This window comes from Moschus berezovskii, chromosome 19 (assembly GCF_049115385.1).
Source record: "Moschus berezovskii isolate FMDL1 chromosome 19, NW_MosBer_1.0, whole genome shotgun sequence".
NCBI lineage: Eukaryota > Metazoa > Chordata > Mammalia > Artiodactyla > Moschidae > Moschus > Moschus berezovskii.
This window is the reverse complement of record NC_142478.1, coordinates 73,635,514-73,778,766: the sequence shown is the minus strand read 5'-3', so window position 1 is coordinate 73,778,766 and position 143,253 is coordinate 73,635,514. Positions and strand designations below refer to the sequence as shown.

At 48.1% G+C, this 143,253-nt stretch overlaps 2 protein-coding genes across 5 annotated transcripts; one reads left to right on the top strand and one right to left on the bottom strand.

Moving 5' to 3' along the window:
- Positions 1-51,058: 51,058 nt before the first annotated feature.
- On the top strand, positions 51,059-77,179 carry LOC129542371 (solute carrier family 5 member 4). Of its 3 annotated transcripts, none has more exons than XM_055404672.2 (15): positions 51,059-51,193; positions 51,914-51,985; positions 52,906-53,010; positions 55,137-55,196; positions 56,890-56,994; positions 59,285-59,390; positions 60,563-60,643; positions 63,822-64,042; positions 67,453-67,588; positions 69,650-69,757; positions 71,721-71,871; positions 74,142-74,310; positions 75,926-76,141; positions 76,510-76,612; positions 76,965-77,179. In XM_055404672.2, the coding sequence occupies exons 1-15, from the start codon at positions 51,059-51,061 to the stop codon at positions 77,177-77,179; spliced, it is 1,983 nt and encodes a 660-aa protein (XP_055260647.2). The 3 variants fall into 3 exon arrangements, with proteins under 3 accessions (XP_055260647.2, XP_088683999.1, XP_088683998.1); XM_088827873.1 differs by having other exon boundaries at positions 51,116-51,193; positions 76,510-76,600; XM_088827872.1 differs by lacking the exons at positions 51,059-51,193; positions 51,914-51,985; positions 52,906-53,010 and adding an exon at positions 54,520-54,564.
- Positions 77,180-85,042: 7,863 nt separating this feature from the next.
- SLC5A1 (solute carrier family 5 member 1) lies at positions 85,043-134,786 on the bottom strand. Of its 2 annotated transcripts, XM_055405246.2 has the most exons (15): positions 134,478-134,786; positions 130,402-130,473; positions 113,312-113,416; positions 112,397-112,456; positions 110,640-110,744; positions 101,125-101,230; positions 100,011-100,091; positions 98,593-98,813; positions 98,240-98,375; positions 96,646-96,753; positions 94,132-94,282; positions 91,224-91,392; positions 89,959-90,174; positions 88,129-88,234; positions 85,043-85,697 (listed from the first exon to the last, which is right to left on the bottom strand). In XM_055405246.2, exons 1-15 carry the CDS (start codon positions 134,610-134,612, stop codon positions 85,474-85,476), a joined length of 1,995 nt encoding a protein of 664 aa, XP_055261221.1. In that variant the 5' UTR covers positions 134,613-134,786; the 3' UTR covers positions 85,043-85,473. The 2 variants fall into 2 exon arrangements, with proteins under 2 accessions (XP_055261221.1, XP_055261223.1); XM_055405248.2 differs by lacking the exons at positions 130,402-130,473; positions 134,478-134,786 and adding an exon at positions 124,167-124,365.
- Between the last annotated feature and the right edge of the window lie 8,467 nt (positions 134,787-143,253).

Below are 143,253 nucleotides of genomic sequence, written 5' to 3'. Positions count from 1 at the left end.
GACCTGCTCCCTGTGTAGGAGAGAGGGCAGAGGGCTTGGGGGCCTCCCAGGTCTGAGATAAGCTGACAGATCCCCCACCTCAGACCCTGAGATAGAGGACAAACAGGCCCTGTGTCCCCCGTGATGGGGAGACAGACTGTCTGTTTCCTTTGAGACCCACTCCTGGGAATGGGCTGCTGGAGGACAGAGCAGAAAGGTGGAGCCTCCATGCCTGGGCAGACCCCCAGATGACCTGGACCCAGGGTGGGGCAGCAGCAGAAGGTCCAGCAGAGCCTGAGCAGGAAGCCCCTGTGCTGCCCCACCTCCCCCAGTGAGACAGGAACCTGGTCTCGTTCCCGTAGGCCTGGAGCTCTGGGGAAGCCTGAGAGGCGGTCACAGGAAAGGCAGGAGCAGCAGCCTGGGCCTCAGCTCAGCCCAGGGACAGCCAAGGAGCTGAAGGGTCCTGAATCAGACACAGCTGGACGCTGTCTCTCTGGTTCTGACTTGACTGTCATAGACTGTCTGCCAGGACCTGCCTCTGGCGTTCAGGTCCTTCTGCTCAATTTCAGATATTCATATAAAATGTGGTTGCCAAAAGCAAAGCCTTGGGGAGGGGGCAGAATGAAGAAGAACTGAAAGGATTTCCCACACTAATTTCCTGGTGTGGGGCTCAGACGCCAGTTTTAAATCAAACAGACCACAGAGTGTCTGCTTTGGCAGAGATGCTTCAGCCCCGGGGGGCCCGTGTCTGGAGGAGAGCAGGTTTCTGTCGCACTTCCCCCCTGGCCTGGAGCACTGTGCCATTATTGCTACTGCTGTCATAACTTGCACAGTAATAAGTCGCCTCGTCCTCAGCCTGGAGCGAACTGATGGTCAGGGTCGCTGTGTTGCCAGACTTGGAGCCGGAGAATCGGTCGGGGACCCCCGAGGGTCGACTGTTAGTACCATAGATGACGGTTCGGAGGCCCGATCCTGGGAGCTGTTGGTACCAGCCAACACTATAACCACCGATGTTGCTGCTGCTTCCAGAGCAGGTGATGGAGATCCTCTGGCCCGGGGACCCGGACACGGAGGACGGCTGAGTCAGCACAGCCTGGGCCCAGGATCCTGGAAGGGGGAGAGACAGAGATGGTGACTCGGGGGTCCAGACACGAGAGCGGGGAGCAGGGCCCGTGAGTCTTCCCAGGGCCCTTCCCCTGTCCCCCCCATCCAGTCACCTGTGCAGAGAGCGACCAGGGTGAGGAGCAGAGGGGACCAGGCCATGGTGGACACGGTGAGGGCGTCCTGCCGTCTGCGGCCCCACAGCTGAGCAGAGCGTCCCCACAGGGCTCCTTCCCTCTTCATGCCCTGTGAGGGGGCGGGGCCTTTCATGCAAAAGACCCCCACCCCCACCCCCACAATGCTCTGATCACCTCTGGGTCAGCTTCCTGTGCTGAAGGAGGCCAGTGTGTGATCAGGGGCGGGGTTGTGTGGGGCTTGGGGGTGGGAGGTCACAGCTGGGAACCCTGAGCAAAAGGCTCCAGGAAGTACCAGGGGACTCAACTCAGCTCTCATAGTTGCAGACCCACAAGAAAGGCCTTGGAACGCCCCCTGGTGTCCTGGCCCAAACACACATTCTGTGACCTAGTGATCAGAGCTCTTAGAGTCAACTCTCCCAAAACTGGCTTTGAAGTGACACGGTTCAGGTGCCTGGCTGGCCAGGAACAAGGTAGTTCACCCTGTAGGGCATGTGCGTGTTACACTGTGGGTGTGTGACTTTGAGATTTTAAATGAACCAAAATGTGTCCAAGGATTCGTGAAAATCTAATGTCGTCACTTTAAATAGGTGCCTAAATATACCCGAAGGAAATCTTGTTGAGTCGCTGAGCTGTGTTCGACCCTGCTTCTGTTTTAAGTTTGCGTTGCCGCGGTACTGTTTTTCAAACATCATTTTCTTTGTAGGTTCTGTTCGTTAAATACGACAATTTTAACTTAATCACATGAGAGGTATCTTATGAATTTTATTATGAAGTAAAAGAACGTTTTTACAAAGATATTGGCATTCTTAATTGTACTGGCCTCTGAGCAAGGCAGGGCCAGAACCAGTCTTTCTAATACTTATGAGTCTCCCCTGAGGGGTTTTCATGTCTTAGCAGGATGTTCTATCTGAAAACAGGGCAGGCTGAGTTATCACAGCCATGGGTCGGTCTCAGATCTGAGATGAGGGAGAGGACACAACAAGGCAGGTCATTGTTCTCAGGAAACTCAGACGTGACCAGGGGAGCAAACCTGACTTAGATGTGGTCTGGACAGAGCAGTAGTGATGGCCCCGGGGGGAGAACCCCAGGACAGCATCTGCTTTCCCAGCCGAGGGTCCCCGCAGCTTCTCTGCTCACTGCGCATAAAATCAGTCCCACAGCAGCTGAGTACAGACACTCCTCAGCCAGGACTCACTTCCCTCATCTCAGGACCAGGGCCCTCTCCCCACCTATTCCTCACTGGATGGGCACAGAGAGCAGAGCGTGAGCATTCGGGGGATAAGTCAGCTGCTCGAGGGGCTCATGGACCCCCTGGGAAACAAGGGGGACTGGAGAGGAGCAGGGGGATAACGAACTCGGGTCACACACAGACCCAGAGGCTTCTCGGGAAGGAAGGGGCTAGAGAGGTTCAAGGAGGGGCCGAGGAAGCGAGTGTCCAGTTCAGGAAGATCTGGAAACACGTCCCTGACCTCCTGACAACAGGAGCTTGGCCGTGACCGTGCAGGTCAACAGTGCAGGCCTGTAGAGGGAGGCTCGTGACTGGGGGAAAGTCATGAATGAGGGGAGCGGGAGCGGAGGCTCTGAGCAGAGAGGAGCAGGAGCAGGAGCAGGCCGCGGGGAGCGGGAGAGCAGGCTCTGAGCAGAGGCCCCCAGGCAGCGCCAGGGTCCCAGCTCCCATCCCCCAGCCACCCTCGGGAACGGCCCCCGAGCGCCCCCTGGTGTCCAGGCCCAGACCCGCATCCTGTGACCTGGTGACCAGCGCCCTCAGGGAAGCCCCTGACCAGCTCGGGGCTCAGTCTTCCTGCCTTCAGGCTGGGTGTCCGTTCTGTGTCCCCTGTGACCTCAGGGCCATCTGTGGGCTCTGCTCAGACCCTCAGGGTCAGTCCTACACGGCACCCTCGCAGCTCAGGGGTCAGGACTGAGGGGACGTCGGGGACACATATTCCTTTAAACCAGAGTCAGGTCAGGCCAGTGATGACCCCGTGGGTGCAGCCTCCTGACTGTGCAGGATGCGGCTGCTTTCTCCTTCACTAGAAACGAAGCCGTGCCTTACACACGCACACAAGCGCACACGGATTACTTCAAAGTCCTTTCCCAGTGGATAATAAGCATTTTGGTTTTATACTCCGAGATCCCACTCTGCTAGTTCCTGGTCTCCTCTTTCCTACCTGAGTGAAATAAAACATTTGCCACGTGTTCACTCCCTACTGGCTTGGGAATCAGAAGCCACCTTTCTAAGCGAGGCTAACTCTGCTCCCAGCTCCCAGGACACAGAAGAGAAGGTGACTGTGGTGGCACCACCTGTGCCCAGGTGCCCGGATCACGATCACCCCCGTCCTCCTCCTCGCTCATCCGAGGATAGGAGCCCCCAGTCGTCAAGGAACCTGAGTGACCGCGTCTGGAGCCAAGGACCGATCGCGGATCCTGAGGGCTGGGGACCAGCAGGCATCAGGTTTGGGGTCTCGGCTGGGACCTGTTGGTTCCCGGACACGTCACACCGCCAGCTCTGCAGCTCTTCCCAGGACCTGAGGACCTGAGCTCTGAACTGGACAGTGGGCCCGGCTGAGACAGCGCGGACTGTGCTCAGGGGAGGGGGCTGCGGCGTGGACACTGGGCAGCACGGCGACCCTGGTGTGGTGTCGGGAGCCAGCATCCTTCCTTCTGACACCTACGGGCTCGCCCCGTCCCCTCCGCTGACACCCCTCCACCTCTCGAGGGAAACAAGTGTAAGGACGCGACGCTATACACGGTGAAGGGCTGCACTCCCTGGCTACTCGGTGTTTCCTGACATTTCTACTCCGTGTTCCCTGGGGGAGCATTTTTCACTCTTGCTCAAATTTCCTTTTATCTTTCTTGCTGAATGTCTATTGTTATCATACAAATGCGGTCAAATTGTATGTTTTTTTAATTACTGGGACCAGAGTAACACACAGTTTGAACTACTTTCAAATTCATATAATTTTAAAGTCATATACTATTTTTAATAATTGTGGATTTGAACATTTTCATATTCATTCTCATTAATTTTCAGCATAATCTCATATTCATGACTCATTGGAAAACACCTTTTGCTAGGAAAGATTGAAGGCAGGAGGAGGAGGTGTTGACAGAGGATGAGATGGTTGGGTGGCATCACGGATCCAATGGACTTGAACTTGGGCAAACTCCAGGATGGTGAGGGGCAGGGAAGCCTGGTGGGCTGCAGTCCATGGGGTCAGACGCGACTCAGCGACTGAGAAACCAGTTGCTTTACAATGTTGTGCTATATTGATGACGCTATCTTAGCGACTTCCAGTGTTTTGAACTGCAGATGAGGAGCGACTAGTCTGCATGCCTTTAATTTCTCTTGCTTGTCATTTTCAGCGCACAGATTCTGATCTTCCTCAGATTTGTCTTCAAGTGTTTACCTTGTTCGTTTCATACTTGTTAGTGGTTTTATTTTCAGAAACTGGAGATTCATTACTGAACTACAAAATACAATGCATTTCTGCATGTTGACTTTTATATCACAAAATCCCAGCGGAAACACTCACAGAAGCCTCTCTTATGGAGCCCTTGACCCTGAGCTGGGCCTGGCCTGAAACCACCTCTTCTGGGCTCAGCCAGTGTCTCCATCGAAAAGGTTTTATCTCTGAACAAGCAGTGTTTCCCCAAGAAAACCTGCATTGGATAAGAGTATCTTAGCAATCTAAAAGCTGAGTTGAAGCAAAAGATACAATATTATCAAATCTGCTGGTTTGAGGAAAATCAGTTGCTTGTCTACCCTCTGACAATTGGAAGTCACCCCCTGAACGAGACTTCATCGAGCCACGAGCAGGAGTGAGTGGAGGAGGGTAATGTCTCACTTCCTCACTGGTCTGGAGCGCCGTGTAAACGTTAGTGTCGCCACGCCACACAGCACAGTAATAGTCGGCCTCGTCCTCGGGCTGCAGCCCAGAGATGAGCAGGAGCCCTGCGTTGGTCGAGGCATCTTTGGATCCAGAGAAGCGGCTGGGGACTCCAGAACCTTGGTTCTTATGGGAGTCTGACTTGACCCTCAGGAGGTACCATGGAGGGCTTCCTGGCTTCTGCTGGTACCAGCATATAGCATAGGCACCACCACTGTAGCCGCCGCTCAGGGTGCAGGAGAGTCTGGCTGAGGCCCCTGGGGATGCAGAGAGGGAGGCTGGCTGAGTCAACGCAGGCTGCGAGAGGGAGCCTGCAGACACAGACACGGGGAGACGGGGCAGGAGCTGCAGGAAAGGCTCCCAGAGTCTGAGCCCCAGGGGCTGGTGCAGGCTGGGGACTGAGCCCTGGTGCCGGAGCTCAGCTCACAGCCCAGACTCGGGGTGGAGGGGAGGTCCCTCTTGGGAGGCCCTGGAGGAAGCACCTGCTGTGACTACACAGGTCCCTGCTCAGGGGTCTCTGCAGCCAGAAAGGACACACGGCTGAGTCCCCCCAGGAGCTCAGGCCCCGCCCCGCAGCCCAGCTCCTGGAGTGAGTGATGCTTGCTCAGCAATTGTGAAGGGACCCCAGGGCGGACCCACAGTGCCCTCTGCCAGTAACGTGTGGGAAAATGTTGCAGAAAAGGAGATAAAATAGGTACAACACTGGCTCTAGTAGAGAAAAAGTTTAAAAACATTAAAATACTTAGAAAAACAGAAAATTTTATCATGGAATTGCTACACAAAAAGACAATGTATCCTTATATACTGGAAATATGTAACAGTTCAACTCCATTCAGTTCAGTCACTCAGTCATGTCCAACTCTGCGACCCCGTGGACCACCAAAGCCAGGCCGCCCTGTCCATCAACAACTCCCGGAGTTTACCAAACTCATGTCCATCGAGTCGGTGATGCCATCAAACCACCTCATCCTCTGTCGTCCCCTTCTCTTCCTGCCCTCAATCTTTCCCAGCATTAGGGTCTTTTCAAATGAGTCAACTCATCGCATGAGGTGGCCAAAGTATTGGAGTTTCAGCTTCAGCATCAATCCTTCCAATGAACACCCAGGACTGATCTCCTTTAGGGTGGACTGGTTGGACCTCCTTACAGTCCAAGGGACTCTCAAGAGTCTTCTCCAACACCACAGTTCAAAAACATCAATTCTTCTGCGCTCAGCTTTTTTATACTCTCTCACATCCATTCATGACCACTGGAAAAACCATAGCCTCAACTAGATGGACCTTTGTTGGCAAAATAATGTCTCTGCTTTTTAATATGCTATCTAGGTTGGTCGTAACTTTCCTTCCAAGGAGTATGCATTTTTTCATTTCATGGCTGCAGTCACCATCTGCAGTGATTTTGGAGCCCCCAGAAATAAAGTCTGCCACTGTTTCCCCGTCTGTTTGCCATGAAGTGATGGGACCGGATGCCATGATCTTTGTTTTCTGAATGTTGAGCTTCAAGCCAACCTTTTCCCTTTCCTCTTTCACTTTCATCAAGAGGCTCTTTAATTCCTCTTCGCTTTCTGCCATAGGGGTGGTGTCATCTGCATATCTGAGGTTATTGATATTTCTCCTGACAATCTTGATTCCGGCTTGTGCTTCATCCTGCCCGGCGTTCCTCATGATGTACTCTGCATATAAGTAAATAAACGAGGTGACAGTTTACAGCCTTGACGCACTCCTTTTCCTATTTGGAACCAGTCTTCTGTTCCATGTACAGTCCTGACTTTTGCTTTCTGACCTGCATACAGGTTTCTCAAGAGGCAGGTCAGGTGGTGTGGTATTCCCATCTCTTTCAGAATTTTCCACAGTTTATTGTGATCCACACAGTCAAAAGCTTTGACACAGTCAATGAAGCAGAAATAGATGTTTTTCTGGAACTCTCTTGCTTTTTCCATGATCCAGCGGATGTTGGAAATTTGTTCTCTGGTTCGTCCGCCTTTTCTAAAACCAGCTTGAACATCTGGAATTTCATGGTTCACGTATTGCTGAAGCCTGGCTTGGAGAATTTTGAGCATGACATTACTAGCGTGTGAGATGAGTGCAATTGTGCGGTAGTTTGAGCATTCTTTGGCATTGCCTTTCTTTGGGATTGGAATGAAGACTGATCTTTTCCAGTCCTGTGGCCACTGCTGAGTTTTCCAAATTTGCTGGCATGTTGAGTGCAGCACTTTCACAGCATCATCTTTCAGGATTTGAAATAGCTCAACTGGAATTCCATCACCTCTACTAGCTTTGTTCGCAGTGATGCTTCCTAAGGCCCACTCGACTTCACATTCCAGGATGTCTGGCTCTAGGTCAGTGATCACACCATCGTGATTATCTGGGTCATGAAGATCTTTTACGTACAGTTCTTCCATGTATTCTTGTCTGCTGCTGCTGCTGCTGATAAGTCGCTTCAGTCACCACCTCTTCTTAATATCTTCTGCTTCTGTTAGGTCCATACCACTTCTTTCCTTTATAGAGACCATCTTTCCTTGAAATGATCCCCTTCTAATTTTCTTGAAGAGCAGCTGGAGCTCCCTGCCACCCGAGACAGCTCATGAGCAATGACGACCCCATGCAGTCATAAACAGAGAAAAAAGTTCTAAGAAGGAACAGGAAAGCAGGGACCGTTACTGTCAACTGCAAACTGGCACTTGTCAGGAGCATTTGCTAACAGCTGACCAAGAACAAGGTAAGAGAAACCCAAATAAGACGGTAGGTATTGCGAGGGGACTTCAGAGGGCAGACACACTGAAATCATAATCACAGGAAACTAGTCGATCTGATCACATGGACCACAGCCGAATGTGGTCCACTGGAGAAGGGAATGGCAAACCACTTCAGTATACTTGCCTTGAGAACCCCATGAACAGTATCAAAGGGCAAAATGATAGGATACTGAAGGAGGAATTCCCCAGGTCGGTAGGTGCCCAGTATGCTACTGGAGATCAGTGGAGAACTAACTATAGAAGGAATAAAGGGATGGACCAAAAGCAAAACCAATACCCAGTTGTGGATGTGACCGGTGATAGAGGCAAGGTCCGGTGCTGTAAAGAGCAATATTGCATAGGAACCTGGAATGTTAGGTCCATGAATCAAGGCAAATTGGAAGTGGTCAAACAGGAGATGGCAAGAGTGAACGTCGACATTCTAGGAATCAGTGAACTAAAATGGACTGGAATGGGTGAATTTAACTCAGATGACCATTATATCTACTACTGTGGGCAGGAATCCCTTAGAAGAAATGGAGTAGCCATCATGGTCAACAAAAGAGTCCGAAATGCAGTACTTGGATGCAATCTTAAAGATGACAGAATGATTTCTGTTCATTTCCAAGGCAAACCATTCAACATTACAGTAATCCAGGCCTATGCCCCAACCGGTAACGCTGAAGAAGTCGAAGTTGAACGGTTCAATGAAGACCTACAAGACCTTTTAGAACTAACACCCAAAAAAGATGTCCTTTTCATTATAGGGGACTGGAATGCAAAAGTAGGAAGTCAAGAAACACCTGGACTAACAGGCAGATTTGGCCTTGGAGCACGGCATGAAGCAGGGCAAAGGCTAATAGAGTTTTGTCAAGAGAACGCACTGGTCATAGCAAACACCTTCTTCCAACAACACAAGAGAAGACTCTACACATGGACATCACCAGATGGTCAACACCGAAATCAGATTGATTATATTCTTTGCAGCCAAAGATGGAGAAGCTGTATACAGTTAGCAAAAACAAGACCAGGAGCTGACTGTGGCTCAGATCATGAACTCCTTATTGCCAAATTCAGACTGAAATTGAAGAAAGTAGGGAAAACCACTAAACCATTCAGATATGACCTAAATCAAATCCCTTATGATTATACAGTGGATGTGAGAAATAGATTTAAGGGTCTAGATCTGATAGATAGAGTGCCTGATGAACTCTGGACGGAGGTTCGTGACATTGTACAGGAGACGGGGACCAAGACCATCCCCATGGAAAAGAAATGCAAAAAAGCAAAATGGCTGTCTGAGGAGGCCTTACAAATAGCTGTGAAAAGAAGAGAAGCGAAAAGCAAAGGAGAAAAGGAAAGATATAAGCATCTGAATGCAGAGTTCCAAAGAATAGCAAGGAGAGATAAGAAAGCCTTCCTCAGTGATCAATGCAAAGAAATAGAGGAAAACAACAGAATAGGAAAAACAAGAGATCTCTTCAAGAAAATTAGAGATTCCAAGGGAACATTTCATGCAAAGATGGGCTCGATAAAGGACAGAAATGGTATGGACCTAACAGAAGCAGAAGCTATTAAGAAGAGGTGGCAAGAATACACAGAAGAACTGTACAAAAAAGATCTTCACGACCAAGAGAGTCACGATAACGTGATCACTGACCTAGAGCCAGACATCTTGGAATGTGAAGTCAAGTGGGCCTTAGAAAGCATCACTAGGAACAAAGCTAGTGGAGGTGATGGAATTCCAGTTGAGCTATTTCAAATCTTGAAAGATGATGCTGTGAAAGTGCTGCACTCAACATGCCAGCAAATTTGGAAAACTCAGCAGTGGCCACAGGACTGGAAAAGGTCAGTCTTCATTCCAATCCCAAAGAAAGGGAATGCCAAAGAATGCTCAAACTACCGCACAATTGCACTCATCTCACACACTAGTAAAGTCATGCTCAAAATTTTCCAAGCCAGGCTTCAGCAATATGTGAACCGTGAACTCCCAGATGTTCAAGCAGGTTTTAGAAAAGGCAGAGGAACCAGAGATCAAATTGCCAACATCCGCTGGATCATGGAGAAAGCGAGAGAGTTCCAGAAAACCATCTATTTCTGCTTCACTGACTATGCCAAAGCCTTTGACTGTGTGGATCACAATAAACTGTGGAAAATTCTGAAAGAGATGGGAATACCACACCACCTGACCTGCCTCTTGAGAAACCTGTATGCAGGTCAGGAAGCAACAGTCAGAACTGTACATGGAACAACAGACTGGTTCCAAATAGGAAATGGAGTACGTCAAGGCTGTTTCTTGTCACCCTGCTTATTTAACTTATATGCAGAGTACATCATGAGGAACGCTGGGCTGGAAGAAGCACAAGCTGGAATCAAGATTGCCGGGAGAAATATCAATAACCTCAGATATGCAGATGACACCACCCTTATGGCAGAAAGTGAAGAGGAACTCAAAAACCTCTTGATGAAAGTGAAAGAGGAGAGTGAAAAGGTTGGCTTGAAGCTCAACATTCAGAAAACGAAGATCATGGCATCTGGTCCCATCACTTCATGGGAAGTAGATGGAAAAACAGTGGAGACAGTGTCAGACTTTTTTTGGGGGGCTCCAAAATCACTGCGGATGCTGACTGCAGCCAGGAAATTAAAAGACGCTTACTCCTTGGAAGGAAAGTTACGACCAACCTAGATAGCATATTAAAAAGCAGAGACATTACTTTGCCAACAAAGGTCCGTCTAGTCAAGGCTATGGTTTTTCCCGTGGTCATGTATGGATGTGAGAGTTGGACTATGAAGAAGGCTGATCGCCGAAGAATCGATGCTTTTGAACTGTGGTGTTGGAGAAGACTCTTGAGAGTCCCTTGGACTGTAAGGAGATCCAACCAGTCCATTCTAAAGGAGATCAGTCCTGGGTGTTCATTGGAAGGACTGATGCTGAAGCTGAAACTGCAATACTTTGGCCACCTCATGCGACGAGTTGATTCACTGGAAAAGACTCTGATGCTGGGAAAGGTTGGGGGCGGGAGGAGAAGGGGACGACAGAGAATGAGATGGCTGGATGGCATCACCGACTCTGTGGACATGAGTTTGAGTGTACTCCGGGAGTTGGTGATGGACAGGGAGGCCTGGCGTGCTGTGATTCATGGGGTCGCGGAGAGTCGGACACGACTGAGCGACTGAACTGAACTGAACTGAACTGACCAACAACAACCGGAGCACTCGGAGGCTGCCTGAGTGACTGCACCTGCTGACCTTCGACCCCGCATGAAAGGAGCTCAGGGAAACCAGTGGAGCAGGTCTATAGGGAGTTAGATAGTTTCAGGAACTGATTTCATGATCCCAGTGCTGGCATCTCTTCAAATCTAGAAAACCACTGAATTCATTCATGGGGACATCAGCTCCTTGTGACTAGCAGAAAGCCTCTTGTAAAGGAAGCGCCTGATTGCCCTAAACTCCCCCCCACCCCTTCTCCAAACTGTTATATATTGGCTGCTTTGACAGGGGATGGTTCAGCCCCAGGAGGCTCCTGACTGGGGGAGAAGAGGTTTCTGTCTCACTTCCCCCCGGGCCTGGAGCACTGTGCCATTCTTGCTACCGCTGTCATAACTTCCACAGTAATAATCCGCCTCGTCCTCAGCCCGGAGCGAACTGATGGTCAGGGTGCCTGTGTTGCCGGACGTGGAGCCGGAGAATCGGTCGGGGACCCCCGAGGCTCTCGTATCATCAGCATAGATCAGGAGTCTGGGGGCCTTTCCTGGGAGCTGTTGGTACCAGTTCACACCATAACCCCCGATGTTGCTGCTGCTTCCAGAGCAGGTGATGGAGACACTCTGGCCCGGGGACCCGGACACGGAGGGCGGCTGAGTCAGCACAGCCTGGGCCCAGGATCCTGGAAGGGGGAGAGACAGAGATGGTGACTCGGGGGTCCAGACCCGAGAGCGGGGAGCAGGGCCCGTGAGTCTTCCCAGGGCGCATTCCCTGTCCCCCCATCCAGTCACCTGTGCAGAGAGCGACCAGGGTGAGGAGCAGAGGGGACCAGGCCATGGTGGACACGGTGAGGGCGTCCTGCCGTCTGCGGCCCCACAGCTGAGCAGAGCGTCCCCACAGCGCTCCTTTCCTCTTCATGCCCTGAGAGGGGGCGGGGCCTTCCATGCAAACGATCCTGGGCATCACTCTGACCCCTCCCTGGGCCCTGGGCCAGGTCATCATGCCTGAGGGCAGCCAGAGGGTTGTCAGGGGCGGGGTCTGTGGGGCCCAGGAGTGGGAGGTCACAGCTGGGAGCCCTGAGCAGAGGCCACCAGGCCTTGTCAGGGAGCTCTGTCGGGGGACCTAGCTCTGCCTCCCACCACCCATCCTCAGGAATGGCCCCCGAGCACCCCCCGCCCCTTGTCCAGCCCAGACACACTTTCTGTGACCTGGAGACCAGAGCCCCAGGCCAGGTGCCCCTTCTGCGTCCCCCGTGAGCTCAGGGCCATTATGGGCTCCCCTCCAATCCTCAGGGTGAGTCTGTCCATGGCTTCCCTGACTGCTCAGGGGTCAGGACCGAGGGGTATCTGAGATACAAATTCCTCCCAGATCAGGATCAGTTCAGGGCAGTGCCGGCCCCGGAGTAGGAAGGTGGGTCTCCTGTGCAGGACAGCAGGGTCCCTCCTCTGTGGGTCTTCTCCCTGGTGGGCAGAGCCCTCCTTTCTCTGTGTGTCCCCTCTGCCCTGAGGAAGAGGGGGTGCTTCTCTGAGGAGGGGGTGAAGGTGTGGAGAAGGCCTGAGGGGGGACTCTGCATTCCTCAATGCCTGGATCTTTACTGTGTGTGTGAACTAAAGAGCCTCTTGATGAAAGTGAAAGAGGAGAGTGAAAAAGTTGAATTCAAACCCACCATTGAGAAAACTAAGATCATGGCATCTGGTCCCCTAACTTCTTGGCAAATAGATGGGGAAACAGTGGAAATTGACAGATTTACTTTTGGGGGCTCCAAAATCACTGCAGATGGTGACTGCAGCCATGAAGTTAAAAGACGCTTGCTCCTCGGAAGAAAAGCTATGACCAACCTAGACAGCATATTGAAAAGCAGACACATGACTTGGCCAACAAAGTTCTGTCTAGTCAAAGCTATGGTTTTTCAAGTAGTCATGGAAATGTTGAGAGTTGGACTATAAGATAGCTGAGTGCCGAAGAAATGATGCTTTTGAACTGTGGTGTTGGAGACTTTTGAGAGTCCCTTGGACTGCAAAGAGATCCCACCAGTCCATCCTAAAGGAGATCAATCCTGGGTGTTCATTTGAAGGACTGATGTTGAAGCTGAAGCTCCAATACTTTGGCCACCTGATGCGAAGAACTGACTCATTTGAAAAGACCCTGATGCTGGGAAAGACCGAAGGCAGGAGGAGAAGGGGACAACAGGGAATGGCATCACTGATTCAACGGACATGAGTTTGAGTGAACTCCATGAGTCGGTGATGGACAGGGAGCACTGGCGTGCTGCAGTCCATGGGGTCACACAGAGGCGGACATGACTGAGCGACTGAACTGAGCAGAACTTACTGTGTGTGAGCTTTCCCACACACTGGACCCCATGCCCGTGTCCTGTCTTATGAAGGGGCCCCTCTTGGGCGTCTCTCCTGCAGGCACAGGGCACAGGCTGCAGGGAGCAGGCCTGGTGATGCTCCTGGCAGTTTCTATTGAGACTCTGATGGGCTGTGAGCACCGTGTATCCCTAGCTCTTAGGACCAACCATCCCAAAGAGCAGGTTACAGAAGGTAGAGTTCAAAGTGATTGGTTTGAAAAGAACGGTTGACTATAGTTTGCCCTGCACTGGTAAGGTATTACATTCTGGGTGTGTGAGATTTTAAATGAACCAAAATGTGGTAATGGATTAATGAAAATCTACAGTCATTCCTTAAAATCTGTGCATGAGTTAAACTGATGGAAAAATCTATGTTCTCTTTTAATTAAGGGTACAGTTTCAGAAAACTAATTATTATTGTCAACTATTTTTTTAATTAAAAAGTTCTCTTTTAATGACTTCATAGGTATCCTAGGAAATTTTAAATATTCTCCAGTAAAAATATTTTTACAAGATATTTGCATCCTTAACTTTTTTGGGCTTTGAGTAGGGCAGGGCGAGAACCAGCTCTTTCTGCCACATTTTGCATCTCCACCGGGGAGCGTTCATCTCTGAGCAGCTTGTGAAAACAGGGCAGGCTGAGTTAGGGGAGCCACAGGTCAGCCTCAGAGCTGAGCTGAGGGAAAGTGCGTGACAGGTCAGGTCTGCTGATCTCGGACACTGAGAAGTGAGCACAGGAAGATCAGCTGAGGTAAAGGAGGTCCAGGCGAGGCAGCGGTGACAGCCCCGGCTGAGAGGGGATGAGCTGGGGTCCCGCCCGAGAGTCTGGAGACCTGAGGCTCTCCGCTGGGAGGGCTGGAGCGGTCGCCAGGGAGGACAAGGAAGTGGGCGTCTGGTCCAGGAAGCCTGGAAACCGACCCAAGACCTGATGGAGGGAGGCTGGTCTGGAGGAGGAGGTCGCTGGTGAAGGGCGGTGGAGAGCAGCCCGGGACAGGGGGACGGTCATGGATCAGAGGGGTGCTCTCAGGAAAGAGCAGGGGAGGAGCAGAGGCGGCTGCGGGGACACGGAGGGGTGCCAGGGGAGCGCCTGGGGGCTGCTGGCCTCCTCTGCTCCTGGGGAGGCGGGTGGGGCCTGATGATGCCCTGAGCCCATCACCCTCCAGCCATGAGTGCTGGGCCCCGGGTGCAGCTTCACTCCGGCAGGAGGCGGGGGTCGGGGCTCTGAGTCTGTCCCCTGAGAGGAAGCACCTGCTCAGTCCAGCTCGGTCCGGTGAGCCCTGGTGCAGGGTCAGGGGACCGTCTGGAGTGTTCGGGGTCGGCCTGTTCTGAGCGGGTGCACAGCGGCCCCTGGCGATGGGCTCGGGGAATGGTCGTGGTGGGGACACTGAGGAAGGAAGGGCTGCCCTACGTTCTTCCAACTGACAGTCCATCGATCAAGGGTAGCTGTCCACTGTCCACTGCCCCAGCAGGGGCGGCACTGACCCCGCTTCTCTGTGCTGCTGCCTCCAGCCTGGGAGCCTGGGGCAACTCCTGTCCGCAGCCCCTTCCATCCAGGGGGACGCTGAGACACTCCCTGCCTCCTGCTGCCCTCAGGGAGGGGAAGCCAGGCGGAGCGGGGCTGCCGTGCTGCACCTGGTGGACGCTCAGCCCCCTGAGCTCCGTGACTCGGGGACACCAGGGCGGGAGGGGTGACCGCAGTGCCCACCACCTGCCCCCACCTGCTCTTCAGCACTGTTGATGCAGCTGGGGGGCTGGCCCCAGGCTCGCCATCACTCAGTCCCCCCTGCTTTCTGCTCCCCTCCCAAGCCAGCGCTGATGCCCTGGGGGCTCCATGCTGGGAGGACCCCAGCCCTGTCCCCGTATCCTGGGACGTAACACAGCACAGGGGCCTGGACAAAACTGTGAGGGGTCAGTTGAGATGTGAGGGCAAGTGAGGTGACCTCGTTGCAGGGACAGAAGCGCACTCGGCTCCGAGGTCCGGGTACGTGTCAAGGTCAGAGGAAGGGGAGGGAGAGGCTGCCGACCCTGGGCACCGGCCACTCGGGGTCGGAGTGGTGGCCCCTCTGAGGCTGTGACCGCCTCCTCCACAGGGAAGAGAAAAGGAAAGCCAGGGACATAACACCCTCCTGCTGAAACTCTGAAATCCGCTTGTTACTGCGTTTGGGAGCCTGTGAAGATGCGTGTCTCTACAGCCTCAGATTCACTCACAGGGGCCTTGGCCACACTCCACGCGTTGGCTCCTTCTGCTGTGTCACTGACGGTACTATCTTTAATTCCCTGCTCAGCACTTGGCAGTGTCAGCGGGGGCAGACGAGCCTGGCTTGTCCCCCTGGTCATTCTCAGGCTGGGGGATGGCCTAGAAGTTCAGCCCCTCCTTGGCTGCCAAGCTCTTGAATGGGGACCTGGAGAGCTGGCCAGCCTGATTCCTGGCCAGGCTCAGGCTGGAGGCTGTGATGCGCTGGAGCCCCAGTGGCACCTGACCCCCATGACCCTATCCGCTTCGGCCAGGAGGGGCTGGGATACCAGGTCCCCGTACAGTGAAGCTGAGACCCCTGCCAGGGTGCAGTTGCTGGATTCCATCTGCCAGCCCTAGAGGTCATCGAGGGTCATCATCAAAGTCAGCAAGCAGGGTCATGCTGGTTGTGCTGGGGACTCTGACTCCCAATGTTGTGGATAAAATGTGGATCTGATTCCCCTCCACATCATTATGTGCAGAGAGGGATCCCCACGACGAGCTGGACACGCCAGGGGAGAGACAGGAGCAGGCACGGGGCCATGAACCGCTGGAAGGAGATGGGACCCCAGAGCCCCCTCCCCACGGGCTGCTGAGCATTTCCACCCGCTCTCTGCCTCTCCCGCCTCGAAGCGCCGAGCCCTCTGAGCACAAGGGCAGGTTTTGGCAGTGCTTCCCCATGGGGTTCCATCACTGTGGTACTACTCGTATACAGAGCACAGTAATAGACGGCCTCGTCCTCGGGCTGCGCCCCCGTGATGGTGAGGGCGGCTTTGTTCCCAGAGATGGAGCCAGAGAAGCGATCAGGGACCCCAGAGGGGCGGTTGTTTGTGTTGTAGATAACAGCTCTAGGAGCCTGGCCTGGGGTCTGCTGGTGCCAGCCAGGGTAGTTACTGGTAGTGACTGACCCAGAGCTGAGGCCACAGGTCAGGGTGACCGTCCCTCCTAGAGACACTGACACTGCCGGCTCCTGGACCACAGTCTGTGCATCTATCCCTGAAAGGAACAAGAGAGAGACAGGGGTTGTGTGGAGACAGGGCCCTCAGACCCTGCTTGGAGGTGCCCCAAGGGTGCAGAATCCCGGCCCCTGACCTGAGCCGTAAGTGAGCAGCCCCAGCAGAAGCACCATCCAGGCCATGGTGGGGACCCTCCCAGGACGCGGCCTCCTCAGCCTCCTGGGCTGGAGGTGGGGTCCTGGGCCTTTTCATGCCCCCAGCCTGTCAGGAGGAGGAGGGGCCTCATGCAAATCACTTCCTCCTCTCCCTGCCCAGGCCACCTGAGGTCCCTGTGGTGGGGGGACTTGAAGGAGGCAGATGCTGGACCTCACCCCGAGTGGGGACGGAACCGGAGGGAGCCCTGAGTGATGGGGTGAGGTTTCCAGCTGTGTGCTCCCGTGACCTTGGCGACCTCGGTCCTCTATCTCCTCCCCGGAGTGTCTGAGGCTGGAGGAGGAGTTTGCAAGTCTTCCTCTCTTGCCCCAATACTCTAGCCTTTCCCAAGCCTGAGCCCGTCTTTAGAATACCCTCTGTCTTCTCAGGGGACCGCTGTGTCCCGTCTGTGTGGGGCGGTCCGTCCACCTCCCTCCAGCCCTGAGCCCAGTGGAGATCCCAGAGCCTGTGTCTGGTGTGAAGGGTAAGGGGTGGCCCTTGAACGCAATGTTGTAAAGTGTCTCTAGTCCCAGCGCTGGTGAATCAGGGCTGGCGTTGACAGTGACATATAGAGACACATGGCCAGACCTGGGGTGACAGCCTCTCATTCTATAAAAAGCCATGACAATGTGGAGCAACTTTACTAGAACCGTAGATTTTAGGGGTAAAAAGGTCACCATCTCATCAAGCAATGATAACTGGCAAGTTCAGTTGCAGCAAAGTTGGAAGACACGTCTCATCAACGGAAAGAGAAAATCCCTGTATGTGAGTGCGCTGCGCATCCTGGACCTTGCAGAACTCCCTGCCCTGCGGTTCTGCCGTGGAGCCCACGGGCTCGGGAGCGAGGAGGGGCGTGGGGGCAACGGGGGGGAGGAGGAGCTCAGACTCTCAAGCGTAATGTGTGTGGGAGAGACGGGAAAGTCTTCTTCATCTCTTGTTTCTGTGACATGAAAATGTTAATCGCTATCCTTATTTTGGATTCATGTAAGATTTGCTGCTAAAGCATCTGTTTAATAAAATCCACATGACTTTTGTCAGAGGTGTTTGACAACCTCAACTCACAGATGTGAAAAATATGATATTCCGTGTTAGTTCTTTTCCTGTTATACAAATGTACTGATGAAGCTTTGGGAAATGTGTGATTTCATAGATCTCAAGTTTTCAGGTGGAAGAAGTGGTCTCATAAAGGAAGGAACCAGTAAGGGAGCCTCAAAAACTGACACGATACCAGCTTCCATAGATCACTATGAAATGTCAAAATTGCCAGACAACACAACAGGGATCATTTCAAATGACAGAGATGGTGAAAAAGGATTCTTCCTGCATCCCTCTTCCACTGGGAACCCCGGGCGTTCTGTCGACAGTGGGGCAGTCCCTCTGCAGGGGTCTCTCCTCCCCTGTCCAGGTATCCCTGGAGGTCGAGGTTACTGAAGGAAGTTCATTTTTCTTCTATGACCGTCCCTCTGGCCTTGGTTGGATGTCAGGTCTGGGCACTGACCCCACGACAGAGGAGCAGGAACTGAGCGGCAAGCCTGTGGCTCCGATCTGAGAGCTGCCGAGTCCCCTGGTGGCCCAGGTGCAGGAGCGTCACCCTCCAGTGAGGACCCTGCTGCCCGCCTGGGCAAGAGCCAACAGAGGAGGTGCCAGGCTGCCTGGCCAGGACCCTGCGCTCCCAGGACCAGGCCCAGGGCGCCCCCTGCTGGACTCAGGCCTCTCGCACTTCACACCCCGGCCTCCTGGAAGGGCCTTCTCACCCTTGCAGCTGGGTCTCCCTGATGTCCCCGCCCAGGGCAGTAGAATGAGTCCTCTCGTGGAGTATAGAGCTGGTCATTAATTTTTCCAACTACCTTTGACTTCAGACCTTTGAATGCAATGCTGATAAACAAATGAATTTCAGGATTCCCTGAGGTCTCAGTTTGCTCCGCCTAGCTCCTGGGTTCAGTATCAGAACACAACCACCTGAACCAGGTTCCAGGATTCAAAATCCCAGATGCCCATGGCTTGTTCCTGGCCACAGTTCTGTCTGATTTCCCTCCCGGGCTGGTATGTGCTTGATGTTGGTTTTGCAAGGTCACTAGGTACCGTCCCAGCTGGAGTGCACACTCTGTTCCGATTTCCGTCTTTCCCACGAGAACAGGAGGCTCTCAGGGATAACAGGTCTTCCCTTGATCACTCCCAGGGGTGTCATTCACCCTTGAACATGGTCCTCACAGTACTTTTGACTCACATATTTAAAGATTAAAGCTGTTCTGAGTTGAATTTTGTAAGCTTTCTATATTACATGCTTGATAGAAATCATTATAACTGTAAATGGACTCTCATCCTTGTCAGGGCTCCTCCTTCACTGCTGATTGAGAAACCCCTCTGAACTGTTACCTGACCTTCACTGGACATGGTTGACATTCGTTTGTTAGACTCCATAGATTTAATGGAGGTGGGTTTATAAGGTCTCTGTCCAAAATAGTGACAAGGAACCAGGGAGGGAAACGTGGGAGAGGTCATGGGGGAAGAAAGGAGAAAGTGAGCAAGTGAGGAGTCTGAGAGCCGCGTCCTGATGGGGAGGGTCTCCCAGGACCTGGAGAGGAGGGCTCCTCAGGCAGCAATCCCCGGAGAAAGGGAGGACCCCGCTTCCCTAAGGGTCAGGGTTCAGGGCGGAGCACAAAGCCTGGAGCAGGAGAGGGACGCTGGGGGGCGGAGAGGCCCCCTGGGGCTCCAGGGCACAGATGCTGGACTCCGGCTTCCTCGGCATCCTGCCCAGTACCTGCGAGACACTGTGTATCTGGGCACATGGGCATTCTGCTCATATCTGGAGACCAGAGAGGAAAGGAGAGAATTTCATGGACCCCATAAAATGGACCAGATGAGGGTATGAGCCTGCCTGGATTTAATAGTACAAGTGACCGCGGAGACCGAAACCCGCCTGGTGATGCCACAGTCAGGGTCAGGGCGGTGACGGGTCCAGCCCAGGAGCAGAGGGCAAACTTCCATCAGACATCCCCATCGCACGGAATTCCTGTGGCTGTGGTTAGTGATGAGCGGTGGGACACTGATGACCAGCCTCCTCACCAGGATGGGGTCCAAGGTGAACAAGGAGGGCGTGTGGACCCACCAGGAGCCAGAGAGCAGGCTGAACCCAGAGTGTCCCTCACCTCTGGCCTGGGTCACAAAGGCAGGGCTTTGCCTGCAATCCCTTGTCCTCATTGCACGGGGATCCCCGGGTCCCTACTGTTCCCTCTGCAGGAGACGGTGTCCCCGGATCTGGGCTCATCAGGGGCGTCACAAGCAGAGGGACACGGACACTCCTGGGGAGCACCTGCTCCTGAAGTCCACAGGCCACCGCAGCCCTGAAGTAGGAACTGCTCCATGGGGTGGAGAGGAGAGTGGGGAGGGCAGGACACGGCCAGCACCTGAGGGTCAGGAGACCCTCTCCCGGGGCCCCCTGCCTTCTGCGATGTATCACTGCTGCCCCTCACTCCTCACGGTCTCTGCCCTGACCCTTCAGGAGCGGAGGTCACACCCTGGGGATGGAGCGCCTGCTGGGAGGGTCCACCGACTCTGTGAAGGCGCATCTGGGAAGGCCTCCTGCTCCTGATCTCTAGTGAGGGAGCTCAGCTCCACGGCTCTCGAGCACACGGATGACCAGGGTGCACTTCAGTGGTGTCAGAATCTGTTTACATTTCTGAGACTCAGCAAAACTGACTGTGCAGTTGGGAGTAGCCTTATTATGAACCGGAATATCCCTCAGGAATAAGTGATTCTGTGGATCTATTTAAAATCTGATTGTTCTCAAAGCACAAGCCCCTGACAGGCTGAGGGTCTCGTCCCAGTTTCCCATCTGCCTGTGTCTTGTGAGAAGCACTGTTGTATCAGCCTGCACGTTAACAGTCAGCCTCGTCCTCAGGCTGCAGCCCAGAGATGAGCAGGAGCCCTGTGTGGCCGAGGAATCTTTGGATCCAGAAAGAGCCATCTTTGGATCTTTGGGGACGCCAGAGCCCTGAAGTTTCCTGGAGTCTGGGTGGTAGGACCGGAGGACTGAGGAGGGCACGCTGGCTTCTGCTGGTCCCAGTAACAGCACAGCGGCCGACACTGATGTCACTGCTCAGGGTGCAGGGGCCACAGAGTCACCTGTGGTCTGTGAGGGGACGGGGTCTCCCCACACACAGGCCGTGAAACCATTGCCCGTCACAAGGGTCCAGGGCTCAGGGCTGCGGTGTGGACACCCACAGCCGCGCAGGAATAGGGCTTAGCCATCCTCTCCGCAGAGAAACAACAGTAAACAGGGGCGGCCTCAATCTGCTTGCAACTGCTTAGAAGAAAGTTCACAATACAGCCATTATAGTAAGATTCTCCCGAGAGACCAAGTGAAAATATTAGAAAATCAATTCGTCATGATCAGAACTTCAAATGTCATGTGTCTGCACAAGTCACTGCGAACGTCGTGGAGTTTTCTAAATTCACTTTCCCCTCATGCTCTTACATGGAGCAGAAGAACTGGGAGGAGCAGGTGAGGGGCTTCAGGGGGAAATCTGTGCAGGAATTTGTGAAGTATGGCCCCTACATCCTTATTGTCACCGTGTGAAACGAAATACGATTTTACAACCGTTTCTGAGCTGCTGCCACAGCGTCTCCTTCCCACGACGGGTGGTAACTGTGTTCCTGTGTCAGCAGCTGTGTCTGAGCCCCGAGTCGACCAGCCAGAGATCCACACTGCTTGATTTGGAACCTATTAAGCAAGGTTCCTCTGATACAGTGGAAAATATGTCATTTTGTGTGTATGAAAATTGGGGATAAGGCAAATTTAAGGCTTAAGGGAAAAGGGAGAATTAGAGGAATAATCCCACATATCCCAAAATACATCACTGTTAACTGTGGGCCACAGCCCAGCCCGGCCAACTGGGCAGACCCTGCAGTGTTGTGATAGGACAGTGACGGGCAGCAGGACACAGGCGTGGTGACCTGGGATCGTGACCCCACATGGGGGAGGGGGGGGTGCCCGGGAGCTCAGGGCTCCGGGTCACTTCCCCCTGGCCTGCGGCCTCCTTGAGCCGCAGGGCTGCATCCCAGCCGAGCAGGAACAATCAGCCTCGTCCTCAGGCTGGAGCCCAGAGATGGTCAGGGGGCCCCACCCGACCTGGAGCCCGCCAGCCTCGCTGAGGCCCTGCGGGCGGGGTGTGACTCCTGTGGTCGGGAGCTTGGACCCAGCACGATTGATGCTGCCACTTGGTTCCAAGAGTGTTGCTGTTCCCAGGCGGGTGAGTGTGGCTGAGTGCCCAGAGACAGAGTCACCGAAGCTGCCTGAGTCCACCCTGCCTGAGCCCCGGGCACCACGAGGGGACAGAGGAGGCTGAGAGCAAGACCTGCTCCTGTGCAGGAGAGAGGGCAGAGGGCTTGGGGGCCTCCCAGGTCTGAGATAAGCTGACAGATCCCCCACCTCAGACCCTGAGATAGAGGACAAACAGGCCCTGTGTCCCCCGTGATGGGGAGACAGACTGTCTGTTTCCTTTGAGACCCACTCCTGGGAATGGGCTGCTGGAGGACACAGCGGAAAGGAGGAGCCTCCATGCCTGGGCAGACCCCCAGATGACCTGGACCCAGGGTGGGGCAGCAGCAGAAGGTCCAGCAGAGCCTGAGCAGGAAGCCCCTGTGCTGCCCCACCTCCCCCAGTGAGACAGGAACCTGGTCTCGTTCCCGTAGGCCTGGAGCTCTGGGGAAGCCTGAGAGGCGGTCACAGGAAAGGCAGGAGGAGCAGCCTGGGCCTCAGCTCAGCCCAGGGACAGCCAAGGAGCTGAAGGGTCCTGAATCAGACACAGCTGGATGCTGTCTCTCTGGTTCTGACTTGACTGTCATAGACTGTCTGCCAGGACCTGCCTCTGGCGTTCAGGTCCTTCTGCTCAATTTCAGATATTCATATAAAATGTGGTTGCCAAAAGCAAAGCCTTGGGGAGGGGGCAGAATGAAGAAGAACTGAAAGGATTTCCCAGACTGATTTCCTGGTGTGGGGCTCAGACGCCAGTTTTAAATCAAACAGACCACAGAGTGTCTGCTTTGGCAGAGATGCTTCAGCCCCGGGGGGCCCGTGTCTGGAGGAGAGCATGTTTCTGTCTCACTTCCCCCCTGGCCTGGAGCACTGTGCCATAATTATTACCACTCTGATAAGATGAACAGTAATAAGTCGCCTCGTCCTCAGCCTGGAGCGAACTGATGGTCAGGGTGGCTGTGTTCCCAGACCTGGAGCCGGAGAATCGGTCGGAGACCCCCGAGGGTCGACTGGTTGCACCATAGATGAGCATTTTGGGGGCCTTTCCTGGGAGCTGTTGATACCAGCTCACATAATTGCCATACCCAACGTTGCTGCTGCTTCCAGAGCAGGTGATGGAGACACTCTGGCCCGGGGACCCGGACACGGAGGGCGGCTGAGTCAGCACAGCCTGGGCCCAGGATCCTGGAAGGGGGAGAGACAGAGATGGTGACTCGGGGGTCCAGACATGAGAGCGGGGAGCAGGGCCCGTGAGTCTTCCCAGGGCGCATTCCCTGTCCCCCCATCCAGTCACCTGTGCAGAGAGCGACCAGGGTGAGGAGCAGAGGGGACCAGGCCATGGTGGACACGGTGAGGGCGTCCTGCCGTCTGCGGCCCACAGCTGAGCAAGCCACAGCTAAGCAAGCGTCCCCAGAGCTCTCCTTCCCCTCTTCATGCCCTGAGAGGGGGAGGGGCCTTTCATGCAAATGACCCCCACCCCCACAATGCTCTGATCACCTCTGGGTCAGCTTCCTGTGCCTGAGGGAGGCCAGTGTGTGATCAGGGGCGGGGTTGTGTGGGGCTTGGGGGTGGGATGTCCCAACTGGGAATCCTGAGCAGAAGGCATCAGGAAGTAGCAGGGCGCTGGCCTCTGCTCTCACCCCTCCAGACACTCAGGAAAGGCGTCCGATCGCCCCGTGGTGTCTGGACCCAGACACACATCCTTGGGCCTCGTGATCAGAGCTCTTAGAGTCAACTCTCCCAAAGTGGTTTTGAAATTACCCCTTCAGGACGTGTTTGGATGGAAAGCAACAGCCAACTGCAGTTCACTCTGCAGTGCATGTGTGTGTTATACTGTGGGTGTGTGACTTTGAGATTTTAAATGAACCAAAATGTGTTCATAGATTAGTAAAAATCTAAGGTCCTCACTTTAAATAGGTCCCTAAATTTAGCTGAAGAAAATGTTGTTGTTAAGTCACTAACTGTGTCCAACTCTGGCTCTGTTTTAATTTTGCATTGCCATGGTACTATTTCTAAAACATAATTTTCTTTGTAGCTTCTGCTCTTTAAACAAGATAATTTTAAAGACTTTCTGACATGTATGGCATCTCCGCTGAGGGATTTTTATGTCATAGCAGGACGTTCTATCTGTGAAAAGAGGGCAGGCTGAGTTATTAGAGCCATGGGTCAGTCTCAGATCTGAGATGAGGGGACAGGACATGAGAAGGCAGGTCGTTGTTCTCAGAAAACTCAGATGTGACCATAGGGAGCAAACGTGACTCAGACGTGGTCCAGATGGAGCAGCAGTGATCGCCCCGGGGGCAGAGCCCCAGGAGAACATCTGCTTTCCCAGCCCAGGGCCCCAACAGCTTCTCTGCTCACTGCGCATAAAATCAGTCCCACAGCAGCTGAGCACAGACACTCCTCAGCCAGGACTCACTTCCCTCATCTCAGGACCAGGAATCTCTCCCCACCTATTCCTCACTGGATGGGCACACAGGATGGAGTGTGAGGTTTCAGGGGATAAATCAGCTACACGAGGGGTTCAAAATTCCCTGGGAAACAAGGGGGACCCTGGGGAGGAGCAGGGAGTGGACGAGTAGGGGTCACACCTGAGAGCCAGAGACCTGAGGCTTCTCGGGAAGGAAGGGGCTGGAGAGGTTCAAGGAGGGGCCGAGGAAGCGAGTGTCCAGTTCAGGAAGATCTGGAAACACGTCCCTGACCTCCTGACAACAGGAGCTTGGCCGTGACCGTGCAGGTCAACAGTGCAGGCCTGTAGAGGGAGGCTCGTGACTGGGGAAAGCCATGAATGAGGGGAGCGGGAGTGGAGACTCTGAGCAGAGAGGAGCAGGAGCAGGAGCAGGAGCGGGAGCGGAGACTCCGAGCAGGGATCAGCAGGAGCAGGAGCAGGCCGCGGGGAGCGGGAAAGGAGACTGAGCAGAGAGGAGCAGGAGCAGGAGCAGGAGCGGGAGCGGAGGCTCCGAGCAGGGATCAGCAGGAGCAGGAGCAGGCCGCGGGGAGCGCAGGGCGCCCGGGGTGGGCTCTCGGCTCCTCCCCTCCTGTTTCTGGGGAGAGGCTGGGCACCGATGACCACCTTCCCTTCGCCCTGCCGTCGGGGTGCTCGCCCGTGTGCAGCGCCACTCCCAGGGGGAGGTTGGGCGCCGCGGCCCCGAGCCCGTCGGCTGAGGGGAGCCCCGCCGTCGCCGCGGAGCCGGGCGCAGGGCCAGCTCTGAGCGGGGCGCGGCGCCCCCTGGCGGCGCGCCCGGGGACGGTCCCGGCGGCGAGAGCGCGGCCGCTCAGCGGATGCTTCTCGGTCCCGGCTGACCCCCGCGACCCCGCGGACTGGGGCCCACCAGGCTCGTCTGTCCCTGGGTTCTCAGCGAGAGCACTGCAGTGGGTGGCGTTTCTTGCTCCCGAGGATCGTCGCAGCCCAGGGACAGAGCCACATCTCTTACGACTCTTGCGTTGGCAGGGGGTTCTTTACCCCTGGTGACACCTGGGAAGCCTTGTGAGGAAGCAGGGGCTGCCTTTTCCCCTGCCACCAAATACTCTGTCAATGAACAAATAAATGAATTAGATAATAAGTTTTACACGTCTTTGATAACATACAGAGAATTCTCTTCTATTTCCATGTATTTTATTTTCAAATGATTCTGACTCCTTTTTCTCATGAATCTGATTTTTCCTTTCATTTATCTCCTTTTCCTTAGGACCCAAGAGTGTATTTGCTCATCAGATAGATTTGATGATTTGTCCCTAAAAACATCTGTCACCTGATTTCCTCATCTGCCACGTCTCAGCACTGATGTCTATGCCGTCTCACTTCCCTTCAATATTTAGTTTCCTGGTTCTTGATAGAAGTGACGATTTTTACTGGGTCCTGGACGGTGTGGAATTATTTGTAGAAACTCTGAGTTCCATTGCCTTTTCCTTTAACGGGAGATCCTTCTGTGGCAGAAGCTCAGGGACGTGTGTTCTCTGCCCACTGACCCAGCAAGGGTGGCACTACCCCCCTGTTCTGTGCTGCTGACTTCGACCTGGGCACCGGGGCAACTCCTGCCAGCAGCTCCTTCCACCCAGGGGCTTGAGACCACTCCTTGTTGGGCTGCTGCCCTCGGAGGGGAGCCAGGCTGAGGGGGCTGCTGTGCTGCAGAGCGAGATGCTCAGCTCCCTGGACTCTGAGGACTTGGGGACACCAGGGAGGGAGGGGGTGATCGCAGGGCCAACCACCAGCCTCCGCCTCACATTCAGCACTGATGACCCAGGTGGGGTCCAGGCCCAGGTCTTCCTGGCCCCACAGTCACCAGCAGAGGGGACAGGGGTGCACACGGGCCTGCTCCCCCCTCACTAGTCTCCCCGTGTGGCTGCCTCATCTCCCCGCACACTGTTTCCGGGGCCGGGCCTGAGGGGCGTTCCACGTGCTGAGGAGCCCAGCCAAGACCTGGCATCCGGGTACCCAGGGAGTCAACGGAGGGTGTGGGGATTTTTGGAGCCAGTGATGAGTCAGGTTCTTCCAGGAGCATAAGTCCTCCCATGAGCCTCGAAGTGTGTCCTTAGCACAGGTTTTCGGAAATTCCTCCCGACTTCCAGTCTTATGTTTAAAGACACAGTTTTCCCCATGGCTTCAGATGTGAATTGTGTTTCTGGGGTTTTGGATTTTGACCATGAACTGGGAGTGAATGTGTTATGGGGAATTAACATGCCTGGACTGAATTGTAAGGCAATTCTCAGGAGTTATTTCATAACAAAAGTCAAAGACATTCATCTGGAACTTTGATGTTCTTAAATATTTTGGGGAGGTTCTTGTTAACCACAGATTGCTGCCACCAACAAAAGGCTGTGATTCAGGAGCTCTAGTTGGGAAATTGCATTTCTAGAAAATTCCACTACTTGCGTCCCTCCCAGCAAATGAAATACTGATTTATCTGCAAGATCAAGTTCATGATGCTGTACATCTCTTAGTGTGATTTGAATGACGAGAGTCTTCCTGGCAGAGGTGGGGGTCTGAGTCTCCCTGTGGAGCTAAGCCTCCTTCCCAACAGCATGGGCAGAGAGGGGTCCCCTTGGAGAGCTGGACACACCCGGGAGAGCTGGGAGGAGACACTGGCCATGAACCACCGGACAGGAGACGGGCCCAGAGCCTCCCTCCCATGGGACCCTGCCCACCCCACCCGCTCTCTGCCTCTCCTGCCACTAAGCGCCGAGCCCTCGGAGCACAAGGGCAGGATTTGGTAGCACTTCCCATGGGGTTGTGTCATGTGGGATTGTAACTATTAGCTCCCAGACCACAGTGATAGTCGGCTTCGTCCTTGGGCTGGACCCCTGTGCTGGTGAGGGCGGCTTTGTTCCCAGAGATGGAGCCAGAGACGCCATTAGAGACTCCAGATGGGTGACTGTTTGTGCTATAGAAAAGCAGTCAGGGAGGCTGGCCTGGGTCTGCTGGAACTAGCCGGGGTAGTTACTGGTAGTGACTGACCCAGAGCTGAGGCCACAGGTCAGGGTGACCGTCCCTCCTGGAGACACTGACAATGTCGGCTGCTGGACCACAGTCTGTGCATCTATCCCTGAAAGGAACAAGAGAGAGACAGGGGTTGTGTGGAGACAGGGCCCTGAAACCCTGCTTGGAGGTGCCCCAAGGGTGCAACTCGAACCCTGACCTGAGCCGTAAGCGAGCAGCCCCAGCAGAAGCACTGTCCAGGCCATGGTGGGGACCCTCCCAGGACGCGGCCTCCTCAGCCTCCTGGGCTGGAGGTGGGGTCCTGGGCTTTTCATGCCTCCAGCCTGTCAGGAGGAGGAGGGGCCTCATGCAAATCACTTCCTCCTCTCCCTGCCCAGGTCACCTGAGGTCCCCTTGAAGGAGACTTGAAGGAGGCAGATGCTGGACCTCACCCCGAGCGGGGACGGAACCGGAGGGAGCCCTGAGTGATGGGGTGAGGTTTCCAGCTGTGTGCTCCCGTGACCTTGGCGACCTCGGTCCTCTATCTCCTCCCTGGAGTGTCTGAGGCTGAAGGAGGAGTTTGCAAGTCTTCCTCTGCTGCTGCTAAGTCGCTTCAGTCGTGTCCGTCTCGGTGCAACCCCACAGACGGCAGACTACCAGGCTCCTCTGTCCCTGGGGCTCTCCAGGCAAGAACACTGGAGTGGGTTGCCATTTCCTTCTCCAATGTGTGCATGCATGCTAAGTCGCTTCAGTCGTACCTGACTCTGTGCGACCCCATGGACGGGCTCCTCTGTCCACGGGATCCCGTGGACAGAGGGGTGGGCTGCCATTTCCTTCTCCTAAGTCTTCGTCTCTTGCCCCAGTACTCTAGCCTTTCCCAAGCCTGAGCCCATCTTTAGAATACTCTCCGCCTTCTCAGGGAACCAATGTGTCCCGTCTGTGTGGGGCTATCTGTCCTCCTCCACCAGCCCTGAGCCCAGTAGGAAATAAATCCCAGAGCCTGTGTCTGGTGTGAAGGCTAAGGGGAGAACCTTGAACGCAATCTTTTAAACTGTCTCTAGTCCCTGCGGTGGTGGGACCAGGACGGGAGTGGGGAGTGACAGGCAGAGCCGCATGGGCAGGCTTGGGGTAACAGCCTCCTGTGCTGTAAAAAGATATGACAATGTGGACTAGCTTCAATAGAGCTGTAGATTTTAGGGGAGAAGTTAACCATGTCATCATGCAACTATGATAGCTGGCAAGTTCGGTCAGAATAAAGTTGGCACACAGGTCTCATCATCAGAAATAGAAAAGCACCGTGTGTGAGCAGGGAGGTGCGCTGAGCATCCTGGACCTTGCAGAACTCCCTGCCCTGCGGTTCTGCTGTGGAGCCCATGGGCTCGGGAGCGAGGAGGGGCGTGGGGGCAACGGGGGGGAGGAGGAGCTCAGACTCTCAAGCGTTAACGCGTGTGGGAGAGACGGGAAAGTCTTGTTCATCTCTTGTTTCTTTGACATGAAAATGTTAAATACTATTCTTATTGTGTATTCATGTTAGGTTTGCTGCTAAAGTATCTGTTTAATAAAATCCACATGATTTTTGTCAGAGGTGCTCTAGAAGATCAACGCATAGAGGTGAAAAATATATAATCGTCCCTAATTCTTTTCTTGTAGGAACATACTGACGACAGTTTGGCGGAGCTTGTGATTTCACATAGTTCATGTTACCAGGGTTAATGTAAAGGGAAGGACGAGTAAGGGAGCCTCAAAAACTGACCCGATACCAGCTTCCATAGTTCACTATGAAATGTTGAAATTGCCAAATAACACAACAGGGATCATTTCAAATGACAGAGATGGTGACAAAGGTTTTTTCCTGCATCCCTCTTCCACTGGGGACACCGGGCGTTCTGTCGACAGTGGGGCAGTCCCTCTGCAGGGGTCTCTCCTCCCCTGTCCAGGTATCCCTGGAGGTCGAGGTTACTGAAGGAAGTTCATTTTTCTTCTATGACCGTCCCTCTGGCCTTGGTTGGATGTCAGGTCTGGGCACTGACCCCACGACAGAGGAGCAGGAACTGAGCGGCAAGCCTGTGGCCTTAGGCTGAGAGCTGCCGAGTCCCCTGGGGGCCCAGGTGCAGGAGTGTCACCCTCCAGTGAGGACCCTGCTGCCCGCGTGGGCAAGAGCCAACAGAGGAGGTGCCAGGCTGCCTGGCCAGGACCCTGCGCTCCCAGGACCAGGCGCAGGGCGCCCCCTGCTGGACTCAGGCCTCCTCCTCCCGCACTTCACACCCCGGCCTCCTGGAAGGGCTTTCTCACACCTGCAGCTGGGTCTCCCTGATGTCCCCGCCCAGGGCAGTAGAATGAGTCCCCTTCGTCTAGTTTGGGCCTGGTCATTGATTTTTCCAGGTACCTAATGACCTCAGACCCCTAAAGGGAATGCTGATAAACTACTGAACTTCAGCATTCCCTGAGGGCTGAGTTTGCTCTTCCTAGCTCGTGGGTTCCGTATCAGAACACAACCACCTGAACCAGGTTCCAGAATTCACACACCCAGCGTGCCTGCGGGTTGTACCTGGTCATGATTCTGTCTGAGTTTCCTGCCCAGGTTGATAGGTAGTCACGTTGAATTTGCAGGGCATCCAGCACCTTCCCAGCCCGGACTACATGGCTCTGTTCTTACTTCTCTCTTTGCAAAGAGAGTAGGAGGCTCTCAGGTACAACAGATCTCTTCTTGGTCACTTCCAGGGTTCTCATTTACCCTTCATCCTGGTCCTCACAGTTCTTCTTTTTGACTCAGATGTTTAAAGATGATTTTGGTCTAATTTTGTAAACTTTTCATATTAAATGCTTGGTATAAAAGATTATGCCTATAAATGGGAATTTCACCTTGTCTGGGCTCCTGTTTCATCTCTGGTTGAGAAATCCTTATGACCGTTACCTGATCTTCACTGGACATGGTGAAGTCTAACGTTCTAACCTTCGATTGATAGAATCCATAGATTTAATGAGGGTGGGTTTATAAGGTCTCTGTCCATTATAGTGACAGTTATCCAATATCATCTCAAACAAGGAACCAGGGAGGGAAACGTGGGAGAGGTCATGGGGGAAAAAGGAGAAAGTGAGCAAGTGAGGAGTCTGAGAGCCGCGTCCTGATGGGGAGGGTCTCCCAGGACCTGGAGAGGAGGGCTCCTCAGGCAGCAATCCCCGGAGAAAGGGAGGACCCCGCTTCCCTAAGGGTCAGGGTTCTGGGCGGAGCACAAAGCCTGGAGCAGGAGAGGGATGCTGGGGGGCGGAGAGGCCCCTGGGGCTCCAGGGCACAGATGCTGGACTCCGGCTTCCTCGGCATCCTGCCCAGTACCTGCGAGACACTGTGTATCGGGGCACATGGGCATTCTGCTCGTATTTGGAGACCAGAGAGGAAAGGAGAGAATTTCATGGACCCCAAAAAATGGACCAGATGAGGGTATGAGCCCGCCTGGATTTAATAGCACAAGTGACCACAGAGAATGAAACCAGCCTGGTGATGCCACAGTCAGGGTCAGGTCGGTGACGGGTCCGACCCAGGAGCAGAGGGCAAACTTCCATCAGACATCCCCATCGCATGGAATTCCTGTGGCTGTGGTTAGTGATGAGGGGTGGGACACTGATGACCAGCCTCCTCACCAGGATGGGGTCCAAGGTGAACAAGGAGGGCGTGTGGACCCACCAGGAGCCAGAGAGCAGGCTGAACCCAGAGTGTCCCTCACCTCTGGCCTGGATCACAAAGGCAGGGCTTTGCCTGCAATCCCTTGTCCTCATTGCATGGGGATCCCTGGGTCCCTACTGCTCCCTCTGCAGGAGACGGTGTCCCCGGATCTGGGCTCATCAGGGGCGTCACACGCAGAGGGACACGGGCACATCCTGGGGAGCCCCTGCTCCTGAAGTCCACAGGCCACCGCAGCCCTGAAGTAGGAACTGCTCCATGGGGTGGAGAGGAGAGTGGGGAGGGCAGGACACGGCCAGCACCTGAGGGTCAGGAGACCCTCTCCCGGGGCCCCCTGCCTTCTGCGATGTATCACTGCTGCCCCTCACTCCTCACGGTCTCTGCCCTGACCCTTCAGGAGCGGAGGTCACACCCTGGGGATGGAGTGCCTGCTGGGAGGGTCCACGGACTCTGCTGAAGGCGCATCTGGGAAGGCCTCCTGCTCCTGATCTCTAGTAGGGAGCTCAGCTCCACGGCTCTCGAGCACACGGACGACCAGGGTGCACTTCAGTGGTGTCAGAATCTGTTTACATTTCTGAGACTCAGCAAAACTGACTGTGCAGTTGGGAGTAGCCTTATTATGAACCGGAACATCCCTCAGGAATAAAGTGATTCTGTGGATCTATTTAAAATCTGATTGTTCTCAAAGCACAAGCCCCTGACAGGCTGAGGGTCTCGTCCCAGTTTCCCATCTGCCTGTGTCTTGTGAGAAGCACTGTTGTATCAGCCTGCACGTTCACAGTCAGCCTCGTCCTCAGGCTGCAGCCCAGAGATGAGCAGGAGCCCTGTGTTGGCCGAGGAATCTTTGGATCCAGAAAGAGCCATCTTTGGATCTTTGGGGACGCCAGAGCCCTGAAGTTTCCTGGAGTCTGGGTGGTAGGACCGGAGGACTGAGGAGGGCGCGCTGGCTTCTGCTGTTTCCAGTAACAGCACAGCGGCCGACACTGATGTCACTGCTCAGGGTGCAGGAGCCACAGAGTCACCTGTGGTCTGTGAGGGGACGGGGTCTCCCCACACACAGGCGGTGAAACCATTGCCCGTCACAAGGGTCCAGGGCTCAGGGCTGCGGTGTGGACACCCACAGCAGCGCAGGAATAGGGCTTAGCCATCCTCTCCGCAGAGAAACCAAGAGTAAACAGGGGTAGAATTAATATACCTGCCACTTTATACAAGAAAGTTAACAATACAGCCATTACATTGAGATTCTTCTAAAATATCAGTTGAAAATAATAGGAAAACACACTACTCAAGATCAGAAAATAAAATGACAGTGTTTGAACAAGTTGGTTTGAACATTGTGGAGTATTCCAAATTTGCTTCCATTAAATGGTCTTACATGGAGCAGAAGGACTGGGAAGAGCAGCTGAGGGCGTTTAGGGTAAAAACGTGCAGGAAGTTGTGAAGTACAGTTAGACATTCTTGTTCTCACCGTGTGAAATGAAATACGATTTTATGTCCATTTCTGACCTGCTGCTACAGTGTCTGCTTTGGCAGAGATGCTTCAGCCCCGGGAGGCCCGTGTCTGGAGGAGAGCAGGTTTCTGTCTCACTTCCCCCCTGGCCTGGAGCACTGTGCCATATTGCTACTGCTGTCATAAGCTCCACAGTAATAAGTTGCCTCGTCCTCAGCCTGCAGCGAACTGATGGTCAGGGTGGCCGTGTTCCCAGACCTGGAGCCGGAGAATTGGTTGGGGACCCCCGAGGGTCGACTGGTTGCACCATAGATGAGCATTCTGGGGGCCTTTCCTGGGAGCTGTTGGTACCAGCCAACATAATTACCACGCCCAACGTTGCTGCTGCTTCCAGAGCAGGTGATGGAGACACTCTGGCCCGGGGACCCGGACACGGAGGGCGGCTGAGTCAGCACAGCCTGGGCCCAGGATCCTGGAAGGGGGAGAGACAGAGATGGTGACTCTGGGGTCCAGACACGAGAGCAGGGAGCAGGGCCCGTGAGTCTTCCCAGGGCCCTTCCCCTGTCCCCCCATCCAGTCACCTGTGCAGAGAGCGACCAGGGTGAGGAGCAGAGGGGACCAGGCCATGGTGGACACGGTGAGGGCGTCCTGCCGTCTGAGGCCCCACAGCTGAGCAGAGCGTCCCCACAGGGCTCCTTCCCTCTTCATGCCCTGAGAGGGGGCGGGGTCTTTCATGCAAATGACCCCCAAATGCCCAGCTCTCTGATGCCTCCCTGGGCCCTGGGTCAGGTCCCTGTGCCTTGGGGTAGTCAGATCAGGGGCGGAGTGGTGTGGGGCTTGGGAGTGGGAGGTCACCGGTGGGAGCCATTCATGCAAATGACCACCCCCCACTCCATGTTATACTGTGGGTGCATAAATCTTCAGAACCGCCTGGGAATGTCCCCTGGTGTCCTGTCCAGACACACTTCCTGTGACCTGGTGATCCGCGCTCTTAGAGTCAACTCTCCGCAAGCTGGTTTTGAGATTGCACAGTTCAGGAAGTGTTTGGCTGGCCGGGAACAGCCAAGGTAGTTCACCCTGTAGGGCATGTGTGTGTTGCACTGTGAGTGTGTGACTTTGAGATTTTAAATGAACCAAAATGTGTCCATGGGTTCGTGAAAATCTAAGGTCCTCACTTTAAATATGTGCATAAATATACCCGAAGGAAATCTTGTTGAGTCGCTGAGCTGTGTTCGACCCTGCTTCTGTTTTAAGTTTGCGTTGCCGCGGAGAAGGCAATGGCAAGCCACTCCAGTACTCTTGCCTAGAAAATCCCATGGATGGAGGAGCCTGGTAGGCTGCAGTCCATGGGGTCGCTAAGGGTCGGACACGACTGAGCGACTTTACTTTCACTTTTCACTTTCACACATTAGAGAAGGAAATGGCAACCCACTCCAGTGTTCTTGCCTGGAGAACCCCAGGGATGGGAGCCTGGTGGGCTTCTGTCTATGGGGTCACACAGAGTCGGACACGACTGAAGTGACTTAGCAGCAGCAGCAGCAGCCACGGTACTGTTTTTCAACCATCATTTTCCTTGTAGGTTCTGTTCGTTAAATATGACAATTTTAACTAAATCACATGAGAGGTATCTTATGAAATTTTATTATTAAGTAGAAGAACGTTTTTACAAAGATATTGACATTCTTAATTATATTGGCCTCTGAGCAAGGCAGGGCCAGAACCAGTCTTTCTAATACTTATGAATCTCCACTGAGGGGTTTTCATGTCTTAGCAGGATGTTCTATCTGAAAACAGGGCAGGCTGAGTTATCAGAGCCATGGGTCGGTCTCAGATCTGACATGAGGGAGAGGACACGACAAGGCAGGTCATTGTTCTCAGGAAACTCAGACGTGACCAGGGGAGCAAACCTGACTTAGATGTGGTCTGGACAGAGCAGTAGTGATGGCCCCGGGGGGAGAACCCCAGGACAGCATCTGCTTTCCCAGCTGAGGGTCCCCGCAGCTTCTCTGCTCACTGCGCATAAAATCAGTCCCACAGCAGCTGAGCACAGACACTCCTCAGCCAGGACTCACTTCCCTCATCTCAGGACCAGGGCCCTCTCCCCACCTATTCCTCACTGGATGGGCACACAGAGCAGAGCGTGAGTATTCGGGGCATAAGTCAGCTGCTCGAGGGGCTCATGGACCCCCTGGGAAACAAGGGGGACTGGAGAGGAGCAGGGGGATAACGAACTCGGGTCACACACAGACCCAGAGGCTTCTCGGGAAGGAAGGGGCTGGAGAGGTTCAAGGAGGGGCCGAGGAAGCGAGTGTGCAGTTCAGGAAGATCTGGAAACACGTCCCTGACCTCCTGACAACAGGAGCTTGGCCGTGACCATGCAGGTCAACAGTGCAGGCCTGTAGAGGGAGGCTCGTGACTGGGGGAAAGTCATGAATGAGGGGAGCGGGAGCGGAGGCTCTGAGCAGAGAGGAGCAGGAGCAGGAGCAGGCTGCGGGGAGCGGGAGAGCAGGCTCTGAGCAGAGAGGAGCAGGAGCAGGAGCAGGCCGCGGGGAGCGGGAGAGCAGGCTCTGAGCAGAGAGGAGCAGGAGCAGGAGCAGGCCGCGGGGAGCGGGAGAGCAGGCTCTGAGCAGAGAGGAGCAGGAGCAGGAGCAGGCCGCGGGGAGCGGGAGTGGAGACTCTGAGCAGAGAGGAGCAGGAGCAGGAGCAGGAGCAGGCCGCGGGGAGCGGGAGTGGAGGCTCCGAGCAGAGAGGAGCAGGAGCAGGAGCAGGCCCCGGGGAGCGGGAGGGCAGGCTCTGAGCAGAGAGGAGCAGGAGCAGGAGCAGGCCGCGGGGAGCGGGAGGGCAGGCTCTGAGCAGAGAGGAGCAGGAGCAGGAGCAGGCCCCGGGGAGCGGGAGGGCAGGCTCTGAGCAGAGAGGAGCAGGAGCAGGAGCAGGCCGCGGGGAGCGGGAGGGCAGGCTCTGAGCAGAGGCCTCCAGGCAGCGCCAGAGTCCCAGCTCCCATCCCCCAGCCACCCTCGGGAACGGCCCCCGAGCGCCCCCTGGTGTCCAGGCCCAGACCCGCATCTTGTGACCTGGAGACCAGAGCCCTTCAGGGAAGCCCCTGACCAGCTCTGGGCTCAGTCTTCCTGCCTTCAGGCTGGGTGTCCGTTCTGTGTCCCCTGTGACCTCAGGGCCATCTGTGGGCTCCGCTCAGACCCTCAGGGTCAGTCCTACACGGCACCCTCGCAGCTCAGGGGTCAGGACTGAGGGGACGTCGGGGACACATATTCCTTTAAACCAGGGTCAGGTCAGGACAGTGATGACCCCATGGGTGCAGCCTCCTGACTGTGCAGGACGCGGCTGCTTTCTCCTTCACTAGAAGCGAAGCCGTGCCTTACACACGCACACAAGCACACACGGATTACTTCAAAGTCCTTTCCCAGTGGATAATAAGCATTTTGTTTTTATACTCCGAGATCCCACTCTGCTAGTTCCTGGTCTCCTCTTTCCTACCTGAGTGAAATAAAACATTTGCCACGTGTTAATGCCCAGAATTGTTTCATTTATTGAAGATGAAGTTCAAATTCCAGTTAAATAAATTTGCTTAGATAAATCCAGAGTCTATGATTCAACTCTTAAGGATTTCCAGTGATAGAAGAAGTGTTCCTGGAGAGGTGGGGAAAGGACTTTCCTAAATATTTCATTTATGATCTACGAATTCTAAGAATGAAGACACTGAAATGAGGTTTAGGCCCTACAGTCGCTTCCACTCCTTCAAGATGAATGGTCGGTGTGGAGATGCACTTTGGCAGTTTGGCCGTTTCCTGGCTGGCGTAATCAACAAATCACTGTTGCTCCTCCTGCTTATGCTGCCGTATTTTCTTTTAATTTTAATAATAATATAATCAATGTTGTTTGAAATCTAAAATAGAATTACTTTCAAAAGTGAAGCTTTCCTTCATATTACTGTGTGTTCATAGGTTTTATCTCTATTGAATAGTAAGAATAATTATAATGCAGTTTTGCACAAATATTTTTACATTCTGATCATTCAATTCTGTCACTGTAGCCTTTGTTGTTCAAAACAATGATGAGAGGAATCCTGTAAATGTTTTTAGTGATATAAAGTCTGTTTAAAATTTGAACTGTTCATTTTCCTTTGAGACCGCTGCAAATTTGAGCTTTGGTGGTAGGCATGTGTTATACTCAGTTCAGTTCATTTCAGTTCATTTCAGTCGCTCAGTCGTGTCCGACTCTGTGACCCCATGAATCACAGCACGCCAGGCCTCCCTGTCCATCACCAATTCCCGGAGTTCACTCAAACTCATGTCCATTGAGTCAGTGATGCCATCCAGCCATCTCATTCTCTGTTGTGTTATATTCAAGGGTCCTTTAATTTGTACAAAACACAAAATGTGTTTCTCTCTGTGAATTTAACACATTGAACATTTAATTAAATGTTAAAAGGAAAAAACTGTTCCCTAGAACTGTTGCAATGTTAAACTTAGTCATTAACAGACCTGTTGTGATAAAATAAATAAACAAATTTAACACCAATAATAGCAAAAACTACATAATATTGAAACACCTAGACATCTTAGTAACATCCTAGTACACACTGAATATACACACCTAACTCCACACAGGCCACCCTACAGAGCCTCTGCCCACAGCTTTGTGTCCTCGTCTGCACAGATGCTCCCAGGATCCACCCCCTCCTTAGAGACACCTTCTGATTCTGGTTTCCAGCAGCCCCTCCCCGACACAGACTTGGCTAAGACCTCACATGGACCTGGAGGTGGGAACCGAATCTGAACTGTTGGGTACAGACCAAGAGTTCTGGGGGATGGGCCTTACAGGGATGAGGGTCCCCATCACGGAGGAAGGTTTCAGAGCGCCCTGAGTGGTTTCCCCACTGGTTGTCCCACTACCCATTCTGAGACTCGGGATTTTGGCCCATGCTGGCCATGGGCACCTCCTCTAACCTCTGGGATGTCCTAGTCCCCATTCAGAGTGGCCCACTGGACAGCAGGCTTTGCCGATGGTACCCCCAGGAGAGCGGGCTGAGGGGCATTTCTAGGTCCACCTTGGGCACGGGATATGCTTACATTGGGACTCGTCTCCTTGGAAACTGACCTTATTCCAAAATGTGCATCTCTGTTAGCTCTGGCCCCACAGTCCAGACCTGCCTGTGGTGCAAATCCTACCTGTGTGTGTGAAAGGACAGTGAGAGAGCAGCAGAACACACGCGTGGTGACATGGGGTACTCTGTGAGCCATACGTTCAGGGTGAGGACAGGAGCTCAGGATTCAGGGTCACCTGCCATTGGTCTGGATTCCCCTGTGAGCAGCACGGCTGCCATCCCAGCTGAGCACAAACACTTAGCCATGTCCTCAGGCTGGAGCCCAGGGATGGTCAGGGGTCCTGACAGACCTGGAACCAGAGAACTTCTCTGAGATGATAAGGACTGCTTGTGACTCCTGTGGGTCAGGAGTTTGGGGACCCAGCCAGGGTATGGCTGCAGTCAAGATGCAGAAAGTAACATAAACTAGGACATACTCAGGCAAAATCTAAGAGAAAATAAAAAAGAGTTTCTGAAGTAAAAATGTACAGAAAAAAATTATGTGATAAAATCGGAAGGAGGTTCAGACGTAAAATCTCGAAGAAACTACAGGGTTCTGAGGAAAGACTCTGAGAGAAAGTAAGAGGATATGAGTTAAAATCTGTCAGTAAGAGGGTCTAAGGAAAAATCTGACAGAAACTAGAGGGTACTGAGGTTAAATCTGAAAGAAATTAAGGTGTTCAGAGGTAAAATCTCACAGAAAGTAGGGGGTTAAGAGGAAAAATCTAACCAAAACTAGGGGCTTCAAAGGTAAAATTTGAGAAACTAGGGGGCTCAGGAGTATAATCTGAGAAACTACATAAAATTGACAGAAACTAGGGCATTCCATGGAGAAGGAAATGGCAACCCACTCCAGTGTTCTTGCCTGGAGAATCCCAGGGACGGGGAAGCCTGGTGGGCTGCCGTCTATGGGGTCGCACAGAGTTGGACATGACTGAAGTGACTTAGCAGCTTAGGAGCAGGGCATTTCAAGGTAAAATTTGACAGAAACAAGGGGGTTCTGAGGTAAAAACTCATAGAAACTAGGGGGTTCTAGGTAAAATTTGACAGAAACGAAGGGATTCTGAGGTGATATCTGACAGAAACTAGGGTGTTCAGAGGTAAAATCTGACAGAAACTAGGGGATTCTGAGGAAAACTGACAGAATATAGGGGTTTCTGAGGTGAAATCTGAGAAACAAGAGGGTTCTGAGTAAAATCTGACAGAAATTAGAGGATTCTGAATTAAAATCTGACAGAAAATCAGGAGATCTAAGGTAAAACCTTACAGAAACTCGCGGGGTCTGAGGAAAAATTGGACATAAACTAGGGGGTTTTGAGAAAAAATTTGACAGAGGATTCTGAGGTAAAAATCTGAGTAACAAGAGGGTTCTGAGGTAAAATCTGACAGAAACTAAAGGGTTCTAGGTGAAACCTGACAGAAACTAGGGAGATCTGAGGTAAGATCTGACAGAAACTAGGGGATTGGAGGTGAAATCTGACAGAAATTATTGATTACTGAGTTCAAATCTGACAGAAACTAGGGTTTCCTGAAGTGGAACCTGAGAGAAACAATGAGCTTCTGAGGTGAAATCTGACAAAAGCTATGGGGTTCTGTGGTAAAATCTGACAGAAACTAGGCAGTTCTGAGGGGAAATTTGACAGAAACTAGGGGATTCTGAGGTAAAATTTAACAAAAACTACAGTCTTCTGAGGTAAAATCTGGCAGAAACTAGGAGGTTCTGTGATCAAATCTGTCAGAAACTAGGTGCTTCTGACGTAAAATCTGACGTAAACTAGAGGCTTCTGATGTAAAATCTGATATAAACTAGGGTCTTCTGATGTAAAAATCTGACAAAAACTAGGAGGTTCTGACATAAAATCTGACAGAATCTATGGGGTTCTGAATAAAATCTGACAGAAACTAGGGGATTCTGAGATGAAATTGACAGAAACTGTGGTCTTCCGAGGTAAAATCAGAAAGTGGGAGTCTGTTGTAAAATCTGACAGAAACTAGGGTATTTATGGTAAAATCTGACAGAAACTAGGGGGTTCTGTGGTAAAACCTGACAGAAAATAGGCAGATCTGTGGTAAAATCTGACAGAAACTAAGGGGTTCTAGGTGATATATGACAGAAGTTATGGAGTCCTGAGGTAAAATCTGACAGATTTAGGGGCTTCTGAGGTGAAATCTGACAGAAACTACAGGCTTCTACGGTAAAATCTGACAGAATCCAGGGGGTACTGAGGTAAAATATGAGAGAAGCTAGAGGGTTCTGACATGAAATCTGACAGAAACTAGGAGGTTCTGACATAAAATCTGACAGAATCTATGGGGTTCTGAATAAAATCTGACAGAAACTAGGGGATTCTGAGATGAAATTGACAGAAACTGTGGTCTTCCGAGGTAAAATCAGAAAGTGGGAGTCTGTTGTAAAATCTGACAGAAACTAGGGTATTTATGGTAAAATCTGACAGAAACTAGGGGGTTCTGTGGTAAAACCTGACAGAAAATAGGCAGATCTGTGGTAAAATCTGACAGAAACTAAGGGGTTCTAGGTGATATATGTCAGAAGTTATGGAGTTCTGAGGTAAAATCTGACAGATTTAGGGGCTTCTGAGGTGAAATCTGACAGAAACTACAGGCTTCTATGGTAAAATCTGACAGAATCCAGGGGGTACTGAGGTAAAATATGAGAGAAGCTAGAGGGTTCTGACATGAAATCTGACAGAAACTAGGTGGTTCTGACATAAAATCTTACACAAACTAGGGGCTTCTGAGGTAAAATCTGACAGAAAATATGAGATTTTGAGGTAAAATCTGACAATCTATGGGGCTGATAGGTAAAGTCTTACAGAAACTAGAGGTTTCTCAGATAAAATGTGACAGAAACTGGCAGGTTGTGAGATTAAAATCTGGAAGACTTGGTGGTTCTTTGTTAAAATCTGACCGAAATAAGGAGATTGTCTAATATAAATCTGACAGAAAGAAGTGATTCTGAGGTAAAAATTTACAGAAACAAGGAGTTTCTAGGTAAAATATGACAGAAATTAGGCAGTTCTGAAATAAAATCTGACAGAAACTAGGGTGTCTGAAGTAATATCTGATAGAAACTGGGAAGTTCTGATTGAAAAACTGACAGAAAGAAGGAGGTTCTCAGTTAAAATCTTCGAGGACATACAGAGTCTTCCTATGACCCAAAATGGCACAGGCCTACCAGGAAGCCACACAGCTGAGGACAGAGACCTAACGCCCCTCCCTTTGTGTGTAAAGTAAATTCATCACAGCAAGTGCTCTATCTGAGCTATAAATGATCCCAGTGTTATTGAGTCAAAGCCCACTCTGCTCATCAACTGATGGGCCAATGAATTGGAGGAGATGTTCTGTGGCAAGGAATACAACTGTATTCGAAATGTTGACTCATTGAGAAGATGACATATGAATGTGTCAGCATAACCAACTCCTCAACGTCAGAATGCCAGGTTCTTTTATAAAACCAGGGAGCAACATGGTGAGGAACTACAGTCAAAAGGCAGAATAGAGAGGGAGAAGCTGTGAGGAAGCAAAGTAAATAGGGCCACCAGCCTTTAAAATCTTGGTGAAGGGCCGGCCTTTGGAAGGACTGTGTTAATCTCTTCCTTTCACAGGTGAGCACTGTCAGATTATCTCTCCATGACCATAATAGAGGCACTTTAGTTTAACGATCAGTCAAAGGGGTAGGATCCTCCGATTATCACTTTTCAGTCAATAAATCGTGTCTGACTCTTTGAGACCCTATTGACTGCAGCACGCCAGGCTTCCCTGTCCATCGCCAACTCCTGGAGCTTGCTCAAACTCACGTCCTTCAAGACGGTGAGGCCAACCTACCTTCTCATCCTCTGTCGTCCCCTTCTCCTCCTGCCCTCAATCTTTCCCAGCATCAGGGTCTTTTCCAATGAGTCAGTTATTTGCATCAGGTGGCCAAAGTATTGGAGATTCAGCTTCAGTATCAGTCCTTCCAATGAATATTCAGGACTGATTTCCTTTAGGATGGACTGGTTTGATTTCCTTGGTGCCCAAGGGGCCCTCAAGAGTCTTCTCCAACACCACACTTCAAAAGTATTAATTCTTCAGCCCTCAGCCTTCTTTGTGGCCCAAATCTCACATGTGTACATGACTACTAGAAGAACCATAGCTTTGATTATAAGAACCTTTGTCAGCAAAGTGATGTCTCTGCTTTTTAATATGTTGTCTAGGTTGATTATAGCTTTTCTTCCAAGGAGCAAGCTTCTTTTAATTTCCTGGCTGCAGTCACTGTCCACAGTGATTTTGGAGATCATGAAAATAAAGCCTGCCACTGTTTTCACTTTCCCCTCATCTGACTGCGTGAAGTGATGGAACCAAATGCCATGATCTTCGTTTTCTGAATGTTGAGCTTTGAGCCAGCCTCTTCACTCTCCTCTTTGACCCTCATCAAGAGGCTCTTCATCTTCTGCCCTGAGGGTGGTATCATTTGCATATCTGAGGTTGTTGATATTTCTCCCGGCAATCTTGAATCCAGCTTGTGATTCATCCAGTCCAGCATTTTCCATGATGTACTGGAGAAGGCAATGGCACCCCACTCTTGCCTGGAAACTCCCATGGATGGAGGAGCCTGGTAGGCTGCAGTCCATGGGGTCGCTGGGAGTCGGATATGACTGAGCGACTTCACTTTCACTTGTCACTTTCATGCATTGGAGAAGGAAATGGCAACCCACTCTAGTGTTCTTGCCTGGAGAATCCCAGGGACGGCGGAGCCTGGTAGGCTGCCGTCTATGGGGTCGCACAGAGTTGGACACGACTGAAGCGACTTAGCAGCAGCAGCAGCAGTAGCAGCAACTCTGCATATACATAAAATAAGCAGGGTGACAATATACAGCCTTGACGTACTGTTTTCCCAATTTTGAACCAGTTCATTGTTTCATATCCGGTTCTAAATGTCGCTTCTTTTACTGCATACAGATTTCTCAGAAGGCAGGTAAGTTGGTCTGCTATTCCCATCTTTAGGAATTTCTCACAGTTTATTGTGATTCATACAGTCAAAGGTTTCTGGGTAGTTAATGAAGCAGAAGGAGATGTTTTTCTGGAATTCTCTTGCTTTGCTATGATCCAACAAATGTTGACCAAATTTGATCAGTGTTTCCTGTGCTTTTTCTAAATCCAGTTTGTACATCTGGAGTTCTCAGTTCACATACTGTTGAAGTCTAGTTTGAAGGATTTTGAGCATTTCTTCGGTAGCATGTGAAATGAGCGCAATTGTACAGTAGCTCTTCCAAATAAAACACAAATGTCAGTGAAAAAAAATATTCCCTTACTTACACCCTGAAATCCCCTTTAACTAAGTTTTGGAGCCAATAAAGGTGCATATTTTTCTATAGCCTCAGATCCACTCACAGTCAAGCTGACCATGTGCTTGGACTCCTTGTGCAGGTCCTGGCTGTATTGCTGACATTATTATCTTTAATCTGTCGACTAAAAAAGATGCACAACTTGAGACTTGCAAGTTAAGCTTTATTTGGGGCAAAATGAGGACTGCAGCCCAGGAGGCAGCAGCTCAGAGAGCCCTCAGACACTGCTCCAAAGCAGCAGCGGGAGCAGGTTGATATGTAAGTTTCGGATGAAGGAGAAGTTCAGTACCATTAAGCACTCATTTCACAAAAGGTTTTTCATTAGTCATGAGGATCTGATGTCACCTTGAAGGGATTTAGTACTTCTCTAGATATGAAGAGATACCAATGATTGAGATCATAAAATCTGTTCCTAAAAACATCAATTCAGTTCAGTTCAGTTACTCAGTTGTGTCTGACTCTTTGCAACCCCATGGACCACAGCACGTGAGGCCTCCCTGTCCATCATCAACTCCCAGAATTCACTCAAACTCATGTCCATTGAGTCGGTGATGCCATCCAGCCATCTCATTCTCTGTCCTCCCCTTCTCCTCCTGCCCTCAATCTTTCCCAGCATCACAGTCTTTTCCAATGAGTCAGCTCTTCGCATCAGGTGGCCAAAGGATTGGAGTTTCAGCTTCAGCATCAGTCCTTCCAATGAACACTCAGGACTGATCTCCTTTAGGATGGACTGGTTGGATCTCCTTGCGGTCCAAGGGACTCTCAAGAGTCTTCTCCAACACCACAGCTCAAAAGCATCAGTTCTTCGGCTTTCAGCTTTCTTTATAGTCCAACTCTCACATCCATACATGACCACTGGAAAAACCACAGCCTTGACTAGATGGACCTTTATTGGCAAAGTAATGTCTCTGCTTTTTCATATGCCATCTAGGTTGGTCATAACTTTCCTTCCAAGAAGCAAGCGTCTTTTAATTTCATGGCTGCGATCAGCATCTGCAGTGATTTTGGAGCCCAGAAAAATAAAGTCTGCCACTGTTTTCATTGTTTCCCCATCTATTTGCCATGAAGTGATGGGACTGGATGCCATGATCTTAGTTTTCTGAATGTTGAGCTTTAAGTCAACTTTTTCACTTTCATCAAGAGGCTCTTTAGTTCTTCTTCACTTTCTGCCATAAGGATGTGTCATCTGCATATCTGATGTTATTGATATTTCTCCTGGCAATCTTGATTCCAGTTTGTGCTTCCTCCAGCCCAGCGTTTCTCATGATGTACCCTGCGTATAAGTAAATAAGCAGGGTGACAATATACAGCCTTGACGTACTCCTTTTCCTATTTGGAACCAGTCTGTTGTTCCATGTCCAGTTCTAACTGTTGCTTCCTGACCTGCATAAAGATTTCTCAAGAGGCAGGTCAGGTGATCTGGTATTTCCATCTCTTTCAGAATTTTCCACAGTTTATTGTGATTCACACAGTCAAAGGCTTTGGCATAGTCAATAAAGCAGAAATAGATGTTTTTCTGGAACTCTCTTGCTTTTTCGATGATCCAGCAGGTGTTGGCAATTTGATCTCTGGTTCCTCTGCCTTTTCGAAAACCAGCTTAGGAAAGACTATATAGAAGAGGATCTGACTCAAGTCTGAAGTTACAGGACAGCCAGACGCAGGAGCTCGTGGGAGTGATAAGGAGGAATCACGGGTGGAGAAAAGTCACACATCAGTGAGAACACAGTTTGCCTAAATCCCCCTGGAGCAAGCCGAGTGGTTTGTCAGCTGTCTAGCACACCTGCAATCTCAGGAACGGATGTCACACAGCGCCCCGTGCTGGCCACAGGGGGCCGCATCCTCGGGTCACTGTGATAGGACATGGAGCAGTGTTCTTTCTGTACTGTCGTTTCTTCCTGATGTCACTACCTCAGATAGAGTGAGTAGAGGCCTCAGAAGATCCACCACTGGAACGGTGATGCTTTCACATCTGAATTTTTATTTTGATAGAAGCATATTATTTTTTAACTGTCAATCTCTGTCAACTGTACCCCTACAGCTCCAACCTTGCCTGCTGTTTCCAGACACTGCACACGTATGTGAAAGGTCAGTTAAAGGGTACAACAGAAACACACATGGGAAATTACCCTGTACGCATGTTTTTTAATGTTTTTTTAAATATTTTTTATATGGACCATTTTTAAATTTTTCATTGAATTTGTTACAACACTGCTTCTTCTATGTTTTTTAGGGGGTGGGCGGTTGGCATGAGGCATGTGAGGGTCCTAGCTTCCTCACCAGAGATTGAACCCCTACTCCCTGAACTGGAGGGCAAAGTCTCAACCACTGAAGCACAAGGGGAGTCCCCAGCCCGTATGCATGTTGAGGGGCACAGGGAAGTTGAGCCAAAGAAGCCTCAAGAGATCTGATGCCGAAGTTTGGATCTGTGCTGTCAGGCGGTCTCCATGGCAGAGAGGAAGATCTCTGGAGTGAGATGTCAGGGCATGTTCAAGGGCAGAGAAAGAGGCAGGGAAAGGTGACTGATGATCTTGGTGAATGGTCACTCAAGGTCAGAGAGGTGGGCCCTCTGAGTACGTGACTCTGGCATCTCCAATTGGAATAAAAAAGAAAAATCTGGGAATAAGTCTATCCCCTTAGTTAAACCTTGTATTCCTTTTTACCAGTTTTTACTCTGTGTGAACGTATATAACTTTAAGTTGCTGCAAATATATTCACAGTGATAAGCATACATTTACCAATTGTGAGGTCCACTCACTTTTACTCATTATCTTCAATGCTCCTGAAGAGCACACACTATTTTTTAATATAAATTTATTTATTTTAATTGGAGGCTAATTACTTTACAATATTGTATTGGTTTTGCCATACATTGACATGAATCCTCCACAGGTATATATGTGTTCCCCATCCTGAACCCACCTCCCACCTCCCTCCCCATCCCATCCCTCTGGTTCATCCCAGTGCACCAGCCCTGAGCATCCTGTCTCATGCATCAAACCTGGACTGGCAATTCGTTTCACGTATGATAATATACATGTTTCAATGCCATTCTCCCAAACCATCCCACCCTCGCCCTCTCCCACAGAGTCCAAAAGACTGTTCTATACATCTGTGTCTCTTTTGCTGTCTCACATATAGGGTCATCGTTACTGTCTTTCTAAATTCCATATATATGCGTTAGGATACTGTATTGGTGTTTTTCTTTCTGGCTTACTTCACTCTGTATAATAGGCTCCAGTTTCATCCACCTCATTAGAACTGATTCAAATGTATTCTTTTTAATGGCTGAGTAATAGTCCATTGTGTATATGTACCACAGTGTTCTTATCCATTTGTCTGCTAGGTTGCTTCCATGTCCTGGCTATTGTAAACAGTAGCACACACTATTGTCAGTAGGAACTCGCCTCTTGTCTTTTCACGGGCCAGTTAAACAGTGCTCTGTGAGTTTCCCTCGGTGACTCGTGAGGCTTGGGGAGCTCAGGGTTTGTGTCTCACTTCCCCCCTGGCCTGAAGCACTGTGTGAGCTTGGGCTGCTGTTCCAGGCTTACCAGGATTAATCAGCCTCCTCCTCTATTTGGAGCCCAGAGATGGTCAGGGAGGCCACCTGCCTGGCCTGGAGCCAGAGAATCAGGCTGAGACCCCTATTATGTTGTAGTATACTGGACTTCCCTGGTGGTCCAGTGGTTAAGAATCTGCTTGCCAATACAGGGGCATTCAATCCCTGATGCAGGAAGACTCCACATGCCTCAAAGTGATTAACCCCATGCACCGCAACTGTTGAGCCAGCTCACCCTAGAAACTGCTCCCCAACACAAGAAGCCATTGCAATAAGAAGCCCGGGCAGCACAGCTAGAGAGTAGCCCTTGCTCTCCACAACTAGAGAAAACCTAAGCACAGCAATGAAGATCCAGCACAGCCAAAAATAAATAACTAAATAAATTAAAGATTTTTAATATATGCATAAAAATTATAGTGCACTATAGCCAGTTTCCTAGTGGCTCAGATGGTAAAGAATCCACCTGTAATGTGGAGGCCTAGACTCAGTTCCTGGGTTGGGAAGATCCCCTGGAGAAAGGAACGGCTACCCACTCCAGTACTTTTGCCTGGAGAACTCCATGGACGGTACTGTCCACAGGGTCACAAAGAGTCAGACACAACTGAGCTACTTTCACTTTCATACTATAACACAGACTATATATTATAAATTGTATATCATATATAATATGGTATAATGTAAATTACATATTATTATATATATATAACATTATACAATAATGATGCCCTTGGGGATCCAAAGAAATAAAATTCTGCACCACAGAAGACCACAGAACCAAGCTATTTGAGAACAATAAATCTCAAGAAAAATTGAATATGGCTCCCAGTCTCCTGCTGAATAATTCATATATCATCACCTATGACTCCACAGATGTCCCTCCTCATAGAGGCACAGTTGCAAAGTCCCCAGTGGGGGGGAGCAAAAGTCTCCTGTCCTCGGGCTTGGGGTTCATCCAGCTGGGAGCAGCTAAAAGCAGAGTACCCACAATTAGTTCCACAGCACCCCCTGCTGGTTCAAGTTGAACTCCCTCTACCCACAGAGCTGGTAATCCTGGGACTTCTCTTGTTACAAGATGTTACTGATGCTGAAGCTCCAAAACTTTGGCCACCTAATGCCAAGAGCCAACTCATTTGAAAAGACCCTGATGCTGAGAAAGATTGAAGGCCAAAGGAGAAGAGGACAGCAGAGGATGATATGGTTAGACAGCATCTCCAACTTAACGGACATTGAATCTGAGCAAACTCCAGGAGATAGTGAAGAACAGGGGAGCCTGGCATGCTGCAGTCCCTGGGGAAGCAAACAGTCAGATATGACTTAGCGACTGAACAGCAACAATGAGACTTTGCAGCTCACATCATTTTCGTGACTCCAACAGATCAAGCAATGTCCTGGCCTTAATGTTGCAACAATAAACACGTGACTCTTTATATGACTTTACATGACTCTGTTTGGTCTCCCAAAGGAGGAAGAACTTGTTCTAGTTCTAACAAGTGAGCAGAAAGGATGTTTTAAGGAGAGGAAATAGAAAGCACAAAGCCTCTGCTGTATTTAAGGTCAAGGGACACCAGGAGGTGGCAGGAGTCTGCGGTGTGTGCCACTTGCTGATGGCGGTAATGTGAGGAAGGCTAGGCAGACAGAGAGGAACAAGAGGCCTGTGCTGGGGGAGGGAGCGGTGCTTTATGTGGCCGGTAGCAGACAGGGGCATTGTGCCCGCAGCAGTGAGGTGCGGACACAGGGGGTGGATGGGACCATTCCCAAGGACCAACCTAGACCCCTGCACGCAAACGCAGGGCTTTCAGTAATTTCATTTGCCTATTTGCTTTCGGCTGCGCTGGTCCTCATCACTGCACGGGCTTTTCTCTAGTTGCAGAGAGAGGGGGCTACTCTCTCATTGCAGTGCGCAGGCTTCTCATGGCAGTGGCTGCTCTTGTTGTGGAGCAGGGACTCTAGGGTGCTGCAGTGAGTGGGCTCCGTGGTCGCAGCTCCCGGGCTTCAGAGCACAGGCTCAGTAGTTGTAGCGCATGGACTCAGTTGCTCCTCGGCATGTGGGATTTTCCCGCACCAGGGATCGAACCCGTGTTTCCTGCACTGGCAGGAGGGTTCTTCACCACCAACCCACCAGGGAAGCCCCAGACAAACACAGTTGTCAAGCCAACTCTTCTATATAGATCTCCCAGAGAAGGCAGGAGAACTCACTTCTCTTCTAGGGTAATAAAGTAATCAAGTTCCTTTACTAGTTTCTCAGACTGGTCAATGTTCAGGAACTGTAGACCCACAGGTCTCTGAGGTATCCTGGTTTCCAGACTCCTCCTCCTCCTTCTCCCTCCCCTTGGGCCTGAGATGAGAGAATGTGAGTGCATGACTGCAGGAACTAGAGAGGTTGAAGCCAAATAGCTTCGAGAAGCACGGGCTTCAGAAGGCCGGGATGCGGCACCTTGAGCCTCCATCCTGTGCAGAGGATGAGGTAGGAGCTCAGAAGGCACAAACTCCAGGCCTACAGGTGGAGGACAATGTGATGCCCAACAGAAATTCCTTACTCAGAAAGAAAAATGATCCAAGGGAGACCTGCTGCTTGATGTGCTTATTTATTTAGTGCAGGAAAGTTATAAACATCAGTTCAGTTCAGTTCAGTCGCTCAGTCGTGTCTGACTCTTTGCGACTCCATGAACCACAGCACACCAGGCCTCCCTGTCCATCACCAACTCCCGGAGTCTACCCAAACCCATGTCCATCGAGTCAGTGATGCCATCCAACCATCTCATTCTCTACCAATTACCAAAAAAGTATATGAAAAGGTGTTCAACATCACTAATTATTTGGTAAATGCAAATCAGCACCAAAATGAAATATCACATTATACTTGTTAGTATGACTATTAAATCAAAAAGACTATCCATTGACAGATGAATGGATAAAGAAGTGGTGGTACATATATACAATGGAATATTACTCAGCCATAAAAAGGAACACATTTGAGTCAGTTCTAAACAGGTGGATGAACCTAGAACCTGTTATACAGAGTGAAGTGAGTCAGAAAGAAAAATACTGTATTCTAACGTATATATATGGAATCTAGAAAAATGCTACTGAAGAATTTATTTACAGGGCAGCAGTGGAGAAAGAGCCATAGAGAACAGACTTATGGACATGAGAGGGGAGGAGAGGGTGAGGCGTGTGGAAAGAGTAACATGGAAACTCACATTACCATGTGTAAAATAGAGAGCCAACGGGAATTTGCTGTATGGCTCAGGAAACTCAAACAGGGAGACTCTGTGTCAACCTAGAGGGGTGGGGTGGGGAGGGAGATGGGAGGGAGGCTCGGGAGGGAGGGATACGTGTATATCTATGGCTGATCCATGTTGAGGTTTGACAGAAAACAACAAAATTCTGTAAGGCAATTATCCTTCAATAAAAAAATAATTAATTAAAAAAATAAAAAAGACTAGAACTTACAAGTTCTGGTAAATATCTGGAGAAAAGGAACAACACCATTGCTGCTGTTGTTTAGTCTCTAAGTCATGTCCAACTCTCTTGCGACCCCATAGACTGAAATCCTCTGTCCATGGATTTCCTAGGCAAGAATGTTGGAGTGGGTTGCCATTTCCTCTCCCAGGGGATCTTCCTAACCCAGAGATCGAACCCATGTTTTCCTGCATTGACAGTCAGGTTCTTTACCACTGAGCCACTAGGGAAGCCCTTATACGCCGTTGGTGGGGTATGAACTGATACCGTCATTAGGGCAAACAGTATGAAGGTTCCTCAAAAAGTTAAAAGCAGAGCTATCGTCTGGTCAAGCAATCCCACATCTTTATAGGAGTCCTGAGAATCGGTATCACATGCTTTTAGGTTGATACGCCCATTGTCAAAACCTCTCTCCCAACACACTCCACACCCCTGCCCCGACCCCTCTGAATGCAGGGCTCGTAGAGCCACTTCCCCTGCTTGAGCGGGCTGCCTCAGTCCTGAGGTGTGATACAAAGCCTAACTCAAATTACCTGTTCCAGAGAAACATAGAGGAAACTAGGAAATGCAAAATAACTTCACTTTCAAGGGATAGAATTTCTTGGTCAGGAATCTTATCTGCTCAGCAAGGATCCCTCACCCCTCGTCCCCCTGACTCTCTTCTAGACCCTTCACCTCGCTCTTGGCCCTCTCTCTGTCCCCTGCACCTCTCCCTATCCTCACCCAGGCCACTCAAATCTTCTTAAAGACGCCGTCTTTCCACACAGCGAACGCCGCCCTCTGCACCTCCAATTTCCACCCCATTCCTCATCTCCCACCCCTCCTTCCCACACTCCACCCGGCCCGACATGACTGCGGGAGGGCCAGGGTCTCAGAGCTTCAGAGGAAAGGTTTAAAGGTCCTCCTGCCCAGGAGCTGGCTCTGATAGTGCTCCCCACTTGCCCGAGGCTGATCATTAACCTAGAGCACATATAGGACAAGGGCTGTCCCCGGGATGGGGAAAGCGGTGCCTGCAGCCATGGCCAGCACGCTGGGCCCCAGCGCTGTGACTGAGACCCCCAGCGCTCCTGAGACGTCACAGCGTATACAGAATGCCGCTGACATCTCCGTCATTGTCATCTATTTCGTGCTGGTGATGGCCGTGGGACTGTGGGTATGTAGGAGCTTAGTGGGATGTTCAGAGTGGGCTCCAGGCTTGAGGCTGGGGGAAATGACTGAGGGAGGGAAAAGTGTAACGTGAGAGAGCAGAGAGGACGTTAAATCAGCTGTCACAGATTTTATTGTCCCTCCCGAAGCAGCCATTTCCCATATGTGAGTCAGTAATGCTACCACTGATTGACTTTATTCTTCTAACAAGCCCATCGTGTGAACAGGGCCAAGAGTGGGACTGCAGACTTATCCTGTTCGGCATTTCCAGCACCTGACGTCGTGAATAAAGATGTTGTGTTATTATCTCATTGACTCTATTTTGCTTTGCTCACTTTCTGTCAGTAACTTGGTTGACTTGGACGCTTAAGTCATTTACATTCCTTCTCTCTTTTAAGTAATGAGCTGCAGGCTGCAGATTTTCTTCCAAGCGCAAATTTTCTTCTTTTAGTGATAGATACCTCACTTTGTATTCTTCAATGAAAATAAACAGAGCAATTAGGACAGAAGCTGAGAATATGAGTTCTTAAAGTGCCTTGGTTTCTATGAAGGTGTGATTCTGAAGTTCTTGAAAAATTGGTGCTGTGTCACAGTTTTGAGGATAATGGTTCTCTTTAGGAGTGCTGGAAAAGAAGGTCATGTCTGTCAGAACCCTGGCCAGAGATTCTGGGGCATCTCAGGGGCTCTTTCTGTGGCTTGACTCGTAAATGTCTTCCCTTCTGCTCAGGCAATGCTGAGGACTAACCGGGGCACTGTTGGAGGCTTCTTTCTGGCTGGTCGAGAAGTGACCTGGTGGCCGGTGAGTGAGTCAAAGCTTCCTGGCGATAAATTTCCAGTGTGTATGTTTAAGGACAAGCCGAGAAAACATGTGCAGTGCTGATCATGTCTGAGGTGCATCAATTGCCTGCTTTCTGGTGTCTCTTTTCCTAAACCCTCGACCTCAGAGCTCAGCCCTGTCGTTCTAATAAATGAGAATACACCACCAGTTATGAGAGCAGGTGTAGTGTGGCATTTGGAAAGAGCTGGTTTGGCCCTCCCTGATTCATATTTTTTTAAATTTTATTTTTAATTGGAGGATAATTGTTTCCAATATTGTGTTAGCTTCTGCTGTATGGCAATGTGAATCTTCCATAAGTATACAAACACCCCCTCCCTCCTGAAGCCCCCTCCCAGAGCACCAGGCTGAGCTCCCTGTGCAATACAGCAGGTCCCCACTATTTTGCACGTCTGTCTGTTTTACACATGGGAGTGTATACATGTCAATGCTGCTCTCTCAGCTTTGAAAAACCTTTCATGGGCTTTCCTGGTGGCCCAGTGGTTGAGAACCCACCTTCCAATGCAGGGGACGCAGGTTTGATCCCTGGTTGGGGGACTAAGACCCCACATGCCAAGGGGTAACTAAGCCCGAGTGCCACAGCTAGAGAAGCCCACAGGCCACAGCTAGTGAGGCCAAGCCCTCTAGAGCCCATGCCCTGAAACAGGGGGAAGCCTGTGCACCGAAAGACCCAGCACAGCCAAAAAATAATTCAAAAATATGAAAACAGTCCTAGATACCAACCGTGCAAAAACTGGTGACTGGCTAAATTTAGGCCACAGGCTACAACTTGCTGACTCCTGCCGTATGGAGAAGTAATGGAAAAATCACAACATTTACCTGCTTTCAAGAAGTCTGATTTGGGACTTTTAAGTCTGACCCTAGTCTCTTCCCTTGAATTCCAGATGGGCGCCTCTCTCTTCGCCAGTAACATTGGCAGTGGCCACTTTGTGGGGCTGGCAGGGACTGGAGCGGCTTCAGGAATTGCCATTGCAGCATTTGAATGGAACGTAAGTGACATCACAGGCTTTTTCCTTTAAATCAGAACTCTTGGTGTGTTTGTCTGAGCTATCCACTCCAGTATTCTTGGGCTTCCCTTGTGGCCCAGCTGGTAAAGAATCTACCTGCAATGCAGGAGATCTGGGTTTGATCGCTGGGTTGGGAAGATCCCCTGGAGAAGGGAAAGGCTACCCACTCCAGTACTTTGACCTGGAGAATTCCATGGACTGTACAGTCCATGGTGTTGCAAAGAGTTGGACACGACCAAGCGACTTTCACTTTCACTTTTCTTTTCTTCATAGGACAAACTCCTCTTTGGTTTGACTTCTATTTCTCCTTCTTCTTGAACCTCAGGGCCTTCCTTGTGTAGCCCATTTTGCCTGGTCTATACCCTACCTCTGAGATTTCACTAAAGCCATTTTTCCCACCAGGGACGTCATCTCTGTATCATTGAATCCCACTTTGCCTTGACCTCCTCGATCATTTTAGCTCTCATTTCTATCTCTCCCCCTGCCCCAACCTATATTATACATTCAGTCTGAATCAGAAGCAAGAAACTTTAAAATGTGCAAGTAATGACCCCTTCTTTGAAAAGCTTACATCCCAGTGGGAGAGACAGATAAACGTTCGCTACAGTGTGGAGTACAAGGAGAGAAGCATGCATGGAGCGCTGAGAGATCTCAGCAGAAGGAAACAGAAGGGGCATCCTAGATGGTAGGTGGGACCAGGCACGTGTCCAGGGAACTTCCTGAGGCTGATGCCAGACAGAGGAGGAGAAACTGGCCAAGGAAGTGACAACATAGTAAAGAGTAAATGATTTGGAGGTAGTAGATCGAATCTCTAAGACTTGGCGACTGAGTTCCTAATTGCTCTGCTGCCATCTCAACAGTGCAAGCTGTGTCTTCTTAATTGGATTCTAAGATCTTTAAGGACAAGGGACCGTCTCCTCTCGTGTCACTCACACCACCCCATCAGTCAGCATTTGACTGGGCACATGCTATAAACATTTCTTGAGTTGACTGAGTGTTTTCGGTTCTATTCTCTTATCCTTCCTAGTGCTTGCTTGTGCGTGTATATGCCTATCAGTCAGGGAAATGCTTACGTGGAAGAAAGTTGGATCATTGTGAAATATATATATAAAAACAGACTATCCTGGATAGACTCAGCAAGGGACCTTGTGTCGTCACAAGTGACCGTGCCCCGCCCCTATTGAAGATTTTGCTCCTATAATTACTTTAGTAATGTCAGAGACTCAGAAGGGACCCAGCCTCCACGTGTGCCCTATGGTCTGGGTTTTGCTTTGATGGTGCCATGGAGTTGAGAAAGGAGCCAGCCTCCAGAAGCGTGGACAAAATGTCCTATGGCCCCAGGGAGTGTGATTATCAGCTTGCTGAGAGCCTGGCTCTTTTAGCCTGTGACCTTGGATTTCTTTAATCTCTGAGAGGTTCAGGTTGCCCCTCCATAAAACAGGAGAACAGCTGTGCTTATCGCATCTGCCTCACCTGTGCTGTGAGAACAGCATGAGTGACAGAAGTGAAGACTTTTTCATAAATATTAATATTCACGTAAGATTATACTATTAGTGTCATTGTATTTGGCAAGGCTGGGGGGGCACTGGGGATATTCTTCTGCCTCTAAATTTCTCATTGGTTTGTCACTCTATATGATTCCTGACATTCAAGAATAATTCCTGGGGACTTCCCTGGTGGCTTAGTGGTTAAGAATCCACCTTCCAATATAGGGGATAAGGGTTCGATCCATGGTGGGGGAACTAAGATCCCACATGCTGCGGGGCAACTAAGCCCCCTCACCACACAGAAAGATTCCCTGTGCTGCAAGGAAGACTCGACACAACTAAATAATTTTTTTTAAGAATAATTCCTTTTGGTAAAGATTGTATGACCTTCTAGTGGTCCAGGTGGGCTCAGATCTCTGACTGTCCTTTTTCACCACACATCTTTGCCACATCCTAAGCCCCAGGAAATAGTGATCTCTGGATCATGGAAGCAGAAGAAAGAGACCCACAGCTGTCTTGGGATCATAACAAACGTTTTACTTTCAGATTTGGAGGTTGTGAAGCGAAAAGGCCCTCAAGCCAAACCTCTCTAACTCCCACTGTGTCCTTGGTTTCTTGCAGGCCTTGCTGCTGTTGCTGGTTCTAGGGTGGTTCTTTGTCCCCATTTACATCAAGGCAGGGGTGAGTATCCACAGGTGTTCTCTGGCACACATGTCAAGCATTCATTTATTCCCTCATTTTTTCTGCTCAGCTATGAAACCTGAGTAACATTATTTGTCCCAGAATTTCTGAGCTTATGTTTACATGAGACCACTAACTACTGTGCTTCCCTGGTGGGCCAGTGGTAAAGAATCTACCTGCCAGTGCAGGAGACATGGGTTTGATCCCTGGTCCAGGAAGATCACACACATCGTCGGACAACTCAGCCCGTGTGCCACACTACTGAGCATGTGCTCTAGAGCCCTGGAGCCGCAACTACTGAGCCCACGCGCCTAGAGCCTGTGCTCTGAGACAAGAAAAAGCCACTGCAATGAGAAGTCCACGCACCGCCAAGAAGCAGGCCCCACTTGCTGCAACTAGAGAAAGCCTGCAAGCAGCGACAAATACCTAGTGCAGCCAAAAAATAATACAAATCATAAAAGAATTTTAAAAATTAAAAAAAGACCATGAAGTACTGCAGGATTGCTCCTGAAAATGGTTGCAGTCAGCTATCCTTTTGCTGATCACTGTTGTTGGGATTCCATTTTTCAGACATTCTTACCAATACATGATATTTTCCTTTATTCTAATTTTTGTTACTCTGATGTTTGGAAGGTAGCTTTTTTTAAATGAGGGGTAGGAAGTACCATGCTCTGGTGGCTCCCCTTCAACCTGGGTGTTGCCAACCAACTGGGGCACTGCTGTGCCTCTTGGAGCCTAACCGCCACACTTACTCCTTCTGCAGCTGAGGGTGCTGTGTCCTGGGATGATTCCTGGGGTGGGGCTCCAGGGGGCAAGCTTTACTCTCTACTGCCTCTGCATGCCACTGTATAGTCCTTTGCTCACCCCGAGTCCCTTCCCATTCCAGGCTTGAGCAAGCTCTGCTCTCTTTGGTGCAAGGATCCACAGCACATAACTCGTGCATGTGTTCTTGGACATGGCTTACCATCCTTGAGGTGGTTCTGCACAGTTTCTGAGCCCCAAGAGTTCCCCTTCTTGCTTTTGCTAGTATTATATAAATGCTTACTTAAGATTCTTTTCTATTGGGGGAGATGAAACCATGAGCTTGGTCTGCTATGAAGAAACCAGAAAAATGTACCCTTTAAGCTGATCACATAGCTGATCTAGTATTTCGATAATGACACCCTCAGCTTTTTCTCCACATAGGGTTTAATGTAACTCTTCTTTTCAATAAAGATAATCATGTGAATGTACACACAGAAGCATATTTGCAGTTTGTCCAGTTATCTATTTATCGTGTAACCGTAATCCCACTCCATCCTTTATGTTGTTCTTGCTAGACTGCAACATTACCAGTGAAAATAATAAATATTATCTCTTGAGCGTCACCATTCATTTGGTGTTGTGGTAGGTATTTTACACCTACTTCCATATTAAAGCCCCACATTACAGGTGAGAAAACAGAGGTTCAGAGAGATTGCCATTTGCCAAAGGTCACAATCTGGGAACAGATCCTAAGAATGCTTGAGTCCAATCCCATGTTCATTCCAGACTCACAGCTTCCCAAGGGGCTGTGCCTTCTCACTCATGTCTCCCCACCCCCAAGGTGGTAACTACCACACACAGTTACCTGTCCACAGAGGCTTAATCCACGTTGGATCATCTGACTGTGTGGGACCCTGAAGATGAATCCTGCTGGTGTCTGTCTCTGCAGGTGACGACCATGCCAGAATACCTGAGGAAGCGGTTTGGTGGGAAGCGGCTCCAGATCTACCTCTCCATCCTCTCCCTGTTCATCTGTGTGGCTTTGAGAATCTCAGTGAGTTCGATGCCGTCCTGGCACTTCAGCTTCATGAGGGATAAGAGTGCTAAGATCAGAGAACTTTATGGGTCAAGCCATACATGGATGTTTTCCAACTACTTGGGGTCTCTCTGAACATGTTAATCACTCAGTCGTGTCTGACTCTTTGTGACCCCATGGACCATAGCCCAGCAGGCTCCTCTGTCCATGGGATTCTCCAGGCAAGAATTCTGGAGTGGGTAGCAATTCCCTTCTACAGGGGATCTTCCCAGCCCAAGGATCAGACCCAGGTCTCCTGCATTGCAGGCAGATTCTTTACAATCTGAGCCACCAGGGGTCTCTCTACCAAGATTTTATGCCAAAAAAAGAGAAAAAAGGAGCTTCAGAAACCCTGCATTCATAGAGTAAAAGAATTCTGAGTCACAAGACCTTCCAGAGTATAAACCCATCCTTTCATTAAGACTATGAAAAAAAAAACAAACGAGTGTGCAGAAAGAGCAGAAAGTCTCATTCAAGTAACACAGCACTTCAGTAGCAGAAATAAGGGTTCTCCAGCTCCCACCCCCCCTGCACAACAACCTTTCCATCCTCATTGCCAAGGCCACTCTAGGTTCACATTTTCCTTTTCAGCTTGACTGTCTAACATGAAGACCAGAAGGGAAAGTGTTTTGTATTATTGTACTGACTTTGCTTAAATGTACCTATTTTATCTGAGATTGCCTGTACGAAACAAATGTCACAAACAAGTGTTAAAAGATTTCTAAATTTTTTTTAAGTTAAATCTCTTGGAGATAATTATTGAGGAAAGAAGAAATTTGAAGATTCAGCATGTAGTACATGTAGAAACCAAAGAAAACTCTCCTCATGTATCAGTGACTGAGGACATAATCTCCTGCAAGTTTATAGTCCAGGCAGTTCACTAGAGCAGAAGTTCACCCTGCTTATTGATCCTCTGTTGAGCCAAATCATGATTAGAAGTAAACCAGCTGCTTAGATTAGATGGCCCGAGCCTTCCTAATGCAACGTGAGCATTTCCCAGTACTTATTATAAATTGCTGGGCTCCATATTAGGGGAACAAGATTCCTGTTCACTAGCAGTTCACCATGTCGTTAAGGGTATAAGAATTTTACACGTGAAATAGCACTTTATGACATTATATGCAAATATATTAAACTAAGAGCTGGACTAGAGTCTGGATAAGTACAGAAAATATGCTGCAGGCCAGGAAAGAAGATGGCAGTCAGTGCTGGGTGGAACTGGAGGTCGTCCTCACTGGTGAGGGCTGGGAGCACTTAAGTCCCAGGACAGGAAGGTGAGGAGAGCCCAGGGGAGGCAGAGGAGCCTGCAGGTGTCCGGGGCTTCGTGCTTACATGCTCCTCTGGTGGGTGGGAGCTGGTGATCTCTGTTCCCCTCTGGCTCTGACATCTAGGGCTTTATGATGCTAGAGTATGAACAAGGTGCTGGAGCACAATGTCAGGTACCAAAGGGAAGCCCCAAGGGAGGCAGCCTCCTGAGGTGGTTGGTTCCTGCTGGTGGGGAGTGGGTGGAAGGTCGGAGCAGCACAGAGGCCCAGAGCATGTGTGTGACTGTGCACGGTCTGGCATGGTCAGCTGGAAAGATCCTGTCGCAGGAGTCCATTCTTACCTACAAGGTTACGTCTTAAGTCGCAGGAGTCCATTCTCACCTACAAGGTTATGTCTTAAGTGGCATCAATAATCCTAGACACGACATTTTGTATACTATTATACAATGATAACAGCTTCTATCCTGGTTACTTATTAAACAGATCAACAACTTTCACAGCCTTCCCCTGCCCCAAGTTTTAAAAAGATCATCTTGTTCACTGGTTCTCAACCTCCAGTAATGTGTAGGGTCCAAGAGTGCTAAGTCACGTCTGACTCTTGTGCCTCCGTGGACTGTAGCCCACCAGGCTCCTCTGTCCATGGGATTCTCCAGGCAAGAATATTGGAGTGGGTGGCCATGCCCTTCTCCAAGGGACCTTCCCAGCCCCGGGATAGAACTGGCATCTCTTATGTCTCCTGCATTGGCAGGCAGATTTTTTCTTCTAGCACTACCTGGTAAGCCCCAAAGGATGGTATGGTCTCACTAGGGTTGTTGGTAGGTGGCAAGCAGAGAGAAAAGAAAGGCTTTTCCTGACTGGGACTCAAACCTGGGCCGAGGCTGTGAGAGCGCTGAATCTTAACCACTAGGCCACCAGGGAGCATCAGATATTAGTGGGAAGGTATCAGTAAAGAGATGAGCGACACACTGCATGTTTGCTTTCTACCCTGACTGTTCTCTCTTTAGTCAGACATATTTTCTGGAGCCATATTCATCAAACTGGCCTTGGGATTGGACCTCTACCTGGCGATCTTCATCCTCTTAGCCATCACTGCTATTTACACAATCACTGGTGAGTCCCTGCTATCTTTTGCTGACCTCACCTCAAGCTGTCACTAGCATGTCACTGCCATGTAAGTAGCCATGTCACTGCCTTTTATTTCCATTGTGAGATTCATGCACAGATGGAGAAACATAACTAGAGCAAAGAAAACAGAATCTTCAGTATGAGGCGTGATCACCTACTGACGTGGTAAATGGGACGGGAAGATGGTGACTTGGCTCAGCTATGTGTCTGGCACGCAGATCAGTGTTTGGAATCCTGCGTAACATACGCATGGGAGGTCGGGATGAAACAGTGGCTCAGACCCGAGACTGGCAACACCAAGGCAGGGCCCAAGTGAATACCTGCCAGGGCACAGTGATGGGACGGTGAGCCGCAGAATCAGGAAAGGCAAACTGGAGCAGAGGGTTGATTGTGGGAGGAAAGGTGTGGTAATAGTTCAAGCAGGCTTTCATGAGCCGGATACACCAGTGTTCTCCCTCACGCTAACATGAAGATCAAACTATACCAGCTCAATCGGAAAAAGAAAGGAAAAGTACAGCTGGAACGATAAAGACAGTCCTGAAGCCATGTTTATACATCGAGTACATGTCTCAGAATAAGTGACAGATAAGGCCATAAATCTCCTATTTTCAGTATCCATCTTGTTCCCTCTCATAAAGGGACTATCTCATTAACTGAGACTCTGTGAGCCCAGAGTTGAAAGGGAAGTTTTTGCTGTTTGAACAACACTGCAGCAAAACGCGGCTCATCAAATGTATCTGGTTCTCGACTAATGAAACGATAATACATTCCAACAGGAGAGCAAGAATGGCCTTGCCCAGTTTTTTGAGAGCGAGTGTAATTGTGCTAAATGGAGCAAACTGAGGGATCAGTGAGGGAAAATCCATGGTACTAAGACTTTGCCTTTATCTCTATTTAATATTCAAAAATCCAAACAAAGGCGGAACTCCACTCTAGTTCACGGAAACTGAGGCAAGGCAAGGGATACAAGGGGACCGAGGAGAGGCATAACTAGGAAGGCGACCAAGATGCCGAAGGGGGCTTGAGGCCCATCCAGGAGCATCTGATACGTGTTTTGCTGAGTTATTTCTAGAGTTTGGGTAGAGGAGAACAAGAGGTGACAGCAGACAGATGAGGACGCCTGAGTAAAACGCCCGGATTCCTCTCTCTCTTCACAGGGGGCTTGGCCTCAGTTATTTACACAGACACCCTCCAAACGGCCATCATGCTGATAGGTTCTTTTATTCTCACGGGGTTCGGTAAGTGATAATGGTATGAGCAACGCCCTGGGGTCAGAAATCCTGGGACTTGGTGTCTGTTCAGTCTGACTGCTCTTGACCGCTGCCTCCCTTCTACTTGGTCACATTTTCCAATCATTTGCATAAATCTGCGAACTTCTTTCACGCTCTCCTTACTCAGGAAGGAGAGTCTGCGAACTTCTTCCTTACTATACTATCTCAGCATGAAGAAGTAAGGGAGAACTTTGCCTGTTTGGGGGCTCTCTGGTAGCTCAGACGGTAAAGAGTCTCCCCGCAGTGCGGGAGACCTGGGTTCGATCCCTGGGTGGGGAAAATCCCAGAAGGAAATGGCAACCCACTCCAGTATTCTTGCCTGGAAAATCCTATGGACGGAGGAGCCTGGCAGGTTACAGTCCATGGCGTCGCAAAGAGTCGGACATGACTGACTGACTTCACTTTCACTTTTCACTTTTACCTCCTTTGAAAAACTAGTGCTTAGATAATTTATTTTGTTTAATCTTAATACCCTTGTGCTCAGAATGGACAGAATTAGTACAATTGAGTTGACATTTTATGAAAATATTGGTGCATTGGATCCAATGCACAGAAACCTTTCATTTACATAAAATCCTCATTAAATGAAGGATTAAATATTGGGGAAAATTTAGGTAGCTGAATATTAACTTCCTTATGACTGATGGAAATTATTAAAGTATATTCCTCACTCTATTATCATATAAGTAACAAATATAGTTCGTATCTTTAAGCTCTGACTAGGTGCCTGCATGTTCAGGAATGTTGCATGCACTGCAGACTGAGTGGGTGTTGGAGCAGGGTGACTGCCGGACAAGGGAGGGGTGAAAAGGCATTTGTTTTCACCCTGTATCCTTTTTACTTTATGCATGGGTTTTCTATGCAAACAAAAACAAAAACTATAATAAAAGAAGCCAAAAATTAGCAGGCTGTAAATCAGATTCAATAATGATCTGGCATGACTCTCACTTATTAGTACCATGTTACCATTCTTTTAAGTCATGCCAGATCACTATTGAATCTGATTTACAGCCTGCTAATTTTTGGCTTCTTTTATTATAGTTTTTGTTTTTGTTTGCATAGAAAACCCATGCATAAAGTAAAAAGGATACAGGGTGAAAACAAATGCCTTTTCACCCCTCCCTTGTCCGGCAGTCACCCTGCTCCAACACCCACTCAGTCTGCAGTGCATGCAACATTCCTGAACACGCAGGCACCTAGTCAGAGCTTAAAGATAGAGGCAAAACCTGATAGAACTACAGGGACAACAAATTCGTCATGGCGACTGACGGTTTTGTCAGAACATGGCTGCCATTAACCACACGTGGCTATTTCAACTGACGCTAATTAAAAATGCAGTTTCTCACTTGCTTAGCCGTGTCTCAAGCACTCGATATACCGCAGTCTCCTGCACTTAGTCGCTCAGTCATGTCCAACTCTTTGTGACCCCATGGACTGTAGCCCACCAAGCTCCTCTGTCCATGGGATTTTTCAGGCAAAAATACTGGAGTGGGTTGCCATTTTCCTCCTCCAGGGGATCTTCCCGACCCAGGGATTGCACCCACCTCTCCTGTGTCTCCTGCATTGCAGATTCTTTACCCACTGAGCCATTAGGGAAGCCCCAATATATGGCCAGTAGCTACCACATTGGACAGCACAGATATGTAACAGTTCCATCATTGTAGGAAGTTCTATTGCACAACGCTACTCCTGAAGCAACTGCTACCACCAATTCCTTGTGAACTTGCTACCTAGCCAGAATTTCTGTTATTCTTGTTCATGCTCCTTTGGTTTCTGGCCTCAGTGATGGATACCCTGGCATCAGCTTCTCTAAGACTCACTTATCCTGTCCTATGGGTAGACTCTCACCTCCTAGGTCCTCCATGTATTTTTGCTACAAACCATATTTCCCTTAACAGAACAATTTCCTTGTATTGTCTGCATCTTCCATTAGGTTGAGTTTCTGCCTTGCACATTCATTTTGCACATAATCCCACCACAATATTTGGTACACAGAAACGTGTTAGTGCTAAATTGAATAATGGATAAATAAGTAAACTGTCAAACTCAACTCTACAAATGTAGAATTGTAATATCTACCACTCTAAAATGTACTCTGATGAATTTTGTGTCATCTGAACCTTTATAAGTTGTCCCAAAGGTCTGGGCTCATCTTTCTAAGGTTTCCATCCATTGTGGTTCTTTCCTATCCCTGACTAGCTTTTCCAGACCCTCCTAGTGGGGTTCAGTTCAGTTCAGTTCAGTCGCTCAGTCGTGTCCGACTCTCCGCGACCCCATGAATCACAGCTCGCCAGGCCTCCCTGTCCATCACCAACTCCCGGAGTACACTCAAACTCATGTCCACAGAGTCGGTGATGCCATCCAGCCATCTCATTCTCCGTCGTCCCCTTCTCCTCCCGCCCCCAACCTTTCCCAGCATCAGACTCTTTTCCAGTGAGTCAACTCGTCGCATGAGGTGGCCAAAGTATTGCAGTTTCAGCTTCAGCATCAGTCCTTCCAATGAACACCCAGGATTGATCTCCTTTAGAATGGACTGGTTGGATCTCCTTGAGTATAAGGGACTCTCAAGAGTTTTCTCCAACACCACTGTGCAAAAGCATCGATTCTTCGGCGATCAGCTTTCTTCACAGTCCAACTCTCACATCCATACATGACCACGGGAAAAACCATTGCCTTGACTAGACGGACCTTTGTTGGCAAAGTAATGTCTCTGCTTTTTAATATACTATCAAGGTTGGTCATAACTTTCCTTCCAAGGAGCAAGCATCTTTTAATTTCATGGCTGCAATCAGCATCTGCAGTGATTTTGGAGCCCAAAAAAATAAAGTGTGACACTGTTTCCACTGTTTCCCCATCTATTTGCCATGAAGTGATGGGACCAGATGCCATGATCTTCGTTTTCTGAATGTTGAGCTTCAAGCCAACCTTTTCACTCTCCTCTTTCACTTTCATCAAGAGGCTTTTGAGTTCCTCTTCACTTTCTGCCATAAGGGTGGTGTCATCTGCATATCAGTTTCCCTATTTCCCCTCACCACACGTAATCTAATTGGAGGCGTTTGAGTACCTCCACCACAAAGGAGTGATTATGAACACTTTAGATGTCTAAGATTTGACAGAAATTTCATTTTATCCAATTCCTTTTCAGCTTTTGCCGAAGTTGGAGGCTACGAGAATTTTACAGAGAAGTACATGAATGCCATCCCGACCATAGTGGAGGGGGACAACCTGACAATCAAATCCAAATGTTACACACCTCAGGGAGACTCCTTCCATATTTTTCGAGATGCTGTCACTGGGGATATTCCATGGCCAGGAACAATATTCGGAATGACTGTTGTAGCTGCGTGGTATTGGTGTACAGATCAGGTAAACTCTGTGTGTGTGTGTGTGTGGTTCTTTTTCTACTCATAGAAAAACATCTGGTTTCTATTTCATACACACACATACATCATTTAAAGAGCCAAACACTTCTATTAATATGATGCTTGTTATGAAAAATGAAAAAAAGTTGCACCCTTTCCTGGTGGCTCAGATGGTAAAGAGTCTGCCTGCAAAGCAGGAGACCCAGGTTCAATCCCTAGGTCAGAAAGAACCCCTGGAGAAGGGCATGACAACCCACTCCAGTATCCTTGCTTGGAGAATTCCATGGACAGAGGAGTCTGGCAGGCCATGGGGTCACAAAGAATCGGACATGACTGAGTGACTAATACTGTTGTGAAAAATAGCTGTCTGGAGTCCAACTTTCTACCTATTTCTCGTCTCCCAAAGGCAAACAGTTTCAGCCCCCTCAGTTGAGTATTTTGGTGTGTATTTTTATTCTCTAAATCCTACACTCACTGTATAGTTTATGAACAACTGGCGTGGATATTGCCTTAGAGTTCATGAGAAATGAATGCTCTTAGGTGCTACCCACACCCTTCAACGATTTCTCATAAACCTGATTCCCGGGAGATTGAAATAAACCCTTGTATTGCTCCCTCTTAGTTTTCCAGTTTTAGAGTTTTCTGTTGGCTTCCCACAAGGAGAGATGAGAGTTTAGCCTTTCCAGTTTTCCGCCCTCAATCCCCACAGGCACACCTCCTGATCATTCATCTTCCTAATAGATCCAGTTCACAGTTTTGGGGAGATGTGCATTCAACGCAGCAATTTTTGTGAGTTCATAAATGTAACTCACATCCGAGCCACAGAATATTCCGACTGAGTTTTCCTTAGCCTTTTCTTTTCCCTAAAATGAATAACTCTAAATACCTTCGTTTTAAATTTTCTTGCTGATTATTACTCATTCAATAACACGCCCTCAGCAAATTGCCCAAATCTCGTCTCAGTTCTTGCAAGCACGTCAGGTGTTCTGTGAGCGCCCTGTTTTCTCTTAGGGCCTTTCATCTCTCACCAGCTCTCGGGCTGTCCACTGGACTCGGCGCTCATCCTGACTCAGAACCGCCTTCACTGCCATCTTTGGCACCCCTTTGCTTCATTCTTGGTTGTTTCCAGTACTCCACATCCTCATCTTTCTTTGTGTAATCCTGCCTTTTGAGGCAATGAATTCTCCAGTTAGTTGCTGAGAAAGAAGGGAGATACATTTGCTGTGGATTTGCACGTTTCAAAGTGTCTTCACTCCAACTCTTAGTAAACTGATCTCCGGCTATGTGCACATTTGTAGGTTGGAAATAATCTTCCCAGAGTCATAGACTCGTTGTATTTTGACTTCCACCATCATAGGTGAGAAGCCTGAAGTTATTCTTGCTCTTTTGGGTGTGACTCTGCTGGGGAAAAAATTGAAGGCAGAAGTAGAAGAGGGTGATAGAGTGTGAGATGGTTGGATGGCATCACCGATTCGATGGACACGAACTTGGGCAGACTCCAGGAGTTGGTGATGGACAGGGAGGCCTGGTGTGCTGCAGTCCATGGGGTCACAAAGAGTCAGACACGACTGAGGGACTGAACAACTGCTTTTTCTCTCTGGAAACTTGCCTTTCCTTTGGCCTCGATATTTTGAAATTTCACCACAAGGTCCTATTGTGTGTGGACCTATTTTTATCCATCACGACAGGCCGCTGTGACCTTCTTTGATCGGGTGGCTGATATCTTGGATAATCTGGGGAGAGTCTTTCTTTGCTGCCTTCCATTTTGTTCTCTTGTATTTGGAACTCTCCTTTTGGATGTAGGTCTTCGTCAGCTGGTTCGCTAATGTCTTTACTTCTTCTCTCCATCATCCGTCTCTCGGTCTTTTGCTCTACTTAATAGGAGACTTTCTTAATTTTATCCTCCAGTTTTTCTGCCTTTGTATTTAAAGCTTCTAAGATCTTATTTTTTTTGTTTTCTGGGTGCTCCTTTTTATAACAAATGAGTTTGTTTTTATTTTGGTGGGTTTATTTTTTTTTTTTTTAAGTTTTCTTCTTCCTAAATAGTCTGTCAACTTAAACTTACAATTTCACAATTCTAACTCACTTTAAATCAATGGCCATACATGATGTTAGGGTCAGTTTTCTTTTTCTCTATATAGTAAACTGATTTCCTCAACATATCTATCAAAGAATGCATCGTTTCACCACTGATTTGTGGAACCATTTTTATTACTTATATTTTGCCTCTGACTAACTGACTTACTTCTATAAGTGACCTCACATTCTTCTTAGATGTAGGGGCAGAACCTGCTTTTCTGCTGACAGGGCTTCTCTCCTCACCTGTAATTTGTGTTGCGCCTCCAACCATCAGCTTCCAGGCCTCTGTCCGAAAATATTGCCTGCTCCCTCAGCACTAAATAACACCGCCACTGTCCCTAACAGATCTGTCTCCCCAAAGACAATTAAGCAGAAAAAGACATCTTTGTTTTACAACACTCCTTGAGAAGAAAGAGTGACATCAAAATGTTATTATGGTTAGAAATTCTGCTTTGCTAGGAAATTTATTAGTCAAGAAATTGTACAACTTAAGTAGGAATTATGAAATCATATACATTCATTTTCCCAGGGCCATCATATTTGATTCATAACTCAATGTGGCCTGAAGAAGTCTAGAGATGAATATCTCAGAATTCTGTTCTGATGGCTGCCTGACTCTGGTGTTTCCATGTCAATGAGCTTGCTTTCCCTTCGGGATAATTGCCTAGCAATAGTCGAGAGAAACCAATGAGCTATGTGACTTATTTAGTCACATACTCAGTAAAATATCAGAGACTTCCCAGGTGACATGGTGGTAAACAGTCTGCCTGCTAGTGCAGGAGACAGGTTCCATCCCTGGGTCAGGAAGATGCCCTGGAGTAGGAAACGGCAAACTGCTCCAGTGTTCTTGCCTGGAGAATCCCACCTGGTGGGCTACAGCCCATGAGGTCACAAAGAGTCAGACATGACTGAGGGGCTGAGTGCATGCACACACACATATCAAAGGCACAGCTTATGGCAAAAATCAATAGGGACAGCTTTGTACCTGGAAGAGCACATGGCCCTTGTTGCAATACAGCCTGGGAGCTGTAAACACGTTTTAATAGTAGTGATAGGTATTGACTTAAATGTAACAAGAGTCTCACAAACATACCAAATATTCAGGATGCCCTGAAAGAGACAATGCTATTTAGAGATGAAAAAACTGAAACTCACAGCAGTCAAATACTCATGTAAGAGGAGCAAGGATTCCAGTTCCAATTTCACGCTGAAGCCCATTATTTTCCACTACCATGACCCTCTTTTTCACTGTAACATTAATTTGGAAGAGAGGCACTCCCCTTCATTGAAGTCACCCTCTGGTTTTCTCGTGACTACATCATGTTCCCCTGGCAGGTCATTGTACAGCGCTGCCTGTCAGGCAAGGACATGTCACACGTGAAGGCCGCCTGCATCATGTGTGGGTACCTGAAGCTGCTGCCCATGTTCCTCATGGTGATGCCAGGGATGATCAGCCGCATCCTGTTCACAGGTGAGTCTTGAATCCATAGATCCTTTTTTTTTTTTATTACACATGAATTCTGAGTAGAGGTTTCAAGATAGATAAAAACTTTGATAAACTAGAAAATCCATTGCATATGACAGTAAAAGCAGAATCTCAAGTGGGGAGAACAGCCTGTGCAGAGGCTTAGAAGCAGGAAATGTAGGCACACTTGACATTCTGTTCTCTTATTTCTTTTGTTCTGTACGCCTGTCTCCTTGCAGACGTTTGAGCTTGCAAGCTTGTTTTCATGAGTGGCTTGGATTTAAGCTAGTCTAGAGGATAATGCTGAAGAAAGCAATGGCACCACACTCCAGTACTTTTGCCTGGAAAACCCCATGGGTGGAGGAGACTGGTAGGCTGCAGCCCACGGGGTCACTAAGAGTCAGACACAACTGAGCGACTTCATTTTCATGCTTTGGAGAAGGAAATGGCAACCCACTCCAGTGTTCTTGCCTGGAGAATCCCAGCGACGGGGGAGCCTGGTGGGCTGCCATCTATGGGGTCGCACAGTTGGACATGACTGAAGCGATGCAGCAGCATCAGCAGAGGATAATGCAGGAGGATGAGATAAACTGGAAAACTGTGAGCTGAGTGAGCTGTGATGGTTGAGTCCAAGACATCTTTGACTGAGAAAGTCTTCAAGATTCACTGTCACTTCTTGGTCCTTCCAAGATGGTTGGAGACTGGACTAGGCTTTGGAATTGGGTTGTATGGGTACTTTAACTTCTGAACCAGCTGAAAGTAGCTACTAATGTTGAAAATCTTCCTTAAAAAATCAACTCTTCCTTTGTTATGAAGGGTACAGGAAATACATTCGGCTAAGCAAGGCCTCTGGTTCTAGTGGGGCAATCCATCAGATAACACTGAACCAACAGCATATTTTCTCAACTGGGCATCAGTTTATTTAGCTAAAATCTTGTTACAATGAAAATCACCTTTTTTCCCCAAAAATGATCCATTTTATTTATCCATTGTAAATAGCTCCTTATAGGTATTCCTTGTGCTTCAATTCCCACTCTCCCTTATTTTTTTGTCTTAATTTTTTTTTAATGACGTTTATTTTAAGACTACTGTTTCCTGGGGGTGTGGTGTCACATTAAAATGATTCCCCTACACAGCAAGTTAGAATGTTTCTTTGTTCGTCTTACTGCAACATTATAGTGTTGTTGAAAATATCCAACAAGTAAAGAATGGTCAAAGAAATTACTATATCCCTCTTCATAGAAAATTGCACACAAGGGACTGAAGACTATCTCAAAAAGCAGGAAAATGCTGAAGTTATTATGTTAAATGTAAAAAGCAGATTACAAAATATTACCTCAACAATTACCATAGCTATGCAAAAAAATATACATATATATATATTTGGTGGAAAAGGATTAGAGAAGACTATTGAAAAAAACGAAAGAAGTTAAATTGCTAAGGTATTAGCATTCCGGTGGGGTTTTTTAAATCAAGTTTTGCTGTCATCATAATATTGTTTAAGGAAGAAAAAAAAAAGATACCGTGCAAATGTCACAGTGAAGTAAGATACCATCCCACATGGGGCAGTCACTCCAACAACCACCACAGGTGATACTTCTTCTTAGATACAGGTGGTAAAACACTGGGCTGAGTGATCGGACAAGGCTGACTTCCTGGGTGTTGTGGTGGGGGTGGGGCGCTGGAGGTGGGAGTAGGGGTGGGGTTGGTTTTGTCTTTGAAGTTCTGTGCTCCTCTGAGGAGTTTCACTCTTGCGGCTTTGCTGGAGGATGGAGCAGCTCCCTCTATTTGCTGTACTGCTCTCACCCAGCCACATCCCAGAAAAGAGCCCTGCCCCTTAGGTCAGTGCACAGGGAGCTGTAGGCATGAGACACTTAGCAGGTCGTATTCTGGGCAAAAAGGGAGCACGTTCATAGTGTGTAGTTCAAAGTTGAATCTCTAATTTCCATGCATGGAAATTCCTCTCACCCATGATCTTACGACTTGTCTCTATGTCCAATGGTTGTAGATCTTACCTCTCTGGCCCCACTCACCGAACCCACTTTTCTGAATCTGCCCCCCCCTCAGAGAAGGTGGCCTGTGTTGTACCTTCGGAATGTGTGAAGCACTGTGGAGTTAAAGTCGGCTGCTCCAACTATGCTTACCCAATGCTGGTGATGGAACTGATGCCCACTGGTAAGAAAACATGCCTGCTCAGGTGACTGGATGGAGAAAAGGTGGCACTCGGTAGAGACGGATGGACAGATGAACAATAGAGAGAAGGGTGTTGATAGGTGAACAGTATTCAGCTGTAGGGCTTCCCCAGTGGATCAGTGGTAAAGAATCTGCCTGCAATGCGGAAGACACAAGTTTGCCCCGGGTTGGGAAGATCCCATGAAGGAGGAGATGGCAACCCACTCCAGTTCTTCCCTAGAGAATCCTGTAGACAGAGGAGCCTGAGAGACTACAGTCCACAGCGTCAAAAAGAGTCAGACACCACTGAGCAACTGAGCATGCATACATGCATTCAACCTTATCCTGCCACTTGCAACAACATAGACAAAGGTAGAGGACATTATGCTGAGCGAAACCAGTCAAGCACCTGAAGACAAATACTGCATGACATCACTTATATGTGGAATCTAAAGAAGTCAAACTCCAAGCAGAGAGTAGAGGGTGATCGTCAGCAGCTAGGGTGGAGAAGGGCAGTCACGGGAAGATGTTAGTCAAAGGGTATAAATTTTCTGCTATAAGATGAATAAGTTCTGGAGGCCTAATGTATATATATTAACTATATATACACACACACACATATGTATATATATTAACTATAGTTAATATATTACTAATACTTACTTAAAACTAAGAGAATAGATCTCAAGTATAATCATCACAAAACCAGAATATGCTAACCATGTGAGTGATGGATATGTTAATTAGCCTGACTGTGGTAACCATTTCACATCACATTGTACACCTTAATACTACAATTGATATCTATCAATCATACCTTGATAATAATACCTTTGTGCTGGGACTGCCTCAGAGGCCAGGTCTGTAGATGGGCCATGAGAAAGGGTTATGGCACAGTCCTTAATCATTCTTACTTCCATTAATTCATTTGTTTCATCAAGCCTCTCTTGAACACCTTCCATAGGCTACCAGCGCTGTTCTTGGCCTGGGCAATACAGAAATGAACCAGATATAATTCTTATTAGAAGAATTCTTACTCCTCTGAATTCAAAACTATCAATGCAATCAGGGGCATTTAAAAGATTGATTTATCAATAAAAGAGTTTCATAGCAATAATTTATAAGTTCAGAGGACTAGAGGTTAAATAGTCATCTGCTTTCTTTACAGCGGTCGTACCCAAATAATATACCTCAATCTATTTAATTTGAAACTGTTTATTGAGTGCCTATTATGTGCCAGACACTGCCTTGTGCTCAGAAAACATCAGTGAAGTAGGCACAAAATCCCCTATTAAAATTCACATTCCAGTTCGGTGAGATAAAAAACAAACCAGACATTATGTGAAATAAGTAAGTTATCAGAATACTAGATGGTGAGCAGGGTAAGGGGCTCAGTAGTGACCAGGTGATCCTGTACCTTAGACTCATCGAAGGTTGGCTAACACTTTTGTGACCTTTCTCCTCCCTGACCCACACAAGCATTGTCAAGAGGAAGGGAGCACGACCCACAGGTGACCCCATCCACCCTCTTTCACACTTTGGGAAGCCTACATGGCATCCCTAATAAGCAGAGGGAACTGAAGGATGAAGTTGCCACAATTTTTCAAAACTCTGCTTTGCCCACCAAAGATGTCTTCAAGAGAACTTCCCACTAGGCTTTTCACTCTCCAGTTCCCTAACCTTCAGGAAGCCAAGAATTCCTCCCCAAAGAAAGGTGGCAGAACCCGGTTTCCTCTCTTTCCAATGGCCTCTAAGTTTATATTTACAACCAAAATTCTATGCTGGACTATTCCCAAGTCACCAGGAAATGCGCAGGAAGTGCACATGAGGACCCACGTCGACAGGTACACCAGTCAGTGAACGTTCCAGGCGATGCCTCATCTTTGGACAACCCTGGGTTGGCAAGGCCCTCGTCGACCATGGTGTTCAGTTCCTAACCAGTGACTGCACCCTCTCCCGGCCCCAGGACTGCGAGGCCTGATGCTGTCGGTCATGCTGGCCTCTCTCATGAGCTCCCTGACCTCCATCTTCAACAGCGCCAGCGCCCTTTTCACCATCGATCTGTACACCAAGATCCGGAAGAGAGCATCTGAGAAAGAGCTCCTCATAGCTGGACGGTGAGACATTCCTGGTTTTTGTCTAAAGTTTCTCTGCAAAAAGGCAGACATGGGGACTTCCCTGGTGGTCGAGTGGCTAAGACTTTGCACTCCCAACGTAGGGGGCCTGGTTTCGATTCCTGGTTGGGGAACGAAGACTGCGTGCAACAAAATAAATAAGTGTTTTTAAAAAGAAAGAAAGAAAAAGGCAGATAAATGAACTAGAACCTCCTCAACTTTGGGTTCAAGAAACTAACCATAGCATTCTAGAGTAGGAAGAGACCTTTATGCTCAGTCGCTAAGCTGTGTCTGACTCCTTTGAGACCCCATGGACTGTAGCCCTCCAGGCTCCTCCATCCATGGGATTTCCCTGGCAAGAATACTGGAGTGGGTTGCCATTTCCTACTCCAGATGATCTTTCTGACCCAGGGATCTAACCCTTGTCTGCTGTGTCTCCTGCGTTGGCAGATGGATTTGGAAGAGACATTCAGTTCAGTTCAGTTCAGTCGCTCAGTCGTGTCCGACTCTTTGTGACCCCATGAATCACAGCACGCCAGGCCTCCCTGTCCATCACCAACTCCTGGAGTTCACTCAAACTCATGTCCATCGAGTCAGTGATGCCATCCAGTCATCTCGAGGACATTTAATTCAACTTCATCTTTCTAGCTACAAAATTGGGGGCCATATTTTAAGTGAAATAGTTGCTTTGTCCAGACTTTCAAATGCTTCTGTTTCTTATTTCTTCCTCTCCTCACACCATCTCCCAACCACATCTTCATGAAACTCCTTCCGTGTTTTCCTGGGGGTGTAAGCTTCGCACTTACTCTGATAGACTAAATGCATTGTCTCTAGAAGCTTCCATGTGTATCTAAACCATCCACACACTGCTACAGAGGAGTTTATCAACTACATTCACTAAGAAATGAGGTGTTAAGAGAAACTGACCACCTATCTAAACAATTATGCATTATTGAATACAGTTACTATTGCTTTAGTAAATTAAGCACCTGAGGAAAAAATTCCAAGGGCTCACTTGGTCCAGATCTTGACTCTGGACAAAGGACGGGAAGAAAAATAAGACACCCGTGCTTCTGTGGTGGGGACACTGTTGGACTAGAATTCAGCAGGGCCCAAGAGGCCGTGCTCACACTAACAGGTATGTAGTCTTACGCATCATTCTACATTAAGTCTCAATGATCAACTAATGATCTTTTTTTTTAATGTCTCTTATTAAATGTCTACCACATCTCAGAATATAAATATGAAAAAAGGACATATATATAAGACAAGCAGTTTCCTGCTTTGTGGGATTTATGCCTTTGTGAGAAAAGTAAACAATAAATGTATTTTATACCTCGCTTCCCAGGTGGCTCAGTGGTAAAGAATCCACCTGCCAATGAAGGAGACGCAAGGGACATGAGTTCGACCCCTGGGTCGGGTAGATCCCCTGGAGGAGGAAATGGAAACCACGCCAGGATTCTTGCCTGGGAAGCCTCATGGACAGAGGAGCCTGATGGGCTACAGTTCTTGAGGATGCAAAGAGTCAGACATGACTGAGCGTGTGTGTGCACACGCATACACACACTCACACACATTCTATACCTGATAACAAAAAAATGTTAGGTAGAAAAGGTCTCTGTTCCAGGTTAGCACAGAGTAGTGATAACCTTTTACAGAAAGTCCAGGAAATCGTGTTTGTTTGTTTACTTACACAACAAGCATAACTGGAGTTTAGAAGAGTGGATCAGCCGTGATCCCTGGACCCCAAGAGCCTCTAGTAGGTTTTTACTTTTATCAATATTTTAACCAATTTTTTCTACCTGTCAAAGTACTCAAGTAGTAAAACGCACAAATTAGCATTTTTGGCCACTTCACTCAGCATATCTGTTTTAATTCCCACCGACACAAACTGACTTAGTTTCTCTCAAGCTAGGATAAAAGACCACCATGGGAGTCTGCTTTCTTTATCATGCAAATAATTGCTTCTTAATAGAAATAGTGTTGTAGTTTCAATTGATATATCGCATAAACCACAGAAAAGATTAATCAATTGCTGACATTTGAGTATTTAATCTCATTGTTGAAGATATTATGACTAATTATAGATAAGCAATTGCTTTATTAGAATTTTACTAACAGATAATCACTAGGCACAGTGTGGTTCCATGTGAGGTCAAAGAGCTTGATTTTATTTGGAAAATCAATAAATGGCCTCAGAATGAATTCAAAACATAATGCAAGTACCAATAAGGCTTTTGCTTAATATTGAAATCATCCTGTTTTCTTCCCAGGTTATTTATCATTCTCTTAATTGCCATCAGCATTGTGTGGGTCCCTTTAGTACAGGTTGCTCAAAATGGACAACTGTTCCATTACATAGAATCTATTTCTAGCTACCTTGGGCCTCCAGTTGCAGCTGTCTTTCTGCTTGCCATCTTCTGTAAAAGAGTCAATGAACAGGTAAGTGAAGGTTGGGAAACTTCTCCCTTGCTGGAGTGAGAAAAGGTATTTCATTCACTGGTAGAAAAATGCATTCTTCCCACCCTATTATACAATTCAAAGGCCCCTCTCAATTTCAGCTGTGGTCAGCTGCTGCTGCTGCTGCTGCTGCTAAGTCACTTCAGTCGTGTCCGACTCTGTGTGACTCCATTGACGGCAGGCCACCAGGCTCCCCCGTCCCCGGGATTCTCCAGGCAAGAACACTGGAGTGGGTTGCCATTTCCTTCTCCAATGTGTGAAAGTGAAAAGTGAGAGTGAAGTCGCTCAGTCATGTCTGACTCGTAGCGACCCCATGGACTGCAGCCTACCAGGCTCCTCCGTCCATGGGATTTTCCAGGCAAGAGTACTGGAGTAGCTTGCCATTGCCTTCTCCGTGTGGTCAGCTACAATTCCTAATTCTAACTAGAGTGTACAGAAACAGTGTGCACACTCAGGGTACAGTCTTTATATTTCTTACAAAATAGTGTCTACATCCTCGTCCCAGAGCTGAGGAACACAAGGTCTGGAGTAAGACCACACGGTCCAATCCTGGCTCTACCACTAAATATCACTGTGATCTTAATCAGACCATTTGACTCTGTAAAATTAAGACAATCACAGTGCCTACCTTAAAAGATTGATGTAAGAAATTTTAAAAGATGTTTAAAACATGAAGTACTTAGAGGAAAATCTACTACATTCAAAAGATTTAAAAAGCGTTTATATTATGATGTATATGATTGATTATTATGGGCCTTGAACATTTAATTGCTTCTTTGTTCCCAGGTATTAGCCTTATTATTATAATTTTCAGATGAGGAACAGATGCAGAGGGATTAATATGTATGTTCTTTCCATATATTACTTAACATTAGTAAGTGGGGTCTTGAGATACAGACTAAGGTCTTCCCCCATCTAAAGCTCACAATCTTAATCCCTATGCAATACTGTTTTTCCTAAACATAACATCTTGATCGGGCTTCCCTGGTGGCTCAGTGGAAAAGAATCTGGGTTGGAAAGATCCCCTGGGGAAGAAAATGGCAATCCACTCCAGTATTCTTGTTTGAGAAATCCCATGGACAGAGGAGCCTGGCGAGACACAACTTAGCAACTAAACAACAACAACAAATTCTTGATCAGGGGAACAGGAATACATGTTTCTACTCCCACCAACTTCACAGATAAATTATTTTAATTGTCAAAAGTTTAATAAAGTTTTCAAACTATCTAATATCAATTCTTTAAATTTTATAACGTAAGGCATAGTTATGTTTATTCTCCAAAATGTCACAAGTTTTGACATATATATATATATAAAGTCAAACACAAAGGGAACTTCAGTTTGTGTCAGCGTAGGCAGTAATGTCCTGGAGTTGGAGAACCAACAGTGGAATGATCTTTCAGAACCACGGAGAACAACAGCCCACTGGGAATATAGGTATTTTCAGCTTTCCCCTGCTTTGACGACCTTGTGGTCAAGGTTTAGCCATTTGTTGGTCCTTAGTGGAGAAAACAGACAGGATGATAATCATGACTTTCTTGAATGAGTGTGTTGTCTTTTATAAATACACAAATGTTACTCTTGTTTCTTTCTCAGGGAGCCTTCTGGGGTCTGATTGTTGGATTTGTGATGGGCCTCATCCGTATGGTCGCGGAGTTTGTCTACGGAACGGGGAGTTGTTTGGCCGCCAGTAGCTGCCCCCAAGTCATCTGTGGCGTACACTATCTGTACTTTGCCCTCATTCTCTTTTTTGTTTCCATACTGATCATCCTGGGAATTTCCCTGTTAACAAAACCCATTCCTGATGTACATGTGAGTAATGAATATCAGATATGCTCATTTTCAAAGGATTCTTTGCCTTTTAAAGCTTCAACTGGTGTGTGAGTCCCATACAATGAGACCTGGAAATAGGGGTTTTAAACATATTATTGATGATTTTTAAATAACTACCAGAAAACAGAAATATTATTAAAACCATAAATAACTTTATTTTTAAAAAAGCAGAAATAATTTTAAGCGATAAATGTTTTTGTGGGTGAGAGTGGTGGAAGATCTCTTCTTTGTTGTCTGTACTTTCCTGGGCTGTTTGATTTTTTTGCACTGTACAATAAACAAATGTATCGCTGCATTATTGTAAACACTTGCTATCACTAATGTGTTTGTCTCTGGTCTCTGGTTAGCTGTATCGCCTGTGCTGGGCTCTTCGGAATAGTACAGAGGAACGAATTGATTTAGATACAGAAGAGGAAAGACACGAGGAAGCCGATGATGGTGCTGACAATGGTAATACCTGGTTTACATTTGGTTTTCACATAGAAACTCTAATGTAACTGTCTTTGTTTCATTTTTTTTTTAATTCCATGAAATTCACCTTTGGAAAAAGCTCTTAGGTTTGTGGCAAACTTAGACTTTAAAATCTTACCTTCCCAACAACCAAGACAATTTGCTCCATGTGAAACCCATCCCTTCATCCCCTTGTCTGCCAGTCTGTCTGTCCATCCATCTGCCATCTAGCCATGTGTGCCAGGGACTCCTGTAACATTCAGCAGCTACAATCATCCTTTACAATCACCTGTACTACATTGACAGGGCTTTTATTTCCCATGTTCTGTGATCATTTATTTCTTCATTTCAGATAATCCTGAGGAAGCTCGTGGATGTCTCAGGAAGGCTTATGACTTGTTCTGCGGTTTGCAGAGGAAAGGCCCCAAACTGAGCAAAGAGGAGGAAGAAGCCCAGGAGAGGAAGCTGACAGACACGTCTGAGAGGCCCTTATGGAGGACAGTAGCGAACATCAACGCCATCATCCTCCTGGCAGTGGCAGTCTTTGTCCATGGCTATTTTGCCTGAACGCTGTCTGAGCTACTAGAGTATTTATTAAGCAAAGGATAATTTTGTTGATTTTTCACTTGTAGAACTTTTGTGTTGCAAAGGCAGATAAGCATTTTATGGAATGAGATGACCATACACCTGGATTTTAGCTTTTGTTGTTCCTTCGTGTCAATAAAAAGAAAGAGGGAGTTGATAATTTAGAAAGTGAGTGAGTTGACTCAAGGTGTACATAAACTGGAAGCACTGGCTCTAAATTATTTTACAGGCAGATTGCCCTAACTTACATTCACTGTCTGCAGTTTCCAGAGACTTCCACTTAGAAGGAATGCCTCTCCCAACTCTGCCTCACATAGTAACCTCTTCATCTATCAAAGTGAACTTCTCCCGTCTTCCCTTCATTGCTCTCAAGGATTTCGAAAATAGAAATACTTCCTAATGGTTAAGAGGAGATGAGTTGAAAATGCCAGCTGTAAATATATCTGTGAATTTATTATTAGCTTATATCTCAAATAAAGCCACCCCCTACTAAGTGTTAGCATATCAAGCCATTGATTTTTAGACTTCTTTTTCATTTTAATTTGGCCATGCCTTGTGGCTATAGGATCTTAGTTCCTCAACCAGCAATTAAACTTGGGCCCTGGCTGTGAAAGTGCTGAGTCCCAGCCACTGAACCACCAGAGAATTTGCATGGTTTTTACACTACTTTTTAAAATAGTTTGATTCTATTTCTATAGATTTTTAGGCTATTTTTAAAAAATAGTTCACATGATTCATTTATTTAAAGTGTACAGTTAAGCTTATTTTAGAATAGTCGGAGTTGTGCAATAATTACCAAACCTGATTTTCTATATTAACGTTAATTCTTTATTTGCTTTGTTACTGGAACATGTCTTTCTCTGTATTTGTTTTATTTTGACATTGTGTGTTGTTCTGTGACTGACTTTTCCAAATAAAATTCATCTTGGAGCTCTTCACGTATTAGTACATATAGGTATCCCTCATTCTTTTTAGCAGTACATTATTCCATAAAATCATTTACCATAATTTGACCATTTTTCTACTGAGAAACATTCACATTTGTTTCAATTACTTGGTATTGTCTACAATATTTGACTAATATATGCATGCTAAGTCACTTCAGTTGTGTTCAACTCTTTGTGACTCCAGGGACTGTAGCCTGCCAGGCTCCTTTGTCCATGGAATTTTCCAGGCAAGAATATTGGAGTGGGTTGGCATTTCCCCCTCCAGGGGGTCTTTCCCCCTTGGTAACTATAAGATTATATTCTACATCTGTTTCTGTTTTGTAAATAAGTTCATTTGTACCATTTTTTAGGATTCCACATATAAGCAGTATCACATAATATTTGTTTCTTTCTGGCTTACTTCACTCAATATGACAATCTCTAGGTCCATCCAGGTCAGTGCAAATGGCATTATTTTGCTTTTATTGGTGAGTAATACTCCACTGTATGCATGTACCATATCTTCTTTACGCTTTCATCCATTGGTGGATATTGTAAGGTCGTGGAAACGGGTGTCTCAAGCTGTAAGGAAATAACCCAGACACCAAGGGAAAGTAACAGGCTTTATTGGCAGTGCGCACCCAGGCAGAACCCACTGACCGCAAGAATGGCCACGAGGAGTTCTGCCCCAAACAAAGGCAGGGTGCGATTTTTATGCCTTTGGGGCAGGAAGTGGCATCATATAACCTGGACAGGCCTAAAATAAGGTAAAGCTAGGGAACACAAGATTGTGAGTGGTCAGTTAGTCGAGGTGGCGAGACCAGGTTGGTCACTCTGGAGGTCAGGAAGAAGGGTAGATCTCGGCAGAGGGTTATTACGTCAGAGATTCCTCAGCGGTTTGGTGGGACTTTTTCCCTCCGGCGGGGGATGGAGAGGGGAAGAAGGAGCCAAGATAGCCACCGGGAAGGGGAAGCCAAGAAGGCCACCAGGGTCCGACCTTACGGATATTTAGGTTGTCTTCTTGTCCTGGCTGTTGTAAATAGTGCTGCAATGAACAGTGAGTTGCGTGGATCTTTTCAAATTATGGTTTTCTCTGGAGAGGGATGCCCAGGAGTGGGTTGCTGGATCATATGGTAGCTCTATTTTTGGATTTTTGAGGAACCTTCATACTGTTCCCCATACTTGCTGTACCAGTTGAAATTTCCATCAAAAGTGTAGATAGGTTCCTTTTTCTCCACACCCTCTCCAGAATTTATTGTTTGTAGGTTTTTGATGATGGCCATTCTGACTGTTGTGAGGTGATAACCTCATTGTAGTTTTGATTTCCATTTCCCTAATAATTAGTGACGTTGAGCATCTTTTCCTGTGCTTTTGGCCACCTGAATGTCTCCTTTGGAGAAATATCTATTTAGATCTTCCACCCATTTTTTGATCAGCTTGTTTGATACTGAGCTGCACGAGCTGTTTGTGTATTTTGTTCATCGTTAAATGGTGTACAAGTCCATTTGTTTAGTGACTTCCCCAGACTATTGTGGCAATGCCATAGTCTTTATTGACATGGCCACAGAAGTCTTTGAACCTTAGCTTCTGTTCAGTTGTGTTGATAGAGAGTTCCTTGAATTCCAGGAGTTCTCACAGTTTTCCAAACTGACAGTTCTGAGGCCCTTCTTCAGCTCCTAACTAGGCTTGCACTGGATCTGACCAAGGTGAAAGCTTAGGGTCTTCTCAGGCCTTTTCTAAGCATGTGTCTTACCCTGGTCTTTCTAAATATGGCTTTCTAAATTCCCCAGTATATATAGTTGCTCTTGGATGTCTTAATTTGCTGATGACATCTCCCCAAGATTTTGCCTTAAGCAGTCTATGCTATATTTTTTATTTTTAGGCCATGCTGCATGGCACGTGTGATCTTAGTTCCCAGGCCAGGGATGGAACCCACGCCCCCTGCCTTGGAAGCATGGAGTCTTAACTACTGGACCACCAGGGAACTCCCTATTGTATGTTTTGAAATAACAGGCCTCTGCAGTTTGTGAGTTTGGCTTGCAGTGTTTTCAAGCTTTCTCACTCTTGAGTCCAGTTAGGTGAAACAGAGTGCCACCTAGGGTCAAGTCCTTCAGGTAGCCACCCAGGGAGGAAAGAACAGGCTTACACAGTGATTCGTGAACATGGTCCGCTCTGCCCTCTCCGGACCTAGGGAAGTGGTGCCACACCGGGAGCATGGGCTACCCTTCCTGTAAGACTGGCGCCGCTTAGTGACAGGTGCTGTTCTAAGACTGCCACCGCAGAGAAAGAGGGTGAGGGAAAGGAGGAAGACTGCCACCAACCCGCCCAACCATTTCGCAGTGACTTTTTCTTGCTGCCATGCCTGTTTGTTTGCTATCAACTTTTATAAACCGTTTTCTAGAATTCTCACAAAATTGGTTCTGACCGTTTCTGTTCAATTTTCAGTGTTTCTATTGCAGGATGAGAGTATGGAGTGGCCTCCTCCACCATACTGCAGACATCACCGTTTTGTTTTTTTAATGTTTGTTTATTTACTTTTGGCTGTGCTGAGTCTCCATTGCTGTGTGGCTTTTTCTCCAGTTGCACCAAGTGGGTGCTACTCTCTAGTGGGCTTCTCATGCGGTGGCTTCTCTTGCTGTGGAGCACAAGTTCTGGGGCGCCTGCGCCTCAGTAGTTGCGGCATGTGGGCTCAGTAGTTTCGGCTCCCCGGCTCTGAAGCACAGGCCCAGTAGTTGTGGTTTAGTTGATCTGTGGCTTGTGCTTGTGGGATCTTCCCAGATCAGGGATCGAACCCATGTTTCCTGCATTGGCAGGCAGATTCTTTATCACTGAACCACCAGGGAAGCCCTAGACATCACCATTTTTAAAGCATTTATTCTCTAAACTTTATTACCTGGGGGGGGAGGGGCGGAGCGGGGTGCCACACCAAATGGCATGTGGAATCTTAGTTCCCATGACCCCTGCAGCCACAGTCTGAGGTACTAGGGAATTAGACTTGCCAAATGAATGTGGGAGACGGGAACACAAGCCCACAGCACAGGTGAAGCCAGTTCTGCATCTCATGGGTTCCAAGTCATAGTTTCCTGTGGAAACAATCTGAAGTGGGTGTCATGCCGCAAAAGGAAATAGAATTACAAACTGAACACATCGGGCCTGAGGGTGAGAGAAGGCAGGTAGGGCAGGGCCTGTGGATGGCAGGATCACAGAGGTTTTCAACAAACAGTGAAAGAAAAGCATCTGGGGCTCCCAGGACTCCGGCACCTTGACTCCTGGACTATCAGAAGACACAAGCCAAGCATCAGATTTCTAATTTCAATTTTTCCAATCTGAAATATCTAATCTTTAGTTTGGCCTTTGAGTGTGATTTAGGAATGCAGGTCCACACAGGGACCAGCTTCTCTCAAGCTGGGTGTGCCCTAGAACCAGACAGCATCATTACCTGTGTCCTGGGAGTCTTGGAAGAACCCTCATAGAAGAGCAGAAGCTGATGTGACAGAAAAGACTGGCTGAGTTACGGATGCAATGTGAAGCTCACGGACTGATTAACACTCATCTGAATCCTCCAGAGCCAGTCAAACAATCCTGCCCCATTAACCTCACCCACATCACCTTAATTCCATCCCCACCAAACGGTCACGGCAATAGCACCTCATTCAAAACCTTGGTTCACCGAAATCCAATTTGGAGGTTAGAAGGAGTATTCTTGGCACTGGGTTGGGGGTAATGTTAAAAAATAATCTCTCTCCTCCAGCTAAGCACACATGTGTTTTCCTTCCAAGGTTTGCTTTTGTGAAGCAGAACAAGCTGTAGCAGGTCTTTCAGGAAATGGTGGTTTCAGTACTAGCAAGCAGTGAGTGCTCTAATGAGTTTCGAAGGTAGAAATTTGATTAAGAGCAGCACCGACATGTACACACAGCCACATGTAACATAGCTAGCTAGTGGGAAGCTGCTGTATAGCTCAGGGAGCTCAGTTCAGCACCCTGTGATGACCTAGAGAGTGGGATGGGTAGCGTGGGAGAGAAGCTCAAGAGGGAGAGGATATACGTATACTCATGGCTGAGTCACAGTGTTGTTCAGCAGAAACTAACACAACATTGTAAAGCAATTATACTCCGACTTTTAAAATAATTTTTTTAAGGTAGAAATGTTTCCATGTAAACACCAATGTCTGACTCAGTTGTACAGAAGTAAGAAATGCTACCAGGTCTGTCAAAGGCCCCAGGACCAACATCATTCTGCACAGAAGGAGCTCTGTCTTCTCATTTTGAGAGATTCCTTTTAAAATGGTCCTCCATATGTTCAGTTCAGTTCAGCCGCTCAGTCATGTCTGACTCTTTGCACCCCCATGGACTGCAGCACGCCAGGCCTCCCTGTCCATCACCAACTCCTGGAGTTTACTCAAACTGATGTCCATTGAGTTGGTGATGCCATCCAACCACCTCATCCTCTGTTGTCCCCTTCTCCACCCACCTTCAATCTTTCCCAGCATCAGGGTCTTTTCAAATGAGTCAGTTCTTTGCATCAGGTGGCCAAAGTATTGGAGTTTCAGCTTCAGCATCAGCCCATACATAAAGAAGCTTTTTTCCTGACAGGGCATGGTTTTTCAGTTCTATAAACTAACATTAATGAGCAATCACTCTGCCCCATAGCACATGTCTTCCCTCTGAGGAAAGAAACATCTCTTTCCTGCATCCCTGACATAATTCTAGTACAATTCATCACTTACTGGGCCCTGGTTACCCAAGTGGTTCTCACTTGTGCATTGAAGATAGAGTTACTTACCTCGTCTTTACTAGAGCTTTTGAAGTTGAAATCCTCTCCAAACTTTGCTACATGTAGTTAACGTGTTCAAGTTGCTAGATTCCACTCTCAACTTTCCTGGCTCTGCTTCCTAATCCATATCTTGTGCCTAGTAATTCTCACCACAGACATGGTCAGTGTTTGTTTAGAATGGCTAGAAAACAGGAAATCAAGATGCTATGGCTTTTCAATGTTTTTATTTTTTTTTACCAAAGTAATAAATTTTAATGAAAAGGACTGCTGCTGCTGCTAAGTCACTTCAGTCGTGTCCGACTCTGTGTGACCCCATAGACGGAAACCCACCAGGCTCCCCCGTCCCTGGGATTCTCCAGGCAAGAACACTGGAGTGGGTTGCCATTTCCTTCTCCAATGTGTGAAAGTGAAAAGTGAAAGTGAAGTTGCTCAGTCATGTCTGACTTGTAGCGACCCCATGGACTGCAGCCTACCAGGCTCCTCCGTCCATGGGATTTTCTAGGCAAGAGTACTGGAGTGGCTTGCCATTGCAGTTTAATATAACATCTGTTGGCATTCTTCATGTACATAAGAAAGATGCCATCCTCTTTTCACTCATCCACTTTTCAAAGTGACTTCGTCACACCTAGAGGAGGTAGGTATATGCTATAAGCACCAAGGTCCTCATTTTTTCAAAGAGAAAAATACACAATTGAGAAAAAAATAATTTACCACAATATACACAGTGAATCATTGGCAAGGTCAGAAACAGAATCTAGGACAAATCTAGATACTTAATGCCTGCTCCATCCACCAACTTTCAGTCATCATTCTTTATCCTCTCTGAGCTCAAATATATCACAAACTCCCCACAAAGCTGAGTATTATGAGTAACACTAGCCATGCGAAATTCTCCACTTTTCCCTCTTCTCTGCCTGGCTTAAGGGGAATATGAGGGCACATCAAATATCTTCTTTTCCTTTCATAAGAACAAGCCATTCTTTACCTGTTGAACCATTTTCACACCCCAGGAACAACTCTCAGCTGCTCCACAGAACCTCAGATCCCACCTACTTGCTAAGCTAGCCTCAAATCAGTCAATGCAAACATCATGACTTCCACAGGATGATTAAGATTTCACAGGTGGAACTAAAAGGATTAATCAAATTTAGTTTTTAAGATTTCTCCTTAGGAAAGAGGTACAACAGAAAATAAAAACGTTGACCACTACCAGCTGGAACAGAGACCGCCCACTCTAACCGTGTTCAATGGATGATCACCAAGCAAGACAAATAAGGAAACGGAGCCGTGGCCACCTGAACTCATAGGGAGGAGGATCTTGGGCTAAAAGTGTCGGTGTTTCAGGAGAGTGCAGCTGCTCTGAGAGGACAAGTGCCTCCAGAGGCACGTTTGCTCATCACGTGACACAGAATCAGTTACTAAGCCCCCACAGAAGAAGTTACAGCAGCACCACAGGAAGTGGAGCTTCTGGAAAATGCACCCCGATTCATTACAGTCACCAGAGAGGGTACTCTGTGCAGCCACAAGGTTAACCAAAAAGAAAAGTGAAGTCAGTCAGTCATGTCCAACTCTTTGCGACCCCATGGACTGTAGCCTGCCAGGCTCCTCTGTCCATGGGTTCTCCAGGCAAGAATACTGGAGTGGGTCACCATTTCCTTCTCCAGGGGAGCTTCCCGACCCAGGGATCAAACCTAGGTCTCCCACACTACAGGCAGACTATTTATCATCTAAGCCACCAGGGAAGCCCAAAAAGAAAACAAATATTTATTAACAAATACACATGTCATCCATTCAGTCCACAAACTACTGAGTGGCTAAGACAGTCCAGGCACAGGGAATGCCAAAATAAATGAAATCTCAAACACAAGGAACTGACAACGAACACTTTCAAGAAAGCCAGAAAATCCCCTTGACTCAAGATTATCTGCTTTCCCCCCGGCCCGAGGCTGGTGCCTGGACCCCTCTCACTGCCACTGCCACTGCCATGTCCAGGCCTCTCCTTCAAAGAGCAAACGCCCAGGACACAGACCCCATCAAGCTCCCATCCTCAGCTTCAGTGTGTTCATCAATTTATCAGGTTGATTTTTCTTGTGCCAGGAAAACTTGACAAGGATTTCACGAGGTAGGATTTCATGCTTTCTTTCAAAAAAAAAAAAAAATGAGGGGGGGAGGTTAAATAGAGAAAGTGGGAGTAACCAGGGGACCACAACTCTTTAAGCAGTATTTAAGGATCACAAACAATGTTAACATGCTGAATCTACCTGAGAAAAACTTGCATCAGACATCATGAGGCTTCTGTATTTTAGTCTGCCTTTTCCTAGACACTGGACTGAGTGGGATTTCCTTCTGCAGCTCTGATATGTACAGATGACTGTACTACACTGGCCTCAAATACATAAGTTAACAGCAAATCAGTGATTTTTCTCCAGCTAGCCTGTAATTACAAATGTACATATTTATCGGCAGGGCAGAGTTTACAACTGGCTGGTGTCCCTTCAACACCATGGAATGGGACCAAAGAGAGACAGAGTGAAGACTCCAGCCTCCACAAGCACAGCCTGCAGCAGAAAGCAGGACTCAGGCAAAGTAGGCGTGGCAGAAGACAGCCACGGCCACCAGAATGATGCCATTGATGTTCACTACCATCCGCCACAAACGCTTCTCAGAGGTGTCTGTCATCTTCAGCTTCATGGCTGCCTCCTCTTCCTTCGTCATTTTGGGGCCTTTCTGCTGGTCCAGGCCACAGAACATGTCATAGGCCCGCCTGAAGCATCCTTTTTTCTCCTCAGAAGCTTCTGTGTCTGGGGAAAGGAATAAAAGAACTGTTGGATACAGAGGCAGGGGGCACTAGAAAAGATTTCCAGAGGAGAGATCAGGCCATGACACATCTGCCACTTTGCACACAACTCCCAATTTTCTTGTTTGCAGGAATAAGAATGGTACAGATTCAGTTCAGTTCAGTTCAGTCGCTCAGTCGTGTCCGACTCTCCGCGACCCCATGAATCACAGCACGCCAGGCCTCCCTGTCCATCACCAACTCCCGGAGTTCACTCAAACTCATGTCCACAGAGTCGGTGATGCCATCCAGCCATCTCATTCTCAGTCATCCCCTTCTCCTCCCGCCCCCAACCTTTCCCAGCATCAGAGTCTTTTCCAGTGAGTCAACTCGTCGCATGAGGTGGCCAAAGTATTGCAGTTTCAGCTTTAGCATCAGTCCTTCCAATGAACACCCAGGATCGATCTCCCTTAGAATGGACTGGTTGGATCTCCTTGCAGTACAAGGTACAGATTAAGGTTCGAATAAATGTAATTAATTATAAGATGATGTTAATAGTTGGATTCTACATAATATACTGTGGTGGTATATTTTACCTCTGTTGGGCCCAAAGGAAATACATTTTGATTTAGGACACTCAGAATCAAACAAGAAATAATAGCTTATGAGAGAGAAATGTTAACCGTTGACTGGGGGACTGTGACATGTGAAGAATGTGGAAAACCCACCTCTCAACCAGAGAAACCCATATCTGTTTGCTACATCACTGAAAGCAATGAGTTTGGCATGACTCAAGAGTGTATTGACTGCACCTGGAAATCCCAAGGCTTCACAACAGATCCAGCCATGTGGGGCAAGGATTGGTCTGTTCAGTCCCTGATCCAGGGCAGCAAGTGAGCAACACTTCTGGGGCTTAAGATCTGATCCTGCTGAGCCAAACCATTCAACTGACCTTGCTGCTAAACGTGGACGCCCTCCAAGGGAACTAATTCTGTCCTCTGGGCCCAGGTGCGGCATTGAAGGTGAGCAGACCTGGGTTAGAATCCCAGGTTTGTGACTCTCTAGATATGAAATCCGGAGAAGGCAATGGCCCCCCACTCCAGCACTCTTGCCTGGAGAATCCTATGGACGGGGGAGCCTGGAAGGCTACAGTCCAAGGGGTCGCTGAGGGTCTGACACGACTGAGCGACTTCACTTTCACTTTTCACTTTCATGCATTGGAGAAGGAAATGGCAACCCACTCCAGTGTTCTTGCCTGGAGAATCCCAGGGACAGGGGAGCCTGGTGGGCTGCCGTCTAAGATGGGGTTGCACAGAGTCGGACACGACTGAAGCGACATAGGAGCAGCAGCAGCAGATATGAAATCAACCCCCCTGTGTTTTCAGCACCATGGTCAGAGACCACTGCCGTCCCCTCTCCAGCCCAGTATCAGTAAATCACACATGACCTTGTGCTCCCACACCTCTGCACAGCACACATCACCACGACCATCCTCCAAGTGTGCACCCCTCCCACGTAGGGAGGAAAAGCTCTGACACAGAAAGTGAGGAAAACTTTGCTCCATGATCAGGATAAGTCTCTAAGCATTGACTAAGTATTATCTTAGAGCTCTGAAGAATTGATGCTTCCAAATGGTAGTGCCAGAGAAGACTCTCAAGAGTCCCTTGGACAGCAAGGAGATCAAGCCAGTCAATCCTAAATAAAATCAACCCTGAATATTCAGTGGAAGGACTTGTGCTGAAGCTGAAACTCCAATCCTTTGGCCACCTGATATGAAGAGCTGATTTATTGGAAAGACCCTGATGCTGGGAAAGATTGAAGGCAAAAAGAGAAGAGGGTGGCAGATGACGAAATGATTGGATGGCATCACCAACTCAATGGACATGAGTTTGAGCAAACTCCAGGAGAGAGTGAAGGACAGGGAAGCCTTGTGGGCTGCAATCCACGGGGTCGCAAAGAGTCAGAAACAACTTAGCGACTGAACAACAAACAACAATAAGCATTATCTTAGTGGACTTGCAGGGAAATCTGATCTTTTAAACTTGCGTAAGCCAGCAAGACACAAGACCCTGAGAGCCTCTACCTCATGCCCCTGATATCACTGGAACTGACCATAGCTTTGGTTCCAACCGCCTTCAGTTCATAGGCTAGTGTCTTCCCTTGTCCCTAGCCAAGCCCCAAACCAAGTCAGGGTGGTGGGTATCTCACCTGTGCTCACTCACTGAGCACTGTAAACCAAAAGGGAGGAGCTGGGATGATTCTGCGTCCCCCTCCTCCCCTTGACAAGGCCTTGAGTGAACTGCCCAAAACCCACTTATCCATCCCACTCCATACCCCACTCCTCACTCCCCTCCAGAAGAGAGATCTGAGCTTTGAAGGCACTTGGTGAAGGCTTCAGGAAGGTGGTCTTGTGGTTGGAGGAGTAACTTGGGGATAGGCTCTGAGCCACAAATCACCTATTTCTAAGGCATCCTCCCGGGCATCTTGAATATCCTCATCTTCTGCATCCAGGTCAATTCGCTCCTCTTTGCTGTTACGCAGGCTCCAGCACAGGCGGTAGAGCTGTGGAGAAAGCAGAACAGGTTAGCAGGAAGATCCAAGTAGTGTCCTGGGCCAAGAAGTTGAGAGAACAAAGAGATGCGTGTCGAGAAAGTACAAGGAATGTGGCTCTCAACGCCATCAACAACACGGATAACAGCTCTCATCCACAGCACTACCTCTAAATATGTTGGGAACATGAACACAACTCATACACATGCACATACCATCCCCTAGGATGTGGGCATATTCAGAGGCTAAGAGACTGTCATGAGCATAGAAATGTTTTGAATGAATGATCTCTTGTTACATATGATAAATGAATTTGTTCCTTTTAGCACTCATGCTAGGAAATAAGGCCAGGCACCCATTTATCCAGACCAGCAGTGTAAGAGATCAGATTTTTGTACCATATTAATTATAGACTCATGAGCCAGTTAGAATAGGAAGAGTTGGAGTTGTACTTTCTACTGACATGAAACCAGAAGCCGGAAACTACTTTATTTCAAGAAGCATGGAACTAAATGTGTTTGGGGCTACAATACTTTCAAAACTGAGGCATCAAGAAGCAATTAATACAACATAAAGAGAGTCTGTGACAGATTCGACCAATAACCGTGATGGCAGTTCTGCTGCTATAAAAGCAATCTTTGTTTGACATTAGGTTGGTCACAGTTTTGAAAATTTGGCAGTGAGGTTAAAGGTCTGTTAGGGATCCCTATTTTTGTGTATGCATGAGAAAGGGACCAACAAAACCCTTTCTCTTTCTCTTCAGACAAATGTGATCTTGGGTTAACTCTCTAGCTCTGTTCCCTGGAAACCTGAAAAGGGTAGAATGCTAGCTGTGCTGGGTTACCAGACTTCACTGCTTATGGTAAAAAGTGACCCATAATTGGTAATCTTCATCTGCACTGGGAGGGCTGCAAACATTCCCTAAACCAAGGGCAACATCTAGAGCTAAAGAAGAGTACTTGTCATCTTTGAAGTCTTGAATCAATTAGACTTTGATACTGCTTGAAATTTCTTAAATTTCAAGGGCAACCGTTTGGAGGCTTCATTGGGAAAAAAAATAAAGAGTAGATCATGCTTCAGATCTCTCTCAACGTGGTGATTTTTACAACTAGTATGTCCCTTGCTGGGACCTTTGGAAGCTATGACCTAGAGACTATTATAAGAAATATGCATTCCTATCTGGGACATAAGCATCCAAGCTGGGGTAACCCTGTGTCTGCCCATGTGATCTCTTGTACCTGAGCCATCACTCGGGCAGCAGGATCCAGAAAACAGTCCCTTGGACTGAAATGTGGCCTGCTGAAGACACTCTTGACACTGCTATGCTGGCAAACCATGTTTCCTGTCCTGTTTTTCTGTGCATGCTCCTTTCCTGTCCTTCTGTGCACGCTGAGTTGCTAAGTCATGTCTGACTCTGCAACATCATGGACTGTAGTCCATCAAACTCCTCTGTCCATAAAATTTCCCAGGCAAGAATACTGGAGTGGGTTGCTATTTCCTCCTCTGGGGCATCTTCCCGACACAGGGATCGAACCCAGGTCTCCTGCATTGCAGGTGGATTCTTTACCTCTGCCCACCTGGGAAGCCCATGTGTCCTTTTACGTGACACCAAAGACAAGGATAGTCTGTTTTAGTCATGAGAGTAAGAGACCTCTAACTGAGCCGAAGCAATCAAGTTGAGTGCTGCAGCACGAGCATGAAACCAGGGCAGGACAGTCTCCTACACGGACACTCACATGCACATCTGCAATGGGCTTGGTGAAGAGGGAGACGGCCAGGATGACGATGATAGTAATGACAAAGAGGATGATGGCAAAGTACAAGTAGTGCACGCCACAGATAATCGTGGGGCAGTTGCTGGGCTCCATGCAGCTCCCGGTTCCATAGGCAAACTCGGTAATCATACGGGACACCCCGACCAAAAATCCTATGATCAATCCCCAAAAGGCTCCCTGTGAAAGAAAAGCCTGGTTAATGAACACTGTACTTGGGAAACAGCTGTGAATTCATTGGGGGACAGAGACGAAAGAATAACCGTGAGAGAAATACGAGCTCCAGGCCATCTGAAACAGGAACGCTGGAGTTCAGAATATGACTAGGAATGTTATGTCAGGCCTTCAGTGGCTCTGTTTACCACCTTTTAGGAACTTGACTTGGTATTTGCGTGTGCTTAGTTGCTCAGTCATGTCCTGCCAGGCTCCTCTGTCCGTGGGATTTTCCAGGCAAGAGTACTAGATTGGGTTGCCATTTTCCTCCTCCAGGAGATCTTCCCAATGGAGGGATTGTACCTGTGTCTCCTACATCTTCTGCACTGGCAGGTGTATTCTTTACCACTGAGCTACCTGGGAAGCCCTTGGTTAGAACAGCACCCAAGTTCTCAGTGCCAAAAAAATCCCTTTAACTTTAAAAATACTTTGAATTTCTCTACCTGTAGCTACTATTACCATCAGACTCCAGATTTAGGTACATTCAGTTATAACACAATTACTTGTGAGCTAATCTGTATTCCTTGAAGACATGGGAAAGAAATTGGGTCTCTTAGAGGAAGAGGAGAAAGGAACTTTTCCATCATCCTCTTTTATAGATCCAAAGTCCCCTCACCCTTATCCCTATCTGGTTGGAGTATCACTTCTTGGTCCTTCACTGGGCCCCGAGAAGTGCTGGCTGGAAAACCTAGGCCCCTTCAGAACCCAGGAGGTAGCCTGTGCTAGCACTTCCTATGGAGCTGTTCACCCAGGGGCTACAAGCTTCCCAGAGAGTGCCACACAGTCAGAGTCACCCAGAGTAGATGGAAAACACACACCATTACTTGGGAACTAATTTAGAACCTGCAGCAAGGAGGAGAGCCCCAAGGTTCCTGGAGGATTCTCCATATGAACCCTCACCAGCACCTTCATTCCTGCTCAAGATCTCTGGAAGTAGAATTCCTCCCAGAGAATATACAAATCCAGATGGGAATTTCTGTGCCCGAATGACTTTTCTAGACATTTGTGATACCTACCGGCTCATTGACTCTCTTGCAGAAAATAGCAAGCAGGAAGACTGCTGCGATGGGCGGTCCCAAGTAACTGGTGATGGACTGGATGTAGTCGAAGAGCTGTCCACCTTGTGCCGACTGCACGATGGGCACCCAGGCGATGCTGACGCCGATCAGCACCAGCATGAACAGCCTGAAATCAAGCCCCACAGCAGGGTGTCAACAAATGGCTCCACTGGAGTAGTTATAGATAGACAGAGAAACTACCTGCTATACAGGAGACTCAGGTTCAACCCCTAGATCGGGAAGACCCCCTGGAGAATGAAATGGCAACACTCTCCAGCACTCTTGCCTGGGAAATCCCACGTACAGAGGAGCCTGGAGGGCTACAGTCCACGGGGTCGCAAAGAGTCAGACGTGGCTGAGGGACTGAGCAACAGCAACAATAGCGATAGATAGATAGAAAGGTTTATATGACCAGAGCAGGGAAAAATAATTAGCAAATTCACTGAGACTCTTTTCTTCTGTATTCTGCTCCTTCAGGGGCTCCCCTTGTGGTTCAGGCAGTAAAGAATCCACCTGCACTGTGGGAAATGTGGGTTCGATCCCTGGGTTGGGAAGATCCCCTGGAGGAGGGCATGGCAACTCACTCCAGTATTCTTGCTTGGAGAATCCCCATGGACAGAGGAGCCTGGTGGGCTACAGTCCATGGGGCCACAAAGAGTCGGACGTGACTGAGCGACTAAGCACATAGCACTGCTCTTTCAGGAAAATCTTCTTTGCCTATAAGTAAAATGCACTTGATTTTCGATGGTAAAGAAGACCAGGAAAGAATCCACTTTGAGAGGCAGTGGAGTTTAGGAACAAAGGTGTGGACTTCGGAGCCAGTCTCCTTTTTTTTTTTTCTGGCCATGCCTCGTGACTTATGGGATCTCAGTTTCCCAAACAGGGATTGAACTTGCACCCTTGGCAGTGAGAACACAGAATCCTAACCACAGGACCACCTGGGAATTCTCTTAAAGTTAAAGTGAAGTCTATCAGTTGTGTCCAACTCTTCGTGACCCTATGAACTGTAGCCCACCAGGCTCCTCCATCCATGGGATTTTCCAGGCAAGAATACTGGAGTGAGTTGCCATTTTCTTCTCCAGGGGATCTTCCCAACCCAGGGCTTGAACTCAGGTCTCCCACACTGCAGGAAGGAAGACTCTTTACTATCTGAGCCACCAGGGAATCCCTAGCTCTCCTCCTTTTGAGTTTCACTTCAAGTCCTGAAAAGGTGGGATGTGTGCTCAGTTATATATGACTCTTCGCAACCCCATAGACTGTAGCCTGCCAGGTTCCTCTGCCCTTGAGATTTTCCAGGGAAGAATACTAGAGTGGGTTGCCATTTCCTCCTCCAGTGGATCTTCCTGACCCAGGGTTCAGACCTGAGTGTCCTGGAATTTCTGCATTAGTAGAGAGATTCTTTACCACTGAATCCCCTGGGAAAGATGGGAGGGTTCCTTTTAACCTCTCGATTTAATTAGAAAGAAGGCGGTGGTTCTCTTATCTCTTGAATTTAAGGCAGAAGAGTCTTAAGCTAACCTTCACAAAGTAGTGTTTTTGCTCACATATTTCTCCTTCTAAAGTACCCCTCCCATTGCCTCACATTTATTCAGATCCTATCCGCCATTTAGACATAGCTTGGGGTCTCCCTCCTCCGGGAGCCTTGCTCAGCTACTGACTAGTACACTCATCTCTCCCTTCTCTGAGCCTGTGATTGCTCTTACAGGCACCACAGCACAGTGCAGAACTGTTTCTTGTAACTGAAAGCTTATTGAAGACAGGGACAAACCCCAGAGCAGCAATCATCGGATGCACAAAAATTGTGAGCCACAACACAATCTCAGGGCCAAGAGATCCAGCCCTGAGCAAAGCAACAAAATGATTTTCTTTCCATGTTGCATCTTGAGTCTCATACATAGCAGAGAATGCCACTAAACATCTTTCAGGGGGAAACCCTGTCAGGGTACCATGCTGTTTCCTGTAAAGCAGAGGGCGGACTCTGGCCCAGTCTGACCTCCCCTGGGTGCCAGGTGTCTCATCGCCTGCGAGTGGCCTGTCATGTTTCTTTCCTTTCTTTGCCCCAATCTTGCTCATGAGACGTAGGAGGTGGCAGAACTCCCTGGGAAACTTTCCCTGGACAGACATCCCAGGGACTTTTTCACCTGCCCTGAGGGGATTGGCCTGCCTTCGCCCCACAGAGAGACACAGCAGAGATTCTGCTGGTCCTCTACCCAAAGCCTCTGCTCCACAGATAACTGAGATAATGGGCACACCTGGCCCACAGATCCATACTTACTGTGTCCAGTATCCTACTGAGTCCCTTAGCCCACTTGACAATAACAAGTGCGCAGAGAGTATGGTGTTTTAGACTGTACAGAGCACATTCACAAGCATAGTGTCACCTGAGCCTCACAATGGTCCTGTAAAATGCTAGCAAAGGGTCAAGGCGTTGGGGGCCCCTGGGCATAACAGACATCCAGAGAGGAGAACTGCAATGTGCAGGCCTGAGGAAAACACTGTGGGATGGTAAACAGGGCCCAGACAAGGGCTCAGTTGCCTGTGGGCTCCAGTCCTGGCTCTGCTGCTGTCCAGACTTCCTTATTTAGGTACGACAGACCTCATTTTGTTCACTGATAAGCTGAGGTTAGATTAATGATCCCTGATGTTGTTTCATGCCCCAGATTAAATGATCTCTGATGTCGTTTCATGTTCCAGAGGGACACTGTTTTAATGATCTTGGATTTAAAGTTACAGGCCACTGAGAGCAATATAATTTGCCACGGTGGTTACTGTCATTCTACCCAGCATCTACCAGCCTTCCGCATCTTGAGGGAACCTCTCTGGTGATTCAGGTTTTCAAAGGGCTTGACAGGGGGAGCTGCACTACCTTCCTGCGATCATGAGCTCTTTCTCAGATGCTTTCTTCCGGATCTTGGTGTAGATGTCCATGGTGAAGAGGGTGCTGGCGCTGTTGAAGATGGAGGTCAGGGAGCTCATGAGAGAGGCCAGCATGACTGACAGCATCAGGCCTCGCAGTCCTGGAAGAAAAGGAGGTTCTGAGTGGTACATGCAGCATTTCAGCTCTTTTGTGCTTGAAAAGTGTGACAACTCAAGGGTTTTTGCCTTCTGACACCATGCCATATTATTTGATTTATCACTCCAGAGAGATTAGACATTTTGAGGATGGACTGCGTCTTCAAATTATATTGGAAGTCCACAGCAGTCGACACAGAGCTAGGGACAAAGGATACATGCAGTAAATGCTTTCCAGTGGTTGCCGGTGGTAGTGATAGTGATGGTAGTGTGTGTGTGTGTGTGTTTTTCCATCTGAGCTTCTATAAGGTCTTCCATCTGAAAGATTAATGATAATGGAGAAATATTTAAACTAGAATTCAAAAGATGAGGCTTCAAGAAAGTGAAAAGACAGCCATAGAATGGGAGAAAATATTTTCATATATCTAATAAGAGTTTTGGAAAACTATTCTATCATCCTCTAGGTATTGTATCTGTAAATAATTTTATAGCTTTGTTTTAATCTACAGCCTAACAAGAAGCAAAATAAAGGTTGCCTATTCTGATCATTTTGTCTTTTGTTGGGAGGGTTTTTAATGGTTCCTCTTGAGAGTCTATCATGTAGACTACAGACTATCAGAGCTACAAAGATCATCCAACTCTCTCATTTTTCAGTAATAGAATAAAATGTCCATTTCAAAGGATTAGTCTGCAGGGCTTCAAGGCTTCGTTCTGCCCTTCGCTCAGAGTGATTCCCCAGTTAATCGATAAGCTGAGATGCAGCTCTCTCCTTTCTGTATCACCTCTTCTCAGGCTCAGATTCATTTATTCACTCAACAAATATTTGTTGAGCATAATTTTACAGCAGTCCCGGAAACAGATAATGGCATATCAGAGTAGCCTGATGGAGACAACAGAGGAGGTAGGTGAACACAAGGAGGTAACACTGACAGGCTCTGGTGAGGGGTTGGTGGGGTAATATTTACCAGCTGAGTGAAGAAGGCTGAATCCGCAAATGAGATTTTAAAGGAATAGCTGAAAAGGATGAGGAGAAAACAGGAGAGGATAGTGTTATAGAATCCAAGAGGAGGGAATAACTCAAGAAAGAGGAGTGATCAATAACGCTGAATGCTACTGAGGAACACATGGAAAATACCTATTTGATCTAGCATGGGGAGGTCACTGGGGAATCTGGTGTTTACAGAGGCCAGATTCCAGCCAAAAAGACTGGCAATGGTTTGTGCAGACACAATATTTCGTCTTGCATGCCACACAGCTTTCTATCATGTACAATCCACTCTGGTGTAGTGTTCAGAGCTACCTCACTCAGGATCTGCAGGTCTAAGGAAATAGCATAAACACCCCAACAGAGGCAAGAATCCCAGCCAGAACTCTAAAAGAGCCATGATTCTTGCTAACTGCAACCTTAATTAATAAGCAGCCCAGCTCAGTGGAACTGTTAACTATTACTCCCATTTTTATAGAAGTTGAATACAAACGATTTGTCCAAGGTCATATATCAAGTCCATGGTTTAAAAAAAAACAAAACACAAATTCCTCAGTTCTCACCTTCAGCAGAGTTAACCATGCCAGACACTGAGTTACTGCGTGACCTTAGAAAATCACTTTCTCTGCGTAGGCCTCAATTTTCCCAACTGTAAAATGAACAGGTTTGACTAGATGATCTTGTTTCCTTTCAGTAAAAAAAAAATGTTGCTTATTCTAAGTTTTCCTGATGAATACCTTTGAATTTTTGGTCTCCTGGGGCCCCTAACCTAAAGAGATTTTCATGCTTTGAGCCAGAATTAGATTTTTAGTCAATGTGAAGATGAGCAAACACACAGGTCTTCCCGAAACTAACTATCCGGGACTGTAAGTCCTCACTCTCCCGGCTTCCATATTTTCTATAGGGAGACGCCCCCTTGTATCTGATCTACCTGCTGCCTCGAACTTCCTCATTCTAGAGCTAAAATCGCTCTGTGCCCTTCTTTCCATGATTTGCCTTGGAAAAACCTAGGAGTCAATTCATTCTCCAGGTAGAATTCCATTTAGTTCAAGCCTCATGTTAACGTCTGTTGGAGAGCATCAAAAGACCTTACAGCATGAAAAAGTTGTGTTTTTTCCCTAACATGTTTTCAGATGGTCTCCTTTGCAGGCCTGACTGACGGGTGAGTGCCAGGACTCACAGAGCCCAACCAAGCCAGAGGTCTCCTTCCCACTGAAGCAAAGACAAAGTCCAATACTGAGGACCCCAGAGTGAGACTTTCTCTCCTAGACCCCCAGGTTCAGAAACAGCTTTGCTCCAGAGGGCCCACAGACAGCTATGTAGATAGAGCCCAAGTCTAATCAGCCTCCCAAGAGAGACCCTGCCAGCCAAGACAGCTCTCACCATTGGGCATGAGCTCCACCACCAAGGTCGGGTAGGCGATGTTGGTACAGCCAACCTTGGTGCCGCAATATTTCTCACACTCTGAGGGGACAGTGCAGGCAACTTTCTCTGAGGAGAGATGAAGAGTCATGTCAGCAAGCAGACATCAGAAATGTTTCCAAGATTCACCTTGTTAATCTGGCGTGCATGCTAGGTGCTCAGTCATGTCTGACTCTTTGGGACCCCATGGACTGTAGACCACCAGGTTCCTCCGTCCATGGGATTTTCCAGGCAAGAAAATCAGTAGGTAGCCATTTCCTTATGCAGGAGATCTTCCTAACCCAGGGATAAAACGTGCGTCTCCTGTGTTTGCTGATTGGGCAGGTGAATTCTTTACCACTAGCGCCACCTATGGAGAAGGCACTGGCAAGCCACTCCAGTACTCTTGCCTAGAAAATCCCATGGATGGAGGAGCCTGGTGGGCTGCAGTCCATGGGGTCACTAAGGGTCAGACACGACTGAGCGACTTCACTTTCACACATTGGAGAAGGAAATGGCAGCCCGCTCCGGTGTTCTTGCCTGGAGAATCCCAGGGATGGGGCAGCCTGGTGGGCTTCCGTCTATGGGGTCACACAGAGTCGGAAGTGACTTAGCAGCAGCAGCAGCAGCAGCACCACCTAGAACAGCGCTTCAAACAGGACATTCCTGCCCACAGCCCTGAAGTGGTTTCACAAAGAATGCAGCCCCCAAGAAGCCCTTCTATGCCATCCCCCTGCCCTTCTGGTCCTGACCACCCCAAGCTCTGCCTGGGGAGGAAAGACAGCTCCTAGGCAGAGGAGGGAAAAGTGAAGAAATGCTTAGGAAGGAAAGCAGAGGGAATAGCCCCCAGACTTAGCTAGCTACAGATGTGAGAATCAGACCATAAAAAAGGCTGAGCACCTTCGAACTGTGGTGCTGGAGAAGAGCCTTGACAGTCCCTTGGACTGCAAGAAGATCAAACCAGTGAATCCTAAAGGAAATCAACCCTGAATATTCATTGGAAGGACTGATGCTGAAGCTGAAGCTCCAGTACTTTGGTCACTTGATGTGAAGAGTCAACTCATTAGAAAAGACTCTGATGCTGGGTAAAATTGAAGGCAAAAGGAGAAGAAGGCAACAAAGATGGTTGGATGGCATCACCAACTCAATGGACATGAGTTTAAACAGACTCCGGGAGATGGTGAAGGACAGGGAAGCCTGGCATGTTGCAGTCGATGGAGTCACAAAGAGTCATACAGGACTTAGCAACTGAACAGCAACACATTACCATAACCTGGGGGTGTAGGGGGACACAGAGCAAAGGATGAGCAAATGTTAGCTAGAAGCAGCCTTAGCTAGAGGCATGGCATGACTTCAGAGAATCTGCAAAAGGGGAAACCGTAATTGTCTACGTAAAGAACCAGGAAACACAATTACACAAGTTCCGTGACCTCAAGTCACTCAGTGTCTGGGGCAGGGGGGCAATAATGCTTCATAATCATGGCAAGAAAAGAAGAAGGCAGAAGAAAGGAAGAGGGAGCCATGGGGGTTTTCGACGTGGGAAAGAGAGGTTGGCGAGTCCAGCAGAAGGTGTCACCTGTGAACAGGATGCGGCTGATCATCCCTGGCATCACCATGAGGAACATGGGCAGCAGCTTCATGTACCCACACATGATGCAGCCGGCCTTCACGTGAGACATGTTTTTGGCAGAAAGGCAGCGCTGCACAATGACCTGCCAGGGAAGCCCAGTGAGGGGCGTGTAAGCAAGAGACCCCGCACCACATCCTGACCACCCCAGCTCCCACCACCGCCCCGGGCGGCCAGCCTGGCACTGCCACAGCACCAAGACTCAGCAGCCCTCAGAGCCCAGGAGCCTGCCCTGCCTTCCCCGGCCCCACAAGCAGCCGCCTGGGGAAGACCCTCTCCCCCAGGCCCAGCAGCATGGGCACCTGGTCCGTGCACCAGTACCACAGGGAGATGATGGTCAGCCCAAAGATGAGCCCGGGCCAGGGCAGGTCCCCCTTGAGAGGGTCGCGGAAGATGTGGAAGGAGTCAGCCCGCGGGGTGTAGCATTCCTTCTTGATGGTGCTGTTCCCGTAAGAGACCACAGTCGGAATGGCGTTCATGTATTTCGTCACGAAGGCGCCATACCCTCCCACTTCGTGGAAAGCTGGAAAACATTGGAGACAGTCAACCTCCTGAAACTCTCAGCTCTTCACAGCAGCTTCTTCTGCGGACGCCTGAGAAGCCCACAGCCGGAACTTGCACTGTGCAATCTTGGGCAAGTCATCGTCCGATTCTGGGCCTCAGCTTTCTCATCCAGAGAACGGGATTATTAACCCTGCCCAGCCCCATCAGGGGCTATTGTGTGGGTCCAAAGCAATAACCTGTGAAAGTACTGCAAACACAAGCTTCTTTTCAAAGGGCAAGTATTTGAATTACTAAAAGATAGACCTTGGTTTTGAACCACATTCAGAGATTCTGCTTTCCCCCTCACCACCTGCTATCCGCAGTGGCCTTTGGGATCCTGGACACAGACTAGCCGCCGCCCGCCCCCCCCAATCCCAGCAGTGTGCTCAGATGGAAGAGGATGGGTGAGGAAGTCGGGGGCTCTGCTGCACCTTGGCTGTGGGAATAAGGTATTCCAGCCCCTGCCCTGCAGAATAAGGCATTCCTTTCTCCTCCCCAGTCTCCTGAGGATACCAAGGAAAGCCAAACGGAAGTTCTTGGAAAATACAGCATAGAGAGAGAATAAGAGGCTTCACAGGACACCCAGAAAGCATGGGCTCCCTTAAAAATAAAATGGTATTTTATATCCTTCCATAACAAGTACCTCTATTCGTAGGGTTTTCGGTCTTATCCTTAGGATTTCAAGACAAGTAAAATTTCAAAACTGGGGGGACAGGGACTACACAGTTGCTGGGGTTTTTTTTTATTTTGTCAAATAGGGAAGTAGATAAGAAAATGGTCAACTGACAAAAGAAAGGACATTTAACATTAACATGTAGATGACACACTCCAGGGTGTAAGATGTGACATTTAAGCATATTTAGTCTGATAGACAGTTGGCCTTATCTTTCTTTCGGTCAAGCTGCTCTGTGGAGAGAAGACCATGGCATCAGAGGCCCACCCTGGGGCCCACTAGACCACACTGTGTAGAGAGGGCAGCAAGGAGTCCAGATGCTCCCTGGGGCAGACCCCGCCTGAGACCTCCAGGGCTGGGGAAGGTGTCCCCACATGCCCACGGCGATGGCCAATCCAGGCCAGTCCACTCCCCCAGGAAGCACAGTGTGCCCAGTTCACTGCCCAGGCCAGTGGCCTCTAACGCTGCCTCCCCACCTCCTCAGCCTGCCCTTGCCCCACTTACCAAACCCAGTCAGGATGAAAGACCCCAGCAGCATGATGACCGTCTGCAAGGTGTCTGTGTAAATCACAGCCGCCAGGCCCCCTAAGAGCAGAGGAGGCAGTGCGTCTGACCTCAGGTGGAGGGCACCCCATCGGCCCGCCTCCCATCCCCGCCCTCTCCCCACTCCCCGTCCTCCCCCCTGCACGTCTTCTGCACCCCGCAGTCACCCTCCTGCCCGCCTTTGTCCTGTCACAGCCGTCTGCCACCCACACGTCCCAGTATGTCCACTTTTCACAGAAAGCCTGGAAGGCCTTGGAAAGAAAGTTTCTCCCTATTTGAGGATGGAGAGTTTGATGTGATGCTTTAAGCCAGGAGAAGCATCTGCCACAGACCGAGCAGGGAAGAGCAAAGAGCTGACACCTCACAAGATGTCTGGGGACATGAGCAAATCAGCACATTTCAAAGGGCTGTTTGCATGTCCACTCTTTGTTTTCTCAGACTGTCTAAGTAACTTGTCCCCAACATCATGGGGCTCCAGCTCGGCAGCGAGTTCCATCACTGACCCTGCCTGCGCCTAATCAGAGTAGAGCAACACCTCTGCAAAGGTGCCCCCCGTGGCTACTAATGTCTCCAGCTTCTCCAGTCACATCGTGAGTCTTCCTCTAAAATCTGTATGTCACTGCCCCCTTCCTCCCTATAGTGCCCCTCAGCCCCTGTCATGTCAAACCCAAGGTCTCTGTCAAATGACTTTCAAGACCCCCACACTGTGACCCCACTTCAGCCATCAGGTCTTACCACCTACACCCCCCACCCTCAACTACTTCCCACTGAGCACCCTCCTCCAGCAGGACGCATCCACTTGCCCACCCTGCCCAGCCCCGCCACTCCCACTCCTGGCTCCCTTGGTCCCACCTCTCCCTGCACCTGGCCCTACCTCTCTGCTTCTCCCGACGAGTCCAAGTTCTCTCCTGTTCCCACCAACACTGGATTTTTCTGGTGCACCTACAACTGTTTCCTTGAACTGTCTCCTGGGTGGATCTCTTCCTTGAGAGGAGCCACGTCTCCTCCCTCCTTTCACCCTTCACAAGTACCTGACCCAAGCTGGGCTGGGGCTGAGCCATTCAAGGGGACTCACCTGTGATTGTGTAAAGGGCGGTGATTGCCAATAAGATAAAGATGGCCAGGTAGAGGTCCAGGCCCAAGGCCAAGTTGATGAATATGGCCCCAGAAAAGATGTCTGCCTGGAAGGAGAGGAGAGGTGGGTTTGGGGTGAGAGAGGCCAGCTGAGGCACGTCCGTCAGCTGCAGGGACAGGTAGGAGGCCTTGGAGAGGTTAGCAGAAACCGACTCCTAAGTCATGTTGGTGCCTGTGATTTCTGGGGCCCCAAGCTGGCCCACAACCCCTTAACCTTTGGCTGAAATTTCATAATTAATGGTTCATATCCTTATCCCCAGTTGAGAATATGAAAGACAAACAGCACACAATTCCATGTATATGAGGTTTCTAAAATAATCAGCTCGTAAAATCTGGGGTTGGAATGGCTGTTACTAGGGGCTGGGGAGGTGGAGTTCTTAATCAACAGGCATAATCTCTCAGTTGCTGCTGCTGCTGCTAGTCACTTCAGTCGTGTCCGACTCTGTGACCCCATGACGGAAGCCCACCAGGCTCCCCCGTCCCTGCGACTCTCCAGGCAAGAACACTGGAGTGGGCTGCCATTGCCTTCTCCAATGTGTGAAAGTGAAAGTGAAGTCGCTCAGTCGTGTCCGACCCTTAGCGACCCCACAGACTGCAGCCCACCAGGCTCCTCCATCCATGGGATTTTCTAGGCAAGAGTACTGGAGTGGCTTGCCATTGCCTTCTCCGAATCTCTCAGTTAAGTAAGAGGAATAAGCTCTAAAGATCTGCCCCACATCACACCTGGTCAACAATATGTGTTGTACACTCAGAATCTGTCAAGAGGTTGGATGGCAAGCTAAGTGTTCTGACCACGATAAAAGTAAAAATAAAAAACAAAAGGAGGACTTCCCTAGTGGTACAGTGGATAAGAATCTGCCTGCCAATGCAGGGGACACTGGTTCAGTCCCTGTCTGAGAGGATCCCACAAGCCACAGAGCAACTCCTGAGCCTGTGTGCAGCAGCTACTGAAGCCCATGTGCCTAGAGTCTGCGCTCTGCAATGAGAGAAGCCGCCGCAATGAGAAGCCTGCGGGCTGCAACAGGGAGTGGCCCCACTCACTGGAACCAGGGAAAGCCCAAACACAGCAACGGACACCCAGCACAACCAAATCATAATCATCAATTAATTAAAAATAAATAAATAAAACTAACAGAAATAATAGAAAAATAAGAATATGTATGAAAGAACAAAAGGGTATGAACACCTGAAAGACAGTCCTGCTCTATTCCTGAATTTCCCAAAAAGCTTTATTCACGATGATAATAAATATTCCATGATTTAAAAAGAAAAAAAAGAAAGAATTCTGTAAAAAGAGGCCTGTGAAATGCTGAATTAAACAAAGTTAAGGCAGTTTCTTTACCACACAACTTCTCCGAGCCTCCAGTATGCTGTGGATCCCCAGGAGAGAAACGTCGTAAATGACCCTTAACAAACTCGCTCAACTGTGGAACTCTGTTGCCAAGGAACAACTATTAACACCTTGAGGCTCCTCACAACCCACTTTATGGGCTGCTGCTGTGAGCCGCTACCCTTCATTTACACCTCAGTGTAAAAGGTTTATCAGATCTACTCCCAGATACAAGTGTGAGTGCTGGAGTCTGTGAGAGGGAAGACCACCCTCACCCTGGAATGGAAAGAGATGTAAACACCACCATAATTTTATCTCCTCTGTCTAGATGGAGTCCATCTGGATTCAAATACAGCCAGAGCATCACCAAGAACCTTCTGTGTGGCAGACTTGGTGAGAGATGGCTTTATCTAGATCGGAGGTGCCCAGCCTCTGCGCCAGTACCTCCTGTCAGATCGATGGTGGCATTAGATTAGAAATAAAGTGCACAATAAATGTAATGCACTTGATTCAACTCGAAACCACCCCCTGCCCCCCCGTCCATGGAAAAATTGTCTTCCATAAAACCGGTCCCTGGTGCCAAAACGGTTGGGGACTGTTGACCTACATTACCTCACGTAAGTTTAGAGGGGTCACTCTCTCTTCACTCCTGAGTTCACTCCTGCTTGATGCAGTTGTTTTTCTCCCTGCCTCATGTAGCCCCATAAGGAACGTTCTACCTGGCTGCTTGGTGCAGTTAAACCAATAGAGAGCCCTGGAGTCACCCAAAATGAATGTTCATGTGTTCTCCAAAATCCTACCAGAAGGACAGTATCAAGGGATGATGGCGGTGAACCTTTTGCTTTCAAATCTCTAGATGCAAAAGAACTAGGCTTTCCCTAGGTGCAGTGCAAGGGCTGTTTTGGTGCGCAAAACTGAACACATTTCAGAGCATGTAAGGGGCCACCCGGTCAGGCCCTGGGGAAGGGCGCCTTGCATCTCCCCTATTCTTATCATCCCCTCTACTCCTCCTCACAGCTCCTCGGGGCCTCCAGTGGCTCAGGTCCCACCAACCACATCTCCTGTTCCCTGCCTCTTGATTGGCGGAGAGCTCATCTCACACCAACTCCGAGCTTCCAGGCTAATGCCTGGCCTCCTCCCCCGAGTCGGGCCTCCTGAGGACCTAGTGCCTTAGCTCCCAGCAGCCTCTCTAGTCCCAGGGGACCTACTGTCACTGTCTTCCCTGGAAGAGGAAGACAGGCTGACCCAGGACGTGGGGGGAGATGGCTCTTTAGAAAGAGACCCCGCCCTCATGGGTGGTGGTGAAAGGACCTGGGTTTTGTCCCCAGTACTGCCAGGGTAGGGCTGAGCGACCCTGGACAAGACATTTCACCTCTCCCTGTCTCAGCGTTCTTCTCTTTAAAGTGGGAAGTTCTGACTCCCGGGGCTGGTGAGTCTCAGTGGCTGGACCTGGAGAAGATCTGCAGCTGAGGAAAGCATTCCCCTCCCAGGTCTGAGACCTCTTCTACCTTGCCTTCTGGAGCAGCTAAGGCTGAAGCAGGGCCCCTGCTGCACAAAAGCCTCGCTAAGGGTGAAATGGCCACTCCTGCTAGACTCTGTACCCTGGGCCACGTGGAACTGTGATGAGTGTTCACAGTCTCCCCCCTCTGAGGCCTCTGTACTGTCACTAAAGTTGTCTCAGTTTGAGGAGTTCCATTCACTGGAATGCTGTTAAATGTGCACACTGTAGATTCAGTGAATTAGCTAATAAGCGTAAGTGAGCTATAAAAATATTACAAGGCTGTTTCTCCTGCCTTGAAAATGCCCTTGGTTTATTTTCCAGAGTAGTTAATTTGTAATGCTTTATGACAACAAGCCATAGCAGACTATGATACCCTCATTAATATTTGCCTTGCCATCATTAGTCACAAATAAGTAACACAATTCCTAAAATAGCATTATAAAGGAAGTCTATAGAGACTATGGGAAGTGTTGGGCTAATCGAAATCTTGCTCTGATAATATACACTGTTTCCAGTTAACAGGACAGATAAAGAATTTCAAGAAAAACTCCCTCATGAATTGGAAAAACTCTTCCTGGAAAAATTCTTCCTCCTATGAGTCATTCTTAACTTCAAGAATGAATTCTCTCTGCCCTTGGAACCCTGAAAGTCAGCAGGTGTGACCAAGGACATGATAGCTAAGCTTATTGTTAACCCCAGGCACTCTGACATGTCTTGGGGTCTCTGAGGTGCCCACACATTTCCCCACTTCATAAGAATAGTTTTCCCTCCATATCTAGGGGATTTTACAGTTGACCAAAGACTTTTAGATACATACGTTGTTCTGATTCTCAAAACAAGGTAACAGGACAAGTAAATTGACTCCACTTTATAGATGAGAGAGAAAGACTCAATGACTTGCTCAAGGGCTAAAATCCAGGTTTTCCATCTCCAAATCCAATGACCTCTCACAACATTCAAAGGTAAATGTCTTCCTTTCTGGAATATTCTCTGCAGAGAGCAAGGTCTTTTTTTAATTAAAAAAAAATGTGTTTACTTCTTTTTAAAATAAAATAATTATGTTGTATGATTTCAAAACAATAGCACAGAAAGTTATACATTGAAAGTTAATATAGTCTTCCTTCTATCACTAGACCCAAAGATGACCACTGCTGAGAGCCTTTTATCCACCAGAGGATTTTTGGGTGGCTGGCTGAAATTTGTATATCAACTATTATGCTCCATGGCCCCTAAAAAATAATTGTGAAGATGGAAATATGGGGAAATGTTTACAGTTTGATACTAAGAAGGGGGAGAATGACCACAAAATGGCTTGTGTATTCTGAATGCAGCTCTTTAAAGGAAAACACACAGTATAGGCCAAGTCGAGCTGTGAAAATGTCTGTGTCATCATTATGGGTGCTTTTCCCCTCCAGATTTTCTTAAATGCCATCATTATATTTTTTCTTACAGTTCCAAAGGTGAGGAAACAGAAATTTAACAACACAATATATTCCCTACGGATATACGAATAATGCACATTTTAGAGTAAAAATATTCTTAAAATAGACCAGAAGAATACATACCAAGTTCAAGATAATGTTTACCTTTTAAGAAGGAGATGAGGTCAAGAGGTTATAGATGAGCCTTATCTATTATATTTTATTTCTTTTTTTAAAATGATAAGCTATTTAGGTCTATAGAATCTTGGTGATAGTACTGCTGCTGCTGCTAAGTCACTTCAGTCGTGTCCAACTCTGTGTGACCCCATAGACGGAAGCCCACCAGGCTCCCCCATCCCTGGGATTCTCCAAGCAAGAACACTGGAGTGGGTTGCCATTTACTAGCTATATTATTTTTTGTACTTTACTGTATGTTCAAAGCATTTCATTACTTTTTTATTCATAAAATTTGAGGACTGGATGTGGAACATACCACCAGCTTTGATACAAAAGAACTTGCCTCTAATCCTGTAAGATCAATTATTTCATAGCTCATCCCAAATTGCTCCTTCTCTAAACCCCTCTTCAGTTCAGTTCAGTCGCTCAGTCGTGTCCGACTTTGCGACCCCATGAATCACAGCACGCCTCTTAGCCCTTACTAAAGAAGGAAGGAAGGAAGGAAATGAGGGGGTGGGGGGTCACAGAAATTTTTCCCAATGCTTCTAAGCAAAACCAACTTGAAGTGAACTAGACATTTATGGTCCTCTAGACCAGTGGCCAGCAAACTTTTTCTGTAAAGACTCACTTCATACATGTTTTAAGCTTTGCAGGACATACAGTTTCTGTCCAACCTGCGCAAAGTCATCTACTGTTGAAGCATGAAAGCAGCCAAAGATGATACATCAATTAACGGGCATGACTGTGTTCCAATAAAACTTTATTTACAAAAACAGGAAGATGGATTTAGCCTTTGAAAGCCTGACTGAACAAGCTCTATGGAACTCACAGGGAACAATAAAATATAAATCCAGTTGGAAACCCTCTTAGAGTAACTAATCTCATTAGCCTCAGGCAGAATTTTTAGTCTTAGTTCTGATGCCTTGAAATTCTGTGATTTTGCATGCATGCATTTGCTGCCCATTCTAGTCCGAGTTGTATCAGAGCACCCAGTAAATCTTGCCTGGCAATGAGGTTTGCGACGGAGAACCCAGTTATTCAAATTTCTCTATTTGTGAGTGAATGCACAAGGTGATAAGCATTCAAAACTTAAGCAAAAGCAAAAGCTCTTATTTTCAACCAAAGATACAGAATAGATAGCAAAGTTGCTATAGAAGTTTATTACAGTTGTGATCTGTGATAAGAGTCCCAGGAAACATACGCAGGGATGTTTGGTCATCACAAGTAATTCATAAAATCTGAGGCTTTATCTCAAGTGATCCTGTACATTTGAATAAGAGACATGATGCCAGGAAATTTTACAGCACAGAATGCTTCTCTGAACTTGATAAGGCAGGGTGCCAGGGTGGAGTGGTGGATGGGGAGGAGCCTATAAAAGTCTGAGGAATGCACGCTTGTGCTCAGTCACTCAGTCATGTCCAACTCTTTGCGACCCCGTGGACTGTAGCCCACCAGGCTCCTCTGTGCGTGGGATTCTCCCGGCAAGAACACTGGAGTGGGTTGCCATTTCCTTCTCCAGGGGATTTTCCCAACCTAGGGATTGAACCCAAGTCTCCTGTCCTGGCAGGCAGATTCTTTACCACTGTGCCATCAGAGGAGCGCATGGAGGAGTAAGCAAGTCTGGGTCTCAGAAACTCAGAGTCCGAAAGGATATGGCCACAAGACGGCAGCCAGAGTCAAGACTCCACGTCACCCGTGGCCAGTGGCCTGGGCCACATCTGGGACACTGCACCTGAAATGCATTTCACTTTTTCTACTGGATCCCAACATCCTCCCAAAGCCTTCCTGTCAGGTCCCTGGTTGTTCCCTGTCTGGACGTGGATCTCAAAAGGCCACTCTTCTTTTCTTATCCATCATAAACTACCTGTGCCTCCACACACACAACCATAGTGATTAATCTCTGTTTGTGTGCAATGACTACCTTATTTTAATTAACGATTCCTTTTGTCCACAAGCCCTGAACTCATGTGCATCTTAATGTGAGCTCCCAGCGAGTACAGTCATTATCAGTGTAATTCTTTTAAGGATTTCATGCTCTGTGACCCATGGTGAATCTGAAGTCAGGCTACTTTTTAAAGACAAAGCCTTGCCTGTCTGGCCTTCCCTGTCCCTCCCCACTGCCTAAATGGCCCACCTTCAGATCCTTCATGCACCCAGTGTGAGCTGACTTCTCCCTTCACAGTCCTCTCAAATCCCACTCTCAGAGATGTGGTTATATTGGAAGGTCACTTAACTGGCTGTTTTACTTTTCCCCAAGGTCTTGAATTTTGATCCGTTTATACTGGATTTAGAAGACCCAGGGGACATATTGTCAAAAGTATCAGAGACTCTGCTTCTCAACCTAGCTCTGCTACTGTTTAACCGCACAAAGCCCCTTCTCTTCTCTGGTCCTTAGCTTCCCCACTGAAAAATGGGAGCGTCAATCACAGAACTAGATAATCTATCCCACTCTGTTATCCTATGCCTTCATCCCGTCCAAGCACAGCGCAGAATTGTGAGAACACAGACAATGGGACTAGAGAGACTCAGACTCCAGCCTTGTCTTTGCCTACACTAGCTACACAATTGGAGATAAATAACTCAATTTCTCTGAGACTCAGTTTTCTCTTCCATGAAGTGGAAAATAAGTAAAAATCCCCACCCATGCCATACTCTCACGAGGACCGGAGATGGAAGAAGTCAAGCCCCTGTTGGAGACTAAATAAAAAGATTGGCACAAAACAAAAGGCAGAGGTCATCCTTCATATGCATTTTTCAAGGGATCACTGGCTCTGGGCATTGGGTGGACATTGGGCAAGGCCTCCGGTAAGCAGCCCCAGAAATCACACAGAAAGGGTGCAAGTTGCTTCAGTCATGTCTGACTCTTTGTGACCTTCTGGACTGTAGCTCACTCAGCTCCTCTGTCCATGGGATTCTCTAGGAAAGAGTACTGGAGTGGGTTGCCATATGCTCCTCCAGGGAATTTTCCCAACCCAGGGATTGAATCCGTATCTCTTACATCTCCTGCATTGGCAGGCAGGTTCTTAACCACTAGTACCACCTAGGAAGCCCACAATCCATGCTAAGTACTATTCAAAAGTAAAATTCAGAAGAAGCCAAGTGCTGGGGAGAGGATGGACTCCATCACGATCTGAGCTGAGGGAGGCTGCCCCTCAGGTACCTGTGGGCTCCCACTTCCAGGAGGTTTAATCAGTAACCTGAACTATAGGTGAGGCGACTGGGAAGGCAGACAGAGAGGCTGAGCCCTGAGCTTATTTATATGACTGCTGCTACATTGCTCTAAGGGCAAAGCTCAGCCAGCAGGCTTTCCCCCACCTGGACTGTGGACTTGGAGAAGGTTGGCTTCCAAGAAAGGGAATGCCGATGCCCCCTCTACATGCTCACTAGACAGGTGCCACCTCCAAGCTGAATCAGGGAGCAAGGAGCAGTTCCCATCAGTTTCTACAGGTGCCAGGGTCACCTCCGCACCTTTCTGCTTACATTCCTTTCCTCCTCTCGCCACTGCCCTCCCCTACCTCAGGAAGCCTGATTTCTCCACCCCTCCCAGCAACTCCCAGTCCAGTCTATACACACCAGTCTCTAAGGAAATAAGACTGAAATGCCCAGGGTTTTTGTCTTGTAACTAAAAACTACCCTGAAGGAAGGGAGGAAAAAGTGAAGGAGTGGAATCATCACACAGGCACCAGTCAAGGGCAGCAGCCCCTGACGTCAGGAAGCTGGGGAAGGAGAGAACAGCGAGGCTGGGTGTCAGTCCCAACTCCAATCAAAGCCCTACGGGCCCAATTCCTGAGCCCATGTTTCTAGTGAGACCATTCAGTCGGGACATAACAATCGCTTCAATGGTTCTGGGAGAACCAGACGTCCATGTGCGAAAGAATGAACTTGGACTCTACTTCACATCATATACAAAGATCACTCAAAGTGGATCAAATACCTCAATGTAAGAGCTAAGACTATAAAACTCTTAGGAACAAACAACATTCAATCTTCATGATCTTGGATTTGGCAATGGATTCTTAGAAATGACACCAAAAGCAAGAGCAAGAAAAGAAAAATCATAAATTGGACTTCATCAAGATTTAAAACTTTTGTGCATCAGAGGACACTAAAGTGAAAAGACAACCTACAGAATAGGAGGAAATATTTGCAAATCATATATCGGATAAGGGTAAGGTATTCAGAATATACAAAGAACAATTTCAATGCAACAACAATAAGACAACCCAATCAAAAAAAGTATAAGAATGTAAAAGGTAATAATATAAAACAGAAAAATTATTGTGGTAGTCTGAAATATATATATATATATACATATATATGTATATATATATATATATATATTTCCTCCAGAGAAAGAAAACAGTCAAATACCAAGTGTAAATTTCATGTGAACCCTGATTCAAGCAAATCAACTGAAAGAAGACATTTTACAGATAATCAGGAAAATCTGAATATGGACCAGGTGTTAAACTACCTAAAATAAGAAATTACTATAAATTTTGTTAAGCATAATAATAGCATAATGGTTACGTGTTTTCAAAAGTTAAAGGTGCATTCCAAAGAATCTACAGTGAAATGACATGATGTCTGGCATTTGACTTAAAATACTACTGGAGAAAAAAAGGTGGAAAGGAAGAGATGAACCAAGAATGGCAAACTGTTGTTCACTGTGAAAGCCAAGTGACAAGACTAGGTCCAGACTCTGAGCCTGACGGGGTATAAAGGCCTACAGCTTTATGTCAGGGCCAGCCCTCAGGCATCCGTAACTTCCTTTTAATCTTCTACTAAGAACAACTTTCACTGAACCTTCTTGAACCACTGGTGTCTTCAGCCTTCCCCACAGTAAGGAGGTCTGTGGGTTCACTCCTTGATGTGTGAAATAGGACTTTCCCCTCAGAAGCAAGAAGGCCTAAGGGACCGAGTTAACAGTGACACAGCACCACCCTTTGTGGGCCAGCATTTGCTGAGGAGCAAGAGTGGGCAGGTTCTGAGCCGGCCGGCATGCAACGCCCAGGGCAGGGACTCACCGAGATCTTGGTGAAAATGTAGAGCACCAGGGACAGGACAGACAGGTAGACCTGGATCCGCTGGCCCCCAAAGCGCTTCCGCAGGTACTCTGGCATCGTCACCACCTGCATGGACAGGAGGGCAGGCGGTCACTGCAGCCTAGGTGAGCAGAGGCCCAGGGCACACAGAGCAGGGCACCCACCCTGGGGTCAGAGGTGTGGCCAGAGACATCTGAGAGGCATCCAGGTGTCCGTGTCCTCCAGCCATCTGCTCATTGCAATTCCACACGCTTGACCATGGCAGAGGCAGCTTGGTATCATCCCAGGACATAGTTCAGTTCAGTTCAGTTGCTCAGTCGTGTCCGACTCTCCGCGACCCCATGAATCACAGCACGCCAGGCCTCCCTGTCCATCACCAACTCCCGGAGTTCACTCAAACTCATGTCCATCGAGTCGGTGATGCCATCCAGCCATCTCATTCTCCGTCGTCCCCGTCTCCTCCCACCCCCAATCCCCCCTAGCATCAGACTCTTTTCCAGTGAGTCAACTCGTCGCATGAGGTGGCCAAAGTATTGGAGTTTCAGCTTTAGCATCAGTCCTTCCAATAAACACCCAGGATTGATCACCTTTAGGTGCCCAATAAACAATATTTTAATGAACACATGACTGCATACAACCAAGAAGGCAGATCCTTGCCTTGAAGGAGGAAGGGATAGATAAATAGATGGGTGTGCATCTATGCTCGTCATGTCCAGCTATTTTTGGACCCCATGGGCTATAGCCCCCTAGGCTCCTCCGTCCATGGGATTTTCCAAGCAGGTTGCCATTTCCTCCTCCAAGGGATCTTCCTGACCCAGGAATTAAACCCGCATGTCCTGCACTGCAGGTGGATTCTTTACCACAGTGCCACTGGGAAGCCCCTAAATAGATAGTCTCATACAAAGCACCTACTGGAAACAAGATGTCATAACCACGGCGGGGCCTTCTCAGTGCACTGAGACAAGGTGGCCAGGCTGGGTGCGAGCTCCGCCTGGCTCTGCACAGAAGCCTCGCCAAGGGTTGGGGCTGCAGGCCAGCTCAACTGCTCTCTTAGCTCCTTTCTGAAAATTCCAACCATACTCTGTCTCGTGTCCTCAACCCTGAGTCTGCTGTCTCCTGGAATCAGACATGTGTCACCAACAGTCCATGAGCCTCCAGGAGATGGATGGTCTAACTATGCTTCCTCTTTATTGCTTTCAGCTCCCAGTGTACAGATGGACAGGTGGTAGATGCTCATTACATCTCACTGGATGGGTGATGCTAAAGCCGTCTTAGGTAAAATGTCAGAGGTTTAGTCAAGAGACTGAACACGCATTTGGTAGATGAGTGCCAGCTGCATGCTCAGCAAACAAGGACTGCCGATGTTTGTAAACGAAAAGAAACGATGATTCTTTTTCTCATGCTGCTTCCCCTCCAGGGGCAGAGGCAGACGGTTATGTATAGTGAGCAATGCACAGCAGCACCTTGCAAGTATTCATTCACCCAGTGTGAGGGAATGTGATAATTTAGGTGCTGAAGAGCCTGAGACTGCTTAGGAGGGCTTCCTAGAGGGACAAGTCGTGGCCAAGCGGATCTATTTCATGCCTCTGAGAGCAGTCGGGAACTTTACAGCCCAGGAAAGAGCCAAGTCACAGGCTCTTGTCCCCAAAAGTCTCCTCTGCTTTCCAGGAGAACCAAGTTCACACAAACACTTGCCAGCAGGAAAACACACCTTACATAATAACAGAGCAGATACTTACCCCCGCCTTAATGTAAATGGGGACAAACACCCAGCCCAGCACAATCACCAAAATCAGGGCCTGAAACCAAAAAGGAGGCAGAGTCAATCCAGGAGGAGACTGAGCCCATACTGCTGCCTGCAGGGCCTACAGCTGCTCCAGCACAACCACCTGGCACTTTCTCTTTGAGCTCTAGGGACAACTTCCTAAGTGACATCAGTGACCGAAGGAGGCTGTGACGCCTGATGGGCCCATGGGAACAATAGTTGGGCAACAGTGGACAGGGACCCAGGCGGCTGCCCACTGGTATCACAGTCCCTTCGGCCTTCTCCCTGGTTTACAGGAGTAAAATACCATTTAGAAAGCTTTTAAAAATAATAATAATAATATTGGAAATCTGGTGGTAAGTATTTCCAAACCTCTAATGTGGCTGAAAGGGAACGAGAGGGCTTGGCTTTTTTAAATTTATTTTTAATTGGGGGATAATTGCCTTACAGTGTTGTGTGGGTTTCTGCCGCACAACAACATGAGTCAGCCATGAGAATACCTATATCCCCTCCCTCTTGAACCTCCCCCACCACATCCCATCTCTCTAGGTCATCGCAGAGCACCAGACTGAGCTCCCTTTGCTTTATCGCAGCTCCCCACTAGCTAGCTATTTTACACATGGTAATGTGTACATGTCAGTGCTTCTCTCTCAATTTGCCCCACCCTTTTAAAAGAAGAAAGAAACGCTAAGGCCATCATGTCAGTGATTTCTCGTGGTGGAAGAGGAGCAGGACTCTGGGGGCCTGAAACTGAGCCCCTCCTCCACTGCACTGTGAGGTGGCCCCGGGAGGTTCTCTAACTTCGAGAACATCTCTGAGTGTAACCCGAGCTGGCCGACTACTGAAGCTACTTCCCACACCAGGACACAGTGTCTCTAGTGCTACTCACATTCCATTCAAAGCCCCCAGTGGCAATTCCTGCAGCTGCTCCGGTCCCCGCCAGTCCCACAAAGTGGCCGCTTCCAATGTTACTGGCAAACAGAGAGGCTCCAATCTGGAAACACAAAAAGTTCAGGTGAGGACTCTGTGCTTCACCAGGACACTCAAGGCCAGACCAAAGATAGAAGAGACATGGCACCCAAGAGAAGGATAAGAAAGAGCAGACGCCGGCCAGGAACCTGACTGCTAGAGTCTGCTGGGACCACTGGTTCAGAAAGTGAATGTGGGGACTTGGGGAATGGTGAAGATAAATAGGGGAGGACTGGAGGAGCTGTGGGGTGTATCCCCAGATGAGTTCTCTGTGAGACCTTTGTGAGCCCCATGCTTAATAGTTAAGGAGGTCTGGGAGGCCCCACAGCCCGTCAGGCCTCCTCTGGAAGCCTCCTCAGAGGCTGGGGGTGCAGGCGCAGGGCCTCTGCCATTCATCTCCATGTTCTCCAGCACTGCTGACTAGAGATCTTGACCAATTCAGGCTCTCAGGAAATGGGGACCGTTTTGTTGAAAGAAATCATTGAAAAGGAAGCCTCTGGACCTCAGATCACTTGTCACTTGTCAAAGAAGGAAAGTTCAGTTCAGTTCAGTTCAGTCGCTCAGTCGTGTCCGACTCTCCGCGACCCCATGAATCACAGCACGCCAGGCCTCCCTGTCCATCACCAACTCCCGGAGTTCACTCAGACTCATGTCCACAGAGTCGATGATGCCATCCAGCCATCTCATTCTCGGTCGTCCCCTTCTCCTCCCGCCCCCAACCTTTCCCAGCATCAGAGTCTTTTCCAGTGAGTCAACTCGTTGCATGATGTGGCCAGAGTATTGGAGTTTCAGCTTTAGCATCAGTCCTTCCAATGAACACCCAGGATTGATCTCCTTTAGAATGGACTGGTTGGATCTCCTTGCAGTATAAGGGACTCTCAAGAGTCTTCTCCAACACCACAGTTCAAAAGCATCCATTCTTTGGCGATCAGCTTTCTTCACAGTCCAACTCTCACATCCATACATGACCACGGGAAAAACCATAGCCTTGACTAGACGGACCTTTGTTGGCAAAGTAATGTCTCTGCTTTTTAATATACTGTCAAGGTTGGTCAAATTAAAAGACGCTTACTCCTTGGAAGAAGGCAAGAGGTAGGGCCAATAATTTCCAAGTGACTCCTAGCTGTTACATTCTGTAATCCTATTAGCTCCAAGTTATAAGGGTCGCTACTTCAGGTGCTCAGTTGCTGAATCATGTCTGACTCTTTGTGACCCCATGGACTGTAGCTCACTAGGCTCCTCTGTCCATGAAATTTTCCAGGCAAAAATACTGGAGTGGGTTGCCATTTCCTTCTCCAGGGGATCTTCCCAACCCAGGGACTGAACTCATATCTCCTGTGTCTCCTGCACTGCAGGCGAAGCCCATATCTCTCTAAATTTATATATATATATATTTATATATATATATATATATATATATTTTGGCCTTATTGCAAGACTTGTAGGATCTTAGTTCCCCGACCAGGGATCGAACCTGAGTCATCGGCAGTGAAAGCATGGAGTTGTCACCACTGGGTGGCCAGGGAATTCCTTCAATACAGTATTTTTATTTTTTACAAAGATCTCAAAGACCCCATGTATATATGGACAAAACACTGCGTTTTTCAAAGCTATACACATATCTCATAACACAGGCTCGAAGACAAATTGAAAGGATGTTTATTAAACACCCAAGAGTGGAAGCCCGGGAGAGGAAAGGTGAATGGGACTGTGACCAGGAAATGAAGGAGGAAGTATCAGGGAATGAGAGAGGGATTTCGCACTAACTGGTCATGAAACTGTGCCATCAACTCAACTGCATCTGAGACCCAAGGGAACTCCAAAAAGTTCTAGAGTTTTTCTATATCCAGGAAGAGAAGGCAGAGCAACATTTGCAAAGCACCACACCAGTATTAATATAATTATACCCAGTCTTGCTGAGCAATGCAGGCAGGCTCTCTTTGTCCAAAAATCCCTAAGATGGTTCAAGTCTGGAACAAAACACATATTTCCCAAAAGGCAGATTATTGTTCCAAGGAACTGTCCTAACTCCCCCTCAATGTATGATTTATAGCTGATATGCTTAGTGCCTTACGCTAAGTCAGAGGAGAGGGTCTGGAGGTCTCCAGAACGATGAGGAGATGATGGTGTAAGGAACTGTCCTAACTCCCCCTCAATATATGATTTATAGCTGATATGCTTAGTGCCCTACGCTAAGTCAGAGGAGAGGGTCTGGAGGTCTCCAGAACGATGAAGAGATGATGGTGTAAGGAACTGTCCTAACTCCCCCTCAATATATGATTTATAGCTGATATGCTTAGTGCCTTACGCTAAGTCAGAGGAGAGGGTCTGGAGGTCTCCAGAACGATGAGGAGATGATGGTGTAAGTGGCTTCATTCATTCATTCCACCAATGTTAATTAGCACCTACTCGATAAGTCAAGCTCTATTGTAGACACTGGGGATTCCTCTATGAAAAGCACTGACTAAAAAGAAAAGAAAAAGATCAGTGCTGCAAGAGAATAGAAAAGTGTGATAGAATGATCCTCTGTGGGGTGTCTAAACTAAGATCAAAATGATAAAAGAAGTCAACCACGCTGAGATCAGAGGGAAAGTATTCCAGCAAAGATCACCCCTCTGGCCAAGTAGGAAGGTCATCGTGGTAAGAAAGCAGAAAGAAGGCCAGAGTGGCTGCAGTGGATAGGCGGAGTGGGATGAGGTTGGAAAGCTGGGAGGGGAACATCACGTAGGTCCAAGTGGGCCGCAGTAGGAGTGTGAATTTTACTCTGTGATGAGAAGCTACTGGAGGGTTTCAAGCAGGGGAGGGACAGGATCTGACCTGTTTTCAAGGCTTTCTCTCAAGCATGTGGAGAGTGTAGTGCTGGGAGCAAAAGAGAAAACAGAAACATGCAAGAGGAGGTTGCTGCTTGCAGATGAGAAGGGACGGTGGCTTGGTCTCCGGTGGTGGCAGTTGAGACAAAGACAAGCATCGACACTGGGGTACATTTCAGAAACAAAGCTGATGGGCCTTGTTGATGGATCATATGTAGGAGACTGAAGACAGGGGTCATCAAAGGTAATGCCTAGAATCAGGACTTCAGTGACTGCGTGGATGTCATTCACTGAGAAGGGAAACTGTGTACCTTAATTATTGCAGCTTAAGAATTTTAATCTTTTGTTGCCAATACTTCAAAGTGTGTTGAACAACATATGCTTACTTGCCTTAGTTAAAAGAATACGACCCAGTAACTCTGCATAAAGAAGTAAATTACCGGGGACTTCCCTGGTGGTCCAGCGGTTAAGGATCTGCCTTCCAGTGCAGGGGACAAGGGGGTTCTATCCTTGGCCAGGGAACTAAAGCCCTCATGTGCCACTACTACTGAGCCGACAAGCAATGAAAAGATCCCAAATGCCACAACGAAGACTCAACACCCAAAAATAAAAATAATAAATTAAGGAATTAAAAATGAAGTAAATTACCATTGCCTCTGATCATAAATTGAATTCTCATGATGCAAAAATTCTATTGCTTCACACTACATTTTGTCCTCATTAAACAAACATTAAAATACTTTGTGAGGGTAAAAAGAAAAAGAAGAGGAAAAAGGAAGAGGGGAAGGGGAAACTGAGAGGAAAGCTGGCTGTCTAAGCACATCCACCTCCTCCTCAAAGCTTGGTGGGAATAACAGTCCACCTTTAATCAGAATTCCCTTCTGCATGTAGCCTGCCTGTCCTGATCCATCATTTTTTTTTTCATTTATCATCTCTTACTCAATAAATGTTTAAGCCTAATGTTGTACTATTAAGAGCATAATTATCAGTAATGATTAGCTGCATTAGATTAACCTTAAGTTTAAGAAGTCCTCTCCAAGATCCCCGCAAAGGGAGACAGTGGACTTTAAGCGGCAGCAGACTTTCCTGAGGCAGTCACTCCATTTGATGGAGTGGCGGCGAGGGGAGCTCCGGGGACACTGGTCCAGGTTCAGTTCGTTTCTGTCATGGTCACCACTATTCTCCAGTCATTCACCTTGGCCTCATCTGAACTCCTACCCATCGCCACAGGACCTGCACTGAATCATTTACGCCTGACTCTGCCTTCACAATCGCACTGGCACCCAGCACTTTTCACACTGTCCTTGCACAGGCTGTCATTATCTCCCAGTTTTTCTTTAAAAAAAAAATTTTTTTTTTAATTTATTGGCTGTGCCAGGTGTCAACACTCGGATTCCTTGATCTTCGTTGTGACACGCTGAGTCTTTAGTTTTGGCATGAGGACTGTTAGTTGGCACATGGGATCTAGTTCCCTGAACAGGGGTTGTTGTTGTTCAGTTGCTAAGTCATGTCTGACTCTTAGCAACCCCATGGACTGAAGGATGCCAGGCTTCCCTGTCCTTTACCATCTCCCAGGGTTTGCTCAAACTCATGTCCGTTGAGTCAGTGATGCTATCTAACCATCTCATCCTCTGCCACCCTCTTCTCCTTTTGCCTTCTATCTTTCCCAGCATCAGGGTCTTTCCCAATGAGCTCTTTGCATCAGGGGGCCAAGTATTGGAGCTTCAGCTTCAGTATCAGTCCTTCCAATGAGTATTCAGGACTGATTTCCTTTAGGACTAATTGGTTTGATCTCCTCGCAGGGGACAGGGGTTGTGCCTACCCTCAAATCTTCTCCGGGCTAAGCTTTGTTTTCTCACGTGTCTGCTCCTCAAGAGCCACCGTTGTCGCTCTCTCTGCTGCCCACAGCCCCAGCTGTGACCCCAGATGGGCTTCAGACCTGAATAGACCAGTCCAGACATGACTGCACTGAAGAGTCAGCCTAAGCAGTCTACCCTTCCTGACTTCACATCTGTTTTTGACCTCATGTGGCCCCAGGCACTCTTTCAAACCTGCCGCTCAGCACTGGGTCCTTGGTAGTGCCGAGGATAAAGCCAGGGCCTCTGACCCCCATCACTGTCCCAGACTCTGCCTCTAAATTATCTGGGCCATTTAACAAGAACAGATTTCTTCTCATTGCCGTTTAGATTCCTGATAATGTGGAATTATCAATTCCACATTAACAGTACACTGGCTCTATCACTTAAAATTCTTTCACTCAATCCCTCCAGGATTTGGCACAAGTTTGATGTCTTCCTATGAGCCTTCTCTAAAGGGACAACTACTGAAACCACAAGGAAAACATCTGGCCAAATTCATTTCTCCATACCAACTACAGTCAGTCCCCTACACACAAACGTTCAAGTTGGGGACTTTCAAGATGCAAATGTGCGTACCAGACCCTGTACGCCAGCTGTTGTACTACCGTATTTTTCAAGGTGTGTGTGTGCTTAGTCGCTCAGTCACATCTGACTCTTTGCAATGACTGTAGCCTGCCAGGCTCCTCTGTCCAGGGATTTCCCAGGCAAGAATACCAGAGAGGATTGCCATTTCCTTCTCCAAGGGATCTTCCTGACCCAGGAATTGAACCCACATCTCCTACATTGGCATGCAGATTTTTTACCACTGAGCCACCTGGGAAACACTTTCAAGGTACTGTTCTGTAAGATTAGAAGTGTTTTCTTTAATTTTTGCATTTGTCTTTTATGTATGTATTATTTCTGTGAAAAGTATTATAAACCTATTACAATACAGTACTATATAGTTGATTGTGTTACTTGGATACCTAGGCTCACTTACAAGCATGCTGCTATGTATGTAGGGGACTTATTGCATTAATGTTAGGAGTTGGAAGCTAGCAGGAACTACACCTATCTCTCAAACCAAAGGAAAACGTCAGTCCATCTAACGATCGTTCCTTCAGTGTTCAGCCCTAGGGCTGGCTCCCTGAACCAATGCTACTCAGAGTGCCCTGTGGGCCTGGAGCATTGGCTTCTCCAAGGTGCTCAGGAGAACTACGAAAGTTCAGTCCCCACCCCAGACCCACTGAATCAGAGGAGTAAGGGTGGTTCTTATACACAGTAAAGCTAGAGAAGCCTGCCCTAGACTGCACTGAAAGTCACTATTCCTTCTTAAACTTGTTTTGACCTCTTTTTGGGGGAGCAGAAGTGCAGTGACTAACTACAAACTTGGGATGCTAAGATATGGAGGACAAAAAATTTGGGGTAAAAGAATCTCCTGCTTACCTCTAGAGTTGTTTGGGTTTTTTTTTTTTTTTTTAGTATTATTTTTATTTTAACACTTTCAGAGTTTTAAAGACCTATTACCATGGCACTCAGGCTACAAAGTGGGAAACACCATCACTTCCTCATATGCCAAGATAACAGCACGTGAACTGTAAGAATCTTTGGCCAATCTCACTGGTGAAACCCTAGAACAGGGAGGCTCAGTTGAATAAAGACTTCCAGAGGATCCTCACACCACAGGAAAGTTACTGAGATATTTCAAATGGAAATCCACACAAGCCACTCAAAGGTTTTTTGGGAAATTCTTCCACAAACACTTTGTCACCTCAAGAGATGGAGTCATAAGAGTTCCAAGAGGGTGATCCCAACCACCAGAGTCAATCAATAGTGCCAACTGGAGGGCTCTTCTTTCCTGCCATGCCATGCAACTGGGAAGAGGACTTACAGGCTCTCAGTGGCCTTTGTAAACTAGCCCCGTCCTTCTTCTCCAGTCCCAGTAGCCCCCCACCTTCACCCCTAATGCCTTCCAAGTCCTCTGCACTCCAGTTAAATCACACAGACCCAGCCTCCTAGACATACTGAGGAGGCTTTCCTGCCTCCTGCTTCTGTTTGCACCATTTCCTTCTGCTCGGAATTCCCTCTCCATCAAGTTTTACCTGCAAAAACACTACCCCCGTTCAAAGGGAAGCCCAGTCCTATCTCTCTGCTGACACCATCCAGAGCCAGGTCCTTCCTCCCCAGACATTGCCCCGTGTGTTGCCTGTTGCACTTTCCTGGCGCCTATCAGGCCCCATTTTGGAAACTGCTTCTGTATAAGTGCTGTTCCCCAAACATCCTCTAGTTCTTGAAGAGCATTTGTGCTTCCACTTAGCACAGGACCTTCCTTGCACAGGGCAAGCACTCTGTAAAAGCCTGCTGAATGGGCGTGTGGGCGGGTGAGTGACAGCAAATCCTCGAAGCCTCCTCTTGGGGAGACAACAGGAACCAAGTGGCCGAATGCCCCTGCGTCGCACTGATTCCCACTGGCTGCATGGCGTCAGGGCTTTTAACAGGGACATGCCAAGGACGGCTCTTTTCTGAGGAAGAGACAATAAACCTGTCCTGCCAGGCCCATAAAGAGCCCATAAAAACAGTGGGGCTCACTAGAGACTATGAGCTGCTCTGAGATGTCAATAGGGTGACCTGTAAGCTTAGTGTTGGTAAAAACAAGACCTCAAGGAGGGGTCAAACCTTGCGTGCGTCTACATCACACTTGTATTTCCGATTCCTCCCTCATCCTTCGGGGAACCGGTCTAATCTAAATTAACATCTTGATTCCCTAGCAAAGAGTCTTTTCACAGGGGAAGTTTGAGAAGGCTTAATCTTTGACCCTCACCATCTCTTAGGGATGACATTTCCTGGTTGGGGACAGAAGAGAAGGTGGGGTTCCTACATTCAGGCTATTTCATTTCTTGAGGCTCTGGTAAATATTTAGACACAGGCCTTCTCAAGAGTCATCATAATCTCTGTTTACTCTACATCAACTCACATTCCCCATAGACAAAGGTGGCCTTTCACTTCTTATCTTCATGAACTCTCTCTTTGTCCCAGGAACCAAACAAGTGTGAAATCAGGAAACCACTACCAAAGCTGTCATCTTCCCAGAGGCTGTAGGTGGGTGAGGTCTTCTGTTGGCACTTATAGGTCAAGGAGGCCGGAGACCAGTCCTCTCACAAACTCAGACAAACTCATCTTAGGGATCATTGACAACTCAGGGCCCCTCACCTGAAGGGCCTGATCAGGATGCATGATCTCTCCCCTACGCTGGCCCCACGTCAGTTCCCAGGTACCCCAAGCTCCTCCCCACCTCAGGCCTTTGACCATTCTGTTCCTTCTGCTTGGATTGCTCTTTCCCCAATCTTCACATGGCTGCCTCCTTCTCATCCTTCAGAGCTCAATCTAAAAACGGCCTTCCCTGATCCTCTTGTGTAGGTTAAGACTCAAAACACTGCCTTATTACCACTCACCACTGTTTGTAATTTTAGATACATTTTGTAAGAAGTTGTGTCACACACACACAAATATATACCAGGCCCTAACACAGATATGACACATAGAAGCTAGTCAACATGCAATGCAGGATGCAATCACGGCAGTGCATATATAAGTAAATGGTTGACTTCATACTGTAGCAAGAAGGATTTGGAGATGAGACACAGGGACAGGAGGATGATAAGGGATGATGATGATGATGATAAGAATGGCCGGCCTGGGTGCACTAACTGTATACTATTCTAAGAGATTTACATGTATTAACTAACTCAATCCTCAAAACAACTCTGAGACATAGGCTCTGTAATATCTACCTTGAAGTTGAGAAAACTGAGGCAGGAGAGGGTAAGTAACTCACCCTAGGCCACGGAGATAGGAATGGATGGAGCTGGGGTTCAAACCAAGGCAGCCTGGTTCTTAATCCCAACTCCAAATCAGCCCCCTAACATAAAGCTTACCCAAAAAGACACAACCTCAAAATGAGCCATGTCACTGGTAGACAGGGAAAGCCCAGATACATTTCTAACTCGAGGGAGCCAAAGACTTCATCTTGGCTGACAGTCTCAGCACTCTTCTGACTTCTACCAACTAGCAACATTGGTTATAGGTTACTTTTCCCTTTCTCTGTCGGCAAAAGTACTGACGTGTCAGAGAATGCTGGGAAGGCAGCCAGAGGCAGAGGAGAAGCCAAGGGCTTAGGCACAAACTAGAGCACAGGAACTTGGCTACCCTCCAGGCAGCTGAGGCCTTGGAACACAGAGTACATCGGGTAGGGAGCACCTGCACAGGAATCAGAGAAACTCCTTAGAGAAGGCCAACAAGCCTTGAAGAATGGGAGGGAAATGGGTCCAGAAACGAGAGAGGGAGAGAGAAGGATGCAGGGGAGAGCAAGAGAGGGGAGGAGGAGGAGGAGAAGGAAGAGAAGAAAGAGGAGAAGGAAGCGAGAGAACAGGTTCTTCGAGAGCTAAGCAGACACTGACACGGCAGGCACAAAACTCTTACCAGGAAGGCAACACAGATATGCAGGAATTGACAAATTTTGCAAAATCTTGACTCGAACTGAAAGAAATTACATGTCTGAAATAACAAGGAAGCATGGTCACACCAGATTTTACCACGGTGTCCATATAGGCTGAAATCAGGCACTCTGCTTAGGGCCAGGCTTGGTTTTCCAGTTTTACTACGAAAACTGAGCCTAAAAAAAAAAAAAAAAGAATCCTAAAGGAAAAAAATGAGGTGTACCTAGGAACAGAAATGTGGAGCGCTGCTGGAGGCAGGTTTTCACTTGGACCTCCTGAACCCTTAACACTGCCTACACTGTGCAATCACTGCGGCAGAGCAGAATGCAGGCTGAGGGCTCAGTGACGTCAGCAAAGTGGTCCGGCCTGAGGGTCTGGGGACACAGCTCTCTTCTCCCTCTCATTCTTTCAACTCAGTACATACTGGACGCAAGGCCCTACACTAGGTGTTGGAAGAGATTATTATTTTTTAAAATGATTAAGAAAAATACAGGCTCAGCTCTGAGATAAATGAAAGCACACACAGCTTCATGAAATCAGCAAGAAGAGAGGGCTGCCTGGAGACTTGGCAGTCACCTCCAGCCAGGCTTATGAAGGTCAAGTAGCTGTCTGTCTCCCATCTCACATCTTCCCGACCTTGCTCCCGAGGTGAGCTCTCTGCTTCTCCTGTGTCCGTTCACTTCACTCCTGCTTTTCCTCTCACTCATGAGTTCCCACCTAGGTCTCAGGCCTACCAGTCTCTTCCCAGTGGCCACTCCTAAGTGGCTGACCTTTGATCTGATCCCTAGGTTTTAGATTTAGTGACAAAATCAGAAACATTTCACTCAAAAGAGTTGAAGAAGTATGAGAAGCTGTCCTCTTTTCTCAGAAAATTTCCATCAGGGTCTCTGGTCAAACATAAATGGAAGAATGTCTTGGTTTTCAGATACACCTGTAGACCGTGCCTATAGATCTCATAAATTTCCATTTCCAAGAATAAGGAGAAAGACACGAGCAACCAGAAGAAGAGGGAGAACCCGGTTCTGTTCTTATCTTGTGGGCACGTGGGCAGCTCATGGGGTTAGTCGTCATTCTTGCTGGACGGCTGAGGATTCAATCAGATAAGTAATTGAAGAAAGAACAAGAGCTAAACCTGAGAGTTTATCATTCGCCAGATTCTATTCTGAGACTGAATGTGCATCTTCACAACAACCTCAAGTAAGTACTGTTTCTCTGTTATCAGGAAACAGTCAGTCACTGAGATATTCAGCAACTCAAACAGGGCCACACAGCTAGTGAGGGGCAGAGGCTGAATTTGAACCCAAGCAGCCTGACTTCGGCCCAGGCCTGAATAAGAGGTCAACAAACTAGAGCCTATGGGCCAAATCTGACACTCTGCCTGTTTTATAAATAAAGCTTTATTGGAACACAGCCATCTTATTGTCCATGGCTGCTTTCATGCTACAGCAGCAAGGCTAAGTAGTTGTGACAGAGATTGCATAACCTCCAGAAATATTTACTCTCTGGGCCTCTGCAAAGAAAGTTTGTCAGCCTGTGACCTAAACCACCGTGATATACTCCTCTCTGATGATTCTCAAATAGTAAAGGAAGGAAAGAAACTATGGCTACTGAGAGACACACAGCCATCCTACCTCCACTGGTGATAGACTGGCTAGGATGATGGTTCCTTCCTCTGTGGTGTGGAATCTCAGCATTTCAGTCCTCATCAACGCTTTGAGATCTTGATCTTACTATCTCCCACATAGAGGAGACTCTCTGAGACTCAGAGAAGCTAATGATTGGTCTGACGTCACAAATCTAGGACAAGGTAAATCCTCCAGCTCCTTGTGAGATCCCCACTCCCTTTGGATACTAACTTCTGAAGTGTTTGAAAATGCCTTGAGGGTTGTTAAAGGGTTGGCTCAGCCCTGTTGTACCTGCTGCTCCATGGAGCTGGTTCTGCCAGTGGTTCTGGCTGGTGTAACCAAACTCTTCTCCAAAACAAAAGTTCTCTGTGGGGCTGTGTACATGGGGCTCTACCTCTCTGAGTAATTTCTGCTGCCACAAGCCAAGGCATGGGGAATTTCCCCTTCAAAGCTCACCTTCCTTCACATCTCCCACACCCTCAAAAAATCATTACAACGCAGCACCCAGGAAGTTGTTCATCAACACACCAAGCCATGGTGCTATAGAAAAGGACTCCTGGCCCACAGTTACATAAGGTTTCAGTTTACTCACGAGGTCCCGTGTTTCTCAGCGGGCTTGGCTTGCCCCAAGTGACTCACACTTCTGAGTCAAAGACCCCTGCCTGGCCATCTTTGTGAGCTAATTCCTCCTATAACGCAGCCCAGGAGTCCTTGCCCCTCCTCCTGATGGTCCCTCACTTCTATCCCCAGGCCAAGCACAAACTCTCTCTCTCTCTCAGTCTCACTAACTTTTTGGGAATGGAATCTTTTTCCAGAGTGCCTGGACCTCCACCTGTTACAGATCAAAACTGTACCATTCAAAGTCACCAAAACCCCCAGGTGTACCCCAAAAAAACTGGTCTCTCCTCTGTCCAATCTTCTTTCAGACTTTATGAGCTCTGATTTCCACTTGCTTTTCTCATGGATGACTATCCAAGCCCTTGGGGCTTCAGGTATATCAGTCCAAGGTCAGTGCAAGTCCTCTCCTCCTGAAACCCCCTGGGACTATCGTTCTGAAGCTTCTCTGCTTGCTCACCCTTGTTGCTGTTGTTTAGACACTAAGTCGTGTCCAACTTTTTTGCAACACCATGAACTGTAGCCTGCCAGGCTCCTCTGTCCATGGGATTTCCCAGGCAAGAATACTGGAGTGGGCTGCCATTCCCTTCTCCAGGGGATCTCCCAAGCCCAAGGATTGAACCCAGGTCTCACGAACTGCAAGTGGATCCTTTACCATCTGAATTGCCAAAGAAGCTCAAAACTTAGATTGGGGGGTTGTTCACCCTACTACAGCACAAAGCAACAGAGCTAAAGGCAGATGAAGGGGATATAGGAGCCACCAGGGGCTGAGAGAGACGTCAGCTCTGAGAGCCTGCAGTCCCTGCGATGTCCTCCTTGAGCGGGTACACTCGAGGACTGATACGCTGAAAATAATCTTACAGACCGATGACAGGTCTAAACTGACTTTGCACTTTAGTCCGAAGGGAAATTAGAAGTATAGAAGTACAGTTTTGATGCAGTTTAGTCTATTTCTCAAGTTTGAAAAATACTTTGACTTGCATTTTCTTGCATGCTGTGTTGTCCTTTCAAATGTGTACTGCAATAGTTTTAAAATCATTTTAAATTTTAGAATGGAAATCATCTATTATTTTTCTTCTAAATTAGAGGTTTTTAAATTTCATAAGTTAACAGAACATTGACCTCAAACAAAATTTAGTAGAGCTAGAACAAATAATTTCACAATTTGTATGGAAATACAAAAAACCTCGAATAGCCAAAGCAATCTTGAGAAAGAAGAATGGAACTGGGGGAATCAAACTTTTGTTATCTCTCTATAATGATGTTGTTTTTAAATGCCATGTACTCAGTGAGTGATATAAACACAATGTAAATTTCCGTTTTCTAATAAAAAATTTTGAATTAAAAAAAAATCTTAGTAGAGTCCCCTCATATAAAATAAGTAAAAACCAGGTTGCTGGCAAGGAGAGCAAAAGCAGTCCCTGAAGCATCTCTGCAGCTTTCAAAGGTGTTAGACGCTCAGTCGTGTCTGACTGATTCTTTGTAGGCGGATTCTTGAGCCCATAGGGAATACCTGAGCCACCAGGGATACCTGAGCCACCAAGGAAGCCCAAGGGTTGTAGTGAACATTCTTTTAAGGACTACTATCTAAGAATATAACACAGTTTGAAAGTGAAAAGTAAAAGTGTTTGTTCCTCAATCATGTCCGACTCTTTGGGACCCCATGGGCTATAGCCCGCCAGGCTCCTCTGTCCATGGAATTCTCCAGGCAAGAATTTTGGAGTGGGTAGCCATTCCCTTCTTCAGGGACGTTCCTGACCCAGGGATCGAATCTGGGTCTCCTACATTGCAGGTGGATTCTTTACCATTTGAGCCATCAGGGAAGCCTATAACCACACTTTACTGAATCTAAAACACCAACTATTATAAGACATACCACATAGCACAAAGCTTGCCACTTAACATATGACACACCACTGACTGACTGTCAGACAGAGTCAGTCTCAGAGCTGTAAAAATGTGGTCAATGTGTGGCTGGAATTGATGATTTACAGTAGCTATAAATAAATTACATATAAATTGTGTTCATTTACTCACACAGTCAATGTGAAAGTTAAATTTAAGTGATGTGGCAGCAATGGTTTTATATAAATGCCAGCTTCCAGGTACTGGGCAGCCGACAAGTGCCAACTGAGGGGTTCTGTCCTGAGTCTCCTAACCTTTCTTTCACATGTTAACATTTGCATTTACTAAGCCCCTGCCAAGCACAGTGCTGAGTACTGTACATGCATAATCTCATTTAATCCTGACAAGAGTCCTCCACAGTAGGTATTATTCTCCTACTCTGTAGGAGAAACTGAAGCTCAGGGGAGTTCAGTGACTTGCCCAAAGTCATACAACTAATACACGAAGCAGGTCAGATGGGCTGACTTCAAAGTCCGTGCTCATTCTACTCTAGAATTTTCCGGAATTAGAGCATTTTCAGGATTGAGAGGGACTTAGAGGTCACTGCATCCCCATTCAAGAATCCCCTTGGGGTTTCTCTGGCAGCTCAGTGGTAAAGAATCTACCTACCAATGTAGGAGACATGGTTCAATCCCTGATCATGGAGGATTCCACATGCGTTGGAGCAGCTAAGCCCATGTGCCACAACTACTGAGCCTGTGCTCTAGAGCCCGAGAACCACAACTATTGAGCCCACATGCCCTAGAGCCCATGCTCTGCAACAAGAGAAGCAACCGCAACAAGAAGCCTGCAAATGCAACCAGAGAGGAGCCCCTGCTCGCCCCAACTAGAGAAAACCTGTGCGTAGCAGCAAAGACCAGCACCACCAGAAATAAATATATTTTTTTAATAGAGCTATCCAGACAGGGCAGGTTTTTAATTTGTTGCCCATGGTTAATTTCCACAAAGAACCTTCTCCTAGAGCTCTGGGCTTCTTGTGTTTTCTACATTTAGGACTTTGAAGGAAACAAAAGGATTCCCCTATTTTAGCACTGGGAAGTGTTAGAGTCTTAACCACTGGACCACCAGGGAAGCCCCTGAGAAGCTTTTTTTTTTAAAAAAATGCAGATTCTTGGAGCCCTCTTTCAAGGTGTTTCAAGTGGATCTGGAATGAGGCCCAGGAATCTGTATTTTTTAAAAGTACACCAGGTGACCTGGATACATGGGCAGTTTACAAACCTTTCGTATAATCTCATGAAAGCTTAGATACCATTGTTGGAAGAAGAAGAGTAAAATTTCAGCCTCATCAGGGAAGCAGGGACTTCTCCACAAAAGAGGAATGATGTCACATTGGTCAGAATAATCCAACAGTGAGACAGGAGTAAGGAAAACAACACCCACAGGAAACCCACATAAACCTCTGAACCCGACCTGTTCGGTCAGGGTTGGGTGGAGCCAGTTCCTCTCATCAACCAGCTCTCAGCCCAGATCCAAACCCAGGTGTCATCAGGAAGGAAGGCACCATCACTGGTTAAGATGTGATGTGTCCCCAGGCCTACCCTAAAATGTCTTATCTCCCAGGGTGGTTCTGCCCGATGCCTCTGCCTTCTCATCAGCTTCTCTAAGACCCAGAGAGTGGAAGCTCAGGCCTTATCCCTGATGCAGCAGCCCTAGAAAGTTCCCATGAAGAGGTGCGGCTGCTGTTGCGGAGGGGCAGGGAGGAGAACGAGGTCTGGACGCAAGCGAGGCGGGGTGAGCACACGACGGGTCTAGTCTCGGGGGTGCCGAGGCATTCAGTGGGGTGGGGGGCCAGCTTCCAAGCAACTGCAGGAAACTTCAAGGTCCCACTCAGTTCTCTAATTCAGCAAACCTCAAGTCCACTGAGAGTTCACGCCAGCCTCTGCTCTGAAGTCTGCAGGGCAGCAGTGTCCAATAGAACTCTCTAAAATGATGGAAATGTTCTAGATCTGCAGCATCCAACATGGTGGCCACCATCCACATGTACCTATTAAGCACCTGAAGCATGGCTAGTGTGACTGAGGAAATAAATTTTTGATCTTATTTTAATTTCAATTTAAAAAGCCAATGTGGTTAGTGGCTACCCTGTTGGACACTGCAGTTCAACCTTGTCTTGAACTTTGTGGTCACAGCTTTTAGAAAAGCATCAAAGGCCAAAGCATGAGAAGATAAAATGTGTCATGAGAGACCGCCATGAGGGGCCCCCACAGAAGTCAGCAGCTGCCCAGCGTTCTTGGCCACCTTAAAGATAAAGAGAAATGACTTCAGGGATAAAGCTGGCAACTGTGAAGATACTAATTTACTTGCTTGTTTCACATTTTGATGGTGCAGTGTAGTGTATGGGCTCTTAACTCCCCAACCAGAGATCGAACCTGGACCCTCTGTTGTAGAAGCGTGGAGTCCTGACCACTAGACCGTCAGGCAAGTCCCAAGATGCTAATTATTAACTCCCATCCCCAAATAACTGATCAGAGGGCAGCTGCAGGAAGTGTCACGGTTTCCTCCTGCCTTCCCTCTGTGCCGTGTGTTATGACAGTGACAGTCTCTACTTTCTCACTTCTCTTCCTCCATAGCTGTCACTCTCTTCTCATTGTATGTACACTTCATTAACCCCCCTTTCACTAGCCAGTCCTGTTGCTATCTTGCTGCTGCTGCTGCTGCTAAGTCACTTCAGTCGTGTCCAACTCTGTGTGACCCCATAGACGGAAGCCCACCAGGCTCCCCCGTCCCTGGGATTCTCCAGGCAAGAACACTGGAGTGGGTTGCCATTTCCTTCTCCAATGTGTGAAAGTGAAAAGTGAAAGTGAAGTCACTCAGTCGTGTCCAACCCTTAGCGACCCCACGGAATGCAGCCTACCAGGCTCCTCCATCCATGGGATTTTCTAGGCAAGAGTACTGGAGTGGCTTGCCATTGCCTTCTCCGGTTGCTATCTTAGGCCCAACGAATTGCACAATTTGGTGAATCTGGTCGACAGCAGTTTCGATGAGAACTCTGGATAGAACCAGTCACTGGGCTGACCTGATAACCCAGCAGAGCCCTGAGGTGACAGGATAGAAGGGCCCTCCCACTTTCTCTTCCACCTCTGCACGTGTCCTATGATTGGGATTCTTCTGCCCGTGCGCAAGTGTCAGGGAAAACACCCCACATACATACAAAACACAAAATCCACCAGGAGATGAGGAGAACTGCGACTGGGGACAGTAGGGGCCCTTCCTCTAGCTACTCTTCAAGTATTTATTGAGAGCTCCTGGGTTTCAGGCCCTGTGTTAGGCTCCTGATGTAGACAGAGAAATTCTCTCCTCTGTAGAACTTGAAGCAAAAAGAACCACTGTTCACTGAGTTTCTACCCCATAAGAGGGTCCCCACTTCTCATACTCCTCCTAGAAGGTAAATATCATCACTCCCATCTTACAGAAACTGACGTGAAAGCTCAGACTTGCCCAAGATCACCTTGGGCAAGGTGCTCTTTTTGCTCTTCCACACTGTCCTCCTTGTGAAGTCTTTCCTCTATTTATCCCTTGAAAAAAAAAAAATGCCAAGCATTATTTCTTTAAAGCTTGCTCCCTTACCACTGGAGATTAAGGTGAATTGGTGACCTGGTGAGAAGGTGATCCGTTTTTCGGGATCAAAGGCAAGAAGAAAGAATCACCACAACCCAGAGCCAACAAGAACGTGGGGAATATCATAGTTCGGGGAAATAAATATTTCAGAGAAAAAACTTACCGGCCACCACACCATACTTCGTCCTGCCAGGAAGAAGCCTCCAACAGTCCCACGGTTAGTGGAAAACATGGCCTAGGGAGGAAGCGTCAAAAACTTAATAGAAAACCAGAACAGAGCAACCTTGCCAGCCAAGAGGACATCCCCCGTCTCCCCATTTACTCACACTTTCTTCAAACTACTTTACTCTCTGAAATAATTCCACACTCTAGGACATCAGGTCTTAGCTCAGTACCAGGAAGAATTTCCTTGCCATCAGAGTCATCCAGGGATGGAAATAGAGCCCCTGGAGGAAGTTTCTGCTGGAACTTTTGGAGTCAAGCGCTGACAATTTGGAGGCGTCCCAGGTGGCTCAGTGGTAAAAAAATTTGTCTGCCAATGCAGGAGATGCAGGTTTGATCCCTGGGTTGGAAAGATCCCCTGGAGTAGGAAATGGCAACCCACTCCAGTATTCTTGCCTGGAAAACCCCACAGACAAAGAAGCCTGGCGGGCTAGAGTCCATAGGGTCACAAAGAGTCGGACACAACTGAGCAACTAAACACACACACATGCTGACAATTTGTCAAGGTGATTTTGTCAGGTGGTTTAAACAAGAGATTTGAGAATAGGATGACGAGGGTTGAACATGACCAGGTTAGGCCCTCACTTTGTGAGAATATGTGAGGGCCACTCTAACAGCAGTGCAAGTGGTGGTCAGCACCATGGAGAGGGGGAAGGGTGAGATATTGGGAAGAGCACTGCCTTTGGTGTCGGAAGTTCTGGGCTCTGGTCCAAGCCCTGGGGCTGACTTTTCTGAGTGGTTTCGAGTCACCCTCTCTTATCCTTGTCTCTTAAATAGAAAGCTTGGGCTCCCCCATTACGACTCAGGCATCCAATGATGCTATTAATGTAAATGCTGCATAAAGCAGGGGTCAGTACATTTTTTTCCATTAAGAAAAAGGACATGTGATGTGAGTTAGTGCTCAGTCATGCCCAACTCTTTGCAATCCCATGGACTGTAGCCCACCAGGTTCCTCTGTCCATGGGATTTTCCAGGCAAGAATACCTGAGTAGGTTGCCATTTCCTCCTCCAGAGGGATCTTCCCAACCCAGGGATCAAACCCTCATCTCCTGCATCAGCAGGCAGATTCTTTACCACTGAGCTACCTTGGACACTCTAAGAAAAAGGGCCAGGTAGTAAATAGTTTAGGTCTTGTGGGATATATATGATCTCCACTACATATTCTTTTTGTTTGGTTTGTTTTTTTACAACCCCTGAAAAGCATTTTTTAAAAAAACTTAACTTGTAAGCCAACAAAAATAGGCTGTGGGCCAGATTTGGTCCATGGGCTGCAGTTTAGCAACACCAGCACAAAGGGTTTCAGGATATCTTAATGAAGTTTTCCAGAAGAAATAGCCAAAAAGGATACAAAATTCCCCATAGGAAGTGGTGAAAAACACATGGAACTATACCCTAAAGAAATAAGAAATTCAAGAAACTCAAGCCCAGATACTATTGGATGAGGCAGCATTTTCCAATGATTAAAAGGATTTTTTAAAAAGAAAAAATATTGGAAGAGATAGGGATGGACGAAGGGAGGTTGGCCTGGGTGCCTTCTTTAAGTTGGGGAAGCACAGTGGGCCTGGATCGCTGTTTCTGCAGCCTGGAGATCACACAGGAGTCAGGATGTCCGTCCCTGAGCCAAACCACTCTTGACACTCCACTGGAAAAAAGAAACTTACACTAGAAGAAAGCCAGCATGTAAAATGATCAGGGAGTTGGAGGCACTGACTAATAGGGAAAGACTAACTGAAAGAGAAGGCAATGGCAAGCCACTCCAGTACTCTTGCCTGGAAAACCCCATGGATGGAGAAGCCTGGTGGGCTGCAGTCCGTGGGGTCGCTAGGGGTCGGACACGACTGAGCGACTTCACTTTCACTTTTCACTTTCACACATTGGAGGAGGAAATGGCAACCCACTCCAGTGTTCTTGCCTGGAGAATCCCAGGGACGGGGGAGCCTGGTGGGCTTCCGTCTATGGGGTCACACAGAGTCGGACATGACTGAAGTGACTTAGCAGCAGCAGCAGCAACTGAAAAAGACTCTGATGTTGGGAGGGATTGGGGGCAGGAGGAGAAGGGGACGACAGAGAATGAGATGGCTGGATGGCATCACCGACTCGATGGAGGTGAGTTTGAGTGAATTCTGGGATTTGGTGATGGACAGGGAGGCCTGGCATGCTGTGATTCATGGGGTCGCAAAGAGTCGGACACGACTGAGCTACTGAACTGAACTGAACTGTAGACAAACACTAACAGGCTCGTTAGGCAGCATTTAACAAGACGAGTAACACGAATTCACAGATATTTGAGAAGTGTAGACACCATCTCCATCGGGACTGGCAGGGCTAAAATGAGATTGGTTAGGGGAGCTGAGCTTATTGACAATTGTCAGGGAAACAGGAGGTACAGCTAGCAAACAATGGATTCCCATCTCACTTGCAGCACTTACGAATACAAGCTGGGGTGAGGGATGAAGGCAGGCAGGGTGACAGAACACACGGTGCCATGGAAAACTGAGAGTCAGTGACCCGCGTTCCATGCGCCACAACCTTAGGCAAGTCACAATCACACAAAGCTTCGATTTCTTATTCTGTAAAATGAGGATTCGCATTCCTGCCCTCCTTGTGGCTTTTTCTGAGATGTCCTACCCATCTGACCACTTTTGCCCATTTTACTTAAAAGAACAAAAATCATTCAGGGTCCGACTCAAACCCTGGAAAGCAAATGATAGTATTGGGTTAGCCAAAATGTTTGGGTTTTTCTGTAAGATGTTGGACAAACACAAGTGAACTTCTTGGTCAACCCAATTACACTTTTAAAAGGTTCCTAGAGTCCATAATGAGCTTTCAGATGCATCTCCCAGACCCTCACAGCCATTTATGAGGAGTCACAAGAACAGGTAAGATTGTACCCGTTACACAACTGAATAAACTGAGACTGAGCAGAGCCACCAACATCGAAACGACACTGGAAGGTGTAGAAGCCAGTGCTAAACCTCAGAACCTCGGCCCCTGGCTGGACTTTCCACAGAGTCTAGGAAGCTGAGGCTACTGAGCAAGAATCAGTCACATAGACCCCTTGTGACACTTAAGGCCTTCAGTCACATCTGGTTTCTTTTTAAATTATGCTTTTCTTTTTGAAAATCAATACTTTCCTTTTTCTGTTAAGAAAAAAAAAACACTGTATGACCATGAAGGGGTTAATGTCCACCCTCCTCTCCTCTAAGTCAAAAGACTTCAATCACCCTCTAGCACCTCGGCTTCCTGGTCTGCCACCCCCCATGCAGGCCTTTGAGAGTGACTGGAAGATGTTCGCACTTAAAACACCTGTCTTCCAGTTGCTGGGTGTGCCTGAGTCTGTTCCAAGTGAAATTTCCAAGTTCAGGACTGCTGAGAACAAGTTTCTCTGGTTTGGTGTGTCCCCAGAGTCCCAAGAGGGAGCCCAGTCATTTCCCTCTCCCCAGCCCAGCCAAGGCCACACTCCGGCCTTCCTCCTCCTCCTCCTCCTCTCCCTGGGTCCAGCTTTCCCAGCTCTCTCTCACTCCAGCCCCTGCACAGGGCACAGGGCCTCTCCCAGGAGGGCCGCCCCAGAGCATCTGCAGCTGGTAGGAGCTGTGTCCTTCCCGACCCACCTGTTTCTCTTCCATCTGACTAAAGGCAGGAGGTAGTCACCTCCCTGGGGCTCACTGCTCAGCCCTGGGACCCTCCCTGCAGCTGCAGGCTGGTCCTCTGCTGCCTCTCAAGCCCCCAGCCTCTCCAATCTCTCACTCTCCTTCTCTGCCCACTGGCCTGGGATGGGGGAGCCTCCCAGCATCCCCTTACTTCTGCTCACCCTTGCTTGCCCCCTCAGCTCACATGGTGCCCCCTGAACTCCTCTCAGACGTTTCCAAGTCACTTCCACCTGGCTCCACACACCCTTCAGCCCACCCTGCCCTGCTGGGGCTTCACCAAGACCCTGGCTTCTCCATGGGCCCCCTTCTCCCTCCCTCCTCTTGGCCCCTGTGCCCTCAAACCCCATGTCTCAGGACCCACACCTACCCACAGCCCGACAGCCATCACCACCACGAAGTAGATGACAATGACAGCGATGTCCGCCGCATTGCGGATGCGCTCGGAGGGCTTGAGGGGCTCGGCAGTGGCCGTGGCCGGGGGGCTCCAGGTGCTACCGTCCATAGTGGCAGCTGCAGCGCGTCCCTCCTGCCTGGGCTGTCGGTTCCTTATACGGCCTCCAGGTTAATGATCAGCCCGAGGGAGGGGACCGGTGGAGTCTGGCAGCAGGACTGTCGTGCAGGGGCCCCAGTGCTGGTCAGGGAGCAACTCTGAGTGCAGAATGAGGAGGAGCTGGCAGAGCTGTTGGCAGGAGGTGGGCGGATAGGTAAAGGCTCTCCAGAGAGCGGGGTGGGGCCGGCCAGGGGGTGGTGCCCGCGGAGCACAAAAGCCCGCTGTGCTCCCATTGCTGGGCACCTGGCAGCCTCGCCTGGCCTGCTTGAGGCCACACCCAGGCTAGGGCTCCAACGGCTCTATTGAGGAGCCAGGCTGCCTGGTGCTGGGGACCTAGAAGCTTCAGATCACCTGCCCGTGGACAGTCTCGTGTTCTCCACAGACCTGGCTTCTCCACGTGTAAAAGGCATGCAGGACTGTCCCAGGCATCAGCCAAGTTCTTGGTCTCCGGGAGAACATTCTGGGGAAAATCAGAAGTTGCTGCATGTTGCTGAAGAGAATTCAGCATGGTGACAGTATCTTAGCCAAAGGGATGACTGCTCACCCATCCACCTTTCTGCCCCTCCCTCTACAGGCTGCAGCCCCCCAACTTAAGGAGGGCGACACCGAGACGGGGAAAGGGGATCCCCCTGGGAGCTATTTCCTTGCCCTGTACCTCACCCAGTGACGTTATCTGGGACCTTTCCAAGGCAGGGAGGGAAGATGCTAGAGAATCCGTCCCAAGGAACTCACCAAACCCTGGCCCTCTCTGGGGCTCAGCCTGTCCACCTGGAAACACAGGTCTAATCTGGAAGTCAGGGCTCAGAAGAGAGAGGACGGCGAGGAGAGGCAAGGCTCACCCAAGGGCACACGGCGAGACAGTGGCAGAGGTGACCATGCAGCCCAGGCCAAGGCAGGCCTCATTCAGAGGAGGGTTGGGATGCTCTCAGGGGCTGGTGCTGGAAACCCCTGAGCAGGCACTCTAGAGAGGGGAGCCTTGCTGGGTGATGAGATGGTTGGAGTGGGAAAGGCCCACCCAAACCCTGCCAGGGCGCTATGATGCCTTGGGCCCTCCCTGCCCACCAGACATCCAACCACTGCTTAAAGTCAAGCAGCCCATTCCTTGGCACCTCGCTGCCTCCCAGGGCCACTGCCCTCCTGTCCCTCCACTGCCTGTTCATCCGCACTTCCCCATCCATTCCCCAGGACGATAAACTCTATGAGGCTATGGCCAAGGCCCATCAAAATACCTGTCCACCACGTGTGTACCTATGACTGATTTTTGTTGGTGTTGATGTATGGCAGAAACCAGCACAACATTGTAAGGCAATTATCCCCCAACTAGAGATATAAACAGTGAAAAAAATAATAATAATACCTGTCCACAGGAAAAAGAAGCTCCCCGTCTAGGGATCTTGGGAGCAGGGGCTCTTCACCATGGATGCCTCCCGTGAGTTACAGCTCAGCCATCAGCCACAGTGTGGAGCCGCTCACCTTCAATCCATGTCCATCAGCTCCCACACTGAGCAAAGCTTTTTTCACCTGGCTCTGTGCCAAGCAGAGTCCTTGCCCTCAGGAAACTTCCAGTGTAATCTGGAAGTGAACCCACCCCCAGGAGAAGTCTAGCATTGAAACCCCAGCTGCAGGCAGCCAGCCCATGCCCAGTTCTAAAAGTGAAGTCTGTGGAAATGAGAAAACTTAAAATGTGAGTGGGAGGAAGGCTTGGAAGTGCTAATGGACCGCAGTGGGGGACACAGCTGTTCTCTGACCCTTTCTAGGGCAGCAGAACAGAGGTGGCCGGGGGAGGGAAGGCACGGGTGGCAGCCAGGGAGAGAAGAGAATGCACTCACTCACTCATTCACTCTTGCAACCAAAGAGCAGCTTCTGTGTGCCAGGTCATGTGTGATGACACTGGGGTTACAGCTACGAATGAGACTCGCAGGGTTCCTGCCCTTCTCACAGGGCTTCCAGCCCAGGAGCGGAAACAGATGGTCAGCAAAGATGAGACATATACTTCTAAAGTTAGCACAGTGATGTGTGCTCTGCAAGAGAAGCACCAATGCTCCAAATATCTAGCAAGGATTTTGATCCAGGAATGAGTTGAGGTTGTGGGAAGGTCTGGTTGGGGCAGGGCCCTGAAACAGAAGGAATGAGTCAGATAAGAAGGGAGTGAGGGATGTACCAGGAGAGGGCAAGCATGGTGGGGGAGGGAGAGGATTTGTCTACAGTGTATAAGAAGTCACCAGCTGGGACTGAAAATAAAAAATAAATTAAAAGCACGTCATCAGCAAGCAATCCCCACCATGGCTAACCCCAGGCTTACCGAGGTCCTTTTGCAATTTCTCCGCTGGAGAAGACTCTTGAGGGTCCCTTGGACTGCAAGGAGATCCAACCAGTCCATTCTAAAGGAGATCAATCCTGGGTGTTCATTGCAAGGACTGATGCTAAAGCTGAAACTCCAATACTTTGGCCACCTCATGCGACGAGTTGACTCACTGGAAAAGACTCTGATGCTGGGAAGGATTGGGGGCAGGAGGAGAAGGGGATGACAGAGAATGAGATGGCTGGATGGCATCACCAACTTGATGGACATGAGTTTGAGTGAACTCCGGGAGTTGGTGATGGACAGGGAGGCCTGGTGTGCTGTGATTCATGGGGTCGCAAAGAGTCGGACACAACTGAGTGACTGAACTGAACTGAACTTCCTCATTGGTCTTGAAAGGAACAAATTAAGCCCAAGAAAACAATATGGAGTTTTCTCAAAAAATTAAAACTAGAACTACCATATAAACCAGCAATCCCATTTCTGGGAATATATCCAAAGGAAATAAAAACACTGTGTCAAAGAGATATCTGTACTCCTGTGTTCATAGCAGCATTATTTGCAACAGTCAAAACATGGAAACAACCTAAGTATCCACTGATGGATGAATGCATAAAGAAGGTGTGATATATATTACACGATGGAATGTTATTCAGGCATACAAAAAGAAACCTTGCCATTTGCAACACCATGAAGGAACCTTAATGGCATTGTGCTAAATGAAACGTCAGGCATGAAAAAACAATTGTTGCGTGATCTTACCTACACTCTAAAAAAAGGAAACTCATAGAACCAAAAAGTAGAATGGTAGTTGCCACGGGCCGGGGGTGGAGGAAATGGTGGAGACATTGGTCAAAGGATATAAGTTCTAAGATGAATAAATTCTGGAAATCGAAAGCACAGTATGGTGATTATAGTTACCAGTACCTTACTGGAAATTGCTGAGATCTTAAGTGTTCTTATCACAAAAAAAGAAAAAAAAAAGGTAACTATGTGAGGTTAGTTAACTCGATGGTGGTAATAATTTCACACTGTATACATATATTAAATCATCACATAGTACACCTTTTAAAAAGTCTTGTGGTAAAACCTAATTTTTTTTTTTTTATTTCCCCTGAACAGATGCTTCCAGAGGAAGAAAGTATGATGCACCGTCTGCCTTCACAGCTTGCCAGCGCTGCTGAGTCACTGCTCATTGGTGAGGATCCTATTCACCTCTCTCCTGCCCTCCCTGTTGCCGACAAAAACCAGGGTCTGGTCTTTTAAAAGGACCTTGTTACCAGAACCTCAGAAAAAAGAGCAGGCCAAACAACCTGACCTGGGGAAGATGAGGCTGATGAAGAAAGACAGATGTGAGAGCACGAAGCAGAACCCACCTGAATCCACACAGGTTCACAACCTCTGGTCAGATTGAGGTTTTAAGTTTGAAAAGCCAGGTGCTCACAGGTTCACAGCTAAACCTGCTGCTGCTGCTGCTGCTGCTGCTGCTGCTGCTAAGTCGCTTCAGTCGTGTCCAACTCTATGCGACCCCATAGACGGCAGCCCACTAGGCTCCCATCCCTGGGATTCTCCGGGCAAGAACACTGGAGTGGGTTGCCATTTCCTTCTCCAACAGCTAAGCCTGACTGTTGGAGAAAAATATTCAGATGACTCAGAGATGGCTAAGCTAGTATCTACAGATGGCCAAGGAGAGACCCAAGATTTGGAAGGTTGTTGTTTTTGTTATTTCATCGCTAAGTCAAGTCTGACTCTTTTTGTGAACCCGTGGACTGTAACCCACCAGGTTTCTCTGTCCATGGGATTTCCCAGGCAAGAATACTGGAGTGGGTTGCCGTTTCCTTCTCCAGGGGATCTTCCCAACCCAGGGATCGAACCAGAGTCTTTTTTGCAGAGAACCTGGGTTCTTTACGCCTGAGCCACCTGGGAAGCCCTCATTATTGAATGGGAACTGTCCATCTCCTCCTCCCGCCGCCCTCCTCACTGCTCATCTATGCAGCTCTCACAAAAGTCCAGCCTGCTCCTGCCAGCCAGGAAGGTCCTCCCCAGCAGGCCCCTCCGTCTCTCACTGGCCAGAGTGCTACTCAGCGAGGACCCCATGGTGGGATGGTCGGCTCCTGAACTCTTGTCCTACAGCAAAGTCGACAGCCTAGGTGGGGAGGCCATGAGCTTGGGAGGTTGTCTGGGGAGGGGACCCATTATCTACCCTGAATCTCAGCTCAGCCATCACCAGCAGCAGACCATGGACAGCTCACAGGCATCCGTGACTCCCATTTGAAGAGAGAAAAAGGACAGTCAGACAACGACTGTCTTATGTACCTATGAGGTGCAAATAAGATGTGAAGAGGCCTGTTGACGATGAAAGGGTGAAAGTGAGGGACTAAGGGGCTACCATGATTTTTCTTTCCTTTGCCTTTTCCTGGTTATAAGCACAGGTGTGAGAATCAGGTTGTTGATTAGTGTAAGTATTAGTTTCCTCAGTCTGAAATTACCACAAACTCAGTGGTAAATTACCACAAAACAGAAATTGGACTTCCCTGGTGGTCCAGGGCTTGAGAGTCCACCTACCAATGCAGGGGACACAGGTTCGATCCCTGGTCTGGGAAGAGTCCACATGCCGCAGGGCAACTAAGCCTGTGCCCTAGAGCCTGTGAGCCACAGCAAGAGGAGCCCACGCCAAACTGAAGAGTGGTCCCCACTCAGCGAACGCAGCTGGAGAGAGCCCACGTGCAGTTGTCAAGACCCAGCACAGCCAAATAAAATCAAATTAAATTGCTTAAAAAAACAAATCTATTCTCTCACTGTTCTGGAAGGCCGAAGTTCAAAATCAGTTTTCCTGGCCTGAAATCAAGGTGTCGACAGGGCCACACGATTGGGGTTTGCGGGGAGGGCCCGTCCTTGCGTCTTCCAGCTTCCAGTGGCTGCCAGAATCCCTTGCTTGTGGCAACATCACTCTGATCCCTACCCCTGGCTCTCTGGGTGTGTGAGTGGTTAAACACATCGCATAAAGTCGACCGTTCTAACCGTTTTAAAGTGCATAGTCAGTGGCGTTCAGTGCATTCAGCTTGTTGCACAGCCACCACCACCATCTATCTTCAGAACCTTTTCATTTTCTCGGAGTGAGACACTGTACCCACTGAACAGTAACTCCCGATTCCCACTTCCCCCAGCCCCTGGAAATCACCATTGTACTTTCTGTCTCTACGAACTTGACAACTCTAGGGGCCTTGGGTAAGTGGAATCATACTGTCTGCCTCCAACTTCATATTGCCTTCTGCTCTGTGTTTGTCTGCCAAATTTCCCTCTCCCTCTCCTTTACAAAAACTTTTGTGATGGCATTTAGGGCCCACCAAAATTATCTAAGATGATGTGTCTTTATCTCAAGCTCCCTAACTTAATCACAACTGCTGAGACCCTTCTTCCAAATCAGGTCACATTGACAGGTTCCAAGGTTAAGGCCTGTTGCCTCTGGGTGGCCATTGTTTGAACCCCTGCAACCAGTGATGGTGAAGTCTGAATGTGGAAAGCGCTGATGGGCCAAGACTGAATCCCCCTAAACTGATGTTCCCTGCTGAATTTATGATTCACTTTGCTGTCCAAAACTTTATTCTCTGTCTTGTCCAGTCCCTGCTCCCCTAAAGATTGAGGAATATCAAAGGAAAGCTAGCTTAAAACTCAGTATTAAAAAATCTAAGATCGTGGCGTCTGGTCCTATCACTTCATGGCAAACATTATAGAAAGGGTAAAAAATGGAAGCAGTGACAGATTTTATTTTCTTGGGCTCCAAAATCACTGCGACGGTGAGTGCAGCCATGAAATTAAAAGATGTTTGTTCGTTGGAAAGAAATCTTTGACACACCTAGACAGCATATTAAAAATCAGAGATGTCACTTTGCTGACAAAGGTCCATATAATCAAAGCTATGTTTTTCCAGTAGTCATGTATGGATGTGAGAGCTGGATCATAAAGAAGGCTGAGTGCTAAAGAACTGATGCTTTCAAACTGTGGTGCTAGTGAAGACTCTTGAGACTCCCTTGGGTAGCAAGGCGATCAAACCTGCCAATCCTAAAGGAAATCAACCCTGAATATTCACTGGAAGGACTGATGCTGATGCTGAAGCTGAAGCTCCAGTACTTTGGCCACCTGATGCAGAGAGCCAACTCATTGGAAAAGACCCTGATGCTGGGCAAGACTGAGGTCAAAAGGAGAAGGGGACAACAGAGGATGAAATGGTTAGAGAGCATCACTGACTCAATGGACATGAATCTAAGCAGACTCTGGGAGATAGTGAGGGACGGGGAGCCTGGCGTGCTGCAGTCCACGGGGTAACAAAGAGTCGTATACAACTTAGTGACTGAACAACATCAACAAAGAAAAGAGGGGTCTGAAACCAAGCAGGACCCTGCAGGGCCCTTCCTGAGGACAAGTCCCACCGTGTCCCCTGCTTCTTGTTCGGTCTTCCTCAAGTTCCAGTGGACTTCCCTAGTAGCCCAGACAGTAAGGAATCTGCCTGCAATGCAGGAAACCCGGGTTTGATCCCTGAGTTGGGAAGATCCCTTGGAGAAGGGAATGACAACCCACTCCAGTATTCTTGCCTGGAAAATTCCATGGACGGAGGAGCTACAGTCCATGGGGTCGCAAAGAGGCAGACACAATGGAATAACTAACACTTTCATTTTCACTTCAAGTTCCAAAGAGCAGACATAAGCATTTAACAAATAGAACAATGGTCGAAGGACTCCTAGTTCCTCCTAAGGAGAGATAGATAACAGTCTGATTCACATCTTTGAGTTGTTCTGCAGAAACTAAGACATCCTCCCCAATGGTGATTACATGCTGCCCACAAGCACAAAGACTGGCTGGAACCAGAAGGCTGATAATGAAGATTCCTGAAACTTGACCCTGTTACCTCACCACCAACCAATCAGACTAATGTCCGTGAGCTGATCCCTCATGGGAGCAACCTACAAACCCCCCTCAATGTTGCCTTAAAAAAACCCTTGCCTGAAAGGCACTGAGCAGTCCAAGTCTCTCAGCAATAGCCCCCATTCTCCTTGCCTGGTGCCCCACAAATTGATGCTGCACTTTGCTTCACCGCAACCTGATGAGTAGGTTGCTGAGCTGGGCAAGCAGACCCAAGTTCAGTTTGGTACAGGAGGAAGGGTGGGGAGGGGAGGAGGGAGCTGCTGGAGGGGGTCAGTCCAGACCCAGGGGTAAATGTCAAAAAGCTGCCAGGAGAGGAGGTGACGATGAAGAGAAGAATTGGGAGAGGGAAGCAGAGAGTTGGCCTCAGCTGTCCACCCCTCTCTCCTGAACCACTGTCTGGGCCCAGGGGGAGAAGGGGCAGAATGGAAAGCTGAAAGGGACGAAGTGCTCCTGACTACAACTCTGAAGCTAAAGTCAACAGGGTGTTGACCCCTTGTGGTCTCCATCCCAGCATCAGAGCCCTGGCTAGGCCTCTGTCATGCTGGGTGACCTTGGGCAAGCATCCTATGTCATCTGAGAATCACCTCTACAGTGGGAGGTGGCAGCTGCATGCACTCAATGCCACTGAATTTTTCACTGTAAAATGGGTAATTTTATATTATGTAAATTTCACTCCAAACTTTTAAAAACCCATACACAAGGTACCAGGTCTGGAGATCATAAAAATTTAATTCCCCATGCATATTATTTCTCCCCAACCTGTTGGCTGATCCTAAAAGTTTCAAGAGTTTCATTCATTTGTCCAGTAAATCATTTGAGCAAAGTGAAAAGGTGAATTTATTTCTCCATCAAAAGAATTCTCTTTGCCGCCTAATGGCTGGTCCTGATCATCATACTTTGAGAAACTTCATTCATGGATTCATTCATTCAGACTGTCCATTGTACAGCAGGTACTGGGGGTTACAAACTTGAACAGGGTACAATCTTTCCAGTGAACACAAGAGTGTAGATATCTCTTTGAGGTATGGATTTCATGTCCTTAAAACGAACACCCAGAAGTGGGATTTCTGAATCACATAGTATTCTATTTTTAATTTTTTGAATATCATGCATACTGTTTTTCCATGATGGCCGCACCAATTCACATTCCTACCAACTCCACATCTTTGCCAGTTGTTATCTCTTGTCTTTTTGATGATAGTCAGTCATTCTAAGACGTATGAGATGTGGTTTTCCTTTGCATTTTCCTGATGATTAGTGATCTTGAGCACCTTTTCATGTTCTGATTGACTCCTCAAATATTGTTTGCATTTCTTCCATTTTGGGGGTATTAAAAGATAACTGTGTGAAATGATGAATATATTAATT

Excerpts from the sequence above, each read along its gene's own strand:
- SLC5A1 (XM_055405246.2), bottom strand. The coding sequence starts at position 134,612 with ATGGACGGTAGCACCTGGAGCCCCCCGGCCACGGCCACTGCCGAGCCC. Across the intron at positions 96,754-98,239 it reads CAGCCGCATCCTGTTCACAG|AGAAAGTTGCCTGCACTGTC; the intron begins GTGACACCTTCT and ends ATCTCTCCTCAG. Across the intron at positions 94,283-96,645 it reads GGTGGAGCTCATGCCCAATG|GACTGCGAGGCCTGATGCTG; the intron begins GTGAGAGCTGTC and ends CTTTTCTTCCAG.
- LOC129542371 (XM_055404672.2), top strand. The coding sequence starts at position 51,059 with ATGGCCAGCACGCTGGGCCCCAGCGCTGTGACTGAGACCCCCAGCGCT. Across the intron at positions 53,011-55,136 it reads TTGCAGCATTTGAATGGAAC|GCCTTGCTGCTGTTGCTGGT; the intron begins GTAAGTGACATC and ends GGTTTCTTGCAG. Across the intron at positions 55,197-56,889 it reads CCATTTACATCAAGGCAGGG|GTGACGACCATGCCAGAATA; the intron begins GTGAGTATCCAC and ends CTGTCTCTGCAG.